The sequence below is a fragment of the Pseudopipra pipra genome, chromosome 7 (assembly GCF_036250125.1).
Source record: "Pseudopipra pipra isolate bDixPip1 chromosome 7, bDixPip1.hap1, whole genome shotgun sequence".
Lineage (NCBI taxonomy): Eukaryota > Metazoa > Chordata > Aves > Passeriformes > Pipridae > Pseudopipra > Pseudopipra pipra.
The window spans coordinates 36722996-36844891 of record NC_087555.1 but is presented as its reverse complement, the minus strand read 5'-3'; the positions used below and the strand labels follow the sequence as shown (position 1 = coordinate 36844891).

The following is a 121896-nucleotide window of genomic DNA, read 5'->3' as shown; positions in this document are numbered from 1 at the left end:
GCCTGGTATCAGTTCAGATTAATTCAGATGAGAACATCTGCAAAGAAGGACTTGTAGGTGAGCAGAGGAGAGCCTGTGTTATCAGAGGAGATTAAAATAGCTGGCATGCTCAGCCCAATAAAATGAAGGCTGAGATGCAATTTCTGCCCATAGATAAACCAATGGGGTTAAAAGAAGTGGAGAGAAGACTTGCTATTAACACAAATATGAATGGATTTCTTCTAGCAGTTAATGAGTTCTGGGAGAAGACTGATGAAGGGACCTCACAGTGTGAGCTCACCCACAACCAGCCCATGAGGGCCTGGGGATGAGGGATGTATGGAGGCAGCAGCCCGAGATGCTGTAGAAGATGGATCTTCACCAATCCACAGATGGGATTATGAGATGTGGGACTGACCCATTGCTCAGAGGGTCCCTGCCAGTCCCATCTTGCTAACATAAATTTAAATGTTTTTTTTTTTTTAAAAGTACAGATCTGTAAATTTTTAACACTTAGGTAAAAAGAAAAAAAAGAGAGAAAAGAAATAAGCAAACACAAAAAAACCCCAACAAAGTTTACCAAGTGTGATGAAATCAGTTTTCCCACATAAATATTCCCCCCAAGCGTAAAAGGCTCTGAGGTGACCTCGCTCTGGCCTTCCAGTACCTGAAGGGAGACTACCAGAGAGGTGGGGAGAGAAATTTTGCAAAGGCCTGGAGTCACAGGGCAAGGAGGAATGGCTTCAAACTAACAGAGAGTAGGTTTAGATTAGGAAGAAATTCTTCCCTGTAATGAGGCTCTGGCACAAGCTGCCCAGAGAAGCTGTGGCTGCTCTGTTGGATAGGGCTTGGACCAACCTGATCTAGTGGAAGGTGCCACTGCCCATGGGACAAAATGATCTTTAAGGTCCCTTCTAACCCAAAACATTGTATGATTCTATGGTTCTATAGTTCTGTGATAGCTATAAAATATTATTTTCAGTAGCAAACTCTCTCTTGCATTTGTTTCTGGATGTTCAAGACAGAAACAGGCAAGATGTCCAGAAGGGACGCAACATTTATACCTCACTGTCACTGGCTGACCTCTTCCAGAGAACCCAGGACATGCCTGGGTTACTCTCTCTGTTACTGGTGATTAAACAGCCCTTGATCTTACCTCTTGCTAAATCCTGATGACATACAACACAGTATGGATCTCTCTGCTGGATGGTGACAGGAAAATGGGATGTTTCTGCATCCATAGGCTCCTGCCAAAAGGGAGGTCCCAGTCTTCCTTTTTGCCACAGATTGGACAAGGACAGGGTCTGGCTTATGGCAAGGACATTTGGGGCAGGCACTGGAATAGTTTCTTGGAGACACCAATGGCTCTTCTTTGTATTATCTGAAACAACGGTTTGGACAAATGCTGCTCCATCCTCAGAGCTGATCCTACCTTAGGCCAGCTGGGTGCACCAGATGCTCTAATCAGTAGACCATATCAGAACTTTTCTAATAGAAAATATCCTTTCCATGACAAGGAAAACAGTGGTTGTCTTAAGAGTTTTCCTTCTGTGTTATTGAAATATGGTTTTCTCGGCAATTGGTTAAATTTTTTTAATCAATTTCATTTTTATCGGCAACTTGAATCAGGAATTTCTAAAAATGTGATATTTTTGGAAATCCATTCATATGAAAAATGTTGTGGTTTTCAATTTTCATCCAAGAGTTGGATTAATTTCTTTTCTAAGAACAGAAAAGATGTAATGGGAAGGGATTTCCACTTTCTAGCCAGCCATGGCATTTAGTGGTATTATTATAATTAGTTATTTTCATTCCTTTTATGTAGAACCATTCATAAATACCCTAAATTGTAGCAAGGAGTACGCACAAGTAATTTTTTAAAGAACAGGGCAATCAAAAGTAGAATCCTATTTTTTAACAGAAAAAAACCCAGTAAATTAAAACTTTGGTTTGAGATCAGAGCTTGAATGCAAGTGAAATTACTGGACAGGGCAGAATATATTAAAAGTAAAGCTTTATAGTGAAATAATGAACCTAAAAATAATTAAATGCATTTAAATATTCCCAATGTTCCCAACTTTTGGAATTCATTATCACATAACACAAAGTAAGTGATACACCCTAAACTTGGCCCTTATTCCTCAAGATGCTAAAGGCTCTTCCATATAATCCCTAGATGGATCCAAGCTGTATCTGACACAGGAACTTGCTGCTAATTGGTAAAGGCCAATGACAAATTAGAGAGAAACATCTGGCATCCTGATAAAATAATCTACAGTTTTCAAGACTCTGATTTCTGTTTCTCCCTGGAAACAAACAAGGAGAAAAGAATTTGCAACAGCCCTGACCTGGTGCTTGCAAGTAAACAGCACAAAGGAAATGCTTGGAAATTAAATTTCTGGACTTTAGATGCCATGGTATGAAATTCCTATGTCAAAAAGTAAAAGAAATCCAGGAGAAAGCTCCCAAATGCAAAATCACATATTCAGAATGAGGGGCTTCTGAAGGAAGGCGGCAAAGGCTGGAGTTAACAAGTACTACAGGTTTGTTGGGGGTGTCTTGGGTGTTAATCCGAGTACCTGCCACGGGAGTCAGTGATAAGCCAGGTGTTGGCACTACATCTGGATTCCACTCAGCAGAACATCTGTCCTATAGTGGTTTAATACACAGTATATGCAGTTAAACATGCTGTTTATAGAACAGGCTGGTAGCTGGCATTAACACATATATGTTTATAATTGAAGTTTCTGTGATTCTGTGAGTCCACAGATGAACTTTGACAAAATATGTGTGTTTTAAACTGAAAGAACAGCATTAAAGGGTTTGCTTAGGCTTGAAAAGGCAAGCTTTCTTTCCTGTCACCTGTGTTTGTCTTGTCACAGAAAATTTACCCTTGCCCTCCTTTGCCAAAATTTCAAGTCCACAAATGTTATCTGCAGCAAAATGAAATCCATCTGCCATCACCTGATGCAAAGAAACTTACTTGGCAACCCATGCCTTGCATTAACATAAAGAAGAGGAGTGTATTTTTACCTGATGGAAGCAGCATAAATCTCTGAATTAACATGATATATATGACTTAGAGGATGGACACTTCAGTGTTGACACTCCCTTTGGTGTACAAATTATACCCTGGACCTGGTATAAGGCAGGAACTGGTGCTACCAGGGTTTGTGCCCAGCAAAGAGGAGTTTGAGAAATCTGTAGGAGAACAAACATATTTAGAGAATCAGCAAAATTTCACAGAATCATAGTATGATTTGGATTGCATAGGATCTTAAAGATTATCTCATTCCAACCCCCTGTCACGGGCAGGGACACCTTCCACTATCCCAGGTTGCTCCAAGCCCTGTCCAACCTGGTCTGGAACACTTCCAGGGATGAGGCAGCCACAGCTTCTCTGGGCAACCTGTGCCAGGGCCTCACCACCCTCTGAGTGAAACATTTCCTCCCAATATCCAATCTGAATCTCGTCTCTCGTAGTTTAAAACTCTTCCCCGTTATCCTATCATTTACATGCCCTTGTAAAAATTTCTGGAATCATGAGTGAAGCAGAAAAATAAAAATGGCAATAGTCCCCGGGATACAGAGGAAAAAATGTTCTCAGATGCTGTATTGCCTTCAACATTTGCAGCAGGAAGAAACACCACATGATTCACACTGTACCATCCCCATACTCATGTTAAATATTCTGCCCATAACCTTTGCTGAAACCCAAATGAATGAAACAGTTTCAGTCCAACAATTTACAGATCATTAATGGGAAAAGTGATTATTTGCCTCCAGAGAAGAAACCCACTGAAAAATGACGACATTATGAGCTCTTTAAAAGGATGCTGCAGCTTTTATAGATGCTCCTGGTACAATTCATTTGTGTGAACTGCATGTGAGAAGGTTTTACCACTGTCATCACAAATAAGTGCTATGGCTGGGCTGGGAACACCCACCCTGGTGCTGCAGCATCTTTTGGGTTCCACCTCCTAAATGCAGTTGAAGAACAGCTGAAGTAGAGCTGAAGGTTTGGTGGAAGAAGACATGATAGAATTGCTTCTGCCTGGCTGAAAGTGAAAATCTGAGAGATCTGGGCACCAGGTACACAAAGGGAAAAGAACTTGGCCCGGAATTGAGCCCTGGAGTTTGCAGATCAATCCAGCCACTGTGACTGCAAATTTCAACAAGGTGACAAACTTACTTCTTGTTCCTGTGCAATCCAACGTTCTATTTCTCTAAAATAACATAAATACACTGTATTTGTTCATTATCTATCTCCAAGCTTAAAAGTACGTATTTGGCTCATATTTAAAAATTGCCCAGGAGAGCCATGTAACTCTTTCTAAAAATGATAACATTTTTAAAAAACATAACTGCCTTACTTACTCATATTCAATAACCAGGATAGGTTTTTTCTTTCCCCTCTCTGATACTGACATTTTTTACACTCTCAGTTTTCACTAATACCAAATTCTAGATGAGCTCAAAGCAGCTGAGATGAAATATTTCATGTGATATCAGCTTTTTGGCAGCCATTGGATTTGTGTACCCATCAAAACTTCATCTTCTGAGAAGAGAAAGAATTAAGAAAAAGTCATTTACCCAGTTAATTCTGTAACTATCGATTTCAGTGTAAACCCCCTCCTCTTTATAAGATTAATTTTGTTCTTCCCATGCCCCACAGAAAAATCTTGTGCCCAGAGAAAAGCTGCTATGAAAGGGATACAAATGAATCTACTTAGATAATTGTAATTCCAGTCAGACACTGGCACCATGTAGTTCATGTTTTATCATAAGGGACCAATTTCTAAGATTTAGCCATCAGTCTAAAGAATGAAACACAGAATTTCACCCCAAGTACTGCAAAGAAGGCAGAGTAGACTCCAGTCAATGAGATTGTACCTAGGACTTGCAAGACCTCTGAATAAGAGGGAGTTTTTGCACTGTGAGAATAAAAGCATCTGCATCAGCCCCGTGGTGCTCACGTTCAACATATATTTGTGTTTTAAATGAGGACCTCTTGTCCCTTTGGTCCATCAGTGGTGGGTTTGGAGGGGTAACCAAGCCAGCAGCCATGCAAACCTGAACACTGCTTTACAAACATCTGCTCTATATCTGAGAAGTAACATCAAACAAAAAACCTCACCAGTTTCATGTATTTTGCAGTGGAATCACAGCAGAAGGATTTCCCCCTCCTCTTTTTTTTCTAATCAAAGACTGATTAATTAATTCTCATTATCTCCATCTCTGTCACAGAGATAGCATGGTGACACTGTCAGAAAGCTGTTGTAATTTGCCTCGGGCATGGCTGTAATTTGGTGGTGGTTGAAGTGATTGCTTGCTATTTCAGTAGTTCTCATCACCCCCATGCCCACAGAAAAACACTCACAGACAAGAGCTGTGTACACCAGCAGGACAGAAATAGGTGGTAAAACCACTACGAGCCTCATTCTGTGAAACCTTCAAACAAGAAGAGCTCAAGAGAATAAATCACAACCTCAGATATTCCCACAACAACACCAAAAGGCAGCTTCTGACCAAGTCAGGACAGGAACCGACTTGAAAAGCAAAAAAAGCAAAATGTATTCAGGGAAAACTTCTATGCAGCAGTTACTTTAGGGGCAGAGGGAAGAGTGAATAAAACCCCTCTCCTAGCAGACTTGCAGAGCAGCAGCCCACTAGAAGCGACCACATCAGGAAACAGTCCCCACCACAGCTCCATCAGGGTGAGCTGAGACAACACCAGGAGTGTGGGAGACCGGCAGGACCGGCCGTTCCTGGCAGGGCGCAGCGCGAGCTGAGAGCGTCCACGGACAATCGAAACCACATGGCAAGAGCCCCCTGGAATCACAAGGTTAGAGCCGACCCAGCTTTCAACTCAGCGAGCTACATAAACCAGACGAGGTGCAGCGAACAATGGCTCATGCGGGTGTCCCAGATTCCACCAACAATGTAGCCCACATTGGTGGTGACTCAATTTGTTTCCATCATATGCTCTTTAGAGTCGCCTCTGGCAGCTCTATTTTTCACGCTCCTTTTCCAAGTGAACGTTATCCAACAGCAGCAAGATGAGTTGGCACCAAGGAAAAAAGCATATGAAGCTCCGTTTTCAGATCATACCTAATGATTCCAGGTTTGAGGGTTGCTCCTCCTCTCGACCCTCCTGGCTCAGTTTCAGAGTTCAGCTCATAGCATGGCATCTTCTCATACCACTGTTCTGTCAAGCAAAAGGAGTCAGCAGTTATCACACATAACATTAAAAAAAAAAATCGATTAAAAATTGGTATTTATCCTGTATGTACACGTACCTGCCTTTTATATAGAGCTGTACTACATCATCTTTAGTGCAGAAGCAGCAAAGTACTCAGAAGAAATAACATAAATATATACCTGACCTCAGTGGAAAAAAAAAAATCTTCTTTCTCAGTATAACATACTGTAACTTGAAGTTTGCTCTCCCAGCATTATTTGTTTAATAGAAATATTTTCTGTACCACCTTGTTCTGGCAGAAAGTCAGAATTTGCATTTATATGAGGTAGTTTATCAAATATAACATACAGAAGTCTGTTAAGTACACATTGCATTTTGTTTGTGAGAAAATCTGTTTGTATTTAATGTAGTTTTTAAATTAACCTTAATGAAAGCTTCTGAAAATTGTTGTTCTAAGCATTTGAAATATGCAACAAGAACTAGTGGAAGACATAAACATGTTTTCCATTATATGTTATCAGATAGTCCAAAATTACTACAAAAAGAATGTGGGACTATGTTAAATTAGAAAGATAAGCAAGCATTTAGTTAAAAGGAGAAGGTCTTTAGAAGAGTAAAGCATCTGACAGTTAACCCCAACATCTTATGATCTCCTACCAAGAGTAGGACAGCACTTGCAGAATACAGTAGGGTGTTTCAACCAGAACCATGGCTAAGAGAGAAAGAAAAAGAAGGCATGTTTCACAGAAATCCTGTGGTGGATGTTTGTTCAGTCCAGTATTTAGAGAGTGGTAACATACCCATGGCCATTTTTGAAGATCTTACTAAACCAGAATCAAATATGGTTTACCCACAGTATTTTTTATCTTTTGAAAGAAGCCAACCCAAACACACGACCTTTACAAATGGCCTTATAAGAGAAAATTTATATATAATCCCTTCAATTATCAAAACAGTATTTTCTGTTGTCCTCTGCTGTTTGCTGATTTAATTTTGTCCTTTAGTATAAGATGGGCTGTTTTCTGTTGATAGCTGCAAGGGTGGCTTCATGAAAAATATAACGTAGGGAGCAAAAAAACCCTTGGCTTTATGACTTTCTTCCCATCTTTTCCTCATATATCCAATTAAATTTATTTTAAAGAATAAAAGGGGAGCATGGAAAAATTGCCAAACAAGGACAGGCATCAACAGGACATTTAACATGTCATGTGAGAAGCGAGACAAGAGACAAGCGGTACCTAAGTAGCTCGTTGGTGAGTTGTTGTAACAATAATCATTCAAAAAAGAGCAATAAAAGCATCACTGGTAATGATCAAGAAAGGGAAGGAAAATCTGACTAACGACTTCGTCTTACTATTCTGGTAACCCTTTGCATAGAGAAAACTCGGTAAAATCAGGTTTTAATCAGGGCGATATTTTTCTGGAAACTCTTTCTTCCCAACACATTCTGGCACTTAACCAGTGCTTGAATAACATTCCCACAGCAAGTCTCGAGTCAGGCTTCATTCTCATAAGCAACTGCTCTGGAAAACAGGGAAATCGGACGGCTCTTCTCAGAAAACCATTAACTTCTCTGAGATAGAAAAAAAGGGGTAATGCCCAGTTTTCTGGTTATGCAGCTACTTGAAGATCAAAATTCCAGACATTGGAATTATGTGCAAAACTGTCCAACATAGAAGCCACCTCCACTGAGCATCAGAAGATGCTCTTTGACTCCCTTTAAACTATATTTTCTCACTAAAAAATTGGAAAATTCAATTAGCTTCAGTTTTATTTTGGAGCATAATATAGGCAGGATAATCTAGCTGTCGTGGAATACTGGAAATCCTGTTTTGGAGCACGTCCTCAGTAACTTGTTTAAAGGGAATGGCTTCCTATAACTGAGAAACAGATCACTGTGCTCATAGGGTGGTCATAGAACTCCAGCTCTGCTTTGCATTAAAACTGGAATTTTTAATAGCCAGGGAGGAAAAAAGAGAAAGAATTGAGAAGTTGCGTTATGAACATTTTGCAGTAGAGACCAATCCTAAATACCACATAGGCTCATTTCCTGCACTGTCCAGGGCTTCTGGGGTTCTTTTCGGCTATATCAGGCAAAGAGTGGGTTGGGAACAGAAAGTTTGGGAGATCCAGCCTCCTAAAGTCCTCCACCCTTTGGCTTTCCTGAGATTTCTTGGAGGTTGTTGACCAGACACTTACATCCGTGAGAAGGGATGCAAACCCTTGGATCCCCTTGTGCTAAAACTTGCGACTTTAACGTTAAGAGGACAGAAAGCTCCTACATTTCACGCTTTTGGCTTCACGACTGAGCCTGGAAGGTTTAAGAGCTTGACTCAGTTTTCCATGTTTTCAGGCTCCAGGCCGTAGATGGGATGGGGGGGAGGTGTTGACTTCTTGGGAGCCACGAGGAACAGAGCTGTCGTAGGAATGCCGAGACGCCAGGCTGGGTGAGGGGAAGACCTCGGAACAATAGCAAAGAGCTTGGGGACATCTTCCATTTATAAGAAAGTTCTTGGCATACAGAACAGCCAGGCTTAGGAAAGTTTTCTGAGCCTTTCCTCAACAGCTAAAGGAGAGTCTTTTTAGGCTTTTTTTTTATTTATTTTGAGAGCTGGAATGAGCAGAATTTGCATATCCTTTGGACACTATGGGGAGAGAGATGGAACTAAGCTTCTGTGGATAGGCCAAAAAATAATTAAGGCAATTATATACTGTAAAAGAATATGTTATGCTATTCCTAAAGGAAGACTTTTGGCCAGATAGAACTGATGACAAATATTTATTTTCTTCTTTTGGCATTAATAGCCCTAGCAGGCAATACTGCAAACACTTTTCAGTATTTATATTTATTACTAGGGTGCCATTTTTATTATGTTTAGTGCAGAATTTTTTCAAATGTGAATACAATGCACATTTGTTTTAAGAAGATATTAAAGCCTGTTTAAAGGCAGAGTGTGGAAAACAGGATGACCAGAGGTTTGGGGCAACTTTGGAAGGATCTGGGGTTGCATCACTAAAGCCAAACCATGTAAGTTTAATATAATGGGGGAAATTACCTGGGAAACAAACACTGGAGCTGCAGGGTTATGTCCCATGACACTGAAAGGATACAGAGATCTTGGAGCAGGAAGCTATTTGGCAGCCTTTCTGCCTTAGCTGGCTGAGAGCAGCCAGGAGCTGATGTAGTCAGTGGGCAGGAGAGTCACTCCCAGTGAAGAGTCGAGGAGGCGAAGGCGGTCCCAGTGAACTATCAAGAAATACCGTTTGGAAGTTATTATGTAACATTGGGGTCAGAACTGGAGATAAGAGCCTGATGCATCACAGCCTTAGCAAACAGCCAGCATTAGTATGTTTGCATAGATAAGGAAGATTTGGCGTGGCACACGGGCATAAAAACGAGGAGCCAACAAGAGCTGAAACGGAGCTCAGAGCACCACTGCCAAGAGATGTAATTCTTGTCTTCATCTCCTTTGAATATCAAGGTTTATTTAGTTTACAAACATATGGGTTTTCAAAGCTATTACAACTGTGACATCGATTTAGAAGCTCCAGACATGCAAGAGGTTAAGATTAGAGCTGGCCAGAAATTTTCTTACAAAACAGAATTTTGCATTTTAGCCAGGATTAGTTAAGACAACTGAGCCTTACAACATCATCCTGCCAGGTGAAAAAATGACTCACTTGACAAGCACAGTGCTGCTGGAATGAGTCCTTTTAAATTGTATGTTTACATAAACATTTATAGGGTGTTATTAATTATCAAGAAAAGATGTGATAGGAAGAATTGCGCCTTTCAATTGCTCAGGCAAGGGCAGGGCACTATGGGAGACATTACACTCCTTGGATTTAACAAAGTGGTGAGGAAGCTCTTGCTTCTCTGTGCAACAGGGTGGATTATGCCTTCATACCATGCCCTATACCCACTATTGCCCGAGGTTTTTTCAAAAGCTCATCAAAACTGAAGGACAAATGCTTTATATCTGAACTTAATTAAAACTGGCATCTAACCCCCCCAAAAATATAAGCAAGCAAAAGCTTGTTTCATAAAAAAATTCCTTGCTGGCTATGAAATGAACGCCAAAATATTAGAATCACAGGATCACTTAGGTTAAAAAAGACCTCCAAGATCATAAATTCTCACCTTAATAATACTACTACTTAAAATATTAATGCTAATATTGCTAGTAATAAACCCTCAAATTTGTAGACCTTTATCACAGAATATTCTGAGTTGGAAGGGACCTACAAGGACCATCAAAGTCCAGCTCCTGGCCCTGTACAGGACAGCAGATGCTGTTTTGCTCACTGAATGTTTAGCACCCTAAAGATCCTGCTGCAAAAAGTGAAAGGCAGTGCAATCCTGTGCCAAATCATCACTACACCCTCAATCAAAGAATTTTGGACTTCATCTCAATTCACTCAGACTCTGGGGATTATTTGGGCAGGACCCTAGATTACAAATCAAAGAGCACTGAGCAACACATGTATATGTTCCAGTTATGAAAGCTGCTTAATGATTAAAGTCATCTATGCCTAAAAAAAACCCCACAAACCAGCAAAACTGATGTTGAGATCTGAAAGTATGTCTGTGGATTGACAGGGCAGAGGTTAAATCCAGATGAGGGTCACTCAAGCCTGGTGTTAGTCTAAATGAGTACAGCACTAATGCTGAAAAATCCTGGTGATGAGCTCACCACCTGTCTGCCACAGAAATCCGACTGCAGAGCTTCGGTTCAAACTTGGGGTTTACTTGCATTTAAAATACTTACACTCTGAGAACTAGGGAGGAGGAAGTAGGTAAATCTGGCTTTTGATTTCAATCACTGTTACTATCTTTAAACTACTTTTGTCCATTGCCTCTAAAAAGGCACCATTTCTCATTGCAAATGCAACAGGATGCTTCTACTTTGGGAATATGACAGGGAGCAGTTCCAGGGTCTTTAAATGGTCAGAAAACTAGAGCACAACTCTTCTTCTTTTTTTTCTTTTTTTTTCTTTTTTTTTTTTTTCTTTTCTTATACATTTTCCTTTTACATTCTTATTTGCATTATTTACAAGAGAGGTCTGAAAAAGCTACGGGAGAACTGCAAGTTGTCAATCACAGCAGTGGTGACAACACTCGCATTTAGGTCGTGATCTCTAATAGAAAAATGTCTTATTGACTCAGAACTGAGCTTTGTATAACATCAAAGGGTTAAAATAACCAACACTTAAAGGGAAGAGGAATAGATCACTTACAACACATATTCTATTATTTGCTGAGGACTCGTAGGGTGGATGTAAGCTCGTTATCATTCACTAAAAGATAAAATTTGCTGCAGAAGGTACACACTTTGCAAGTGTAGAACAGCTAATCTCAGACCACTAATAGATTTAACCTTGTATGTTCACAGATATTTAAAAGTGTTATGGTTTGAAGGTCAACTCCACTGTCTTCGAGTACAAGGAAAGCAAAGAAAGGAATAAAAATTAGAAAGAATTAATTCTTCAAAAAGTTTTTACAAATCAAAACCCTGCAGTTTCACACTGAGAACAAAAGAAGCATATTAAACACCAAAGTTTATCAAGACAAATTAGGTCCCAGTTTCAAATTTTCTTTAATCTTTTGCATCTGAACGTTTTTTTGCCTCATGCTGTTTTCCCTAGTTAAATGTTAAAATGAATTCTAGCCAATACCATTGACTTCCTCCCTTAAAAATATTGAGACACATAATAAAAAATTAATTACTTCCCCTAATTTCCGTGTGATTCTTTAAAAAGATGTAAAATTCATTTAAAGTAAGTGGTGACTTTGTCTTTGAAGATCACGACAATTAACATGGATCAAAGCTTAGGTTCTGTAACGATGATAGCTTATTAGCATAATGAAATTAACTTAGAGACAAGAATCTTTAATAGGTACAACAAAAACGCTTTAATAATACTTGAAGAAAATTATGTATTTGCTAGAAGTACAACAGTTTCAGACTTTCTATCCAATTAATAAGTTGTTAATTAACTCCTTTTCCAAACAATGTGCACTTTAAGTTAACATCTGCCCATTGGATAACACTTTCCTATGGTATTTTTTTTTTTAATATACTGTAGAACTACAACACTGTTTTACTGGGAATTCCTTGTAGGACTGTTCTTATAGTAGGGAAACAGGACCCAAATATAGTAATATGCTTTCTATATCCAACCAATTAAAAAAAAAAAGAGAAGGCTTATTTCAAAGATGGGGAGGAGGAATGGGTAATTCCTTAATTATGGCTGCATTGTCTGTGGCACTGCATAGTTTCAGATTTCTTTGCATTTTCAATAGAAATTATTTTCTGCAGTTTATATGGCCCTGCAAAATGGCTCTCTGCTGACTACAGCCTTATATAGACTCGATTTGGGAGCAATTTTCATATCTTTTTAAAATATCTATTTATAGTTCCATACGAGATTTTACAGTCTTTATTTTATAAGATTGTAAATCAATAACTATTGGTTTTGAAGATTTGGAGCGGGAAGGTCGTTCACAAAAAGCTAAAATGGAACCTTATGTATAAAAATGTCTTTTTCATAGTCTTTGCTTTGCAGTGCAGAATAACAAGGACTTTCAGCACTTGAATTTTTAATTAAAATTACACATTTTATTTTAGGGGCTTCTGCCCATATAGAGGTTTGGGGATCAAAAATTTCACAGAGCCTTTTGCAAGTGGATTTGGAGAATGCACGTGACTCTGCACTGCAAGGGCTGCTTAGGCCAATGATGGAACAATTAAATAGGTCTTATTTGAAACAAATGAGTTATTATATTCTATTGGGTCAAGGATTCATGTTTTAATAAATCCTTAATTACAGTAACTTTTCATTTAATCTGGCGAATTCTAAGCAAGCTAAGAATTTATGAGAGCTGGAATCAGCAATAAAAAATATGCCTGTCTGCCATTCTGCTCAGGGCCACACAGGTTGAACTCATTTTGAGCAGTGTGGAAGCCAGGAACGTATCTCCTGAACAGGGCATTGCAACATGATTGCATCTGTGTATGTATAAAATAATATTATGTGTGTATAAAATATTATTATGTGTGTATAAAACACTATTATGTATGTATGAAGCAATATTGTGTGTGTATAAAATTATACTGCGCATTAAATTGTGCATAAAATTATATACAAGATTATTGCATTATAGTTGTTATTAATAATAATCTGGAAATTCTTAATTCCTTTTTTTTTTTTCCAGGAATAACAAAGAAACAAAAGCAACAACCAACCAAACACGAAACCTTCAGCATAATCATGAGAGCTTTTTTGAGGTGGGTTATTTTTTGCCTTGACAAACTTTTCTCCCAGGAACCTGTGAGTACACAAACCCTTTTGTTCAACATCCAGCCAAAACTCTTCCAGTCACTTCTGGCTGAAGTCAGGATTTCTATTTCTGATCATGTGTGGTGCTGCCCAGACTCCTCTCAGCTCATGTGGCTGTTAGGAGAAGAGACAAAACTGAGTCCTAGTTCTTGTCTTCATGTGACATTTTTAGAATTTGAATTTTAGCATTAGAATTTGCTGCTTCATCAGCAACTTGAGTACATTTCTGCCAGCTATAGCCACACTTCGTCTCCTCTAGAACAACACCCTTATGAGTAATAACTAATTAATACTCAGCACACAAACAGCACAAGCTTTACCATCCACTGAAAAAATCTTTCTCTTTAGGATAGAGACAAGGTGCAACTAATAACTCACGTGGAAACTGCATGACAGTAGAAAGAAATCGAGGAAACCGCTGTTTTCTGCACACAAACAGGCAACATCTCTACTTTTCCAAAGGTTTTTTTCTCTTTACTGAACATAAATATGCAAAGTCCTGGGAATTACAAATGTAGTTGGCTGAAATTATTTTTTTTGTTTATTTCTATTTTTTTTTTTTGGTTGGTTTTGTTTTTGTTTTGTTTGTCATTTATAAAGCTGCTGGGATGTTTGGGGTTTTTTTTTTGTTTGGTTGGTTGGGGTTTCTTGTTATTGCAAATCAGAATGGATTATTTTTCAAAATTTCTCTTAAAATATCAAGGGCTGAAAATCCTTATTTAGAAACAAAATAGACTAAGAGCTGTGCACTGCAAGCCACTCTCTGTGGCCTGACAGCAGCTGCTCATAAGCTCACCAAACTCCACATACAAGCCATGACTAACAAGAGCAATGGGGATGACACAAGTGGCACCAGATGTGGTCCCAGTTTACTCAACAGCTTCCAGGTCTACCTTTTTTCCTGGATCTGGGGAAAATTTTCCCACCAAAACTGCTGTAGGGTTAGTAATATTGGAGTTCTGTAGGCGAGAGGTCCTTCTTGGAGGAGGTGAACACAAAAGCTGGCAGGATTTGGGGCCATGCCCTGGGGAAGTCCCCATTCACAGCCTGGAGTGGTTGAGCTCTCCAGAAACTGAGTCTACCCACTTCCAGCAGAACTTTTCTAAAAACAAAGACATTTCCTTTTAACTACTTGCTTTTGGCACACCGGGACTTTTTGAGGTAAAACATTTCCAAATTGTAAATCCATCAGATAATTCCTCAGTTCCAAGTTCCTTGGTATCCAAGAAACATGATACAACCTTGGCTGGGAAGTGCAGTCAAAAGAACATCATCACCTATTGCCTTTCCTGCATACTTCCATGGCATACCTATTTTTCCCTGGATGAATCCCAAGCTAAGAAAAGTCTCTCTCCATGCTTAACAAAATCCAGCGTTTAAGCTGTACAAGATACTGAGTGCAGGCCAGAAACATTACAGGTTCTTCTAAATAAGACACTATTATTCTTTACAGGAGGGAAAAAAAAAAAAAGGTCAGGCTCATCTCTGAAATTAAGAAATGTAGTTACTGTTCCAAATTTTGAGTCAATATTCAGAGTTAGTTTATATATAAGGTTCTGCTGGAGTTTTACTGGCAATTGATACAATGCCAGAAGATACTAAATTCTCATTTTTAGTGAATGACCACTGCACTGAGCTGCCAACCATGAGTTTCCTCTATGATAACAAAGAGCTTGCCAGGATAACCCTCAGTAAAAAATGACGCTGGTAAATACACCGATTTAAAGATAATCAGCACAGCACTTCCATTGTTCACACATGGTTTCATTTTCTGGCCAGCAGAATATATTTTTTCTTGCCCAGCTTGTCCTTCCAACAAGGTATTCCAGTCTTTTTCCTGCTTTGGAAACAGAAAGTTCTGTAATTCTATGACTAAATCATGAGTACAAATGCAGTGTAGTTGGTCAGCTTGGTGCACTGGACACACACAAGAGCAGGATTTGTTGAGAAATGGTGATATAGCAGGTTTTGGAAATTATATAATAATTTTCTTCATCCATCCTTTTCCAAACTAACTCAATAAAATTAAAAAAAAAAAAAGTAGGTCTACTTCCAATTGATTATTCCCTTTGATATATCACCTTTCCCCATCAGTGTGGTGGTGTTAGTCCCAGTTTTCTGTGATTTGTCTCAGTTGTGCCCTGGATTTGGGTTTCCCTTGATGGTTCTGTTCTTTTAGTGATGCTGTTCCTGACTGTTTTCAGAAGAATTTCTATTTCACACTTCATTTGCATGTTTTCCTCACTGCATAGGGAAAAAGAAAGCACAACTTTCCTTGTCTCCAGCTTCACAACAGAGCAAAAACCATTTTCCCATTTATTCCTATTCCCTCTACCCCGCCACTGAGCTGGAAATGTTGCTTCAGACATCCGTGTGCAGCAGTGTGGAAAACCAGGAGGAGAAACTCCAGCTGTGAATTTGGGAAAGTATGAGCAGGTAAAAGAGCAGCAGGTAATACCTCTGTGATACCCATAGCTGTGGCTGCCCCATCCCTGGAAGTGTTCCACGACACCTTGGGCAGGGCTTGGAGCAACCTGGTCTAGTGGAAGACGCCCCTGCCTGCAGCAGAGGGGTAGAATGAGATGATCTCTAAGGTCCCTTCCAACCCAAACCATCCTGGCACTGTGTGATCTCTGCTCTGAGAGAGATGTTGGTCCTTTTCCCTTCTGTTGGAATAAGAGAAGTAGGAAAAGACAGAGCAGTTGAATCCCCATAGATGGTGACCTGTGGGTCACATACCACAAGGACAGAAGCTATACAGGCTTCAGGTAAGGCATAATTTCATTTTTCAGCTCAAGTTGGTTTAAAATCTTTAAGTTTTACTTGCAGATTTGGGTAAGTACCTACTAAACTCCACCTTTTAAAATAGATAGTATTCACGAGTACTTTTGCCCTCACTGAGAAGAACTTCTTAAATCTCAAGTACAGACATGACAAAGTGACTCAAAAGGAGTTGGTGGTGGGGTTACCCCAATTATGTTGGGTTTACTCATCACTTGCAATTTCACCCTCTCTCTCCCTGCAAATGCTACAGAACACACTGAAAACTCGAAGGCAACGATCACTTTAGAAAAGTTGTGTTGTATGTTTAAAACCATCACCATCTTCATAGCCCCAGTTTCACTATTTGGGATCTCAGGGTCCTGCCCAGGAGATTTTACTTGTTACTTGTATTATATTAGCAAGAAAAGGCAGGCAAGAGCCTGCTCCACGTAGCACCCCTTGCTGAATTATAACCCAGTAACACAACCCCCAGCATTACACTGTCCCTCTTGGCCCTCATTACTGAGCACTCAGCATTCTCACCCCGCTTGTCTGGTCTTTAATAAGGAATAAAGTTGTTTGTTTATTTTATACCTATTTAACTTGTCATTTAAGATTTGCAGAATGCCATCAATCTTTGCCTCAGTACATTGACCTCACTTTAATTGGTGGGGCACTAAATTCTGCACAGATGTTATTACTATGAATTTAACTTTATATAGCAAGAAATTCGGGGCTGCCATATGCCGTCCTTTATGAGCTTGCAGTTTGCAATGAATACCCATGACTAATGCTTTTGACCCAGGTAAGCCCGTGGTTATGGAAGGTAAAAAGTTTACTAAACTTTATTGCAGAGCCCTCAGTAATTTTACCAACAGCTAATGCACACATCTCCCCTGCCTCTGTGTCGATATGAAAATTTACTGAGCTCTTCTTAATATATCTGCCAACATCTACTGTCATTTGGGGACTCTCATGAGTCAGCCAAAATTTTCTAGATTCATAGATTGCATATCAGAGGGGATGAGATGATTTTCTCTGATATCCAGCATAAATTAAACATTTTTATGTTTTTCTAGTGGTTTCCAGTTGTGTTTTGGGGGTTGGGTTTTTTTGTTGAATAAATTGGGACAAAACTTTCCAAAGGTTAGCCAGGTGCTAGAATTCAAATACATCTATTAAGTCTGTGGTTTGAAATCCAGAGCTGGATCCTCTTTTGGGAAAGAAATGATTATATGATTAATACAATAATAAATAATGCTTCTTTCATAACTGTAAGTGCCTTGTTTCCAGAGTATGGACTTGCATCCTGCCTCCGTATGGGGAACGTTCACTGCCATGGAAGGTGGGACTCCATGTGGCAGAAGGAGCTCTGCCCTTCTCCTGGAATTATTTATTGGGCCAGTGGTGAGCAGCCAACTTTTCTAAGGGTAGTTAAAGTAACTCCAAAGGCATAGACTAGTTTCCTGTAGATCTTTTTAGAAGGTAATGAGAAATGAAAGGCAAAACAGTAAATAGCAAATTACAAGGCCTGAAAGTCAGATTTAACCCACTCTGTATTAAACTGCTGACATCTGAGTGTGCTAGAAATGACTTAGCAGGGCAGCTCCAGGTCACGTCCCACTCTGTAATATCCTGACTGCCACAACATCCACAAGGAAAAGCAACAGTATGTCCTGCCAGAAAACCACACTGACAACCAAAGGCATTAAAACTCTTTACCACGAACCCTTTTCCATGCAGCAACTATTAACTAACATGGTAAAACAAGAGCACAGAGAGGGGATATTTTGTGTTTCCGTTAATCAGTAACAGATTGAAGGTGAGCCAAGAGTAAATATCTGACAGTGGTAATATGTGAGTCCATTTGTTCAGCGCTGAATAACATTGTTCTGCTCAAATATCAATTAAAAAGGACCTAAGTGACACCAAAGGAATACTGGCCCTGCATCATTAATTTTTTTGGTCAGCATTGCAAATGCTGATCCTATCACTGCTTCTTCTGAGTGTGCTAAATAGCAGGGAAGGGACATCCATCTCACCCTACAACCAGCATGCTCAACGAAGTAACACAAAATAAAACTAGTACGAGGTAACAATGGAGTTCTTTGGGCATAAATCTTCCTACTTTTTCTTCTCACATAATCTTGTTCACTCTGCAAAGTGAAATACTTGAAAAGATGATTATAAAATCATAGAATGGCCCTGGTTGGAAGGCACCTTAAAGATCTCCTCCTTCTAACTCCCCTGCCATGGACAGCCCTTTCACTAGACCAGGTTGCTCAGAGCTTCATCCAATCTGGCCATGAACACTTCCAGGGATGGAGAATCCATAACTTCTCTGGATAACCTATTCCAGTGCCTCACCACCTTCACATTCCCCCCTGTCCTTTCACCACCTGCCAGTGTAAAGTGTCCCTCTTCATCTTTCTTGCAGGCTCCTCACGCACAACTGATGAGCAGCCAAGCCCTCTCCAGCTCACCTGATCTCAAGGTATAGCCTGTAGAGGCTTTTTCATTCATTTTTGGAACAAAACTGAGCTGGTTTTTTTACCTCTACATAGGACAAATAGAGCTCAGACTCATAATGACCAGTGACAGAGTGCCCCTAGGACATCCTTAGCCAGTATTTGTACCATAGATCTGGAAAACCCACTGTGCCAGGAAACAGTTACCAGGATAGCACCAGAGACATGGCTCACTTGGAAAGACTTCACTACAGCTACAAAAAGCCTATCCAGGTGATATTCTGGCATTCTTAACTGATTTATATCAACTAATATTTTGATCTACTGCAACACTGATGTGGGTTTTTTTCACTATGATTTCAATTATTTTTTTTTTTTACTGCTGATTTGCTTTGTCTTAAAGATGTATATTTATTCTCACTAATTTCTTTCCAGAGTTAATAGTTCTAACTCTTGCAAAGTCAAGGATCAAATGTACCAAACTATTCTGTTGAGTGAGGGATATTTATGCAGCACATGTGTTAACACAGGTTGAATTGAGCACAGGAGTAATTCAGGCCAATGTGAGTATGGTTTAGAAGACATTATCTGATTTTTGGCCGAAGCAAATATCAAAACACACTCTTATGTGAAGCTATGGAATCTGAAAAGCATAATAAAAAGATAAAAGTACCTCATTAAATTCCATTTCCTGTTTTGGGTTTGCTGGATTTATCCTAAACCAAATTCTGCATTCTCCTGTCCTCCAGGCCTGATTATCTTCTTCCACGACTTCTTCCACCTAAAGAACAAAAAAAATGCATAAGTTCTCTCTTCCATTTTCACTGGTGGGGGATGAAATGTGAGTTTGCTGTCCATCTACAGCTGACAGAGGGTTTGGCATCTAAAACAGAGAAATCCAAGTCTCAGCTTCACTCTTGCCTGTGACATTTCGCTTGATCCCTGTTTCTACAGATACACTTGGGAGATACCACTGCACCAGGAAAGAGCAACTGCATTAAACTCAGCTCAGTGAAGGGAATGGGAGAAGTGCCACACCCCAGAGGCAGCAGAATTGCTCCCTTCTATGAGAAAGGGCTTTATATATTTCCCAGCTCCTGGTGGAAGACAAGAAAGCAATTCTCCATTTTAGAGACGAGCTCATGACTGTCGGATTTTCACCATTATAATGTATACAAGCATAAATCAATAATGTTGAAACTACTGTTTTTGGCTGTTTTTTGAGATGAAGTGGGCGAAAGCTGCTGCCAGTGTCACATGGACACAGGCTCCAGACAATGCCTTGAAAGAAAGGCCAGCAGAGATCTCTGCAGTTTCCATTTCAGACTTAAGTCCCTTTATTCCAAGTGAACATTTTGTTTGAACAAGAGACTCTAAGATTAGACTGAGAGGAAAGATTTTTTTTTGCCCCTCATTCCAGACAGAAGTAGAAAAGCATGAAAAATTAGGAAAAACTTTATGAATTGTCATCTATCATAAACTTGCTAAATTTCATTCTACCCAACACAAGCAGGAGGCAACAAGGAGAACATACATCTGAGTTTCTTAGCTGACACTTTTTAGCCATTAATATAACCCAGTCGAAGAGACAGCATGGTCTCAGGGTGCATCAGGTGAATTATTTCCAGAACAAAGTCGAAATATCCTGGTAGGGAGGGTTGGTAAAGCCTGCTCTGAAATTTAGTGTATGGTGAAGCTTAACTGAAATAAAACTTCAGTTTAGCTGAAGCTCCAAGAAAATGGGTTCAGTGTTAGGGAAACTATCAGTCTGCAAAGGGCAGGGAGGAGAAAACATTATTCCAGTTACAAAGAAAACTGAAGAGAGAACGGTAGGAAAAAGAAAAAGCAAGTGGGTTTAAATTAGTCATACATATATTTGCAATGCAAAGTAGGAGAAGGTCTTGCAGCAACAGAGAACTGAGGCTGTGCTGCCTCCTCATTACAGGAGTGGAGTCAGGAAATCTGACTTATTTCAAGATATAACTCGCCAAGTTTCCAAAAGGGATGAAGGGGAGTGCAGCAGCAGGTAGAGGCACCTGTAGATCAGAAGTTCTGCTCCAACCTTATGTCCATGCCTCTACCCAGCCAGTTTCCTCTACCCCTACTAAAAACTTTGCTCACCCATCAGCAATCAAACAACAGCAAACTCACTGTCACAAAATGTATCACAAGCAGAGGCATAGGAAAAAAAAAAGAAAATATTAATAAATATGAAGCACCACAAAGTTAAAGTTGCTGGTTAATGAGTAGTAATGTGTTTGCAGCAGCTCCTGTCTTCCCAGCAGCTCAGTTCACATCTACAGAGTCAGCTAATGAAACAGGAATTGGAGCCTTGCTCTTATGAGTCACTCTGCTTGGAAACCTTTACATATTTAAAAGAAATAAAAGCCCCAATCAAAAAAACCCCCATGTGTTAAAAGTATCTTAGCCAAGCATGTTATTTCTCTTAAATATACAGCAAAACACGACTGTCCTCAAGGTAAATATCCTCTGTTTTATTACTTCAGATCACTTTTCTGTGCTGCAATCATGTCATTAGGATTGCAATTCCTGGCTCCAAAAGAAACAACCACCTAGCTATAAAATTCTGGTTTCCCAGTCTATTTTGAGGGGACAACCAGAGTTCAGTGGGTCTGAGCCCCCCCCACTGAAACCGATGGCAGCGGGTTCAAGTCTCCCAGTCCACAGTGAGAAGATTTTTTTTCTCTCAGCTGCAGTTTCTAACAGATGTTCAGGCAGCTCAGGTCTTTCTTACGAACTGAATTAGGGAGCTGTGTCAGGAAAAAAGTGAGGACAGTCTGTGTCACCCATGGACATACCAGCAGCACTTCAGCGGGTACCACCAGGGGCTTCTGTGTTTCTGGTGTTTATATCTGAAGTCTAAAAAAAAAAATATAAAAAATGGGGGTGGGAACAAGTGAAGTTCCTTCCTTTGGCTTATAGGTGGAAAGGAATTTGAATAATAAATCACTGAGATCAGTCTTCCACAGGTCTTCATGAAGCCACCACAGTGACTCCAAAGATCTTATTGCTTATTAGCTTTTACTCTGAGATTTTGTACCTTACTGTGCAATATCTTTGAGGATTAGAACTCAAGACCTCTGTTTTCAATATATTATAGCTAGAACAGGGCTAGGGTTTGGGAATTCCATATTGCATATCATGCTGTAATACATTATGTTTTATTTTGACTACCTCTGGAGCCAGGAGAGTTTCATCTGTCATGAGTAACTTCTGAAAAAAAAAAAATGGGACAGTGGAGACCAAAGAATAACAAAAGTTATTTCACACTGAGAGACCTCTCCCTATTAACAACATTCATCAATAATGGTAATAGCAAGTGGCAGCAAAATATAAATGTCCTTAAACCACCTTTATACATCTCTGCGCTCTTTTACTGCCCCATCCTGCAGACAAGGTTTGGATCTCTCTTGTGGGAAGGCACCTCTGGGCCAGCTATGTGAAAGGTACCCTCCCAGGTGGTCCAGATGTGTGCAAAAGCCACATCAACAAGTGTTGAGCAACATGTCCATAGAGCAAATCAGTGTAGCATATCCCCAAGAGATGCTCAAAGCTACTGTAATCATTGGCACTGCAGCTCATGCTGGGCTTGACAGACCTGACCTACCATGGATGTGCAGACTAGGATTCCAATGACCCTTAAATAATAATTAACTTATTTATTCTCCCTTTAAGAACAAGATTTCAGAATAAGATGATACTTCAAACCCCTTTCTAGGTTATTTTTTAGCTCTCCACTGCACCTCTATATTTGCAGTGTTTCCTGAGGTCAAATCAGTGGCAGCTTTAATTGCACTTACAAGGAATGTTGCTAAAATGGGCACAAAGTCCTAAACTCAATGTTTTCTTCATTATTTTGCAACTTTGGGAGCCTGCCAACATCGTTGCGAGATTTGGCATGTGTTTACCTGGAAAGAATGAGGCTTAATATTTCATTTCAGCTTTGCAAGGTTTTCTCCTCCCCACCTCCCGCCAAAAAAAGAGCAAGCAAAGGAACCAGAAACACAGGCAAAGGGCAAGGCTGGTCTCTCTGATCTTGGTATGGGATCAACACAGCTCAACAAGATTCTGGGGAGCCCTCCTGGAAAGCAAGAGCAGCTCCACCACAAGTGGCTGCATCTTTACCAGCTGCTTCTCCACTCTGCAAATTTGGGTGCACAGGGGATATTTTTGCCTGCTCTTCCACCTAAGGACAGTTTGGTAGGTCCTAGAATCATAGAATCTAATTAAGGTTGGAAAAGACTCTGAGATCATCAAGCCCAATCACTAAGAAGTGAGAGGCTTGTCACGCTTGGAGGTGTGAAATGCAAAGGCCAAGCTCATAACCTCACCTGCAGCCTTGTGCCTTAAAACCAGATCTGTGTGTAACTCCTGCTTTAGACCACTAATACAGAAAATAACCCTCATACAGCTGTTGCTTGATGCTTGGAGTCCATAGATCACTTTGTGTTAAGTATTTTAATGTAAAATGTTTTAACAGCCTCCAAAACGAGTGGCAACAGAGGTTACCACCACCCACGTGCCATCAGAGCCACTGTCTGCCAATGCCTTGGTAAGTCAAGGTCAGGTTGGACGGGGCTTGGAGAAGCCTGGTCTGATGGAAGGTGTGCCTGCCCATGGCAGAGGGTTGGTACAAGATGAGCTTTAAGGTCCCTTCCAACCCAAACCATCCTGTGATTCTGTGAAGCTGCATTTCTGCTTTTGGTCTGTGCCTGGGGCTGCTTAAACAAGGACTCCATTACAACCACATGAAAGTGAACATTTCCCTTTCACGTGTTTAAAACAAGGGCTCTGTAGGGCTGGTTCCCCTGAGGAAAATCGTGACACTGGAGCTGGGTTTCCCACAGGTTGGGATGGTACTTACACAGCGAAGGTGCTGCAGGGAAGCAGGGCGGCTCCTTAATGTCCTTCCTGGGAATGAGCACCAGGAAAGGGATACCTACAGCGGTGCCAAGGAGTGGATGCCTCCTCCATCAGGATGCTTCAGCTGTTGAGTAGAAGTGTTTTCCTAGTTAAATTCCTGAAGCTGTTCTTCCCCCGTCCGCAATGTCCAACTTTCTCTGTACAACCTGCAAAGACTCCCTAACTCCTATTTCAAGCTCCAGTAATCTACCAGGCCTACAATTTAAGCATAGCTATGTCAGAGCCCTTTTGTGGATCTGGCCTTCCCTCTGCAGCTGCCCCACTGAAAGGATTAAGCTATTTGGGAAATGAAGCACTGTTCACTGGGAATAAGGATGTCAGACACCGGTCCCAAAGAAGCGACGTCTCAGTATATTTTGGTTTAATATTCTTTATGTCAACGACACTGGTAGGAAATGGAAAAAGGTAAGAACTCTGTGAGGCGTGTAAAACAAGCATGGACAAGGCAATAGGAGTGTGACAGTGGGAACTGGCTGCATATCAGCAGAGGGGCTGGCACTGCTGTCACCAGGGCTGGCAGAAAACATTCCCTGTGGACCCGAAGCGCTTCCAGCCCTCCCAACATGAAGAGTTAAACTTTGCTGTTCGCCTCAGTGGTATAAATCTGTAGCATTTTGACTGAATCCCATAAAAGTAAATCAGGGTAAGTGAGGCCAGACTGTGGCCTCACCATCCTGCAGACCAACGCTGAGGAAAAGGGACGGCGATAGTGGCGAGCGGCAGCTCCCGCCACGCTGGGAGCCGAGCACAGAGTCAGCCAGGGAGCAGCTGGGAGGCAGCCAGATGGGCAATGAAAGGGGCACAGCCAGCGCCTAAAAAAAAAAAAAAAAAAAATAGTTTTTTAATTGTAGGAAATTTTGCAAGGCATAAAGTTGAATTATTTTCATTTTTGCTCCGACAGCAGAAATGTAAATGCTGCCGTTTGCACAGAGAGGGGTTTTTTTAAGTTGTTGTTGAGAGGCTGCACTTAAAAAGGGGCTGGTATTAATCATCCCTATGTCAGGCAAGTTTAAAGGGGTGCATCAACCAATTCCTTGGAGCAGCTCGTGGGCAGGGGTCTATTTTGGTGGTTGGTGGTTTTTCATAGCGGGTATCAAACGGGTCCACATGGCACGAACAGAACAGAGCTCCAGATGGGAAAGCAGTTCCCATCTTTTGCAGAGTAAATCTGCTGTTCGAGACTATATTCTATGACTGAAATTTTATACATCTGACTTTGTTGGAGCTGGGATCTCTCCCTTTGAAAATGTGCTACAATAATAATTGCATTTACCAGTTGCCAGTCCTCCTCTCAAAACCTCTTTTATTTTTTTCGTTCGGATTGTGAAATTAATTGTCTCTAGCTAATATAATTAAAAACAAACACTTCGGATTTCAGCGGAGGGAAAGGGGAAGTGAGAGAGGAGGGAAAAAAAAAAAAAAAAAGGCAAGCAAACTGCAGCCCTGATTTTCTATTGACAACAAGAAAGCTCTGCCATCCCTGAACTGTTTAATTATTGAAATGAACTGTAACAGTACACTGGATTGTTGCCGAGGTCACCGAGTAGTACTGGATGTCAAGAGGAAAGCAGCAGCTCCGAGAGCCCTCCAACGCCCCAGGCTCCGGCTGCAATCCCACACACTTTTTCTCAGGCATTCAGGCTCTGATAGGTAGCCCGATAGCACGGCCGATTTGCTGGTATTACAGAGGTCCAACGGTGCTTGCTTGTTTTAAGACGAGCCAAACTATGCTCTGGTGACCACCGTGACGCTGTGATTCCCATGCCCTATCGCATTCCTCTTTCTCAGATCCCAGGCATTTTTTTTTTCCCCTACGTGCAGTCCAGGATGTAGACAAATGAATTCCAAGTGACCTATGTGGGGGTGGACTCTTTGGAAACAAACAACAAAAATAAGATATCTCCTGTCCTCACTTTTTCATTTGCTCGTTCCCTGGATACAGTTTATTCGTGGCAATGAAATACACATTGTGTCTCAGGAGTTAGATCCAGCAGCAACATCTTTACCACCCCCTAACCTTGGCTTTTTTTTTTTCCTTTTCTTTTTTTTTTTTCCTTTTCTTTGCTTTTCCTGATTTCCTATTTCAGCTTTTACAAAAGACATCTTGTTTAACATTATCTGCTCTTTTGGAAGTCAGTCTGCCCTTTAAAGCCTATCATATCAAGGCTTGCTATTGATTTAAACAATGTTTTTTTTCCTGGAAAAAGTTTAGGAAGCTGGAGGTTTTGTAAAAAATTCTTGTACATATCTTCACTGGCAGGAGGATCTGCTGGACAAATAATCACTGTGTTTGCAGGGAAAGGGAAAAACTTCTTTTGAATCTTTCATAGTGAAGAAAATCCTGTAGACACAAAAACTGCTGAAAAGAAATAAAACTGCAGTTGGAGAACAGACAATAAACATTTCAGATTGCTTTATGGCACACTATTACAGGCAACTATCTTGCTTAAGTAGGCATAACATTTTTCACAGTATATATTTAGGGGGTTTTTATGGTGTGGATTAACAGCAGAAAAACATAGCTTTTAAAGGGAGGGGAGAAATAATTTCTGCCACTCCAGTGGCCTGATAGGTAGCAAAAAATCTTTTAGAATGGTCTGAGGAATGCACTGCATGGTCAAGCAGGAACAGCCTCCAGCTTCCCCTGGTGCTCACATGGACTGCACACACAACTCACCAGTGGGAAAAGCCAGGAATGACCCTTGGGACCAACTCTGGCCCTGCAGGCACCGGGGTGGCTGCACTGGAGTCCAAGACTGTTGCTGGGGCACCAATGGAAGATGCAGCTCTGCAGTCTGGCGAGAGCAGCACTGGGAGGATGTTTCTGCTGTCAGACATCGCTCCTCTCCCACCACCGGCACACTTGGAGCATCCATGAGCCAACTGGCAGCAGCCCCTTGTTCTCACTATCGGAATCAGCCTGCCTTCCTCACTGAATTCCCTGCCTGATTTTAGAGCCAGACATCATCAGGCTGTCTGGGGCCACCGCAGCCCCTCCATGGACCTCAGCTGTCCCCTGGAGTGGCTCTCGAGGACAGCAAGTTGTGCAGTGACATCTCCTCCCAGGCTGCCAAGTCCTGCCAGCTTAGAACAATGGAACAGAGAATAAAGGGAAAAGAACAGTCCACAATAATGCATCCAGCATTGTGCTGGAGTCCCTTTGGCTTCGTTAAAATTAGTGACATCCTTCAGTCCTGGGTGCACCAGAGTTCTCCTGCCTCTGCACAGAGCAGAGCCCAACACTGCAGAATCCTGCCTGGCACAGGGATCTCAGCACTTCTGCTCTGCCCCTTGGAGACATGACAGGTAGAGGGAGGGGGTTTGCCAGTTCATAGAGTCCTAGAATGGTTGGGATTGGAAGGGACCTTAGAGATCTAATCCAATTCCTTTGCTGTGGAGAGGATTACCTCCCACTAGCCCAGGTTGCTCCAAGCCCCATCCAACTGGGCCTTGAACACTTCTAGGGATGGGGCAGCCACAGCTTCTCTGGGCAACCTGTGCCAGGGCCTCCCCACCCTCATGGTCAATAACTTCTTCCTAACATCTAATCTCACCCTGCCCTCTGTCAGTTTAAAACCATTCCCCCCTTGTCCCATCACTCCATGCCCATGTGAAAAATCGCTCTCCAAATATTTAGCTAAATTTTTAGCAGTCCAAAGGAAATTAGAGCAAACTGATTTTTATTATTCCCTATGGTACAGCAACTTGCACTGTTCCCGAGTTTACTTTTACCTCCCTGCAAATGTACACTATTTACCCCAGATGCTCCCACAAGTGGCTGGGTCCTCCTGGGTATGGGGGGAACAAAACCTTCCTTGGAATACTCGAAGTTTCCACAGAGACAGAGGATCTAATCTCTTTGCAAACTATGTGCATTGAAGTAAGTAATTTAACAGTTCATTCCCCCAGGTAGCCAGTGACCACTGTATGTCCACGTTATTTAATTTGACAGTTAACCTCTGGAAGGCTGGTAGTCATTTCAGATTAAAAATTAGTAAGCAATTTCCTTCTGGTTAATTTTTATTTTTATTTGTTAATTTTTCCATATATTTCTGGTGGTCACCTCATCTACTAAATTTGTTCATCCTTTTCAATGCATCACTTGGTGAGTCAGAGGTGGGGGGAGGAGGAAGAGTTGCTAAGAAATAGGAAAACATTATTTAAGTAGGTAAGATTAAGTGTTTGTGCCATAGTTTACAATTATAATAAAATAAATCTAGAAACTATTTCATGTATGAGAGCATGTGCATTAGAAAACATATTTCTATAACAGATAACCATCTTCTGAACACTAGAATGCTGGTAATTTGTCAGTTTTTCTTTTAATTAAAACTGTGAATATAGTTCATGCTCTGTTTGATTCAGTGTCAACATTTTGGATGGGGGCTAAAAGTGATTTCCTCTTAAATCTGTTGCATTTCTCAGGACAACTGATGAAGTGTGCCTTAACATTAAGCTCGTGAACCCATGAGGTTTGCTTGTTTCAAGATCAGTAAATCAACAGATATTAGAGTAATAGCCCCAAGAAGGCTCAAGACTTCTAACACTTCTGTAAATGCTCTCTTTACCAAAACTGCATCCATTTTTCCTCCCAGACAACCTGTTTTAATTCATTGCATCATTATCAAGTTGGTCCACTGTAAAATGAATTAAAATTATTCTAGTTAGAAGTTTCATTCTAACATTTTTCTCAATACAACTCATGAAACATTCAAAGTGTTTCAACTTTTTTTTTGTCTTAACAACAGAAAAATCTGTCTAGTCTTTCTCTATTTTTTTTATTTTTTATTTATTTTTTTTTTAATTTTCAGTCTTCCTCTTTGAAAATACGGAACCCTGTATGAGTTAAGGGTATGTATCCCAAAGTATTATTAAGAATCAACCTTTTCCAGGGCAAGTGCAACTGGTTTTGACCCTCCTTAAATTATGTCAGCCTCTCAAAATATAATCACTGTAAGAAAAGAGCTAATTCAAAGCACTTATATGCAATTTAAAGTCAGAAACCACCAAAAAGCATCTGCTGGGTTATGGCTCATGCACCACTCAGGTGGTCTGTTCCTGTCCCTTCCCACCAGTTCACACTGCAGTGGGTACAATATCCAGGTGTGGCCTCAAAATCTGCCCAACCTGAACAAAATCTAAGTGGATTTACACAGAGTGGGGAAAAAAGGGTTTGGATAGAAGATCCTTTGTTAGGGGAGTGATTATCATTGGCTTATAAGAGTCTCTCCAACTCAGCTTGTTCCCTATGTAACACAGCAGAAACCACTGTGAAAGTTTCCTAAGGAAGATCATTGAATCATGGAATGATTTTGGTTGGAAGGGACCTTAAAGATCATTTCATTCCACCCCCTACCATGGGCAGGGACACCTTCTGCTATCCCAGGTTGCTCCAAGCCCTGTCCAACCTGGCCTTGGACACTTCCAGGGATGGGGCAGCCACAGCTTCCCTGGGCAACCTGTGCCAGGGCCTCCCCACCCTCACAGGGATGAATTCCTACCATATATCTAACCCGAATTTCTCCCCTTTCCTTTTCCTATCACTGCAATTCCTGATGAAAAGTCCCAGCTGTCGGTGAGTTCAGAGCCCCAGCCCTCAAGCCTAACTCAACAAGCTCATTCCACCCCAGTAACACACAGAAAAGGAGCTCAAACTGGGGCTCCTCCAGAGAGGACTGGGAAAAGCTTATTTCAGCAGCCACCAGAGCTGAGTACATTTGCTGCAATGGCTGAGGAGGAGGATGAGGATGCTCTGTGCCAGCACCAGTGTGGGTGCTCTCAATGTAGGTGCAGAAGCAAAGGCCAATGTGTTCCTCCTGTGTAAATGTGAATGCATGAGTAAATTTTTTTGCTGTGAAGAGGATGTCCACAGAATATAATATGTATTAGGTATTACAGGCTGCATGCATTTCTATGCCTTCATTCCAGGCTCATCTCCTGCTCCCTCACCACTGCAAAGCTGTGTTAAGTCACATAGAGAGGGGAAATAACCATTATATTTCTTAAAAACACTCATAACTTACCATATTTAGCTCCAAGCTCCAGTTGCTTCTACCTTGCCTATTTTAATAAATACTCATGGCACTCAATAAAATTAAAACATCAGTGAACAAAACAGATCCATATGAATTTTTCCCCAGGGATTAGGAATGGAGAGGAAGCACATCTGGCACAGGAGAGTCATGTTGCTAACTATGCTCAACTGCCCCACTGATAGGTGAGTACAGTGATAATCTAATTTATCTGTAATGTACCTGAATGCTTCTTGGATCAAAGCCTGGGAAAGGCAAAGGAAAAGACTGAAAAGTGAGGAAGTCCACTCAGAAAAGATGGTAGCTTTCAAATGTGTATTGTAATCACCATGGCAGCAAGAAAGAGCTCGTGGGTGATTCCCTGGGAATTACCTTAAGACAAACACGGTGAGAATTACTTTGGAGAGGATGTGGGGAAAAGCACACCATGAGAAAGAGGAGCAGATGCATCTTTAGAGTTCACTGTTCCTCATGCCTCTAACTTCACATGCCCTTTACACAGCCTTCCACTAATTTTTTTCTCCACTGATAATCTATAGAACCCAATTACACAAAGTTTCAAAAAAAAAAAAAAAAAGAAATCCTTCCATGAAACCCATAATGCTGATATCTGAGTCACGAGCACAGCTAATGTAATCTAACACATATTGCGGGAACCTACTGCACACAGATATTACCAATTAGCACATGATTTTAACAATCAACATTCATGCAATTAATAGAACACTTCATATTCCTTCTAATTTTGAGCTCTGCATGAGCATATGTTATCATGACGGAATGTGGGATCATTTATTTATACTGGAAGCAAGGCATCACATAGAAAGCCTGAAAGTTAGTCTGAAAGTGAAAAGGGCTCAGTTTTGCATTGAGAAAAGAATATTATTAGGCTGATTTCTAAAAGTTGAGCTGAGTCCTTACCTTCTTGTTGATCCTTGCTGTTAGTGAACTTCTGGAGAGGAGACTGTGCCCAGGTTATTGGACTGGGGAATACAACAACCAGTTCATCAACAAGAACTTCTCTCTAAAATTGAGAAATACAACATAATTAAAATTAAAAAAATATATAAGCATGTTTTGCTTAGATATTTTTCATATATATATTCAGAGATAATCGTAGCTGAGTACCTTTTTTTCTATAAGATATTTATATTGTACTTTATTGTAAGCAGGGAAGAATTATTATATTCAAATTACTATAGTTATAGGACAGATGAAGAGCTGAGGTGTACAGAGATTAAACCCACACGTTTAGCCACTCATTTTTGCTGAATTCCAAAGGATTTGGGCATGTGCTACCACCAGGATCCAGTCCTATCTATTTTCTTGACAGCAGAGGAAGCAGGAGCCAAATGCCTGTTTCCCAGAGTTCCAGTGGTTGCCAGCCCACCTACCCTCTTTCTCTCTTCTTGCTCTTCAGTGTTAACATCAGTAAGCAATGAAACATTATATTAATTACTGAAGTCATAGATGTGTTTCTGGCTCAACTGTGAGACGAGATGCTTACTAAGAAGGTGTTTTCTACACGTAGACTGCAAGGACTCACACTGCCCTGCCACAGTGGCTGGAGCTGGTACATTCCCCATCTATGGTCAAGCAGGAAAACTTCAAAACACAGGAGTTGTGTGAGCCTTCACTCCAGAACATCCTCACTTCTTCATCTGCCTTGTTACAGAGATGTCCCGCATGTGGTCCCTACAACTGAAGACATTCCAGAGGGCCTTCGCAGCCAAGCACATCCTTCAGGAGCTCCTCCTGTGAGCTTGAGCACACAGATGTGCCATGCCAGCACCCCACCATACTGACCTTCCCTTCAGTTCAGAACATACCTCCTCTAATCCTGCTCTCAATAGATTTTGGGGAATGTGACAAGAGTTGCTGCCATCAGGGAGTCCCCTTCCTCTTGCAGAGTGGCAGAGGAGGTGACGTCAGATGGGACATCTGGTAGCAGGAACAACCTCCCTTCTTCCAGCTGCATGGTGCCTGTCCCCTCCTTGCCTTTCCAACAGGTTAGGAACAGCATTAGTTTCCCTTGGGCTCCTGCTTCAGGAACAGCTCTAAGCCCCAGCATCAGGACTCTGTTGGTGCAGGGAATTCTGCTCCGGTAGCAGGTACTGAAGCAGCTGTAGAGCTGCAGATGCAGACTCTAAATCATTGTGTCTTTTCCTCTTTCAGGACAAGTTCCTGAGAGAATTTGGTTTACCACACATCTGACGTGTATTTATGTGTTGCAGAACAGGAGAAAAGTAGCAATTCTCTGGGTATGACTGTATTTCTCAAAAGTGTCAGAGGAGTATTTATGTCCCCTGTTGCTGTCTACCCCCTCGAGGGAGCCTTCACAGGAGCATCACCTTTTGGGCTGCTGCTGTTTCAAACGAGAATAAATTACAGCAATCTGTAGGTGACTAAAGAAAAGGGAGATTTCACCTGTTACTGCACCTCTTGTATTTATCTCAAGAGCTCCTCAAGCCAATACTGGTAAACAGGGGAGTAAACACTCTCCTAAAGTCAGTGTCTGGTTGTGAAACATGTACACTCGGAAATAAGTCTGCAGTTCAGTCAGTTTGGATTTCCATGACGACCAGAGGAGATGCACAACTACAGACAAATAAGAGGGGAAAAAAAAGGAAGGTCTCAAACTCAGTTTGCCTGAGGTAACTTCAGCGAAGGTAATAGAGCAGCACCAGTGTCACTGGCAGGGAGGTAAACTAACCGTAATGGCTTTTTACACTGACTAAATACATTAGCAATGGCCTTCCTGCCAAAAAGAAATCAAGACATACCTTTTTCCACCAGTTTCTACAGTAAACTTGTATTTTTCTTAACCATTATTTTTATTGAAGGCTTTACTGCACAAAGAATCCAGGGGGAACAGAAAATCATATAACGGTGCAGGTTGGGGAATTCTCTAAAAATATGTAACCATGGCACCCTTGTCATTACCAATCAAGTATTCTTGATAAAAAGTAAAGTAATTAGCCTTTGAGAGGAGCATAAAGCTAATTAAAAATGACAACTTAGTCATCTCAACAAACAACAGCAAAGAACCAGTCCAGAGTTCTAACTATAGCACAAAGTGATAACCTGACCTGCCACAACAACTTGCCTTCAACCCCTTAAAAGAAACCATGGTTCATGAGAGTGAAACTTTGATAACCTTTTCCTTTGTTGTAAAATTTACGTTTGTTTCATTTACCACCCGATCTTCCTGTTTGTTCTCTGAGTTTCTTCATCTTTTTCTAAGGCTTTTTCCACCTCTCAGCAATTTTTATAAATGAACTGATGGAAACTCCTGTAGTCTCCGAAAAGGAGATGACAAAATGCAAAGTATGAACATATGCATTGTCAAAAAGATTTACAAGTTGCAAATAAGTTTAGTCTCATAACAAAGTTGCTTGTTCAGAATTTATAATTATTAACCAGAAACAAAAAGAAACCACTGGTCTCTTACAGATGTAGTAACTGGACTTCTGTCCCCCTGTAGATTTTAATTACAAGGTTTTTATTAATGGAATAAGAATGAATATTTTTCTTTTCTTGCCATCAAAAAATCCTTGAAGAGGCCACATTATCAGAAAGTTATCAAAATTTCCAACATTTTTTTAGCAGGTATATTTACTCAGGTTGCAGGTATTGAAGAAAACAAATTACTCCTTTTTCATAGAATCACAGAATGGTTTGGGTTTGAAGGAAATGTGAAGATCATCAAGTTCCACCTCCTGCTATGGACAGGGACACCTTCCACTAGATCAGGTTGCTCAGAGGCCCATCCAACCTGGCCTTGGACCCTTCAAGCGATGGGGCAGCCACAGCTTCTCTGGGCAACCTGTGCCAGGGCCTCACCACCCTCACAGCCAAGAATTTCTTCTGTTTATCCAATCTAACCATGCCCTCTATCAATGTGAAGCCACTCCCCCTTGTCCTGTCACTCCAGGCCCTTGTCCATAGTCCCTCTCCAGCTCTCTTGGAGCCCCTTTAGGCACTGGAAAATGCTTCTCTTTTCAAATCACCAGATTCTAATAAATATTTCCTAACATAGATATACATGTGTATTATATTATGTATATAATTAAATACACTAAGTACAGCCAGCAACCCATGGCACTACATTCCTTAAAGCTGAAAGCTCATTCGCTTTAAGAATTAGAATAATAGAATCACAGAATCATTAAGGTTAGAAATAACCTCTAAGTTCATCAAGTGCAATCATTAACCTAATAGTGCAGAACTGTCCTAATTTAAGGTGTGTGCACACAGCTGAGTCTCCATGAAGTTTTGATGCAGCCTCTGAACTCATACTCACAGGTTTAGATTTTAAAAGGATGAATCAATGCTGTCATGGGCCAACCCCAAGCACTGGCTCCTCAACAGGTCCTGCTGAGTGATGCTGATACTTCATCACACTCGTATATCTTCTTCAAGCACACAGGAAACACAGGTTTGATCCTCAGGACAAGGATTGACTGGAATAGGAAAAGAAGTAGGAGAGATGGGAAAGTTTTGAGTGTCCCATGCTAATCTTTGGCCACAGTTTCAGTTCCTCCTTGCTAGGAAAGAACAGAATAATGACTTAGAGAAGGCCTTAGGCTGTTGAAACACAACACATTGGAAGCACTTTGTGAAACAAAATGATTGCAAAGCAACAAGAAGTGAAAACTTAAGCTCCTTTGACTTACAGTATATATGAATACATGAGTTGGTAAAACACTTACAGATGTGTATCTAGACCAAATAAAAAGACCTTGTAGAGACAGAGAAAGTATGTATCTGCTCATGTTGCACCTCTCCCACTCACGGGAAAGCTGGAGGCAGAAACAAAATGTTTGCTTAGATTTTGAACTAATGTTGGATGAAAGGAGATTCTGAGCAACCGTGAACTGGATAAAGACCTTGATCCTGCTCTGTAATGCATGGTAAGACAGTTCACCAAGGCCAGCTCTGGCTTAGGAAAGTGAGTCTCCCTGAGCCTTCCCCGCAGCCGGTGCAGGGACGGATCATCCATCCCCAGCTACAGTAAATAGGCATCGTTCCGCTCCAATCCATGGAAGCAAACCAACATATACAGGCTGAACATCTTAGGCTGGGATCCCAAATCTACAGATCTGCACCTCTTAATAATTCTTCACATGCCAAACGTAACAACACTGGACAACCTTTCTGAGCTCTGATTTGCAGGCTTTTCATTGAAAACCTTTTCAGCGTCAAATGTTCCTGCAGCTGAATTCTGTGCCATGAATTTGATGCGATTTTGGGGTTTTCCAGTTTGCTTTTTCAATTCTTTAAAATGTTTTCCCAAACATATTTATAAAGTTTTGCTTATGGTTCACATGATGCTTTCTCCAAAAAACCTTTCAAGGGCCTTCAAGGAAATACAGTTTTCTTTCGTATGCCCGCAGGACAAGCAGGTGTTTTGATCTCAGGCTCATATGTTAAAGGACATCAGGGAAGATATGAGAAGTGCTGCTTTTCTCTTCCTTTTTTGCTTTCCCCAAGCAAAAATTAAACTTTTACAAGGGATGAGGTAGTAATCTACAACACCTGCAAAGAGCAAGCATCTACTTGATCTTTTGACACACCATTTCCTCATGTAGGGATGGTGGAGATGAAAATGAGATATTTGTCTCGTAAGGAAAGCAGAAGAGAGTGAAATCTCCACCTTTGTACCTCTCTTCATACCTAGAGGCTCTTAAACTTAATTCCACGTTTAACCTGGAGAAAGAAATGGAAAAAATACTCTGTAAGGAACAAGACGGTGTTGGCAGTGGAGCGGATTCAGTGAATTAGTCATTCTTTGTCCACCTCTGAATTCTTTGATACTATTCATGAAAAGGAAACAAAAATGATGGACCGCTCCAAACAAATTGTTACCATAAACCAGCAGTAAACACCAGAATTGGCAAATGCTCCTTTAAGAATTAAATGGCTCATGCAGGCAGGGAGAGGACTAATAACGTACCTTTCCTGGTCCTGGGCTGTGTTTATTTTCCATATTTATTTAAAGGCAAATCAAAATACTTTTAAGCAAGTCGGCTGGTTCCAAATTTAGGAACAATTGAACAAAGAGGAATCTGCTAATTCCAGATGGAGTGCATATAGTCCCTTGGCACTTATTACTTACCAAATGTTTTGCAAAGCAAACACATGACCTAGAAGATTTTGTGAGTGTGGGGTCCTCAAAAAGCTTTTAAGAAGTCATGTATTTCTAACCGTATTTACTTTACCCACACACAAAACCCCACTTCGTTTTCCTTTCGTGGTTTTTTTTTTTCTTTTTAAGCAGACAATGCTCCCTTTAAAGACTATTTATGGATAATTCAGTTATCCCGTAAGGGCAGGAGCTCTAAAGGTGTCTCCTTTGAAAGGCTTCAGCTGTGGAGCATCTGCTCCCTGAGCGAGGGCCACCTTCTCCGGCACCGCAGTGGGTGCAGGTGTTTTCCTAAAGTGGGATCCTGCACAGGAAATGGGCACCCACAGATGGCTCCTCATCTCAAAGATGTAAAATACTTTTCTGTTGTGTTTTGGTGTGTTTTGTTTTTTTTTCTTTTCTTTTAAATCTGCTCCTTTGCACATAACCAAGTTGTCCACCAACATCCTTCACAGGGATGCCAAGCCACCGTCAAAACACACCTCCAGGCAAATTAATATTGATTTATTTTGTGTGCATTTCATATTTATTACTGAGGTGTTTTAAATGAATTTCTTAGGAAAATGAACCTAATGAATGCAACTAGGAATTTTTTAGTGAGTATTATATTCCATTATTATAATTGTTTCCTTCCCAAATTAAATACTTCGGGGGAAGAATAAAGTAGTAGAAATTCTTAATTTTGAGGCAGTTTGATCAGTCAGTCAGTTTTCAGCAGCTCTCCCACCCCAAGAGCACAGAATTGGCAGTGATATTCCCTTCTGTGCCTTTCCCAAGCTGCCATAGCTGGTGCACAGTGGCTCATGTGGGTCCATGAAGGCAACAAGACTAACCTGTGTGGGAGTGAGAGATGCTTTGGGAGATCTTCACTAAATCCCTTCAGTTTGAGAGGGTGGAAAGGTTCCACTTCTGTTCCAGGTGACAGTTTTCATAAAACAGACTATAAACATTTCTGCTGGAGTGATGAGCCCTGTCCTACAAAAGGGGCACAACCAAAGGGAGCAGAGAAAAACATTTAATAAATATTTACTTATCAATTGAGGGGGTTTTTTTCTATTCGCACCTTCAACATCCAAATAACGTTTTTTTTTTCTTAAAAATCAAGCCTCTTGCATGGTTCTCAAAGGAAAAAACGTCTTAAGACAGTGAATTGTGACTAAAAGAGACTGAAAAGAGAAAAAACTTTTCATGATAGTATAAACAGGTAAATGTAATTTAGTCTTAAGTTTTCACGAGTGATATCTCTTCCCTTTAAGCTTTTTAATCTTACCTTTTTCCCTCTAATTCTTGTTTTAATAACCTTACCTCCAGGTACGCTGTAATCCTTTCCTTTTGGACTTCCATGGGTGTTATTTTTTTCATAGCCACAGACTCAAGCCAGAAAGAAACCGAGGGCAAATGTGATTATTTCAATTCAAGTATCTACAAGGTGAAATTTATCTGCTGACAAAGACTCTCCTTGTTCAGAAACTCTCCTCTAACTGTGTGGAGTGTGATAGTCCCTAAAGTTTTACTGCTCCTGGTATTTCCCTGCAAATCCATAAGCTGCACCAGCAAACTCAGCCGAACACATTATTTTACATTTTTAACTGAAATGCTTTTTGTTTTTATTTTAATGAATCCCCTAACTCCGAGTTTAATTAAACTCATGTTTTTTAATTAATTACCAGCGAATGCAAATTAAGCAAACTACACAAACTTGTATTCACCGTTCACTGATAGATACGTGGGTTTGGAGGGTTTTTTTTAATCCTGAAGTGTCAGGATTTAAAAATCTGAAAGTCTTGAGGGTTACAACCCAAAAATTATTTTCACTCGGGGCTTTATGAGGATATCTCAGTACTCTATGTCAGGGAGCTCGGCTGCTTAAAGGAACAGAAAGCAAACTGCAGCTTCTTTAGCTTTACCCATGTAATTCTTGCTAAACAAAAGTAAAACAGGGGCAGATTTAGGCCTGTGCATACATCATTCTAAGAGAAAAGTAGAATACAAGAATTTCTCAGTCATAGTTATTCTTAACTGCCCTAAATGCTGACAAATACAGATACGGACTCAATAAGTGCTCTCTCAGGTTATTTAAGTTCAGCTGCTATAGAAATCCTAAATGAAAGACAAGAGTTCAAGCAACAAACTCAAAAGCTCTGAAAAACAGGAACCTCAAATCTAAGACATGTAATGCAATCATGTTTAAAACTTAAAAACTCTCTCCTGTGTGGACAATAAACAGTTTAATTCCTTTTTTTTTTTTTTTTTTTACTATGTAAGTATTATTTTCAGGAGCAAATATTTCAAGATCTCATGAAATATTACCCTGAAGAGTTGCTCAGAAATTTCTTAGCTTATATGATCACTTTTTTCACCTTAAACCACTGCAAAAAAACAGCCTGTCTCTAATACATAGAATTATTTAAATTATTACAACAAGCAGCCAGGAATATTTGCTTCTGCTCCCTTCCTAGGGTTGACAGGGATGAATTTGGCAATGTCCACATGTCTAGTTCAGCTCGATCTCACAGTCCCAGGATGACCTGAATCCACACACAGAGGTCTCGAGCTTGCTTAAAGCCTAAAGCCCAGTGCTTGAGCTTTGGCCCTCCTGGATCCCAGCCCAGCATCCTGGCCTTCTGCACCCTGAACATGAACTAAAGCCAGCACTGGAGTGCTCAGCAAAGAAGTCTCCTGGACACTGTATTTTCCCCTAAATCAGCAGGTAAAGGCTGTTTTTCCTGCGTGGCAAAGGAATTTCTTATTTGCAGCAGAACTACATAACTATGGAAAATATATTCTGCAACTGTTTGCACTTTTTTTACAGTCATTTTTATATTATATAGCTATTTATATATTTTATATATTTTCATATATTATATATATATACACACACAAACACCTGTCTATGTACAAACTTATAGAACCTCTTCTACTTCTCCCTCCCTCAAAATACCAGGCAAATTTCTCCACCATTTATCATGGGTTGGATGGAAAGGGCAGGTCAAAGGGCTGACAGTAAACCATCTTTACCTCCATAACAGGATTTTCTGCCCCATAACATGCAAAATGGGAATGCACAAGTTTGTGGTGCTTCTTTCCCCGGTAAAAGGGCAAATAAACAGTTTGAAAGGGAAATTTATAGCTTTGAGACCTGCCTATATGGATAACTTTTGGGCTAGTGGGAGTTTTTCCAGCTCTTTGTCCCTCTGTTTCCCCAGATGAAAAATGGGAATAAGCCAACCCTAACGATCTTATGCAAAAATTTAATTATGTTTAGCTTATCTAATTGATGTATTTTGAGGATGTTGGCTAAGAGATGTCATATGCACAAAGCTATTTGTTGTGTTTAAAGATATTTGTGCTCCCATCCTTGGGAAAATTCCTCACGTTCCCTGTCCTGCTGCACTTAAAAATGATCCTATCTTGATTGTGTTCCAGTCACCCAGTGTCAAAAATAATCAGGAATAGGAAAGATAAAATGCAAGAAGAACGCTGTGATTCCAATGACTCCTCCTTCCACTGCTTGTCCAGTCTAAACACATGCAATCCTTTGGAAATAATAAATAAATAAATGAAAGAGCAGGGCAGTGTCCAGTTGTTCACTCGTGTCCTGAGCAGCTCCTGCAGTACCACAGTCCACAGGCAGTCATGTGAGAATTATAACCAGAATTTCGTGGCTTGAGAAAGTCCTTAAAATATCCCACATCCTCCCCAGAGGAACATTTTAAAAAGCAAGGAAATGAAGATATTCCCCCTTTAGCTTTTTCCCAGTTTCCTTCCAGCCCTCAGGTCGGTGAGAGGTGTGGGGGATGCCCCCGTGGCACCCGAGGTGTGCGGGAACCCGGGCTCTCACCCAGCCAGCCCCCATCCAAACCAGCCTCGGCAAGAAGGGGTTTTCCTTCCTTAAGAAATATTGCAAACAGAAGATTCCCATGTTTGAAAGGTCAGAGGAAAAAAATATAATGCACTCATGAAGAGACAACCTCATTAATCCTGTTGTTCTTGGCCCAGTCAATAGAAGAAACATAAATGCTGTCAACACTGCGCTGCTAGATAAAGGATAAAAAGTGGGAATGCAATGTTTTACTGCAAGGACTGTTCTTATGGTTTGAGAACATTTCTGGAAATAACCTGAGCTGAGAAAATGTTCCCTAGGAGGAATACATTCTGTGGGAAACTGTGTGGAAGATAAAGTTTGGTCAGTGACCTTCTCACTATCCTCTAATCACGCAGCACACACTGCTCCAAAGAGGAAAAAAAGGGTATACTGTGCAGCTAGAGACACTTTACCTTCTCTACATTACATGAACTGAAGTGGAAAACACAAGAGTATCATAAATCTCTATTTCATGCTTTCGGATACCGTAGTGAAACAATAATCTACTGTAACTCACGGGGAAAAAAAAAAAATGTGACTTTTGGTTTAGGGCACTTTAATAACACCAACCCCGATACACCTTCAGTGAGCATAAAAACAAATGACTGGAAGTCGCTAAAAGGGGAACGTGCCTTTTCCTCCATGCAACATTAGAAACAGAGAAAGATCATCACATTTCTCATCCAAAGCAGGGATGACAGAGAGGAGGAAGGCGCGAGGCTACCTCTCCCGTGCAGGCGGTTGCCAGGGATGAGGCAGAAAAGCTCAGTTTAAATACTTGCACGTTAATGCAGCAGCAGCAGCAGCATTCAGATACTGTATCTGTACAGACAGAGTGAGTAAATATTGGCTTATGTGGTTACTCCTGGGAAGATTAGGGAGACATCAAATATGGATGTCCCTAGTGCTCCGCATGCAGGGTGGGTATTGGAAAACTCCCACCTTTAGATATTTGTGGGGAATATCACTTTTCCCCTTCTCTTTTATTTTTTATTTGTCCTTTAAAACCAGAATTACTGTAATTACTGTCTCTAAAAGGTGGTTATTTGAAGACTGGTGTTACACGCACAGAAATGTCAAAGCTTTTTTGGTTTCTGCAGCACGAATCTCAGGAATACAGTGTGATCTTCCTGAAATGGCATTACTGGGGTAATGCCACAGCACAGAAGTTGGGTAAATATTTTCCTTGTGCTCATCAGTTGCTGGCTGTTGACAAATACACTACCTAGAGCAGTAATGCAGGGTAATGATGTCATTACAGGGGGATAAGCATCGCAGGCCCGTAGCTCTTGCAAAATAGACCTGGAGTTGAATTAGTTTGTGTATCTCAGATCTTTCAAATATTTTATCAATCACCTTAGAAATCATTGCAGAAGTGATGAGTGAGTAAATTCAGACAAATACAGACAAACCTGAACTGCTCAAATTAAGAGATTACCATTTTTTTTTTTTAAGAGTCCTTAGAAATAAAGAGAGTGCACTGGACAGAATGAAATATCTTTGTGTCTTCTTCACTTGCTGGTTTCCAATTGGACATGAAACAGCAAGGGTGCAATAAGCTATTCTCTTATTCTACTTCCATCCATCTGGAAAGAAGAACTACCAGAAGTCTGACAAGAAAGCCTGATCTCCAGCCAGATTTCTAGAAATGTTAATAAGAGTTCCTTATTCAAAAAGCACCTTCAAAACTTCTTAACTACCAGCAGGAGAACCTCAGATGTCTCATTGGCTGCCACAATTATTCCTGGAAAAAGACCAAGAAGTGCCCCACAGAATTCTCCTGCTACCAAACCTATGTATGTATGTAACCAAACCTACATACATAAAAACAGAGATATATTTTACATATACACACAATGCAGGGGAATACATATTAGGAATAAAACCTTTTGGAAAACCTTCAAGAGATGGAAGGAGCAGAACAGCAACATAATAAATTTTCTCTTGTGGGCTACGTTAAAAATAAATTTCTGTATTTAAGAGTACTAAGTATTAATTTATGCATTGAGAGAGTATTCACTTTGCTTAGGTGTCCACTCAGAGCTCCCCAGATGTAAACTAGGAACACCTCAGAGACTCAAAGAGGATGGAGGAGCATCTCCAGTGCTTTAGTCAGGTACATTTCAGCTGCCAAATGAGCTCAGGACCACACAGGACCTGCAGAGGTTTCGAGGGATGGTTTATTGCAATAGCAGAGAGTCACCAGCAGAATTTTCTCGCTCCATTTTGTGCAGTGCAACTTAATGGCATTATCGACATGTTCTGTGATATACATCCTGTGATCAGTGCAATCACTGCATGTCATCACCACTGTAAATTTACCCAGCCTGAAACCATTTTAAACTTAAACTGCACACTTAAGAACTACTATCCACCTCCTCTTTGTAAATTAGCTGTATGATTTATCTGTGGGAACCATTTCAAAAAGTATACATTCAGAAATACATATACCACATGATGTCTTTTCCATATGGCATCTCATAATTATTTTGCTGTGTGTGAACATGATGAAAACAGTTTCATAATTCTCTAAGGGTTAGGGTAAATTATTTCAATTAGACATATTTCAGAGCAAACATTACCTTAGGGTTTATTAATAATAGTACCTGAGAAGGAACAGCTGCCTTTTAAGCAGCGAGAGCTGTCAGCTTCTCACTGCCCCCCTGTAGCACCCCTTTTGTGACTCTAAAAAAAATGGCAGATTTTCTCATGCTTTACCTAAACAGAGAACTTGGCAGCAGAGACCTGGTTGTAATCCTCAGCAAGGGAGCTGGTGGGTGGATTTTTTTCTCTATAAACTCTTGTATAAACCACACCAGTCTCCTGGTATTTATTTTGTGTAATGTTGGAAATCATACACAGATCCAACAGGCCATGTAAAGGAGTTTTGTAACTTCCTGAAACCCTTTCAGGCGATTTTTTTTCTCCAACAGCAGTCCTAGGTTGTCAGGATAGTATCATTTTTATTTTTTTTTAAGGGCAAGGTTCCTCAACCATTTGTAATAGGATAGCATTGAAAAGAAGAAATGCAAATCTAAATTAGATCAAGCTAATTATTAGGAGTTGCTGTTAGAATTATTACAAAGAAAATTAGCTCAGCTGTCAGAGTATATGGACTGTTGTGTGAGCACAGGGCTTACAAGCAGCTTGCCTTGCAGTTTTCTGTGTTCCTTATCAAGTTGGTTTTATATCTTAATACTGTAATATGACACGGATTTATTCTGAACTACCAGTTCTGTGATGAAACCCCTCTGCACAGTGCAGCCCATCTGCTTTGATGCTCCACATCAAGTGCATCTGCCTCTTTGCAAGGAATACTTATGCTTTTACACACAAATGCCTAAGAATCCACGCAAAGCCCTAAAATCTGAAGTGGAGTTGTGCTGAGAGCCAGCCGAGGAACAGGCATGGAAAATCCCTGCTTCTCCTCACCCTGCACAGCTTGCAGGGAGGCGAGTGAATTGACCCTGAATACACAGTCACTGAAGCTGGGTTGAAAAAAGGGACAGAGTTACATCCTCTGGCTAATAAATAATGCAGGTACAATCACAGAGAGGGCTGGTGTGACTGAGCACTTGCTACAACCTGTGGGCTGGAAGAAAAGTGTTGTGGAGCTCTAGCTCTCAGTCTGAGAGTGGGAGGTGAAGGGCATCAGCCCCCCCTGCAATCCTGCTTATTCCAGGCCTCCAGCATGGAGGAGGGATGAAGGCACCCTGTGCAGGAAAAGTAAAAATTTAAAATGCCTCTAGTAGTAAGAGTTAAACTTGCAGAGTTTTAAAATGAGTATGTTTGGAAATCAGCTCTCACCTTGGCTGGCAGTCTTTGATCCAGCAATCCCTGTATGCCTATGGATAGTGGGACTCTCAGTCCCATTTATCACTGCCATCTCAAATATATGTATAAGCACAGACACAGCACAAAAAGAGAAAAAGGAGATTTGCTTACACGCATAACTGTAGGTATAACACATGTACACACCCACTTGTGCTTGAAAGCCAATATCAGAATACCCAAAATGCTCAGTTATCACCTGGCCAAACATGACTCTTCCACTGCATCATTATCATACTTTAATCTTTTCATCTCAGCCACAAGAGGAAAGAAGTATTTCCAAGGAGAAAAAAAAAAAAAAAAGATTGGTAAAAGGCATTCAAGCTATAAAATATTTCCTTTTGGGTCAGGTCCTAGTATTTTTGCCTGGCTCAGGTTCAGGAAGCTCCATAACTTTTGAGTAATTTCCAAAGGCCTCTTGCCTGCATATTTGCACAAGAACACTCACATTTTGCCTTGAAACTGTCACTTTAAATACAAGAGAAACCATTTGCTTCTCTGTCCTCTGTGGTGCAATGAAGTGTGTGGATTTCTACAGAGCTTTTTGCCTGTGCCTTCTCCAGGAGGAACCGAGCCTGGTCCCAGCCCCACAAGGACCTTCAGCACTGAGTGCTCCACACTCAGAAGTCCTGAGCTAGACTTTTATTCCCACTTGTGTGTCCTGCTCCGGTGTGTAGAAACCCATAGCAAGCAGAAGGAATGAGAACCCTAAGCCTGAGACCTCTTTAATAAATTGAATAAACAAGTTTTGTCTAATGTTTGGACTTTGAAACTACTATCTCATTTTAGGAAGACTATATTCCCAATTGTGGAAACTTCTAATCCCTTTCACCTCTGTCATCCAAGGAGGGGATAGACCTCTGACCTTTGCTTTTTTCTCTGTTTAATGCCTTGATTTATTCTCTTTTGCTCCATAACTAGGCAATCTTTGTTACAGTTCAAATGCTGTTTTATACTTATCAAAGTCCCACACTTTTCTGAGTTCAATTCTTTTGGGCAATGCTCCTGAAGCAACGAAGCTTTGACATTGTCTGCCAGACCTTTCCTTCATTAACCATTCACCAATTCATTGGCTTATTCCAATCCAATTCAATAGAGAGGTAGAAGCCCTGAAGATAATTAAATTCCTGTAACTTCTACAAACTTTGGCAGCTGGAGACAGGTAGGGGATTAAAAGGAGTTCCTCTGCTGCAGGGAAAACTGCAGCATTAGAGGAGGCTTAGGTTGGATTTAAGGAAAAATTTCTTCACTGAAAGAGTTGTCAAGCCCTGGCACAGCTGCCCAGGGCACGGTGGAGTCCCCATCCCTGGAGGGATTTAAAAGCTGTGTAGATGTGGCACTTGGGGACATGGGTCAGTGCTGGGCTTGGCAGTGCTGGGGGAATGGTTGGACTTGATGATCTCTGAGGGCTTTTCCAACCTAAACAATTCTCTGAGACTGTACAGCAACATTTCTGCTGTTCTGGCCTTGGCCAAGAGACACATATGTGAAAAGAGCTGTAAAGCTCCCATTCTGCAGCAAACAGCAGCTCAGGGGAAACTGAGGCACAGTCTGGGGTCTGTATGGAGGGGACTGGAGCTATTGCAAGAAGATAAAAACATTAGTACCTGGTAGGAAGATTAAGGTTCCAAATCCATGGACAACAAATCTTCAGCAATTCTGCATTTCTCAGTACAAGGTTTATCTTCTTGATTTCCACAAGTGCTGATTCTCAAATCCTTGTTTCACTTAATTTCTACAGAGGAATACAATAACAACCAAACTGATGTGATGCTTGGTACCCAGAGAGGAGAATTTTGTTCCAAATTCAACATCCGTGCATAAAAACTTGTCATTCACTTATATCTTCGAAAAATGAAAGATAATAACAGCAACACAGCAAATATTTATATTGTTGCTTGTTGTTTGTCTTTACAACCATTTCTGGCGTAGGGCTTGTGCCACTCTCATACCTGTTCACAATATCATTGCATGAGTGACTTGGGTATTTACTTGTGCTCAGCAGTTATGCAATATCCTCTGTTGGCAATGGGACTAGGCTGGGAATCAGGAGACAGACTTCCATCTGTTAGCAAAAGGTTGTGGGACTGTAGAAAGTTTGCTTTTTTTTTTTTTTTTTCTCCTCTCTTTCCTTTCTTTCTCTCCCACACTTTGCCTTTTTCATTAGTTCAAGCTAAAAGTCCTTGGGAGGAAAAGCCTTTTTTGCACCAGATGTTTTCATGCGTGTAACACATTGGGAAACTTTTTTTAATTCAAGACCAGACAGGCTATTGCAAAGGAGATAATAACAAGACTACAGCAAATACTGCTGTTCTTATATCTATATGACAACATCACCTTTGAAATGGGAACACTTGTCTGTATATGTTATGAGAATACATTTTTCCTTCCTTATTTATCTGTAATAGCTCCACTAAAATACAAACATAAGATCTTAAAAGTATCTCCCTCAAAATTAATAGGCAGTCTGACAGAGATCAAACTTGTTTTCTGCAAAGAGATTAACAATCTTAAGGCATCTGAGATTTTGCCATGCCTGTCTTGTTTCTGTTCCCCTTGCTCAAAGAGAAAGGCTGGACCTCTCCTGAATGTTGTCTACCACCCACAGGCCTGGCTCAAGACCCATCTATAAATTTCATTTGCCTTTTGAAGAGGAGAAATTTTCCTTGACGAAGGTGATTATCAGGTATTAAAGGCTAATCTCATAATAAATTTTTGAATTAGTAAGATTACTTCTTAACTAGTCGAAAGCAAATCCCTCTTGCTCATACCTTGCTACGCCGGCATCGCCTGCTATCGTATCGCTGCTATTTAATCGTTTGTCAGGGAATAAAAAATTCCCAAGCAGAGATATCCACCCACTGAAATGAGCCAGGGTGACCAGGTTACTCGCCAGAGTGTGGGTTTTTTCAGATTATTTTTTTATTATTTATTTAATCCCAAAGGGCCTTTATTTTCTGTCAGTTTGCACAATAAAGTTCTTTTTTATGAGAGTGACTTTGCTCATGTGTTGTTAGAGCACTTAATTAAACTCCAAAATGCTTAATTCTTTCTGGGGCCCTAATTCTGTTCTATACAAACAGTGCCCTCAATGAGATAAAGTCAGTGTAATTTGACACAAATTTCAAAGACTGCCCCAAAGAATTTGTTTCTGTGTTGGGCAAAGGAGAGAGGAGAGAAAGAGTTGAATTCTGGCTTTGGAATTGCCCCCGTTTTGAAGGTGAGGACCATCTGAAACGCTTGGACCCACTTCTGATACTGCTGCAGCCTGGAAGCGTGGCTTGGTTCAGGTCCAGCTGTACCCAAAAGCAGGAATAAATTATGCATGTGAGGGGCTGCAACAGCCTTTGCATTAAATATTGATCTGCTGGTCCTCTGCCACGCTCCGAGCCCGAGCATCTCCAGATCCACCTGTCTGTGCCGCGGTGACGGCCGCTCCCCCAGGAGGGGCTTCAACGTGGCACACAAAGCCCCTCGTCTAAAATAGGTGGATCTAGAGCAAATTTCCTCAGCCTAATTTATTCCACACCCTTGCTAGCATAACAAGTGTTCCCGAGCCTCTGTGGATGTGTATTCGAGAGGGAGCTGTCTGTCTACATTTGATTTTACATTTCCTTCAGCTGGTTCAGAGATCCATAAGCGAAATCTGGCACCCGGGGACATCCAAGAGGATCGTGAATTCATAAACAATAAATGGATTACAATCAGACGTACCTTCACGTTTTAATCTCTGGCAGATAGGGTTTGGATAAGTGCTTTTGGATTGCAAGCAGGCTCTGTGTAATCGATTTATTCACCTATGTGTGTATTTTACTTGACCATTTCTCTGCAGAAGGACTGTGTGGGGGTGAGGAAACAAAAAGCCTCCTCAAAGGGTGTCCACCTACACTCTCTCATTCTGGTCTGGCAGGCAGAGCAACCTTTCAGCCAGCTGGAGCACCTGGAGCACATGCAACACCCTTTTCAAAGGAGGCACTTGGGCACATCATCCAAAGAGACTGAGGAAAAACCTCTTTCTAATCCTACCTCAGCACTTCTCAGCCTCCTGCATTGGGGCCATATTGTGAAAATTAACTGTAGCTTAAGAGGCAGATCATGCCATTGCAAGCCTTCCTTCCCACATCTTTACCCCAGCCTCTGACATAAAATGGCCATTTTTTCATCTGAAGGAATTTTTGGAGCCACAAACCACCTCTGATCTCTGCGGGTACTGCTGTCCCAGGAGGTGGGGAAACCTCACTCCGTTTGCCCTCCAGCACAACCCAGGTTTCAGGCACCAAAAAAAAATATCCTCTCTGAGCTCTCCCTCCCATCCTGCAGCAGTTCTCCTACCTCCAGATGTAGGTCCTCAAGGTACATCAGGAGAATGGAGGCAGATGTCTTCTCCAGCCCACTTGCTTGTCTCATCCACTTGTCAGTGTGCTCGTTGCAAAGGTGCTGACGTTTGTTTGAGACACCGAAACTGTAAGACTGAATCAGACCTGTGAAGTGTACAAATAACTGTGAGTGTTAAGTAATTTCTGTTACAAGAAATAACTGCAAGCAGTTTTGCCAGTGTTCCTGCATTACATCCGAATTTCTGAGTTGTAGTGAGCTGTCAAAAACATTTCCAATTATTTTCTTACTAGATGCTCCAAACATATTCAAAGAATCTGAGTAGCCTGACCTTGTAAGAAAGGCTGGAAGGGGGAGAGTCAGGAGTGAGATCTAATAGCCCACTTTAGTTAAACCTTTCCAGCTAAATCACATACTGAAGTTTTTCCACACCTGAAAACATAGAATCTTACTGAAAATTACTTAGTAAAGGTTTAGCGTGGTGTGTCCATTGACTTGGTATTCCAACCAGAAGAAAAACTCTTACAAGCTCAGCTTTTACTATTATATTTCCTTTTTTTTTTGTTGTTCCTAATTGCAACAAAGACAAGAAGGCACAAGGCTGGAGAACACATGCAATAAAAATGTAGGAGTATCATCCCCTCTTCTTATTTTCACAGAGATTTGGGTTTAGCTTTTGGGAGGTGATGCAGTTCAGCTGACATTTTCACACAACCAGTACATCCTTTCCTATCTGCTGCACTGAGCTGAGTTCAAAATAGCTGAATAGCAATAACTAGCAGGCCAGTTGTGGATCTGACATTCAGAATTAAGCAGATGGCAAGCACAAAAATACAGTCTGGGTTAAATACTGACCACATTTGCCAGAAGCACAGACATAGAAACCTCAGCCACATCCAGATCATAGGCAGAGCACATACAGATCTACCAAAACAGTAAGAGCAGGATTCAGTATAAATCATTCCGTGCTAATAGTACATGGACATCTGACAGTATTTTTCTTTTTATGCAATTTTTTTTTTTTCTTCTTCTTCAAAAGGATGGAATTTCACTCTGTGCTGGACACTTTGGCCAAGAGCTTTTTTCCCAAATGGATGCAATCCCCTTTCTGATGTGAGTGCCTAACACCAGTCTCCTACCACTCCATCCAGACACGCTGCCCCCGCGGCGCTGACGGGTAGGAGGTGATATTTAAAGCCATGCCAATGGAACACAACAGGGGATAGGCAGAGCACAGGCAACAGAAGGAGGATTTTGCAAAAGCTCACTAGGTCACGTTAAACTCCTTCTCTGGCCACATCCAGTGTCCAGCCCGTATGTCTGAAGATCTCTGCTGTAAAGCCTTTGTTATTTATTTGGAAATTTACTGTGGCTGTGGTTTAACTCTGTGTTTTGGAGCTGTTCTTTAATTGATATAGTGCACTTCACCCTTCATAAACAACAATCAAAGGGGCAGGAAGGCAGGTGATCAATACCAGTAGATGACCTGGTCTCTGCAGGAATGTTACTTATACATCAAAATTTGCACTGGAGAAGAGACAGCAAGTGCATAAGGGCTGTATTTATGAGGTTAAGAGAGTCCTACCTTTGGCTGAGCATCAGTAAAAGCCTCATGGACGAACTTCTTTGTTTCTGGCAGAAATAAATATTTATTATTGCACTGGGAAAAGAGTATTCTCGCAAAGCCTAACTATTTTAATAAAAAATTTAGTATGTTTATTTCTTCCAGACAGGAGATAAAAAGTTGTCAGAAAAATAATGGTTTAAATTACAGTGAGAAGTTTCCTTGCCTAATCTTTCTCTTTCTTCTGTCCCTAAAATCTACGTGGCAGGCTCAGAATTTTTATTTTTAGGAAGAAATGTCAAGGAAACACTTTATGGTAAGCGGTTGCTCACTATTAATTCTTTTGTTATTAAACGTGGGAACATTAATTACCATTAATCATTTTGGCTCTAATATAGATTTCCCACAATAAATTCTTTAAACACATATACAAACCCTATAATCTAATCAAGCAATTTTCTTCTACCTACTTGGAAGGGAGAAAACCAGCAAGATTGTTATTGTTCTTTCTATTTTTTTAATTCCGAGCAGGAGGAGGAGAAACTGATAATGGGACCTCTATAAGAAGAGAGAAAAAAACCAGTAAGTATTCCTACAGACAGTGCATGTGTTACTTAATCAGTAATCATGCTTTATAAGAGGTAAAGCACCTTAAGAAAATGTAAAGAAATTCAGTGAGAAAGAGATTCATGCAGCTCTAAGTCACCAAGGAAATATATTGCTCTGCGAAAGCAGAGATAATAAAACTTTGATTTTCCTCAAGAAAAAAAAAAAGAAAAAAAGGAAAGAAAATCTAAAATAGCTCTGCAGCAATTAACACAGTGCTTGCTAGTGTAGCTCTGATACAGCCCAAATTTCCAGTGCTGACAACGAAAGTTCACATTTAGCGACATAAACGTAAGTTAATTGAAATAAAAAAGAAACTTAAAGTTACAAATTCTGGCTGCTGCGGACAAGGCAGCTGTGGGAGCTTCTGCTCTGTTATTTGTCATGGTGTAACACTGAGCTGCTGAACTCTTTTTAGACGTGCCATCACCACATTCCCTGATTTTTCCTATTGGCAGGTGCATTCCTTAAACCGCAGCGGATAATTCTGCAGAATAAGGTTGTCATTCCTCCTCAGATGCCCTAATTTGAATAAACATGATGAATGAATACACTGTATTTCTCAGAACAAACAAACTGCAAGCTCCATCTTAAGCACGGAAGCCACCGTGTGACTGATTAAGTATGTGTGCTGCTTGCCAAATCTGCACAGATCAACACAGGATTTAAATCTCACTTTCACTTTTGGACTTATAATTATTCTCAGAATGAAGCTTCCATAATGAACAGTTAAAACCATTTATCTCAAATATTGATTTACAACCGGAGGCCTTACATTAATACGTGTCTCAGCCACTTTGGGCCTTTACCACTAATCAAGGTCTGGGCAGGCAGAGGAGAATAACTCCGTGAGGATTCCCTTCACTGAGATGTGATCCCTGGACTGCACTAAAAAGTCCAGAGTTATTCATCCAAAATCCAGCAGCTAAACAATGCAGCCACATTCTAGCAGCTCCTTAAGTCCTCTCCTCTCACTTCATGTTAAACTCTTTAGTCCATCCTTGCACAACTTTAACAAACAGGTTTTAATCTCTCCACTCATGCCTTTTTCCACTTTTCCACTCCAGACAGCTCCCACTGTTTCTGTCTCTGACCTTCAGCAATTCTGCAGCATCTGATCTCCTACAACTCTGATATCCTTTCAGTCTTCTTTCAAGGAATTCTAGAAACACAACTGTTTAACACAAAATTCAGTCTTCTAAGAAAAGACAGTCAAACATTGCTTTTTTCTTTTTTTTTCCTCTTCCAGAAACTCACTGAACTGACACCACACTTCACAGCTGGGTCAATCCCTATATAAATATATACTATTTCTCTTCCTAAATCTAAATGTTCTCTTTACAGGCTGCAAACCACTTCTTCCAGCAGGCAGCTCAAAAGTACTTTTAAGCAACTTGCAGCACAGGCAGCTGCTGAGATGCTCCAGAAGTTCTAGACCATGTATGTGCAATGATGCACAGATGGACTCAGTTCACACACTGTCCTTGATGAAATCCTCTAAAGAGCCTGAAATAATGAGACATGAGGCTGTCACACATTAATTTCTTACTGATGGAAATATATTCAAGAGGAATAGTTATTCCAGCATTTCAGTAGTTCCCAAGGATGCACATGAACTTTATGGAGAACATCAACACAGATGCAGAGTCCAATCCTTTTGGACGTTGGAATAGTTTGCCCAGGGCAGTAGTGAAGTCCCCATCCCTGGAGGGGTTTAAAAGATGCGTAAATGTGACATTTGGGGACATGGGTTCGTGGTGACTTTGGCAGTGCTGGGGGAGCAGTTGGACTCGATGATCTTAGAGGGTTTTTCCAGCCTTAGTGATTCTATGATTTGCAAAAGCGTTGCTGGAAGAACCTGACTTCCCATCTGCTCGGGAGATAAATCACACCAAGGTCCCTCCAGGAACGTGCTACATCATCAACCTAAACAAGCAGCAGCATGAAAACCTTCCTTTTCATCCCTTCCATCCACAGCAGAAACGAGGGGAACCTGTTTCTCCCCAAAGAGTCCCTGTGTTTCAAACAAGCACAGGCACAACGACACGAACACACGGTGCTACCTCACATCCATTATTTGATAACATTTTAGCACCCAGCTACCCGGCATCCCACGGTTTTCCCTCCTCCCAGGATGTCACAGAGTTATTGACATTGACAGAACCAGGTTAGCAGAGACTAAAGGAACACTACGAATTCCTGCCCCTAGCACGAGGGACTGGGTAATTGCTTTTTCCCTTTTTCCTGATGCAAATGTTCTTAAGCTCTGTACTACAACAGGTTGCAATCCAGATTATTCCAAACCACGCTGAAAATATGTTTTGCATTTTGCACCCTGACCAGGTTGCCTGGAACCTCTCTCAAAGTGACTCAGTGAAGAGGTAAATTCTGAGACATAATTTTCTTGAGCTGCATAAACCCCAGAAATTTTAGGAAATACTATCTAAGATCACGTAACATACCCATGTGATAAGAAAAAAATAAAATCCAAATTTTGAAAACAACGAGGAGTTTTCTCGATTTATGCCAGAACTAGTGAGACTACCCTTATTTCAATATTAGTCAAACATATTCTGAAAAAAATAAAACACTATAATAATTTCTAGTACTGCATTTTTAGTATTTTTTAGGTATGCAGATATGTTTCACCAGCTTACGGTCACTTTTGCAGAAAAAAAAATAAAAAAGGACTTAAAAGAGAAAAATCTAAACATTTTCAGCTTCTACTCTAGAAAAGACAAAAATGCCTGTGACTTAGAGAACCTGTCACCAGTTATAAGCATAAATACCACAGTTTTATATCTTCGGGAATAACTTCAAATACGCAGAACAGCCCCCTGGTTTTAATCTTATTTTTTCCCTTAATAATTGACCTACATAAGCAACCAAATCCTTGGTACGTTTTAGTGGCATAATTTAAATTTCTCTTACGTGTATTGTAGAGCTGTCACTGAAGTCCCCAACCAATCATTACAGAAGACTGAGGACTGGAGTGATGCTTTAGTTGCTGCAGTATTTAGGGGGAGGAAAAAAAAAAAAAAAGAAGGAAGGAGCAAAAAAACCCTCTAGAAATGAACAACCTGGTGGAGGTTTCAATCCATTAGCAGCATTGAGCTTGCCAGTTCTTTACTGCAGCATTTGACAAGGCTCTGAGCCAGAGATTAAGGCACGTCTCCTGAGGAAGGAAAAGAACAGGAGCTTCCACACTTCATTAAGGATATGTTTTATTTGCAAACTGCCAACCCACAGAGTGGCACTGACTTTTGGGTCATGGAAAAGGTTGCAGTTGTGCACTTGAACCGTGCCAAGCTGAGCTGGATAATACTCCTAAAAAAGCAAATCAAAGAAAAATGATAAGAAAAATAGGGAAATCCATGATTGCTAACCATCTAAAATAGGACTTGAAGTGTAACTTGTGCTCCAGTCAGGATTTTCCTCCTCAAAAATTGTACTAAAGCAGGACAAGTGCCCAAAACAACAGGGAGCAGTTAACTACAAAATGCATATTCATGCTGGTTTTGTTTTTGTGTTTTGGTATTTTTTATAATTTAAACATACATTTTCAGATTTATTTTACGTTGATTGCTTTAAAAAAATATTAATATCCCTATAGAGTCAAGCCTTATCACTATTTGATCCTTTGCCAATGACTGTACTAGCATTCCAGGACTGTATACATTTTTTTTTGCTAAGCTATTGTTGCTTTTTCCTGGTTTGTTTTTCAAAACCCAAATAGAAATACATAGTTTATATAGTTTAAAGCATAAATCATGAATCACTCGTCATAAAGGGCCAATTCTTGGAGTCTTTAGTTGTTATTTGCACTGGCAATTTCCCAATCATTTTCACATGGAGTAGCATTTGAGTAAAGACATGGATGCCAGTAAAGGTAAAATGTTTCTCTTCCAGAAAAAAGAGCTTTAACAATAATAATCTGTGTTGGGTTACAGATTCTCTTTACACTGACATCAACAGGATAGTTTGCAATGAAAGGTGTTCAGTGGTTAAAGGTAAGAAAAAAATGATGCCCAGGGGACCATTACTGGGAGACTTGCCTAAGAATAGGTAAATTATGCTGGTGGAATAGACATGACCTATTTTCTTGGATTTGAATAGTGCCAATAATGATCATCAATCAAGCTTTGAGTTTCTCAGCCTGTGCACCCACCTGGTACCATTGCAGCCACGATTACATCTATTGCAAAGCTGGCAGAGATGAAGGTGCAGCTTCACCAAGCTCCAAACTTATGGCTCTATATCATCTTCAAAACCTAAAGAAAACTGAAGCAACGACTTTTTATTTCAATCTGCAGCTGAAAGAAGATCATTTCTGGAAAAAAAATGCTTCTGCTGTGTGTCCTTTTCTTCAATACCTATGAAAATCCAAACCTGATAACCTATTGCTGCACAGAAAAGCAAGAATTTTTAAAGTTCCACAAGCTCAATCACCTCAGTAGTATTTCTCTCTCTTTTTTCTTTTTTAAATGCATGCAGATTTCATGGTATTCAGTTTTATTTCACATGTCCACACACAGCTGAGTAGTAGTTCTCCCTTGATGAACTTCCTGATCTTCTCCATTTCACCACCTTTAATTAGAATTTCAGCTAAGACTGGTACTTTTTCTATAACCCAAAATGACAAGATGTCATGGGAACAATAACTGGCAGCAAAAGTAGCCCCCTGGCTCTGACTGGGCAATGACTTTGGGAAGAATCTTTAATGAGATCAATGGAAGATTTGTTTTTGCCTCTCTTCTCTGTTAGAGCCATGCAGAGAAGGGAAAGTAAACAGCTGTAAAGATACTGGTCTCTTTTGTCTTCTCCTTACAGGAAAATCAAATTTCTGACCTTTGAAGGAACAGTTAAATTATTTGTAAAGCTGTGATGAATAAAATCATCATCCAAAACAGTGTTCATCCAGAGGAGAAACATGGCATCTCCCCTTAGTCTTAGGAGTTGAGAGAGAACCAGTGATTGGGAAAAATGTCAAAAGCTTACAAGAGAGAACTTTTGAACTGTTGGCCAACTTTGCTTTGCTCCTATAACTTTTCTTCACTTGCCATGTTCCTTTTGCAAGAAAAAAAAAAAAAAGAACAACTAACAACAAAAAAGAACCCCAAACCTATAAACATTAGTTAGCTTTGTGGTGAGGTGCTTGTCTGCCAACCTGAGGTCAGAAGCAGAGCTGGGATCCCAGGAGCGAGGCTTTGTATTACAGTATTGTATTTTTGATGCGGTAGTTGAGAGTCAATTACTGTTTCCATTATAAACCCTGTTTTCCAAGGGTTTATACCTCAACCATTCTCATTTCCATCATGCTGAACTTGGCATACGAGCATTATGGGTACACGATTTTTAAATAGAATAAATGAGGTTGGCCCATTTTTAGACACAGAGTAGTCAGAAACTGTTTGTCAGTTGGTTTTGATTTTTATTCTTTGTATTTCACAAACTACAGTTTCACTTTTAAAACTAGATTGCTTCAGAGAATTAGTCTCTGTGGTTGGGTCTGATACCTCTCAGCACTTCTAAGAAAAACTTAATTGCATTTTTTTTTAAATACAAAAGCCTGTTGACAAAATTCTCCCTTCAAGAGCTGATTTTCTTTGTGTGATTTCAGCTGCTAAGGCTCGTAAGCCACATGTCCCAACAGAGACTGGTGCATATAAAGCCACTTACAGCCCAAAGGTGGAATTCATCCGAGTAACTTACCTCATTTTGGAAAACTGGGGGCAGTGCATCAACTCAGAGCTCAACATCTCCAGTCATAACCTTTCCGGTGACTTCAGAAAGCTTTGGACCTGAGAGACCTGGAGGAATTGTCTCACTCTTTTCCCACTGATGATTCAAGGTTGACTGTGCAACATGGGGCAGAGTGAGGGCTGTGTCACAGTCCAGGTGAACCCTAGAACAGAGCGTGCCCTTGATAAAGACCGAAATCCAGATGGCCACTGGCTGCTGGATCCGTCCATCTGGGCTGCATGTCACTCCCTAATTGCACACAGCAGATGCTAATTGCTTAAAAGCTACTTCAGCTTAGAAAACTCCCTTCACCAAGGCCACAACGAATATTTTTCTTTGACTTCAATTTCCGTGCATTCCTTCCACCTGAATTTCCTGCATTTTTTTCTATTAATTGAAGATAGCTGGGATCACAGGGCAGTGACACAAAAATTGCACAATTTGGCTTTCCCACTGCTAGACTGACTCACATTCAGTTCATCCCTGTAAACGCCTGTTTCTGGAGAAAAGGTTTGCCTACTCTGAAGTACAAAGAACTCAATTTTTACTACAAAGGTTTCTGGTATTTTTCCCCAGCAGAACTGCTCTGAAATCTAAAAGCGAAGCAGAGCCTGTTCCCTATGAACCAGCTCCCTACTTTTTAAGGTGACCAATAACACTCTTAAGTTCTAAAACACAATCCCACTGGCACCTTAAATTTTTTTTACAGATCATTCTTAGAGTACACCAGTAAGAAATGCAAGCTGGATCGTACTAATTTTCTTCTTTGGGAAAATGAATCACAGCAGAGCTGTGACTCACCCAGAATCGCACAGAGGATCAGGGTCAGGAGGAGAACAAACATCCCAATTCCCACTGCCATGGGTTGCTTTCCCAACACAGAAACTGAGCAGAAAGCTATTAGGTTCTAATCCAAACTTGTGATGGTGATTGATTTCAACAAGTTTTAGGACAAAACCTATTTATTGTGGAAGAAGAGATACATGAATCCAGCCTAACGTGTAATATCACCCAACTTTGCCACCTCTCCTCGCACCCCTCATCACAGCAAGATGAGGTACCAAAGCAGCAGACAGAACACCAGTCTTCATCACTGCTGAAGTTTGCATCATGTTGTCAGGCTGATGCAATTTTTCTCACATGTAATGGATAGGGCCTATTTCAGGGGTGAAATGCAGAGTTTTGGGTTGCCACCTTCCCTTTCACCATCTATCTCCCATCACCACAGGCTGTATGTGCTGACAGTGCACGCTCAGATCATGTTTTTGTGAACACTGACAAGAACAACTTTCTTGAAAGCTATCAAAGGCATCCTCATTATCCTTTATGGGCTGTGTAGAAAATGTCTCCACTATTAGACATTTAACTGGAGTGCAGCAGAATGGTTTTGCTGGCCCCCTCCAGTTCTTTGGGTAAAAGCTCTGTTCATAATCAGTTTCTGCTTTTTTTAATGACCCTCAAGAGGTCCCTTCTGGTACACTTCAGTTCCCTTTCTAGTGTCCCATTGATTTTACAGACTTTAGGAACTTGCTCTTAACCTTCTGCTTTTTCCCTGGATCACTGCTGAATGATTAGGCATTACACAGCCTTTTGTTACCCAGTACACTGAGAGTGATATCTGGAGAATTAAAACACCAGTTATAATAACATTTGCTGGGGAAAGAGACTGCTCTTCTCTCAGGGCTATTGACCCTATTTATGTGCATGCATTTCTAAGAGGACAAGAATGACTTCAGACTCATCAGAAAAAAATACAGGACAATCTGCTTGAGTATGAGATTGAAATGCAGTTTAGTCTGTGCTTGTACAGTGGATTTTAGTAGCAGAAGTGGAAGTATTTAGTGTTGGGAAGGATGGACCAGAGCCTGAAATATGGTGGGCAGTGCGTAAGAATAAAAAGTAGAGATTAAAGAAAAGGATTTTAAAGGATTTTCCAACTAAAGTGTTTCCAGTTATCTGATTTGATTCACATGGAGCCACAGCACTGCCAAAAAATGATCGTTGGGGATTTTTTTGAAGTCAGAGAAGTTTGAGAATTACTTCTTAAGACATGCCAGGTAAATTCAAAGAGAGAGATGCTTGGTGCAAGGACGTCCTCCTAACCACAGAATAGCAGTGCCACAGGCTGTGATTAAATGTGCTGTTCCTCCCAGGGACTCTGATCCTTCTCAGATGCTCATTCCACCAGAATCTTGCTACAGGAATCATAGAATCACAGAATGGTTTGGGTTGGAAGGGACTTTAAAATCATCTAGTTCCAACACCCCCACCACAGGCAGGGACTTTCCTACATGGTTTTTAGGACTTTTTCTTTCTCTATGTCCTCTACAAGTATCACATCAAACTTTCTGAAGGTAGGTTAGTTACTTGAGAAAGATGAAGGACAGAGCTCTGATACCATCCTGCAAAGCACACCCCACACACAGATTTTCCCAGGAGGGTGAAGTTCAGGAAACTCCATTTGCATCAACAGGTTTGAACCAGCGTGTGGAGACGATTGCAGCCCAATTACCGCCCGCCCTCGGCTCCTGCTGCCTCACTGAAAGATGCTGGGAGGAGGAGGGGGGGGGAAAAACCCCAAGCTTAAAACCAGAAAAAGAAATCGCATCGTTGTTGTGGTTGTTGAGATGCCAGCTGAAAAGGAATCATTATAGAGAGGCTGATACTTTCAGGGGGAGAAAGAGGACTCACCCGAATGATCCCAGTTAAGGGCCTTAACAGAGAGACGGCTTAACAGCTCTTTGGAACTGGTGAGTCTCCCTGCTTGGCTGCGTTTGAATTGTGTGTTACTGCAGTAACATCTCACAAATAGGGATACCCCTCCTTTGAAAAACTGGTTGCTCCCAAAATAGCAGCACAATTTAGCAATATTTTGTGTCGAGACAATTACATTGTAGTATTATTGTAGTCTTAGTACCTCATTAAAACAAAAAAATGTTAAATCCTTGTTTTGTTGAACACAAGAGATGAATAGTAAATATTGATTTAGAATGAATGCAAACATTTCCCTAGGAGTGGATAATTACAGCCTTTCTATGCAAAACACTTATATTTGAAGAAGCACTTCACTTACTTTGCCATGTGGTATACATTCTTTAGTACATTTTAAATTATACGTTGTCCTGGACAGTGTCTGCTCTATAATTTCTTGTGTCTCTACACCAGAGTCAGTATGTAATTTTAAACTGCAAACTTTCTGCCAACGAGAAGGGGAGAACAAGCTTAACTCTTTCCCTTAGCTGGGCTCAGAAATCAATTCAGACTGCACACAGAGTCATAGGGCCCGTGAGCTCAGTGCTCGAGCAGCAAGGAACGAGTTCGGTGCGGCTGGAATTTCACAAAGATGCTGCTCCCAGCACTCCTCGTTTTCACACGGCATTTTCTGATTACGTCCGAGGCTCCATGTGCTCTCGTTTCCTGCCAGATCTCAAGGAGTCCAAAAAGTTTGAACAAAAACCTCGACTTCCAGAGAATTCACGAATGAACTGAATGTGTGAAAAAGAGTGCCGAGGTTGAGAGCATTCGAGCACGTATCTGAAACAAATAATTTATTCTACTTATTCTGGCATTCAGATGGGCAGTTCGTTTGCAGGCTGACGTGGGGTGCTTGGCTTTTTCCAAGGAGGGGCAGGCATCCATATCGTCCCTCATCAAAGGAGGGGGACAGAATGTATGCTCTACACCCTATAGCCCTAGTCAGCCATTTTAAACTGTGTAGGTTTATTAGGTTGCAAAACTGCGATATAAATTCATACACAGCCTAATTAGGTGACATGAATGCGAAGACAGTATGCCCCTGCAGAAACTTGAGAGATTAACACGAATTACTTGTGAGTTTTGTTATCTTATGCACCCTTACTGCATATGTTTTATGGGCCAAGTTTTCCAAACCTGGGACCTTGCACCTAAATTACTTTATTTTCATAAATATTCACATCCTCATCTCCCCATCCCCAAAACAGAGAGAAGCCTAAATGGATATTTAAACTCATCCTAGTTTAAGCAGCATTTAAGGATGCACTTACAGCCCCTTGACACATCATGCAAGGAGAGGCTTATACGTGTTGCTGGATAGAGAAACCTTGGGCCCCACAGAAGATTAGTGACTGTGGTTAATTCGTTGCAGTAATGAGCAGTGCAATGGTACTCAAAGGAAGAGCAAACAGGAGCTGAATGTGATTCCAGACATTGACCACAAATTGCATTGACTAACCCAGCACACTGAATAAAACCCCAGCGCTGGTAGGAGGCTGTTACATGTGTCATATACTCTGAATATCCTCAACTTTTTTTTGTAAAACATGTAAAACAATCTGTAGCTACAAGACAAGCTGTGCTGGGGAGGTTCAGGTTGCACACTGGGAAGAATTTCTTCGCTGAAAGGATGGTAAAGCATTGGAAGGGGCTGCCCAGGGAGGTTTGGAGTCCCCATCACTGGAGATGTCCAAGGAAGGCCTGGACGTGGCACTCAGTGCTCTGGCCTGGGGGACAAGGTGGGCATCGGGCACAGGTTGGACTCGATGATCTTGAAGGGCTTTTCCAACCTTAATGATTCTGTATTCTATGATTCTACAAGTCTTACACCCACACCCACACACTGGCACACTCATGTTTGCTCACAAAGCAGATTCCTGCTGGGTTTTTAGCCTGGGAATCCACTGAGTATTTATTACTGTACATTAGAGATAAGCACAGGTTTAAGGAAAACTTGTATTAGGGCAGAGGCAGAGGGTAGGGAAAGAAACTGGATAAATTTAAATAAAATAGATTTTATAATTTCAAAATAATTTCCTGGACAGGGGAAAAGGGGAGAATGAAAAAGAAAGAAAAAAAGAAGTGTATCAAAATACAGCAAGTTCTAACCAAAACACTAAAAGATTGCTGGGAGAAGCAATGAAATGCTGATGCCCCCTATTTTCTCCAAGATCCTTCTCATGAGCCCCACACTTCACCCACCACCAAATCCTTTCCACACCGAGGTTTTATCCAGCAGCTGATCATATGGAGATACATTTCCCTAACGTGTGCTTCCTGAGACACAGCTTTGTACTTCCAGAGAAGCTTAGCAGAGCATTAAGGCAAGAGACTTCAATCCTGTGGGCAAAGTTATGTGTCTACAAGGAAAATATTCAACCTCCCCACTTGGCACCTCCCCCTGTGCTATTTGGAGGTAGCCACATCTCTATAGCAGCACCCAGGATAGTCCTGCTCAGAGCAACTGAAGAAACCTTCCTCTGGAATTTACTTGCTTTAAAATTAGCTCTTCCCCTTGCCCCCTATTCCGAGGATTTGCATAACCATAGGGGAAAAGACGACACGAGATAAAAATAAATGTGGCCGCTGCGGATCCAAAATCAAGGGGAAAGTGTCAGGGCAGTGTTTTGCTTTGGGTTTTAGTGGAGACAAAATAACTGAAACTACTAGGAAAGATAACGTATGACTAAGAAAATTCCCTGAGCAATCAGAGGATGTGTTTTCAGCTTTTTTACATTCTAGTTTTATTTTCTCACAGCAACGAAATAGGATGAGATTGGAGTCCCATGACCAAGCTGGCACAATCCACGCACCCTACCTGGATAATCATGGGCTGTAAATCATCATTTTATAAGAATTTAACTTTTCAGCTTCCAACATAATCAAACGTAGTGGTGAGGGGGCCACTAATCATGACAAAAAATATACTTCAGCTTCTTTCTTGAAGTGCCAACTCCAATAAGTTCTCCGAGTGAAATTAAATGCATGCTCTTATTCCAAACCACAGTTTCCCCCTGGGATGGCCTGATCTCAAGTGGGGGCTGAAAGGCCAGTTGTACCACAGCCCAGGGTTACACCCATTTTTGCAGTTTTTTTTAACTACTGCATGTAGTATAAATTGTATTCCAGCCCACTCAGTGACTGTGCTTTCCAGCATTGGTAATAAAAAAAGATGTCTTCATAGTTTCCACATTCCAGAGCTAACGAGTGGGCCAGTCCATATCTTCCCTCGGTTTCTCACAGTTTTGTGTTTGTTTGCTTTAAAGGCTTCTCTGAGAACTTAGGGGCAGAAAAGAGAGAAAGATCTGGTGTGTGGCGTAAGTGACGGTTGGCGCTGAGTCTGAGAACAGTAACAAAGAGTCATTTTAAAGTAGAAATTAAAGTGGAAAAGACCTATTAGTCCATGTGCTCCATCTCCCTGCCAGTGTGAGGCTGCTCCATGGAGTGATGCTTTGTCTCAGGCTCAGCGCTGAGCTCCCTGTTCCTGCCACCAACACGCTCCCGACCCGAAATCGCGACATTTCAGCGCAAAACGCAGCCCTTGACGCCCCAACAGTGCAAATCCTCGAGGAGAGCGTTTCACTTCCTGAAGGCCTCCCAGAGACCCAGCATCTCCTCTCCACATGCTGTTGGGATGCCAGGAGGACCCTGCCCAGACCGGTCCTCCAGCAAAAGAGCCGGCTGCCAGCCACTGCCCTGCCACCACACCGGCCAAAGCAAACATCACACCATGCAAACTTATAACAAAAAGTGGAGCAGAGGCCAAACACAATGCCCTCCTGGTGGGAGGAAGTGTGGAGACAAGATTTTTTTCCTTTTTGTTTTTTCCTTCTTTTTTTTTTTTCATCCCCTTCTTCTTGGAAAGGAGGAGAAATGTTTCTTGGCTCCTCACTGTGAAATGTAGCACTGGCAAGGGAGGGGCACTAGTTTCAGCAGATATCGATCTCTGTGCACACTGAAGTGGATTGTGACCTTTGGCAACCTCACCCCCATCCAGAGACTGAGGTCAGGGAAGACTGTCTGAGATGGAAAGAGCCATTTTAGTCATGTTTTAATCTTATAGTCCCTCAAAGGGTATGAAATCCTGGAGAACGTACACGTTCTGCAACACAAGGCAAGAGCTGCAGTAGGGTGGACAAACTGGAAGGAAGGGGTGGAGTGGGGTCAAGTTTTTCCATCCCAGTTCCCAGATCATCTCCAGAAAGCTGATGGCATAGAAGGGAGTTAGAAAGGGTGAAGTCCTCTGCCTGTGGCATGAGTCAGATGTAGAGGCAGAAGAAAACAGTGGAAGCACAAATGGGCTCACACTATTAAAAAAAAAAAAAAAAGAAAAAAGTGTAATTTTTTACTTTAACAATACTGGCACTCAAGAAAGATGCAGTTCTTAAAGCTGCCATGTGTTTAGAACTCCAGTATTCCCCTCCAGACACATCCATCCTCCATTCACAGGACTGATGGCCAACGCATTCAGGGCTAACTCGGCGCATTCCTGGTCCCTGGGACCCGCTCTGCGTGTGCAGAAGAACTTCTCACAATGCAGGCAGTTGATCTGCACACACTGCAGGCTTTGTCCAGGACTTCTCCATGTCAGGCATCCAAACTGGAGCTGCTGAAGTCCGGAAACAGCCCAGACAAATAGCCAAACACTATTTCTCTGTATGCAGAATATTTCTAAGCAGAATAAGGGCACTTGGATTATCCCGCCTGTGTAGAGGAACAACCTTAAAAGTCCATGATGGGATTTTAAGCACTCACCACACAAGCCAGGTAGGGAACCAGCCTCTGTATGAAATGATAATCATGGGTAGGAGAAGCAAATCTGAATTTCCTAGCTCAGAGAAGGCTCCCAGGGCTGATGGAGGCCGTACTTACCATACGAAAGTGTTAACAAGCAGTGAAAGAACTGAAGCGCATCTAATTAAAAATGCATACCAAGGCATAAAGACAGAGTATAAGAGTAAACAAATGGCAGAGACCAGATTTGTTTGCAATAAATGAAGAGGAAAACACCACACAATGCAAACTCATCCAGCACAGAGGATATGGAGGGAGGCGAGCAGGGAAAGGCATCGCTCCACAAAAAACCTCCCAGAGCAAAGTACAAGGCAAGGGAAAAGCACAGGGCATGCCCGAACATGGACAAGCAGGACAAAGGAGGTGCTGACACACGGCCCTTGGTAGGAACATTTGCCATTTCTAAACAGGTACCACACTGTAATCTGGTTAGACCAAAAGATGCTGCCAATCAGAGCTCCAGCTTGGCATACAAACAGGTCATCACAGGACACACAACAAAACAAAGCCTCCTTGAAAACAAGACCTTTTACTATTTCTGCTTTAAAATATCCAGAGATAGGCAGAAAGACACTGAGTTGGGGTGAGAGGTTGGGGTGGTCCTGAAAGAGCCACCTCTGTTTTACAGGTTGAGTGCATGAAGCTCATGGCTGTTAACGTAAGTAACACTGTCTGATCTGCATTGTGTTTTCAGAAATGAAAAGATCATCGAATCCTAGAATGGTTTGGTTTGGAAGGGACCTTAAATCTCATCTATTCCAATCCCTTGCCTTGGGCAGGGACACCTTCCACTAGACCGTGTTGCTCCATGCACTTTCTAACAGAGCCTTGAACACTTCAGGGATGGGGCATCCACAGCTTCTCTGGGCAACCTGTGCCAGGGCCTCACTACCCTTGCAGGGAAGATGTACAGTGAGAAGAGCTCTTACATCCAGGAAACACTGACACCCTCCACTGCTGACATTTTCATCGTTCCTGACTCTGAACAATGCTGGAAAATAAAGTCCAGCTGCTCTGCCAAGACTTGCGTATGTCACACCTTAACCACAAGGAAACCATGGGCTCTCCAGAGCCAGCAGGAACTCAGGGCCATGAACAGCAGATTGTCCTGTCTTCCCTTACCCCAGTCACGAGGCCACCTTCCTTTCTTCAATAATTATCTTTTTTTAGGTCCTGCAGCACTGAACAATGGTGATCACACCATTTCCCAGAAGCAGCGTTTGCTCGATTACTGCGGAGCACTGTCATCTGTTTGTTTGCTCAACACACGATAGGCCACTGCCTTCATCCCCTTGGGATTCCCAGCCAAGCACAGTTCCCATCCAAATGGGGATAAAAGTTCAATTTTATTTCACGGTTTCGTCTCCCTTACAACAAATCTTTCCTGACAGTGTTTTCTGACTGCTAAACCGTTCCGTTTTGAGCGATTGATCTAAAACATCTGTCTTGCAGATTAAAAGCAACGTCGAAGGGATACTGCGATGCTCCCCCGAAGGTGTGGAAGATTTTGAACACCAAACCAGTGAGCAACAGGAGGAAACTTTTAGGCAAACACGTGCCCTGCACCGTGTGGATTTTGCGGAGTGCGTCTCTCCCCGGAAAGTTTTGCCAACTGCCACATAATACAGGAAGTCGTGCTTCAAAATATTTAAGGTTGCATTTCTCACCATTTCCTTCTTATCTTTCATAAGACTCACATTTTAAAATGTCAGCTTACATATGGGAATGTTTAATCTCAAGGATGCTGATCCATCAGGAAACTTTTTTAATCTTCTCCAAAAGTTTTTTGCTTTCTTTTTTTCCCCCCCTCTGCTTCTCTCCTCTCTTAATCGTTTGCTCCTGTTTGGGTCATACCTGGTTTCTTAGCTGATATTACCCACCAGCCTCAAACTGTTCTTCTCTTAAAGCAGAGGGGACTTTTATACACCTTTGGTAACGCAGAAGAGGAGGGGAATATTACATTCCCCTGACACTTTAGATTTCCAAGAAATACAATACGATGATAAACCAGCAAATTTCATTCAAAACAAATTTAAACTGTGAAAGTTTGTGTGTAATGGAGGCACAGTGTTAGTTCTGCAACAGGTCTGAATACCAATGCCAATGTTTGGCATTAGATTTTTGTTTCAATTCCATTACTTCCACTTTGCCAGGTTACTGTATTTATTTTTAGTGTATGTGTTCCTTACTGCCAATTTAAATACATCTAATGTTAAGCACACACCAGTTTTTCAATACCTTTCTGTAATTTGGCTGCATAATTAGCTTTCCAAAATATGATTTATTTTAGCTAAGTTTTGGCAAGGAAGCAGGGGGCATAGGGGGTTCTTCAGTGCAAGCACAAATTTACTACTGGCAACACTGCTATGAATGGCATGGAGAGCAGCATCAGAAATCCATCTTATTCACAGAAAGGCCAAATCTACTGGGGATTAAATGTAGCCTTTCTCCACCCTCCCCTTCCCCATCTCCCTTGGCTACCCTCCAACATTTACCAGCTCAGGGATGGAACTGGGACTTATTCCTTGATTCAGAAAAAGGAGCTATTAGAAAGCAACATCAGTTCTGAGTGTGCTGGACTGTGTCCAGGCAAAATTTGTTCATTTCTTAATAACAACATCGCATCCTTCTAGGTCATTAATAAATAAAGGTTTTGGAGGGGCGATAAAAGGATTTTTCTTTTTCCTTTACTAAATGAAACTATTACTATAAAGGTCCTACATAATTCACAGTAACCTGTGGTATCATAATAAACTGTGTTCTTTGGCCTCCAGCTCATACAGTGCTTAAGAATATGTTTAACTGTGAGAGTGAATGTGACCCTCATTTAAAAAAAATAAATAGAGATATTTCCCTGCCTTTCAGGAGGAATATATGTGCCAATATCTAGACATTTGGGCATCTGTGCACTTTGACTCCTGGAAACAACTACAGTGAGGTCAGTGGCAACCAAACACAATCAGTTTCTGCATATTGTAGAAGATATTTTATGCAAAGCTTTCTTCAGAAAGGTCCTAATCACATCAGGAACAGACTGTGTACGTCTTCCCCTCTCCCAAAACCAGAAGACCAAAAAGCAAAGGACAGAGCAGCCATCTCTAACAAGTCTTTTAGGCTTTCTGCTTCAGGCTAAAGGACCTGTTTGTGTGGGTGTGAGCAGTCCTGGATACCATAAAAGAACAAGCATCACACAAAAAAAACCGATCAGCAATTCCAAAAGCTATGGTGAAATAAATTATACTTACTATAAAGAAACTAAAAGATTATATAATGGGGGAGTAGATATATATGTATATATCTCCATATAGGCTGGGCATCAACAGACAACCATTCCAACTACCAATGCTGTGTTAAGGGCTGTCTCTAGAACAGATCCTTTTGGAGCAGATTTTTTTCTGAGATTATTTTTCTATTTCTTATGACAGTGTTTATGTCATAGTGTGTGATGGACCAAAATGTTTTGGAAATCTTTTTGGGACTGCAAACAACAGTAAGAATATGCATCTAAACCCCACTGCCATTCCTATTCCAATCTGGGCCTTAATCATAGAATCAGAATAGGCTGGAAAGGAATGGAAGGGACTTTTAAAGGCCATCTAGTCCAAACCCCCTCTAATGAGCAGGGACATCTTCCACTAGACCAAGTTGCTAAAAGCCTCATCCAACCTTCCCGGGGACAGGGCAGCCACCACTTCCCAGGACATCCTTCTTCAGTGTTTTACTATGCTCATTATAAAAATTCTTCCTTATTTCTAATCTAAATCAACCCTCTTTCAGTTTATTCCTTGTCCTATCACAACAGACCCTGCTAAAAATATTGCTCCCATTTTTCTTACAGGGAAAGTCCATGATTTTCCCTCTGTTTCCTCCTGTGATGGAGCACTAACAAATGCAACCCTGTACCTTTTGGATTAATAGACTACATGCAAGAATGCAGCCTTGATCCTTCAAAAAAAAAAAAAAAAAGCCATCCCATTCATAGTTTTAAGATATAACATGACCCTGGTGAATCCTGCCCTGCATGCAGCTCTTCAGACCCTTCAGAAAGAGGTGAGGTTTCACAGTGCCAACGTGGCTGAGGAATGGGGTCAGCTGCAGCCTCTCCCAGCCTCACCTTTCCCGTGTGATAAACAGGATGTCTCTCACTGATGTCTCATGTCTTTCCCCCAGTCAGACTGAGAAATGGGGACACTGCACATCCTCTTACACCACTCAGCTACGAAACTGGTGTGGGGCTTTGAATAATTAACAGGAACGACCAGCCTCGGCTGCTTACAGGAGTCATCAAGAGAGATTAGCTGGAAGCAAGTACTGATGCTCTTAAACTTCTTATGTCTACAGCTGGCCTTGTTTTTTTCCCCGTTTCATTTAGCACCAAATCCTCCAGGTGCTTACAGGGCAGAGCTGACACAGAGCTGTAGTGGGGGCTCATCCCATCACCACCACAGAACCCAATCCCACTCAGGAGCTGCCCCACAGCAGGTCTGCCCCCCACGTTGGCATAACTACCGCACCTCGATGGAATCAAGCTCAAATTATCTCAATTTTCCTCGTTGTGCCATAAAAAAAGGCATATGAGCTGCAGTCCATCATGTTAAATCATTTTAGCACCTCCTTTACCCTACATGGACTTGCAGTGTTGAGAGCACATTTGTATTTTTCTCCTGCTACTTTGGATTTATACAAAGAATGCCCCAATTTCCATTTATTTGTGACAGAATATCGCCTGTCTTCTTGTTTTATCTCTTCAGCTTAAGAAAAATAACACAGGACATGATCACCACTAACAAGATGGCACATTCTATATAACTTTTCCTGCTGTGTTGTTTTATTTACCAGCTTTCAAATCCCTAACCTTCGTCTCTCCAACTTCCTTTTAAATGAAAGGATCCTCTTGTCTCTGTGAAGTTCCCATCATTTACACTGGTTTGCATGTTAAAGTTTTAGCATCCATTTAGTCAGTGACGGTTATTCTGCTTAATGACTCCTATACCCGTGTTAATACTCTTTTATCTGGCTCTAATATTTTAAGATCTTGTCTAATATTAATGCTAAATGCTAATATTAAAGATTTGCTACTAATATTTTAAGCTCTGGCTGGTAGTGTAATAATGTTTGGGGAGGTGCTTCATTGTATTGGAAGGACCTCTGGGTAAATTTTAATGTCCTTTATGACTATTGCATAGAAATCTAAGCAAAATAAATGGAATATGGGGACAGATTTTAGCAATTTATTTATGGTGCGTCCTGCCAGCAATGAGCTCAGAATCAGGTTGAAAATGTATATGTGTGTGGGCATGTGGGTGTGTGTCTCTCTGCATTTCTCCAATAAACCAGTGAGAAAAACAGCCCCAGTGTGAGGCAGAGGTGGGGGACATGTGCCGCCTCCCCTCCATCCAGTTACAGTCAGTGCTGCCACTCCAGGGGATGCTACAGGGACAGGGAAGGAGGTGGCTGCTGTCCCACAGGAATCCCAGCCCTGTGTTACAATTCCTCTAGTATTTTTGATCAGTTTTTGGTATATACCTACAAACTGTCATGTTTATCTCATGGCAATAGAACATCCTATAGGGGGCTAGGAGAAAAAAATTAAAAAAAAATTAAATTAAACTCCTCCTATTTCAATGTCAGCCTATTAACACGAACCTCTACCACGTGCAAAGGGAGAACAGAATCCACTCCTCCGCTGAAGAACAAGCTCCTCCACTAAAAATAAAATACAGTGCAGCATTTATTTCACCATGGTTTAAGAGTTAATGAAAGATTTGCACCTGTACAGCTGTTGCAGGCTGAAACTATCTTGTGGAGCGAATGTGTTTTCTGGTTGAGACAGTTGTAAATGCCTTGAGTAAAAACACTGAGGACTGCTAATGGATAGGTTTATTTTAAAGCATGCCATCTGCTATCAATCATAGAGAAGTATAGGAAGCAAGTTTGGCTGTGCTCCCTCCTTGTGAGCCTGATAAAGATAGGGCTGTGGTACTCTGGAACATTTAGTACTCAAGAGAATAAAACATCAAACCTACTCAGCAGCTCCACTAACAATAATAAAAATGCCTCTGCCTAAAGGTGACATTCTGAATTTACGATTATTTGTGTCTATAAAGTGTATTCTTTGGCTCCTGACTCATTCTGACTGTCTCACTACAAGAACAATACATTAAGCCTGCCTGAAGTAAATGGAAATCCTATCCTTTTATTAAAGCAGCAGCCAGCACCTGAGATGTTCTAATGCCCTGTAGGACCCAAAGAAGGTTTTCTACTCTGAGTGTTAATTCTTTTGGTAGGATTAAAGTCAACTGCAGAGAAAATGCTTATTTTGTGCACTCAGAACTAAACCCTTCTCCAGGTAAATGTAGTTTTAAAAAGAAGAAGAATGAAAACAAGAAAACCCAAGGCAGACTCTGAATATGCAAATGATCGTCAAGCAAAGGCTACAGAAACTGCAATTCACCCCAATAGCTCATATTTTATGCTACTTAGGATTTGAGACAGGAAAAGCTTACTCAATAAGAATCTACCCAGGAAAACCATGCACAAAATTCCCGAAAGGTGTGTGCCAATCTTCCTTCCTAGCGGCGAATTCCACATCTGCTGAGATTCTCCACAAGTGAATCCAGGGATTTTTTTTTTTAGATATAATTTTTTTCTCCTTTTTTTTTTTCCCCCCCTGCACTGGATTTTCCTCAGAAAAAGGCAGTTGGAAGATGCAGAGCTACTTCCCCAAGACACACAAGCATTTGGTTGACTTCAGAGGTATGAATCATTCCCTTGGCTAACACCACATCCCTCTTTTCTTGTTTGCCCTCTGGTACCCCACTGATCAGGGGCTCTTGAGCCTGCTTGCTTAAAAAATAATTAAATATATAACACTTCCTGGCACATTCACCAGCTATAAAAAACACTTAGCAATGAAACACGCCGATAACATTAGGCTCCTATCTCCTATCTGCAGCTTAACAAAATTCCCTTGCAAGCCTGCTGATGATGGAAAGCATTGCTGTGGAAGCTTGGGGAAAACCCACCTGGCGATCAAGCTCATGAGCCTAATTAAAGTTAATAGAGAAATTAAAAGTGGGCAAAAAATTAGAACGGCAGCATGGAAAAAAGTAAAAGAGTAAGCACTAGGAAGAGAAGATAAAATGCAATGGGAAAAGTGAGTTTCCCTTTGAAGACTGTGAATTCTTTACACAGTGGGCCAAAAGTCCAAGCAGAAAAACAGAAAGCAGAGAATTAGGCTTATGAAGTTCACAATACTAAATCAAGGCTAGTTTTGTGCCTTATTCACCATTTTGGTCTTCAGGAGTTTCACTGTCTCTAAAGTTTGTGGTAAAATGACCACTTGTTTCAAAGTATAATTTTAATCCCCTTATCTAGGGACCCAAAGAATGGAAAAATAAGTTTCTACGTAAGGATCAAAACTACTGGATACTTGAAATTAATAAGATGAAAGATTATAAATAAAATTAGGAGACTATAGAGATTGAAGAAAACCACAAAGATAGAGAAGGTTGTTCTAAGGCAGATGGAACAGCCCTGAGCAGGTTGGGAGAAGTTTGCTAGGTCAGTTGGCTGCAGAAACACAGAAATACTGGAATCAATGCAGGAATGTAGGAAAGCATAGCTCAAGTAACAGGAAAAACTGGAAAACAAGCAGTTATCAAGACTTCCATGCTCAGCAACACCTGAGAAATAACTCCCTGGAGGTACTTCTCACCTCTAGGTGAAAATTTCCAAATAACTGCCTTTCAGGAGCAACACCCCCACTCATAAGGAGAGAAACATCAATGGCCATCTCTCATTACTGAGCTCTGTACCAAAACCAGTCACTCAGATGCTTCAAGAAGAAGGACAGTAAGTCACACAAGGGCACATCATAACACTGAGGTCTCAGACCAGTCGCGACCATAACAACCTCCAGCAGAAAGAGTTCAGCGAAACTCCAGTTATCAAAAAATGATAATTGCATTGAATCTTTCACAAAGACGTAGCTGTTTCTCAAAAAATGTCATTGCCAGGATGTCATTTGAAGTCTGGGGTGAGGGATTTGGATAGCCAGAGGGAAGAGAGAGAAGTCAATCCAGACTCACCCATCAGTGAGGATTGCGTGTCCAGGGATGGTGGGAGGTCCAGTTCAAATCCCAACTCTGAAGACATTTCCAACATCGCAGACAGCATCCATCAGGAAAGATGTGCTTCACAGCCTTTCTCCACAACATTTTGCAGAAAAAAAAAATAAAATTGTAATTCTCAAGGTTTTCTCTTCTCTCTCCTGAGAAATGGAAACAAATTAAAAGGCTTGAAAAGTTTTCATGGCACGGATTCCTAGTTCGTGGCCAGCCATGAACACAGCACTGCCCAGAGGTTCAAAGGCATGCTGCTCCTACCAGAGCTCACATTGTGAACTCCCCATCTTTTGCACAAGCTTAACAGGCTCGTTTTAGACTCTTACAGTACATTTTCATATGAAAGCTCTCAAGCTCGGAGCAGCTTTCTCACCAGAGTTCAAGTCCCTGGCACAGAGTTCATTGCAGCTCTAATGAAAAAGCACAATGATGGGGCCTGTGTCGCTAAGATTAGACATTAGTGGCCGTATCAAGAAGAGAAATACCTGCAGATTAGCACAGCAATTTGCTGCTCTAAATCTGAACCTCCTAATCTCTCTTTTTTTTTAAAGTAAGTAGCAGCCCATGAATATGGGAACAGAATTAAAACTGCGTTTACTAAGTGATTTCTAAAATACTTCAGCATGTGTTTTAGAAAACTGACAAGTCATTAAAATATAGTTAATAAACATTATTCAGAACTCGTTGCTTTAGATTAGCACTGCTTTCAAATCACAGATATTCACAGGTTCAGTCAGTGCACTGCTGCAAAAGGAACTCTGGTTGGTGTTCCTGCTCTATATGATGGACAGCTCAGAATTTACCTCATTTTTGTACTTTCTGACTGCAAAAATGTTTCAGAAATATTTGCAAAAGACTTTAAAACTTGGCGCCTTGGCGAGTGAGGGCATGCACAGAGACTGCCTTGCAGCAGCACCTGGGTGGAGGGAGAGTTGTGCTTCCATCAGTGGGTAACCAAGAAGCATCTCCTCCCATATGGGGCAAACACCAGACACAGCACAGGCTGTAGAAGTGACACACAAGGTCCTATGTTCTGAACAGGAATTACAGTTTGATTGGGTCTAAATATGCTCTCAGCAGCAAAGGCCCTGGATCCAGCTCATTGGCCAGTTTTGCCTGGTACTTACCCCCAATCTAACACAGGTGTATCGTGATGCTCCCTGCCAAAGGCATCCTGAGTTAAAATAGGAGTTTGAAATATCAGCTTTCCTGGTTGAATGAACTATGTTCTTCAGAAAACAGGGAGAGTAAAAACTGGGGACTGCAGTGCTTGGCTCGATGGGATTACTGAAGAATCAAGAGCAGTGGGGCTCTTACTGAGCCAACACCCCCACAAAGAGGGACTTGAATCATAGGTAAAAAAACATGGAAAGATTGAAGGGTGACAACAGGCTGAGGGAGCTGGAGCTGTTCAGCTTGGAGAAGAGAAGGTTCCAGGGAGACCTTAGAGGCCCTCCCAGTGCCTAAAGGGGCTCCAAGAGAGCTGGAGAGGGACTTGGGACAAGAACCTGGAGTGACAGGACTAGGGGGAATGGCTTTAAGCTGAAGGGTAGATTTAGATTAGATGTTAGGAGGAAATTCTGGGCTGTGAGGGTGGTGAGGCCCTGGTACAGGTTGTCCAGAGAAGCTGTGGCTTCTCCTGGATCCCTGGAAGTGTCCAAGGCCAGGTTGGACAGGGCTTGGAGCAACCTGGGCTAGTGGAAGGTGTCCCTTCCCATGGCAGGGAGTTGGAACTGGCTGAGCTTTAAGGTCCTTTCTAACCCAAACCATTCTATGATTCCAAAAAAACTAAAATAGGAACAGGAGTAGCACCATGTTTAGTGACCAATTCCAAGGAACCTGAAATCATGAGCCATTTTTGGTCAAACTGAGGTGAGAACCATCACGGCACGACTTTCACTGATGACAACTTTTTAAAATTTATTGTGTGACTGTCAAGAAATTTTCCCTTTTAGAAGCTCTGCCCTGAGCCAACTGGAGCTGACTGCTTTTCCTAAACATATTTCATGCAACCACGATCAGCTCAGATACTGTGGGGGAAGCAAACTCAAGCAAAGCTCCCAACTCTGAATGATTGCTGGCGACCTGCAGCCATCAGGGGAGCCTGTCCTCCCTGCTGCAGAGGATGGCAAGCTGTTTTTTTGTGCTGTTTGCTGATATTTTGAAGTTGAGGAAAGATTTGGTGAGGGTATTGGTGTTTTGAGAAGGGGCTGATCAGACTCTCTGTTATATCCCTTCCCCCTGTTTTATTTTTTCTATCCAAGTACATACACTGCAGTTCAAATCATGACAGGGGAGGGCTGAAGCTGAGAAGGGAGACAACGTATCTTAAAAATGAAAACATTGCTATTCATAGTTGTCTTAGTAAGGTAGCTAAAAGGGAAAAAAAACCATAGCTTGATAGAAATTGCTCTCATCTAACTTAAGAAAAATATTTGCAAATGCTCTTAATGACCATTTTTAATCACTTACAGGATTTAGTGGGCAGATTTCTTCAGGTTTTTAATATTAAACTATTTCATATTCGCAGATGTCATCAACCTGATGGATGGCTTTGATTTATGACATCTCTTGGACATCAGAATTCTGGATTTGAAAGCCAAACTGCAAGGGAGATCCAGATCCTCCAACTGGTTCTATTTTTCAATCTTTTTAATCTGATTTGGAGTTCAAAGTCTTTCACCCTTTCATACTTCTACTTCCACAGGAGCAAAAATAACACTTTGCACGCAACTAATAATTTGAATGATACCAGCACATTTATGCTTGAAGATTCTTATGAGATGAGTGTGATTAAACCTATTTTACCTACTCTGAGCCATATGCCATGTTTTGTCTCCACAGGTGTACCAGGCTCCAAGAAACACTATAAACCTGCCCATCTTGTCCTTGCAGGGTAGCAGTCACCATCACTGTGGCTTGGGCATGTTTGTTCCACAGGGCTGAGCAGAGCAAATTATGGAATCACAGAACATCTGGAGGTGGAAAGGACCCATGAGGGTCATCAAGTCCAACTCCAAAGCAAAGCACACACAATCAAAAGTATTCATTGGACAACCTGACCAGAGATGAAGCTGTAGATGAGGATATGCAGTGAGAGAGTACAACAAGCAGGTTCTCCATTCATCAGCAGAGCAGCCCCAAGAACAGGAAAGGAGCAGGGGAAGAAGCTGCAAGAGAGGAGCAGCCTCCACACCTGTCCAGCAGCTGCTCTGCTTCAGCAGAAGGAAAGCCTGGGATACCTGATAGCCACATGAGGATGATGGGCTTGGTCAGGGCCTCCCTGGAATGAGGCAGCCTGCTGAGGGACAAGTCCTTTGGTGACACATCTTAAAGCAGCAGGGACATTTTGAAAACAGGAAAATAACCTGTTTGAAAAGAAGAAAAGAAAAAAAAAAAAAAAAAAAGAAAGGAGGAAAAAAAGGTTTAAGAAACTTAGATGTGTAGATTAAGGTCTTGTTTTCCTTAGCCCAGTGGTGAAGGAAAACTGTTGTCAGAAATACAAGTATTTAAACAGCCTGTGACAGCAAGGAAGCAAAAGACTCCTTTTGCCAGAGAGTGAGAGCTCAGCTGCTCGCTGCAAGCCAGAGGGATTCACATCCAGCCCAGAGCTGGAAACACTCTCTGGAGCAGAAATCCCTCTCTTCAGCGTCCCCAGTGCCACTCATGGACCAAACCTCGGAGCTCCCGATCACGAGTCTATTCCCATGTGGATCTCTGGTCCCACAGGGCGGGTGGCAGGAGAACCCACCGGGCATGGGGCTGAGTCACCGTCCTCTGTCTTCTTCTGCACTGCTGCTTCCAGCAGCTAAAAACAAGCCAACAGTGCACAAATATGTGAAAATATTTCTCGCCCACTCCCAGCCATGGTGAAAAGAAACCTGTTGTGGTTAAATGACTCGGTCAGTTCTTCAGGGATTTTCCAAAGTTTCCTATAAAAAGAAATCTGTGGGAAATGAATGATTGCATAATCACTAACACATGCCAATTCATATAAGCCTATTATCTTTTATGGCATTTTGTACTCTATTGTCCTTACTCTGGTGAATTGCTGTCTTACAATTCCTTTCCCCATTAAATTATTTACACATTTTGCTCTCTCCGACCCTTTTGCACCAGTAGGATATTTAGCATCCACATTAGGAAAGAAGGCAAAGACAAAAAGTCCCTTCTCCTTTTCTCACATTGTGTTTTTCCCACCTTCACAGGAATATCCCAACAACTATCTCCTTGAGAATGTGAAGGACCTGTTCAAGTTAGAAGAGGCAATGATATTAGCTGTGTCTTGATGGCACAAAAGATACTGCTTTTCTTAAGGAATATGCATTTTTACAGAGGTTTGTTAAGCTCCCTGACAGAAATGACCAGTATTCATAGTTCTAAAATCACATAGGTCCTTGAAAATGCTGAAAGTTGCCTAGGGGTCATCTAAGTCATTTTTAGAAATAAGCCCCAAGTGTATTGGAAGGCTTAATTATACTGTATTTCAATTGGATTTAAGCTCCTAAACCACAGATTTTAATAAGAATTTCAGATCTTTCAAAACCTTTTGTTTTTTGACTTTAGGAGCCTGACGTTGCCTGAAAGCCATCCTGGCATTCACCTTTGGAATTAATATTTAATCATGTTTGGAGTGAGGGTTTTCAGTTTTGCACTCTACCAGGGAACAACAGGTTAATAAATGTATAAATCATGCCCAAGCACCCACCTACCCAAAAGGTGTGGCCTTTAAATAAGTAAGGTGAAAGTGGAGGAGACCTCTGTGACTGAGGAGCTACAAGACATTTTTTCTACAAACCCACATATTGAGAGCAATTATCTCTGATGGCTACTAATCACAGAGCATTAGAACCAGGTAATAGTCCAAATTAACTGCAACAATCTTAAGATTAAACTAAAAGGTAACTCCCCCATAATTTTAATGTGTGAGAGAGGACACTGAACAGAAAAAAAGGGTTCTAGGGGTGTGCACACAGAGAATAAATGAGCTATAGGTTCACTGAGCAAACGTCCTGGCCATAAATATGTGGTAGCTGTCCTTTGGTTATATCACTTATCTCTGCATTGCAGAGAAGTCCAGTTCTTCAGAGCAGATTTTTTTGAATTTTCCTCAGAAATGCTGCAGGAAAGCAGGAGAGTTGGTGAGAGACTTCAGGTCCCAGGTATCTCAACTCTCCATCTCCCAGTGAAGGGCAGTTTCACCTTGGGAAAAGCAGCAGATTTGAAAAGATAATTTTGGAGATCAGTGGAGATCAGACCTGGTGATGCTGAAGACAAGGAAGAAGGTGAGCAGTGACCAATTACTGAACAACAGCGCAGACAGGAGAAATCTCTGCTGTTACACAACATCCTCCCGAACATGTAAACCCTCGGTTTTCATGCAGCAACTCAAACAATTGCAACAAAAATGAACTGCAGCTTTGTCCTCTGTTGTGCCATTCTTGAGATATCAGTGTCTTAGACTCCATTTCCTACTGAACAGGGAAGTAACTCCCTGTAACAGCCAGCAGCTCCCCAATTTACTGACAGGTTTTACCGACCCCAGCAAGTCAACATGACCTACTCTTCATTTGCCTCTGACTCCCAGCAAGCAAGAGCAGAAAAGTTCTATATCAAGAACAGTAACACGTCAGGCCAACAAAGTCCCTACAAACCAGATCACCTTTTCCAGAAAAAGATCCTTTCCATTGCCTGCACAAGCTGGTTTTCACAAAGATTCCTGGTTCTCCTGTGTTATTCCATTTATTTTAGGTGTTTCTTTTAATGTGCACATTTCTGAACCCAGATTGCATTTTCTTTTAATCAGAAATAATTTGTGAAACTATTTGCCAGCATTCACACCTCAAAAAGGTTTGCTTGCTGTCAAGGGCCCTGAGGACCTCCAGCACCTGTCATCCTCTGCCAGCATCAACCTTTCCATGTGGGCAGGTCTCCAGAAAACATTATGGACAGTTGTAAAATGCACCCATCTTAAATCACTGTTTTTCTGATACGTATCAGGGGTTCAGAGAGGAGAGTCCATTTGCTTTTGTTCCTCCTCCAGGGTCTGTATCTTTCTTGATTTTCCCTTCAAAAATAGGTTTACTCATATTTCTACTGGTCTTCTAAGATCTGCTCTGGTTTTACCCATTATCCAGAAGACCAAATCATTCAGTCCATTGGTAACATTTTAAAGCACTTTATCAGCCTATATAATTTTATAATCATTTTGTTGTTTTCACTAAAAAAAAAAATAAAAATGTAACTGGTCAGACACCTAATGCTACTTAAGTGCAAATAGATTTTTTTGTGGTTGAATAATAACATCTGTTTTGATTTTCCAGCCACAAAAGTGCATTTTATCTGGCCTTCCTTTATTTGAACTTTTCACATCTGCTCAGGCCTGCTTCCCATAAACTAAATACCAGATCCTTTCATAATGTAGGAAATTTACCTGCACTAGTTGTTGTCCCTGCTCCAAAGACTTCTTTATAGGAGCCAGATAAAAATGTCAAAAGACTAATAAATACAGTCTTAGTGCACTGTATATTTATTAAAAGTTACTATTTATTTTCTCCATTCCAAATGGTTGGTATTCACAGACCTAATCCTGCAAAACTTATTTTAATGAATGACCTCATTTACTTTTATTGAATTAAGTATGTTATAGGCTGGTGCCCCATGTTCCACACAAAATTTAGAGATAAACTTGTGTGCAACAAACTATGTCATCAACTACAAATTCAATCAGAAATTACAGGCATGGTCAGATGCACTGGGCTTTCAGCAAATAAAAGAAGTCATAAGGAGGATTTCGTATGTCATTTCAGGGTTATCTGCAAAGAGTTGGTAGTGAATTATGACTTTTGATTTATTCTGGTCTCTTCAAAGGTGGGCAAAGCTGTGAAGGAAAACAACCCTAATCAGAAACACTTACCTTTTTTTTTTAATTAGATATCTATTTTCTAATTGTAATTCACATCCTAAAACTTAGATATGTCTAGTTAAATTAAAAAAAAATTAAAGTGATGAATATGTAACTTCAACTGAAGCAAAACAGGTTTTGCCACTGACATCACCGGAATGAGAAATGCATCCTGGGTGTCAGACAAATGTTAAGGATCATCCTTTTAAACTCAGAGCTAATCTACAGAAGAATTCTTCTACACTGATGTGACCAGGAAGACAAGGAAAAAAGCACCCCCTTCATCAGCCTCTTCATAATTTCTCCATCTATTCAGAGTTCCTTTCCACTGTTAGGAAGATATATCTGGAGAACTCCTACGTCCCTGGGCCCCCGTGCAGCTGAGGCTGTGTCTGCAGCAAAAATGCAATATTAGGCCACTTTTCTGAGACACATAACTCAGCAAACAGCTCTGCAAAGCAGAGGGGAGAGCACTGATTGTAAAGCAGATTTTCCTTCTCTCAAGGTACCAGCAGCACCTCTTCTCTTCAAAGTATCCTACTTCTGTTGTAGTATAGAGACGCAGTTTCATTCTTTCGTGTTGTTTCGAATCTTTAACAAAACTTAGGCTCTATGATTTGGCAATCTCATTAAACACAGCTTTATCAAGCCAAAACACCCACCAGCACCAGTGTCTTAAATAGAAGTGAGATAGGAAAGTACAAGGAGGACCACGGTGGCTTTGGGAACAGTTGGAGAGGAAAGGCAATATCTGTGCACTGCCCTTGATTTACACCTTGATTTTTTCCATCTGCACAAAGGACTGAAGCTGCGTCATGATGGAACAGTTGTGAGAATCACAAAGAACTTAACAAGTCAGAAATGGATTAAAAAGCACTTTATGGCTTGTTAAAGAAATCCCCCTGTTCCTCAGAAGCATTTTTAGCATCTTATTAATGGTATTTGATCTGACTAACATATTGACTCTTCATTTGAATAGGAGATGAATCCTTTTTGATGGACCACAAAGGGAGTATAAATTCAAATGAGGCACTTCTCCAAATTTTTATTTAAGCATAACCCCAAAGAGCCCATAACATCTGTAAAGGTTTTTTCTGTGCCCCACAAAAGACCACCCTAATAATCTTTTAAATTATGCATTTTTTTTTCTTAGAAGTAATCATTGCATATGTATTTAACTCAAATAATAATGAGTTGAAACTTCTCTTTTACCTGTTTTCTGGAATGCCATGTTATGTGTTTGACTTAGGAAAATACTTTAAGCCAATACAACATTTCTTTTAAACTATCTGTCATGGAACCAGCACTTTACCATCAGTGGAATTCACCGTCAAAGTCTCTCTCATACAAAGTAGTTCAGAACTTGACAAAGGGAAAAAAAAGAAACATATCAGAGAAATATGCAAAAAAGCCTCACATCTTTCAATCAATCCCTGATCTGAAATGATTTTGGTCTACCCAATATATACTGTTCAGGACTAGTTTCAGTGTCACCAATACAGACACTACCATGCAGTTAATGGGTGGACCCACAACTGTCTTCCCTTTGGCAAAAGCCAGAAAACTTGCTCCTAATCATTTTTAGAGCAATTTTATATCATCTAAGAATTTGCACTCAGGAATAAGTTGGAGACCTCCAGCTCATTTTGAAAACAGTAATTTATAGCTACACAGACATTATGATTTTACAGTGTTTTGATAGTTACGCCTTCACTATCCACATGGAACATTTAAAAACGGACTAGAAGCCATTAATCTCAAAATATAAGGGATTTTTAACCTAAAGAGAAACTCTGAGCATTTGCAGTCTAAGTCCCTTCCTGCATCCAGGTGTATGGTTTTATTAAGGCATTATATATTATTCCAGGAACAGGTTAAGAATAATACTGAGACAAACCTATTGTGGTAAAAGCACTGCATAATAAATCAGGGATCTCAGTACTTTATCATAGATACTCTCATTGACCTTGGACAGGTATTAAAGCTGGAAACCATCCTAGGCAGTTCCTGTCTCTTGTTACAATCCCCAACAGCACTTAGTCAGTCGGATCCCCCTATGCAATTTCATCCTTCAGGCACAACAATAATCACAGCCTCCCACTTCATTAAATGTCTCTCATTTTAAAATTTAAATACCTTACAGTTAGAGAGCAGGTCAAACCCAATCCTTGTATTTTCCACACCTATACCTTGAAACATGGGGGAGATTGACTCGATCCAGACCTGTGCAGTAGCCTGTTCATTCCACCAGAGCCTGACCTCAGATTCCAGGTTCAAATATTCCTGCACTCTGATAAATGTCAGGTCCAAATCCAAATCTGGATTCCAAACTTGTGGTATGGGACCATCTGTACTTGAAAGCAGCGTTTTAAAGAAAGAGGAAAGCTACGATCATGAATATTTCTATTTGAATACTGCATGCAACAGATTTATGAACTTAAGCAACTACTTTTTTCTTTGTAAAATCAAAACTACCACAGGATTTCCCGTCCATATATACCATATGCTTTCTCCAACTTTGTTTAAAATTCCTAGCATCCCAATATGCTGAAACTTCTGAGCATCTACTGGGTTGTTGTTTTTTTTTCTTTTGCAAGCTTTATCTGCTCTGTAAACTAGACTATAGTCAAGAATTAATTTTTGTATAGGAAAAATTATTTCATCCATTTATTTTTACAATATGATAATGACTGCTGAAAGCATCGTACGCAATGAAACCCTTTGGGTAACAGCCTGAAATATGATTAATTCTCTTAAATGAGAGTGTGTTTGTTTCAGTGTAACTGGCTGTGCACATTGGGTCAAGACACATGCAGAACCAAGCCCTGCAACCTGCCAGCACAGGCCTTGCAGGACCTTCTGAGTACAATCTTCATTTAGAGACCAGTCAGAAGCACGACAAGTGAAACAGCAACAACACTAAAGGAAATTTATAAATGTTTGCAAATTCGTTTTATGGATTAATGACCCTACATATAAGAATTGACATTTCCAGGACAAATCACTTCTTTATCCTACAAGTATTTCAGCAGTTTTTGCTTACGCCAAAGCAGAGGCGAATTTTTCCTTCTTCAGATCAAACGAGATCTAAAATCTGGGAAGATTTAACAGTAAAATAAAAACAATGGGGATGTAAATGTTAACCATCTGCATTTGTTACTGCTATTTCTTATGATATGATATCTCCATCAATGGCATTATATTTTTACTTTTGTTATCTCTCACAACTTTTCAATCTATTATAGTTAATCATTGATAAACAAACACTTTGACTGACTTATAAAGTGGCAATCATCTCATCTAAATTTAACTGTGTAAAAGTCAAACACCTACTCTAAGCTGCTCGTGAAGGCTCCTTCTATAGATAGTGATGACAGATTGGCGTTTTCAGAGAGACTTATCCTACCTGTCTTACACACTTGTTTTAAGATGGGATTAATCACTCCCTAAAAGTACTTTCTTCTTTTTCTTTCCTTGGACTGACTTCAGTAAAAAGTAACACACCTGTTTTGTAGGAAAAAAAAGAAAAAAAGAAGAGGAAAAGAAAAAAACCCAAGGGATTATTTCAAGCCTTGATCTTAAATCCACAAAGGTATTTGCCCTCACAATTCCTCTAGCATGCAGAAAGTCTCCTCATAAAGGCAGATGGGAAGAAGGAAGGTGAAGAGAGACAGGAGCACAGCCTTTATAATTAGGTTTGTCACCTGCCCCAACTCTGTGCCTTTAAGGTTGGTGAGAAGCAGAGTTAAGGAGAACTAAGACACAAGGGAATATCAGACTTATTTTACTCTGTGCTACTTTACTCACAAAAAACATGGGGATTGCCATATTTTCCCTCTCGATGGAATTCCAGTGACAGAAACGTTTTCCAGGCTTTGGCAAGAGGAAAGGACTGGCCAATAGCTATTCTCCTTCAGCAGAAGCAAAGCAAAACCAGCATCTCCCTTTTTCACATGAGATCAGCTCCAGCCCAACACAGGGAAGGACCACACACCAACCATTGCTCCAGGACACGAGCCTTAGGAGGCAACTCAACGGAAACTTCTAATACCCTTCAAATCATTCCAATGAAAAGATGCTGATGCTGAAGAGGGAAGAAACATTCTTCTTGGCCTCTCTCCATTTGAAATTCTGCTACAGTGACACTATCTGGATTAGACTCCAGGACAGTATTTCTGAAACAGCAGGAACCCTGCTTACTGCATCAGTTTTAAATTATAAGCCTTCCAAAGATGTCAACACCACTTTCCTGGAGACTTTCCTGAAATTAAAACACTGAGCTTTTCCTCTGAGCCTTCACAGAGTCATATGGATCCATTGCCCAGTGCCACCATTTGTATCATGACTTGCCTATGTTGGGTCACTGCTACTCCTTCACTTCTGCTCTATAGTCAGCCTCGCTCTTTGATGTTACTCAGTCACTATTTCCTTTCCCTTTACTTTTATCTCTGTCCTGGCATTCTTCCTTTAAGCATCCTCTCTACCAGATGGTCTCCATCTCTCCTTCAGAAGTGCCCAAAATATTCCTACTGCCTCCTCTTGATCTTCCCCCAGCAGCAAACCTCTTCATCCTACAGAGCTCAAATACCAATGGATTTCTCCTCCTTGCTGCTCTGCTTCTTTCTTGCACTTTGAAAAGGAATTCACTGGAAGCAGCTAACCTCCAATCCTCATTATGCACGATGCACTCATTTATAAGAGTTTACCCAGGAGAAAAATTCAGACGGGATATACGCTGGTACAATTGCGTTTTTTCAAGTGGAAGCACATCTGAGGTCTGTGTGCTGAACCAGAGCTCTAGTTTTTAAAACAGGAGCTCCAACTTTTTCATTTGGAAATCCATATGGATCCTTTAATCTGAAGGTCAAAACAGCTTTCATGAAAGATACTGAAAACAATGATACTTTATATTCACCAGCATAATTATATAAAGATGATTCAATATTGTAGTATCATCAGAGGATTCAGCAAAGTCTCTGTATTATGTATTTTTAAGATGGGGTTTAGAGGGTGTAAGATGAGGCTTCAGAAGTTTACAGAGAGAAAAAAAAATCATGTCACAATTTATATCTTCCTAATAGGTCACTGAAACTCTGAGGATAACAATTGCTTTTACTTGCAGTTGGCAGTGCACTATAATCAAGAATAAAGCTCCAGATATTTTTGTGGAAGTACAAGCAGTTACTAAATGCAGCAGCATAATAATGTATTATATATTATACAAATACAGTGAGGTGGGATTTGTGTTTGTCTCTTTGCAAGAGAAGAAAGAACGCTGAAATGACCTTCTGTTCATAAGTTTCTTTGAAAAAGGCTTGGCCTGAAACCACTTCACTACTATTGATATAGTCTGTTTCTGTACATAAATCTTAAATGTAAGCATTGCTTCAAAAATAACTAAGCAATCACAAAGCTTTACTTTTCAGATTCAATTGCCTTCAAATCCTTTACTGAAGTCCCCTTGGCACTGTCGCTTCAAAATCAGGATAATGCCGTATAGTGTTTCTCAGTTTCAGTAAAACAAAAGCCTTATTGAATAAATATGTGTGAAAATGCTGCAAACAAAACCATCTCTGCAGCCACCACCTGACTGGCTGGTGGTGACCTGCGTGGGCTCAGTGCTCGACTTCTTGGCATATCACAGCCCTGCTCAGTTCCACCGTCTTTGTCCTTAAAACTGTAGCAAAACACACGTTTTTCCTTGCAGAAACCTAACAGCAGGCTTTAGACATCAAGGAACAGCAAGGTGACCCAGGATTTCCATATGCAGGAAGCTGCTGATCAAATAGTATATCCTTTTTTAATCTGCTTCTTGGATCGTGAATATAGAGGAAACCTTGTGGTTCTGCTAATCCCTTAACTCTGGGTTTTGTAAGGAGAGCTTACAAAGCTCCCCCATCCTGGAAATGTAAAGGCAGAGTAAAATACCCAGCATTTACTATCTTATGCCTCGTTCTGCTCTGAAAAAGGATGACTCAGGAATGTTTTCTTTTCTTACACACGTAGTCTTCCAGCATATCCTACACTTCCCTGTAGCTAAAATATTAGCTCAGGCCCATAGATCCCATTATTGCAGTAAGGCAGTAACACGTGCCAGTGTTCCGTGGTCAGGTCTGAGGTGTCCAAGTCCCTGAAGCTGGAGTCATTCAGCAATTATTTGCTGAGTTTTTGGGCTCTCACTGTTGGCAGGAGATACAAGCTGGTTCACACCTGACTGCACCAAACAATCACCAACCAGAACAAAGTCCACTGAATTAGATTTGATTTTTCATTTCAAAAAGGTTCTCCCTCTTATTAATTTGCTGCAACCTTGTATTTCACTTTGCTGTCAAAGAGCCTCAATAGTCTTCAAAAGTGCAAAAAAATCTCACAATAAAATGTATTTTTGCCAGCAGGTGAGGTAACAGGGATTTTCAACTGTGAAAGGTTCATTTCAATATGTTTGCACTGAAAAGCAAGAATTATTGTCAATTCTATTTCTGGCTCATTAATTCTATTTTTTTTAAAATGTACAAAGTAATTATTCAAAAAGCAAATTCTTAAGCTACAGAATAAAAAACAACAGGTTGTTTATAATAAATATGAAGAACCGTGATCCTGTAGTTCAAAGCACCAAAAGTGAGAGGGACACCCAGCACCCAGAAAAGATGCTGGTTCCCTCTGAAGACTAGAAATATTCAGCAGGGATGGCAGTACAAACTCATAGTTGGGTTGAGGTACTGCAGTTTTATCTCACCTGAGCACAAGGTGGTCCCAGCTCTGCCCAGCATCGCTGTATCTGTGGATCCAGTGATGTTTTTACCCCTCAGCTGTGCATTTCTAAACTCTTCATTTCCTTAGAGGCAGCCAGCAATGGTTAGTGCCTAAATCAGGTGTGCAGAGCCCAGGGAGGTGGCCTTGACATGGGCCAGAGCAAGGAGGGCAGCCTTGACTTAATGGTGGGACAGCTACAAACATCTGATGATCCCCACTTTCCATCGTGATGTGAAGCAGATGTCCAAGTCCTTGCTGTTAGAAAGGGCAGAATGAAAAAAAAAGCAGTGAGTAAATGCTACAAATTGAGGTAGGGTCATCTCTGCAGTATAGAAGATCAGGTTAGACAGAGGCAGAAATAATTTTCTTGTAAATTAGAAGCAGATAAATGAGTGAGAGAGAGAGAGAAGGAAGGGAAACACACAGTACAGAAGGAAGATAAGAAAGAAGCTGTTCATCTTATGTATGGGAACCAACTGCTCCATATGTATTTCCTATGCCATTTTAGCAACTATCCCCAAGTTGTTAATCTGAAACACTTTGAAGAAAGTGGACAATCTATTTAATTTAAAATGTTGCTTGAGACACTGCAGAATTTTCGGATAATTCCATTAATGTGCTGGACACTCAACCTGAACAAGAGCTATGGCCAGGATTGTGGATTTCACATGTAGATGGAGATGTCTTACTAAGGAAAAATTGCATCTAAGCATTCAAGTTCAATCATTTATATTTGCATGCTTAAGCATTTTTCCAAGGTAACTTTTTACTGACAACATCAAATATAAATTGCATACGCATGACTGTGGGCATGCAGTCGTCCACCACAATTAGTGAGGGTGGGCACGTCCTGAGGCCAAAAATAAAGGGTGTTTCCAACAGAATTAGCAGAAAAATAAATAACCTGTAAACTAAGGTGAATTCTTGTTCATAAATTAACACTGAATAGCGCAGTGGGAAATGCAACGTGTGCAGTTTTCACACATGGCAAAAGTTTGCCGGTGGTTGTGCCCCTTACAAGGTGAAGGCTGTGTTACCAACAGGCACGTTTTCATCTGGCCTTAGCCTTAAAAATAACAGTAAAAAATCAAACAAAAACAGTTATTTTCTTCCTTTTGGGATTTGGTACATGTGCTATAACAGACATAGAGGGAAACTTCTAAAATAAATTAAGGAATGTACTTGTCAGTTTATTAATCAAAGTTTACCTGCTTCACATTACACGGAGACAAATTAAACAAGCTACCATGGTACTCAGAAAACATCTGCTAACAAAGTCAGAAGTAATGATAAACAAACTTGAGTTCCCTTTGTGGTTGATTTCCATCCAGCTGCATTTAATTATAAAAGAGCTATCAAAGAAAGCTCCCCATTAGCAGCTAATTCAGAATGACTTCAGAAGAAAATCCCAGAGCCTCCAGTGATATCTCTCCAACAACTTTCTCATCTCTGCAAGTGATTGAGAAGAGCTGAATTAGACCAGTTTAGCGATCAGTCCTCCTCTAACTGCCAGAGTTAAACGAAGATGATACATCTTTTCAGTACCTGTGATTGCCTGTTTTCAAAGCAGGTCCTATAAGATCCAGCAGACTCTCTCTCGCAAGTAATCTCTGCCAAAAGCATCAGTGCCAGCCAGAAACACGGAGATAACCCCGAAAATTGCTGTTTGCATTTTCTAAAGCAGAGCAGCTGCTGATATCGCAGAGAAAGGGAGAAAATTTATTGCTACAAGTTTTTTAATAAAGTCTCTTTGATTTTGGTGTTTTTCACAACGAAATCAAAGATGTAGGCATTTAAAAATATCTAACTCTGGTTTACAGCAATCAGGAATTTTTGTGCTGAGGTAGCTAGAGACGTGTGTAGTCCCAGACTGATGCTCTGAACCAGCATGGCCACACCTTTATTATATATTTTTTTACAAAAATAATTATTTATTAATAAATTTAATACAATATAGTAGACACTAATAAAACAAATAAAATAAGGGAAAAAAGCAAATACATCAGGATTCCTCAATTATTTAATTGAGAAATTTTATGTAATTCTATGGCAATCTATCTGTCAGACCAAAAAAGTAAAAGTTTTTCAATGCACCCAGAACTACTAGGAATTTTTATAAAATTCCACAAAGTCCAGCAATAAATATGAACTCCAAAAGACCTCTGTGTGCACAGCTCAGTAATGCACAAGCAACTTGTGGCATATTCCTGTTGGAAGGTTTGAACAACAAGACAAGCATGATAAAACATTGCACGATTTTTCCACTTTTTCCTGTCTTTTTTTTTTTTTTCTTTAAGACAGCAGTGGGTGATTCTTCCCTGAAATCCTAACTGCTGTCTGGCCAGCAAGCAAATATGAAATCAAAAAACCCCGTGTGCCAGATCTGCACAGCTGTATTTGTGCTCCCGCAGCTCCCAGAGGAGCACACACCACATGTCGGTTACTTGACTTAGGGTGGGTTGGTGAGGTGTAAGTTAAAAGGGCAGCTGTACACTCTGGGAAATTTTCCAGATTCATTTTCTACCAATTGCTTTAACAACACCACAAGCAGTGCTGACGAGGTAGAGATGCTGGGTAGCACAGGTAGGAAATAGGAAAACTTTTCCTACAGCTTATTCCTGATTCGGTCCCCAGGCTCTCCTGAAAAATCTGTAGGCACTTTATGGAGGATTTTTTTTTCCCCTGCAAGAATAAAGAGGTTGGCTCTGATCGCTGCTATTCCAAGAGGTTAAGGGAAGAAAAGAATTATTATATATCCACATGGTAATCAACCAAGGTTTCATGTAACTATTGCCATTGATGTGGTTCTTCCTGACTCTTCAAGAAAAGAGTTTATTGATGTACCTGGCCTGGAAGTTTGAGAGCCAAAGGAAGAAAATGATAACACGGTTTAACAAACCCTTTGTTTACGTAAACATCCATCCACAATCTGTGTCTGGTGGGGTGAACATACGGCTTTAATTTTACCCTTGGCACATGGATCAAACAATGTTGCCAATATCTATTGTTCTCCTCATAACAATATGCCTGGTGGTTTCAACATATCCTCTCCATTAGCTGGCTTCAGATCAAGCATTGCTGTGTATGTGCTTGTGTCTTCATAAAACTGGAATATGGATTTCTCTTTTTTTTTTTTCTTTTTCCTTCTTTTTACCAAATATGTAAGGAGGAACACAGGGACACAGTTGAGAATGGTGGTCAGCCTTCCCCTTGAGTCATGAGAACGGCTCCCCTCGGAACACGGGGCAGAGCCAACACCGGGTGGGAAGAAGGGGTTGGATTGGATTTGAAAAGCCGTGGCCATTTAGTTTAGGTTTTCCAAAAACCAGAGGAAGTGGTGAGTCAGATCCTTATCCCATTTTATCCAGGCTTTAGCAAACCTTTCTGGGTTAGGTCTGTCTTTGATCTACTCCAGCCTTGCTCTAGAGCAGGCACACGCTAGGTAGTTGGGAGAAAGGTGGTTGAAGTGGCTTTTCCTTGGATTTTTTCCCCCCCTTCCCTTTTTTTTTTTTTTAAGTTTCACTTCCTTTCTATTTGCTGCAGAAGACCACGATAATACTCTTTTTCTCTTACAAATATGCTGTTTCTGTAGAAGCAGTGTGACAGAGAAGATGGGGAACTGAGGAATGGCAAGAGAAGGAACCTCAGATGGACTCCTCGAGCCAGAGTGGCTTGTCATCTCCATGCTAACCTTCTCAGCTCCTGCCTCGGCCTCTGGATCAGCAGCACTGCTTTCTTATGTTTCCAGCAGCAATCAAACTTGACATTTCTCCTCTACATTGTGTTGCATTTCAGCCTGGACTTCCAAATATTTGATCCAAAATTCACTTGATTCAATGAGAGGAATCTCGTTGCCTTGAACATACTTTGGATCTGGCATCTTCTTTCGATCTGAGCACTAACACCTGATTTATATTTGCTAAATTAGCAAGAAAATAGAGGCTTCTGAGTTCTCTGGTGCCATTTTCACAGTAATGGAGAAAATCTCACTGAAGGAAAAGCACCACTAGGAAAGACAACAGTTATATTTGGGGCATTCAGGGAATTTCCTCTTTGTTTGGTTGTTTTGTTTATCCATGACATCTTGCTTTCGAAAGCTTGGGTTCAAGAGGAAGTGTCTGGGGAGGGTTGATGATGCCTCAACAATTTTTTCTGCCTGGAGCAGAAGCTGCTCCTGTGGGAGGCAGAGGTCCCACGCCCTTGGGTGCTCTGGGTCCCTACATAGAGCGCAAAAGGATGAGTGAAATCTTGTGGGAGCACTGGAAGGAGGCAGCTCTGGAAGATAACACCATGGTGACTAGAACCACCCAAAACAGGGCTCTGCAAGCCTTTTTTTCCCCCCATGCTCTCATGACACTCCTCCTCACTGGAAGTAGTAATCTCCAAAAAGCTTCAGTATTTCTGTTTTCTTCCTACTGCACCGTTTCTCACTTCCCTGTTTCTCCCCAATTTCGATGTTTTACCTTCTGAATATGCTGAATCTAAGCCCAGAGCTCTGAATGATTTCACTGACCCTGCAATTCTGCATACCAGCACAGATACATATCTTTCAGGTTTACTTTTATCTATGCTAATTTCACTTCCCCCTCACATTTACAAGTAGAGAGCAACTGCAAGGCTTCCTGTGCATCTCAGGCTACAATTTAAGGAGTTGAAGAAGAATTAGTCTGGATGCTGCTTGTGCACTCATATATATTCAAGCACAGCTTTCAGCCTCATCACTACACTTGTGCTTCAGCCTGTTCTCAACTGTCAGAGCGATAACATTTCTATATAAACTCATTCATTAAGACTATCAAAATGTAATTATCTCTGCTGTGCAGAACGAATGCAGGTTTTCCCCCTGTAATGTCACAGCAAGAGAAAGAGAAAAGGGGGTAGAAGAGCCCTTCTTTTATTTTTGGAATGACTGATTTGCTCAGAAAGCTAAGGCAGTTCTAAGCATTACTGGAAAGCCTAAAAGTAACAGCCAACTCATATATTCATGTCTGAATCCACCTAGAAAAGAATCCTTCCCTGAATGATCCCAGTAGTTCCTATATTTTTTCTAAATTTTTTGAGTCAAACTAAAACTAGGAAGTTATTCCACCTAAAAACACTTGCTGGAGGTGAGGAGACTGGGAATCAGCAGAAGAGACAAGCCTTTTGGGGGAAAAAAACCAGTGCATTAACTTTGAAATTGTCTAATGCTACAGATTTATTTATTATAGAATTAATTACCTTGCTTGAATTAATTAATTACCTCACTTGAAGTGGCATTCACTGACACATGATATTTTGTCTCATTCTCTATTGTGCATAAAAATGCAATATATTGTAATATAAATTGTGGCTGTTATTGCTTTGAACACCAATTTAATCAAGGGGTTTGACAAATGTAACTATAGACTGATTACTTTTTTTGCCTTTTTTTTATGTAAGGACTTTGTCAATTTTACTATCAGTTTAGTCTCATACTGAAATAGCAAATTATCATCATAAAAATCCTGTTGTCCCGAATCCATGCAGTTAGTTTCAAAAATGCTTAATCCATCCTGGTCATTGTGACATTAAGCATAGAACATAATTTGAGTTTAAATGCAGTGAAAATCGAGAGCACAGCTGTCAGCACAAACATATGGGGCAAGCAGAGTTACCATGGGGTTATTACAGGGTTGTGTTTCACTTGGTTCTCCTACCTGTGTCCAACTTACCCTCAGCAGCTGCTGGAGCTCTGCTTGGGGTGGATTTGAGGTGTGGAAAGAGAGTTCTAACCAAACATCCCTGGTGAACTCCAAAAAAGACCTGCTAGTGAGGGAATTAAAGCAGTATTAAGCCGAACTGAAGCAAAGGCTGGCATATAATTAACATAACATTGTCAAAGAGAGCTCATAGTTTAATTTTAGTGGGGAAAATATGGTATCTCAGATACCATGATATGGGTGTTTGTTCACAGCCACTGTACCTGTCAACTATTATTATCCTGATGCTGCCGTGTTCCCTGAACTGTTTTGATTTCTTAACAAGAAGAGAATTTTCTCTGATGTGCCATCTGTAAGGCACAGTTTACCAAAGGAAAACTTTATCTCAAATTTTTAATAATTTTCTGTCAATTCCAATAAAATCAGATATATTTTTATAATACTTACAAAATAATAGCAAATGTGACTCACCACATGTGCCACTATTTCATTTGATATTCTTCTTCTCCCACTGACTTCTCGTTCCAGCACAAAATGCAATTTAAATGTCAACTTGAACTAAAAAAAGTTATATTCCTGGGGAGATTGCTGGTATCTCACACAACCTCAAATAATTCAATGGCTTTCCACCCCTCTACCTATTTTCTTCTGTTTCGGTCTCTCATTGTAAAGGTCTAAAATTAACGAATGGTAGAAGGGATAAAATAATGCACAGTTTGTTTACATAATAAGTGACAGGACAAATCATAGAATGGTTTGGGTTGGAAGGGACCTTGAAGCTCATCTCGTTCCACTCCCCTGCCATGGGCAGGGACACCTTCCACTAGCCCAGGTTGGTCTAAGTCCTGTCCAACCTGGTCTTGGACACTTCTAGGGATGGGGCAGCCACAGCTTCTCTGGGTGACTTGTTCCAGTGCCTCACCATCTAATTCCTTCCTGATGTCTAATCTAAATGGAAAAAAAAAAATCTGTTCTAAAAGGACAAAAATGTTCTTTCATGCCTAAAAGGGCATGGTCCTAATCCATCCTGGGATCCAAAGTCCATATATTGAATATAGAAGTGCACGTGGAAGGACTGTGGTGTCTTTAGCAAGGCCATTGCAAGCTGCATAAAATGAGGAATAGAAATCAAGGGGGAAAAAATTGTAGGAATAGAAAAAATCGGAAGGATATATATTTTGTCATCCACACCAATCACGTGTGTAGGCAGCACAGAGATTGTCCACACAGGGGGTGCAGGTCTGCTTTGTTCTGTCAGGAGAATTTATGCTTGGGAAATTCATTAAAGGTTGCGGCAGTGCTTAGAGTTTTATATTTTGGATTTACCTGAGACTGTCAGGTTCCCCCTAGTAAAATAGTCATCCATTTGCAGAAATGTTTGCACCCTCCATAAACCTTTTTTTCATTGGAGAAGGACCACAAGCATTGGACACAGGCCACACCACTTTGGATTCTCCCTCTGGGACAGAGCAAAGGAGGCTTTTCCAGTTCAAGCTCACTATCATATAGTCAGGAAACAGTGATGGCAACCAACTGCCCTGCCAGAGCTCAAATCCCTTTTTTTCACCGCTGAATTTGTACACATCCTTTTCACTTCCATAAAAATGTCTTAATTCAGAAGAACAGAGAATTGTCTTCTTGTCTAAAGATTGCTTTTCCTCTGAAATTCCTGGGAAGACTGCTGAATGTCATTCTGAACTCCCTGTAACTTTGCACAAAAGGCATGGGAAAGCTGGGAAAAACAGCTTTGTTGACATCAGTTAGACGTCAAAAAGTTTAGTGCTGAGATTAAGCCCTAATCTCTGTGTTTTAGTTCCTAACATCCAACACTACTAGTGCTCACCAGTTTGTGAGAATACAAAATAAAAATTGAGACAACCAGTTCCTCCATTATTGGCATCACAGAAATAACTTGGACTGTTCCACTTCAGGAGAAATAAGGATTATGGTATTTCAGCACACAGAGGACTCACTGCTGCCTGACTTAAAAAGATGGAGATGTTTTAGTCTAAACTAAAATTAGAGTTCAATATGTCAAAGATGCCAAAAGCACCACAAAATGCAGGAAGCGGGCTCAGGTTCAAAAGGCACTCAAAACTCACCTGGAACTACCATGGGAGACAGTTGCTGGAAAAGCCATCTGAAAAAATGCCTTCAACAGAAGAGTTCTCAGTCAACCTTCCCGGGCCCTTCATCCAGTCTGAATACAGAGTTTTGTTACAGACAGAAAAGATTCAGCTGTGCCACAGATTTCCAATATCTTGGTGGTATCTCCAGCAGTGGACAAGACCTGCATCAAGAGATGTGCCACAGGAGTTTGTTGGGGTTTTTTTCTAGTGAAATTATTGAAAGTAGAGGCTAGAGTCAAATTCTATATGCTCCCATTGACTTCAAGGGCCATTTGCACAACTGAAATTACTTCCCCTTTCTTTTTCTGGAATTTAGTGTATCATCCACCATAGTTACCTAACTTTTGCAACAAACAGGTGAGGACCTTGTTAGCTGCCAGCTATGATTCATCCCTGCTGCCAAACCCAGCTCTTACAGTGAACAGGGGATGATCCTGCAGGAAAAAACAAACAAACAAACAAACAAACATGTTTTAGGCTGCATTTCATCACTCATTATCTGACTCTCAATTTAATAGATATATTTAAGGTGTTAAGAGCCCTAAAATAGACTCCATCAGTGTGTTAAGACTCTGGACCCTGATCAGATTTGCACATTTAGATTAGTGCAGTTCACTGAAGCTTCAGCAAAGAGTGATTTGAGAAAAGGAGCAATGTGCATGCTGGTAAAGTTTATCTTTCCTCTTTCCACATGGTCACGAAGATTTCTGTCCTGTCTCATCACACTCCTGTCCCATGTCACCACTACTAGAAATAACACAAAGAGCCAGAGGGTTTCTGTGGGTTCATTTCAAAGAGTAAAGGTTTAAATTGCAAAAGAAGAGAAAATTAGCACAGCTCCAGCAGTATTAAGTGGTTTCATTCACCTATTATAAAATAATTAAAAATAAGACAGACAAACCCCCACCATCAGCTGCACAGCGTGTGGGTAGGGCAGGCCCTATTCACTAATGCACTGCTCTCAGGTTGGCATCTCTGCTGCTCTGATGATCATATCATCAGAGAAATCAGATAAACAGCATTAAACCAAACCCAGTATTGAACTATCAGGCACAGATTCTATGCTCCATCACAGGCTGTCCAAGAGGGAAGCTCTCCTGCAGCCCCTGTATCTTCCAGGGGTTCATAGCATTGCTCTGCTCCATGGACAGATGAAGAGCACCTCACACTGCCTGTATTTACCTCACAGAGGTGTTGGAGGCTGAAATTAATTACTGTTTGTAGAACCCATGCAGATTGTTAGAGAAAGGCACGAGAAAGAGAGCGGTATTGTAAATTATTACACTTGAAAACATTCAAACTCTTCAGCCTTCCACCCCTCGCCTTCTCACAAACTTGAAGCATTTCTTTTTCTCCTCCTAGAATAAAATGTGCCCTCTTGACATGCACAAACCATTAGAGAGGCAGTGCTTACAAGCAGCTCACAGTGTTTTCTCAAGTTTATTTTGACATTGACTTTTAATCAACAGGATGATGATTGAAAAACCTAGTCCAACGTTTCACTAAAAAGGAATATTAAAAGTGCATTGATTGTGTCTGCAAAGATATGCAATTAAAAAGTATAAGTGCTGTTATTTAACACTTGACTTTACTTATTTTGAACTCTTGTGGCCCTGTTGTGTACATGGTTAAATGTGCAATGCTGTGTGTTTCAAGTAACTTGGCTGTAAGCAATTTTATATTTTAATGAAAATAATTACAGTTTGAATAATATGAAGTGTATCTGAAGTATAACCCCTGATGCTACTTCCCCAGAATTAGCTGTGATATAAATTATCATGATTTATTATGGTTACTCTGTACTTTATGTGTTTATAGGGGATCCTGGCTAGCAATGATGATTCTTAACTAACAAAGAATTGCATTTCAAAAGCAATTTTTCTTGGATCTCATCTGTAATTCTTCCACAAAAGTGATATGATTTAACTGTGCTGCAGTATGTGCTATTGCAAAGATGGCATTATTGTGCTGTCATTTTGACAGCTTACTTTAATTTACACCATTTAATGGATGAATACATTTTTTTAAAAATCTGGTGTTATTCTTTCTTAATATACCATATGCCATCGATCCCACATGCACTTCTTTGCATAAGCACACCACATTATATAGTGGCATAAAGCAACCTATGTGTCATATACAACCTCTCCTTTGAGTGACACATCAGAAGCTGAGGTCCTCTCTGTTCTTCAAGGATTCTGTGGATCCTGTGACATTTCTGAGCCTCGAGCTGAAATATGTTACACGATACACGATGTCCCAATTGGCATCTGTCCACCTCAGAGATGGGCACTTTTCAGATACACTGCACAAAAATAAATGCATGAAAGTCATTTGCCTTGCTAGAAAAGCAGCAGTATAGAAAGTGCAAAGATTATTATAATTACATTGATGCAAAGGCCAATATCTGCAGCAGCTGGCTTCAATTGCAACCACTATTTTAAACTGTTTGGTCAAACAAAACCTCTTCCAGATCCTGCCATATTTTGCCAGCTAATGTTAACTACTCATCAGTATGGGTAAAGGCTGGACAATCATTCCCTTTGTCTTCTTTTGGGGAGGGCAGCCTGATTCTTCCTCTGTCACAGGAATTTTGGGGTCACCTCCAAAGGAAGCAGAGAATACACCAGTTTGACCCAGGCCTGTCCACACCCCTCTCATAAATGTACATCTCAGCCCAGCAAACATCAATTCAGTAGAGCTCCCCCATCCAAATTTCTTTACTCAGGTAACCTTCCTAAAGGATTCAGATATTCAGTCTATCAAGGCCAGATTGGATGGGGCTTGGAGCAACCAGGTCTAGTGGAAGGTGCCCCTGCCATGGGCAGGGGAATTGGACCGAGATGATCTTTAAGATCCCTTCCAACCCAAACCAGTCTGTGATTATATGATTCTAGCCATGCTACAAACTGCTCAGAAGAGGCCACTAAGCTCAAAGAGAGCAAACCCTCCTTCTCAGGAGGACTTATAACCCCGGGTTCACGCCCCACGTGAAAACATCTACACAACTTCCAAGTCGCACCTGGCTTGGTCCTGTCTGCAGAAACTTCTCTCAATGTGCTCAGCAGAGCCTGAAATCCTGGCCCAGGAATAATCTCTGAAGACTTCAGAAAATCTGCTGTGGGACGTTATCTCAGTAGAGGAAAATTTCATTTGGGAAGCAGCCCAATTTAAGAAAACAATTTCATGACAGCGTGGAAAGCAAGCTGATGATACTCCAAGAACTTAGCTTTATTTGGTAGACTTTTGTCTGCTTTCCAAGGACATCTAAGAGTTAAATAATTTAAAATTATAAAAAAAAAATCCCCCGAAAAAATAGCCTAGTCGTTTCATTTTCCTGTTACAAGTATTATTCTTGGACAGAAATGCTCCAAACAAAAATGCAATACGAGCTAAAGATTTTAAGCAGGAGGTATCCAAGGTTGAAAAGGATTTTGTTGATGTGAGCTGAAGAAATACAACATACCTTTATACTTACTTAGCTCTTTGATGTTATACATGATACCCAGTATGGCATTACAACCAACTGTACATGTCATAAAAATGCAGAGATTCCATGTGGAGTGAACCTGCGGTGAATTAATGCCTCTGTCAAGGTGTATCCTGAGATGTATTAATCCATCCTGACTTCAAATTCCAGTTCACACATTCTCTGCAACTCACACGACCAGGAACATGCAAACATTCCTACAAAATCAAAAAAGAGTTTATTTTAAATTCCATCCCACTGACTACCAGTAGATTTGGAATAAAAAAATCACATGAGATATTAAGAACTTTATGTGCTTTTTAGTAAATGTTAATTATTGTGGAAAAATACATAATTCGCCTTTTTTCTTTTTTTTTTTCTTTTCACATTATTGAAGACAGTAGGATTTGGGTCTAGAGCACAAGTTCAGTGAGGATTGACTGGAGCTGTGAGGGAGCTGGAGTTGTTTTACCTGGAGAAAAGAAGGCTCAGGGGGGAACTTTACAACTCCCTACAACTCTATGAAAGAAGGTTGTGGGGAGGTGGGATCAGTTTCTCCTCCCAGGTAACAAGTGACAGGACAAGAGGAAAGAGCCTCAAATTGCTCCAGGTGAGGTTTAGTTTACATATTAGGAAAATCTTTTTCATGGAAAGGGTTGAAATAGAGCAGGCTGCCCAGAGAAGTGTTGGAATCACCATCCCTGGAGTTTTTAAAAGATGTGTGGAGATGACACCTGGGGCCTTGGTTTAATGGTGAACATTGTGGTGGTGCTGGGTTGATGGTTGGACTCCATGACCTTAGAGGTCTTTTTCAACCTTGATGGTTCTGTGATTCCATGATTTCATCTGTGTCTCACATAAAAAAAAAAACCTGTTAGGAGTTTTGTATGACCAGAAATGAGGTATTTATACATAACAGAGCAACAGATGCTGACAGCTGACATTTCCTGCACCCACTGAAAATTATCAAGGTTTTAAATGATCTTCAGGTGTTATGAAGAAAGCTGCAGATCAGTGAACAGCAAGTCAAAGAACTGACACAAATATGATATTTTTGGGGTTTTACACATTAGTTTGAGTAGAAAAATATCACAGCCAAACAGCAGTGAAGAAAAGGCAGCTGATGCTATTTGTTAGGAAAGGACTTTCATTTAAAACAGGGTTTTTAAAATTAATTTATTTTTTGTAGAAGACATCTCTGAGATAGGATTTAACAAGTGCATTGAGCTTTGTTGCAGGAGTAGAGAAGGTGCATCTTTTAAATTTCCAGCAGAAATCCTGGAGTGTAGAAGGGGCAATGAACACCAGCTCCCTCCCCCTCCAGTGGGAAAGAGCAGATGAGAAACACAGCCCTTGACCCGTGTGATACTGGATAACCCTCTGCAGTGTCAAGCAACAGATCCCCTTACCTGCTGCTGTAAAACACTCTTACTTGTGTGTTTGCAAAGGACACTTGCCTATAGCTGCAACAAAACTCCTCCCATCTTACTTAACCTATGGAAAAACAAACCAAATCACAACCAACAAACAGGACAAAAAAAAAAGAAAAAAAACCAAATAAGGAAAAAAAACCAAAACAGAACAAAACCAGAACAAATAGAAACTTTAAAGAAAATTTAACTCAAACCTCACGATGTTTCTAGTACCTTTCTAGTTACTTCCACCACTTTTGCAGGGTGGAAATGGAGCTCTGGAAAAATGTAGCAGAACTTAGAGATCCTGATGGAAATTAGAGTTTCTGGGCACTGAGAAAAGCATTGAAGCAGATTGGTGTTGCATGATATTTGTTTCTGATGGATTTAGCTGGTCAGCCCTCTTCCTCCTTCCCTACAACACACGCACACCAATCTATAGCACACACATATGGACACCAGCATAGAGGCAGCAAATGCCAGATCAGATATAGAAAGAGCAAATTTAAGAGGTTATAAATGTCTTTTCATAATATTATATATTCAATACTACCACTAATGCCCACTGACTAAATAAGAACATTTTTCTCCTCTCTTATGTGATCGTAATATAATAAAAGATAATAATTTCAGTTCAACTTAGTAAAGGCTTGGCTGCACTGTTAAAAGATGATTAGAAAGGCAAAACAACTTTCGTTTTTAATCTCTGAGCACAACTGCCATGGTTAAAATCAGTCAAAAATGATTCTTTCCTCCCATGAGGTCATAAAAAGGTGAAACATTTTCAGTGGGGAGGAAGACAGGGATGTTGTTGGTACATCACATCCTGAATGTCACACTGAAGGGAAGACTGAAGTCTTGTGAAATCACTGCTGTAGCACCTCTACAGCTATGTCCAGCCCCCTCTCCACGGTTTGAAACACAAGTCTAGCTTTATGTATCTGCAAAGAGCCCGCCACAGAAGCATTTTGTTCAAAGAGATGCTGAGATTTGCTTTATCAGATAATGCTACAGTCCTGTCTAATGTGGCACACGAAGAAAGAGATACTTCCCTCAAAACATTCCAAATTTATGCCACCCACGTAATGCAGTCATTACTTAGCCATCCTGAAAGACAAAACCGTGTGTGGCTCTCACGTACTGCAGAACATCCCTACCCCTCGTCCTGCTGGTGGGAGCCTGGGAAGGAATCACACCATCAGCCCCTGCCAGGCTGCCAAAGGCAGGGAGATGGATTTTCCTTTGGCCTCCTTTCCCTTCTCATCACACAGAGCTCAGCTCACCAAGTGCTCTTTGGGTGTTCATCTCAGTAAAAAACCTGGCCACAAGATTTAGAATCAAAGGCACCGAGTTCCAAACCCCGCTGAAAATCTGGCCCTCGCTGGGATGTCAAAATACTTCTGGTCAAAATATGGCCATAATCGTTAAAATATACAATTGCTTTTCATAATCAGCAGTATTTGCTCACATGAATAGTTTCATTGACTTCAGTAACAGGAAATACTAATTTTCTCTGACACAGGGAAGGACTTCTAAGACCTAGAAAACAACAATAGCATAAAAATTACTAAGACAGAGCTATTTTTGTCCAGCCATTAAGACTATATCACTCCAGTTTCAGCGGATACAAACTTTTGCATCACCTCATCAGTGTGTGGGAGCAAGAGAGGGACTTCTTGTGTTCCTCGGAAAATGTAAATAAGCAAAGAGATGGTAAAGATGGAGACTTCTTTATAGATGATCTTTAAGGTCCTTTCCAACCCTAAACATTCTGTGGTAGGAACATATTTGCAAAGCATGAAACAGTGACACAGAATCTGAGAAAGGATAAACAAATTATGGCTTTATGAGTTTTGCTTTTGTTCAGTCTCAAAAAACAGTTGCAGCGTTGAGATGCTCAAAATTTGAGTTTTATAAGGACTGCTCTGGGATTTTCCCTCATTAAGGGATCAGCTCTATAATGCACCAGCTAACCAGGGGGCACCATCAGCTGATGACAGATACACTTCAAGTCAAACTTCTGCTCCAGCATTTGCTTATAAAGCTCTTTTGAACACAGGCTCAGAGTCCTGGGTTAGACCAGACACAGCAGTCTTACAATATTTTCTTAAAGTACTGCCCAGCCTTGGAAATCCAGCTGAGTGTCTTGGATTCTTCTCATAAAGTGAAAAGGGCCATGTGTCTTGTAAAGACCAGCCCCAAGGGAACTGAGGTAAAGTATTTTTGTAGCCTTAACACAAATTTTCCTTGTGTTTATGGCTTCATTATTTTAGTGGGCGTGTTATTTCAGTGTGTTTTTCAGCTACTTATTTTCTATCTTCTTAACTGTTTTTTTTTTTCTATTTTAAATAAGGAAAATGGACTCAACAGATGATGCAAAAGTCTTTATAGCAGAGCTACTGGTTTTCATTTCTGTTTCCTGAACCTTGAAGGATCATGTGCTTAAGATGCTCAAAGAATATTTCTGTAACATAATATTAAAGTTACTGTTGATGTCTGGTCAGTGTAAAAGCTCCCCACATGAACAAGGGTGAAAACCTTAGGCATCTATCTTCTGTTAAGTGCAGTTAAAGAGTTAAGACAAAATGAATTAAAGTAACACAACTAAAAACAGAAAAATTGTTTCTGATTAGCAGGAAAACCCGGGATTAGGATGCGGTTACTCTGTAATTGCAAAATCTGATCTGCAGTAATATCTGGCAGAGTAGCAGGGAAAAAAGCAGTGAAAGGACTGAAAACTAACATTAAGCTCTTTAAAGATGATTTAGTCTAAAATACTGGTCTCCATACCTATGCAGTTGCTCCCTACACTGGGAGAGACCTACCTCTGTTGGAAGATATTGATATTGGTAGGAGAGATGTGGTCCAGCACAACTTTTTAGCCTGGGCAGTGTGTTTTTCACATAAGTGCCCTTTTCTCTTGGTGCCAAAAGCTGGTGAAATGGTGCGTCTTCAACCAAAATGAACAGAGACAGCAGCTATTGATCAAGCACAGCCAAACCAATGACCCATCCAAATTACCAGTTTATTAATTATCACTTTTACTTTACCTGATGCCAACTCACTTGCCATATCTACTTTACTGGTAGTTTGTTTGCCTAATTAGCAGTAATTTGCATTTTAAATGAGCCTGTAAGTTCCCTGTAAGGTCTGTGCTTAGGGACTCCAGTGATCACCAAGTTGTTGGTCAAAGTTTTGATAAGAAGTAATGCTTGAGTAAATTCTACAAGCCATCACCCTGAGGCAAAGTAATCTCATGGTAGGGATGACTGAATAAAATAATAGGAAGCATGAAGCTTTTCTCAAAACTAGAGCCAAATCTTCTACAAGACATGAAGTTCAGTTCTTTCTTTTTTTTTTTTAATTCATCATAGACTTTTGTTCTGTGCCAGAAAAAAAAAAAAAAAAAAAAAATACCAAAATATCAAGACAAAAGGCTATTCTTGGATTTATGACATGAGAAAATCCAGGAAGGAAAGGAGACCTCATGAGAAAGCCTGTTTTCACAACATTTTTACATGGCTTTCAAAGCATAAGCAGTGGCAGAAAAAGGTACGCCAAGCTAAGAAAACAAAATGTACCATAACATGAGGAGTTACTGTGCTCACCGAGTCAAAATAGCCAGTAAGATGCATTAAAACCTGGCAGAGTCCTCACGTTCCTGTCCCATGATGTGCAGGCTGCATCTTCAGCGAGAGCCTGTGAACATCGGGTTGTCCAGTGCTCAGCTCTTTCAGCTGGAAGTATCTCAAATACTCTTTTAGTTTCATCCAAATGTATTAAAAATATGATGGAGAGGTATATGCACCTAAAATAGGCAGAGGAAAAGTTCAAGGCAACAGGCAGAAGTAGGCTCATAGCAGAGCAGATAAGCACATTGTTAATGTTTTGCTGTTTCAAACAAAGCAAGAATTGCAATCAAAAAATAAATGCAATAGATTTAACACAGAGAAAAGTTTGCTAGAAAACACAAATACTTGATTGACTCAACCAAAAGCAGATGAGTGTCCAGGAGTACTGCTTTATGGATTAGTTTAAGGGGCAACTGATGCCCCTTTTACCCTCACTCATAACTAGTGTGACGTGATTGAACTTGCCATGGACATGACTGGACTCAGCATTGACCAGATAAAAGTATACAAAACACATTATAGAAATTAATTAAGAATGTAAAGTCTATCACTCCTCTTTCCTCTGTAGCTTAGTTTCTCTCTTTGTTTCCTTCTGGTTTTGGAGTTTCAGAGAACATTTAAAATCCTTCCCTTACACACAGGACTACACATTGCATTTGACCTGTGTCGTCTTACTTGTGTTGAAAGACCTCAACCTTCACGAAATAACCCAATTCCTCTTGCAAGCCCTTTTAATTAGACAGTCCCTGTTGAGAGAGATCCAACAAGTGGAAAACTAGGGAGGATATATAAAAACATTGGCCACTGGCAAACTGAAACCTTAACCAAAGGTACCTGATGCAAACGCTATGTTTATAAAACCTGAATCCTATGGAGACCAGCCCCAAGCGTAAGCAGGAGAGCCCAGCACTGGCTATAAAAGAATTTTTACTGATGGTCAGGATCCTGTCATCTTGAGCTGAACAGAGTTTATCATCCATTCCCTCACCAACAGATCTTCTGGACCTGTTTTCATACCTGGTGCGGGTCTTCAATTCAGCCATGTGGGGCAGCAGCCTCATAAAAGTGGATACTGGTGTCCTTTCCACACACTCGTCCAATAATTATCCTAGGAAAGCACCAATGAGGGAAGATGCTCCTTGTTGTGGTCTAACAGTCTCTCCAAGGGTTAAAATATTGTTCCTTACCTAAGATATAACATAGCTTGGCATGTTTCATCGAGCATGTGGTTCTCACTTCAGTTCCAGAGCACTCCTCAAAAAAGTAAAACGGGGGAAAAAAAAAAAAAACCTAAATGGCTACAAACATGTAAAACGTACTTAAATAAACCAAAACAGCAAAGAACTTTTTTATCGCTAGCACAATAGAAAATTAAACACCAAACTTTAAACAAATCGTGCCATTCGTTTTTGCAGCAGCAAAAAGAGTTTATTATTTCACTATTTCATCTCACCTTGCGTCATTAAAATATAGGACACAAGTAGTAAAACACAAAGTAAATATGCACATATCTTTACACCATGTAGGGCAGTTATAAATCTTACTCCTTGATAACAGCTGTACTGCAGCAATCATTTGAGTAGTGCAGCTGCCACAACAATATCAAATTTTATAGTTAAAAAGCAGTCAAAACTTTAATGGTACAGTGGAGGTAGATATATATTGTGCTATAAATAAACATTATCTAATGAAGAAATGAAACATGTTTATTTTTCCTCAACATATCGTTCAATATCATATATCTTTGCTCCTGCAAGCTGCTATAATAGCAGCCATTATACTTCAGCATGTATAACAGCAAAGTCTGTAGTTGGGCTAATTATGCTGGATTTAAATGAGGGATGGGAGAACTTCAGACAATGTGGCCTTGCAAGCAAGGCTTTCATTTCAACAAAGCAGTATCTTACAATGTTATCGGAGTTCACATGTGCTGGCAGAGGTTCTGAAGAGGTTGGGAATGCAGTGAGAAACGAGTGGGTTTTCCCCTTGGACGATGACTTGTGCTGTGTTTGTGTGACAGGGTGTAATCGATCTGGGGAGCAGGAGACCATGAGAACTGATGCACTGGTTCAGACAAGTAGTCGCTGCCACATTACTCAAAACCTCTGAGAGGACTCAAGAACACACGTGTCTACCAATGACTGGCTCATCTCCGGCCCAGGGCAAAAACATGCCTCAAACATGGTTTCTATGAATTTACTGAGGTTTCTGGCGTGCTCCCGGCCTAGGGAAGTAGTGACACAGCACTGATGGCACCTGTGGAGATGTTCACATGCCTACTGCACAAGGAGTGAATGAGGGCATGAAGTGTGGAAGAGGTCTTTAAATAAGCTAGAAATGTCTAATTTTGAAGAGTTCACGGAACACAACACATCATGCTACGTAAGGAAGGGCCACAAAACACCGTCTAACATCCAGGCATGTGCCAGGGAGTCCATGGGACCACACCAGTCTCAATCTAAGAATAACCTCAAAAAATAAATGCAGTATATTTCAGGTCCTCAGCAACAGCTGCTCTCTTCTTCACATCCATCCCTGCTGCTCCACTGCTCTCTAGAATCATTAAGGTTGGAAAAGAACTCTAAGACCACTGAGCACAACCATTAACCCAGTACTGCCAGGTCCACCACTAACTCATGTAACCTCAGACTACTAAATAAAAGACCAAAACCCACAACTACAGTGTGTGACAAGATGAGAAAGAGAGATGGGAGTGACAAAACAAATATTCTGGGTTCCTGCAACACCAGGGAAACTGGAAAGTAAAATTCATGAACTCCATTCTCTTAAAAATCTTCCTTGGGAAGCTGTGATTGCATTCTTCGCATCATAAAAATGATGCTGGAAGCATCCCTGCCAGAAGGGAGATTACCAGCTTGCCTGGAGTTTGCCTCCTGTTCAGTGTGGTTTCCTCCGAAGGTGACACATGGACACCCTGGTGGGAATTGCAACAACCCAGGGAAGCTGATCCCTCGGAGACCAAATCCTTGACAAACAGCTTATTGCAGTTAAACTTTGTGCATGCCCACCATCAGAGATCCTCAGGGTGCTTCTTCTTGCCATCAACAGCACATTTATCCAAAAAACCCCATGAGATGCTATAAAATAAACCCAACAGCTGTTAGCAGATGACAAATCCTAGATACCTTTTTGTCACATTGCAACCTATAGAATTTACTCCATGTTTACAAACAAATTGCCGCAAAAAAATTATTAAGTCCTGGCATTTAGAGAAGCTCCAGAAATTACTCACTCCTCTGGAATTCTGCATGACAAATTAAGACTCTGCTTTGACTCCTAATAAATGTAGCTAGAGCAGAGTTTCATAAACATTCTTGAGATTTCTTCTGTAACAACTTTATTTTGGCTCCCCACTTTTCCTGCTTAAACAAATGGAAAGGTTGGCTGATATTGTCAAAATACAGCACTTCTCATGAACCAGGAGTCATTTATTAATGTAATTTATTGAGCCTACATTGTAAAATGTAAAATTATATTTTTACTGGGGGACCCACAGACACTAAACAAACAAACAAACAAAATAAAAAAAACCAACTCATTACCCCAAGCTAAGAATATTTTTCTTCTAAAACTCAAATTATTGCAATTGTGGATCTGTAAGTTAGATTATGTGCTTCCAGAAGCGGCCTTTCAGAGGCCAGCAGGGTAAGTTTTAATGAACCGTGCACCGTTGTGTGAGAACAGAACAGATGTTTGCACAACCATCAGGTAGACCTTTGTTTATATAAATGCACCATAGTAGATAATACCTAATACCTTTCTCATGGCTTAAAACAACCTTCCCACTAAAAATACAAACAGGCTTTTCCCCAGTTGTGAACACGCTTAAAATCTAATTAACACACAGCTGACTGCATACCCACCAAACTGCTCACGCAGGGTCGGACCTGTCACCCAGCGTCACCTCTTTCATGACACAGCCTTAATCTCCTCCTTTGTCCTTATATTGCAGTTTTTGCTCTAAAGGTTTCTGCACTAAAAGAGTGGGAAGGTGAAGCCATAGTTCAATTCAATTTATTTTTATATTGCCTCTCATACAAAGTCTTTCAAAACTCTTTATAGTGAGAGATAAAATAATCATATAACACTGGCCGAAATTCAGTGTGGTGACTTTTACACTCAGTGTAAAAGCTACGTACCAGGAAAGTAAAATTTACAAAATTTAGAAACAGAGAGAGCATTAATAAATATATATTGGTTCTGCACTGTATGAGAAGAGGGAGGCACGTTCCTGTTATGGTACATTCATAGCCTTCCTTTAGGTCTGAGGTTCTCTCAGAGCTCTGCAGATGCTCAGAGAGGCCTGTGCATGGAGGAGGGTAAGGGCAGTGAAGCACAGACTGTTGGGCACAGAAATAGGAGTCAGTTGTTCCCCCCCCCAATATGGAGAACCCAATTTCTGATCAGAAAATGAAAAAAATTCAGCCTATCTTGAGAAAGGAATGCAAAAATGCACCGAGTCACCTATGCTCATATTCGGACAAACACAACACAGGAGTAGCCCCATAATCAGGGAGGGAAAGGTTTCTGCAATAAACAACAGGAAAGAGTAAAAACTATTTTTAGCAGCACCATCACTATATTTAATTTAATTTTTTTATAAACACTCAGTGTCCAAAACGTGATCCCAGAATAAGTATTACAATAATTGATAAGGACAAACCTGGAACCAGGTACACGCCTTGTATTGGCAGTACAGTACATGCAGCAGCCTGTGCACGTGGACAGAGGCAGGAGTCAGAGAGTGGACTTCATTCACCCTCCTATACCCATCAGATCTAGAAAATAAGCACAGAAAAAGTGCCTCTTGGGCTTCTAAAGTAACTCTACCCCTATCTAAACAATGCTCACCCAGTTTATTCCCGTATAACCTCGAGCAGCATGAGAGAAAGATGATCCCCAAACCACCCGGATCATTAAATAAAGGGTGTTATAAATTCTGTGATATTGTAATTGTAAAAGTTTACTACGTCTTTGAGGCCAGTTGATTCAGAAGGCCACACATACAGAAGCCTGGTAAAAGAGCATCTAAGGAAATATTTGGGCAACAGCTAATATTTCTTCCTACCTATCTTCATGCCCACAGCGCTCAACCCAAGTCACATCTTTATAACGCACAGTAAGAAAACACAATATATAGTAACTCATTTTCTGACCTTTTAATATTTCTGTCATTGATTGTCAGAAGTGAGGACGGCTCTCTATCCTAAGGTGATGGATTATTTAATTAACTATTGACCTTTTCAGTATCAGATGTTGACAATGAATGCGCTCCTGTGTAAGCTGCCTCCTCTGGATGCTGTTCAGTTCTCCATTGCATGTTGATCTGTCTCACATTTTGGTTTTAAGCCTAACATTTCTATTATTTCAATCTAAAAACATGACAAAGTCTTATGTTTAGTGATGAATGCTTTTATGATCTACTGCTTTGAGTTTTCTTTTGAACTGTATTTCTGGCAGAATTTATATGAATATTAACAGAATTAAGTCTTTCATAGATAAAATCGTTTGTGCTGCTTACCTATGACTGAGGTTTCTGGTGTGCTTTCAGGACAACTTCTGCACCAAGAGGCAAAGAAGCCAGCACAGAAAGGAAAAATTGCTCATAATCTGTTCACACGGGTCAAGAGACGTCCCAGCCTAAAAATTATAAGAATCATTTGATATTATGCTTTGCCTTTGGGCCCAGCAAAGACTCCAGCCAGGAACATGACATTTATACCGAGCACCTTTAAAAATAAAGCATTTCACTACTTTCCCACAGGACATGCAACGTGAAGCCCTGTTTGCACACAAGCAAACTGACTTAAGACTTTTTCTCCCCCAAAATAAAGAGAAAGGATTCAACTCCTCATCCTGGGGACCCAGGATCCCAGTGCTCTGTTCTCAGCAATTACATATTCAGCTACAATCTTTTTATAAGCAAACAAGGTATTTTCCTCCACGAGCATGTTGTTGGAACCAAACACCGAGCAAATGATCCGTGCCTCCAGGTTGTCAGAGAGATTTACATGTGACTACACAGCAGTTTGGGTATTCCACGGTGATTTCTTGCCAGGACCGAGTGAGCTGATTAATCGAACATCCAGAATTTCCCCAGGAAAAAAAGTTTGTAGCCTGGCACACCTTTGCAATAAGTATTCTCTGATAATTTCATCTGTTCAATTGGAAAACACATATTTGCCAAACCAGGTACCAGATAGAAGTTTGGGTTTGTTTTTTTTTTTACATGTATTAAACAGACATTCATATTTTTTCAAGGTGTTCCATTTCCTCAATTATTTTGGTAACTAAATAACATAAAACCACTTCATAGGAACAATTCCCATAAAGAATACAGGCAAAGAATAACAATTAACAAATTTCCAGAAGGTCGTTTACAACAGATCGTGTTCCCCTTATTATACTTTTTTTTATCGTATTTTTGTCTGTGAAATCATCAGCACACACAGCAGTAAATATTCCTGCAGCTCATGGATTTGGTAAGTGGTTTTAATCAGAAGCTTTCCCTTTGCATCAATCAGGTTTCCCCCGCAACCCGAGAGAAACCCCCACATATGTCACCGATATACCCAGATAGCAGAGTTATAAGTCTGATTTTTTGTGATGTTAATACAATATTATGATAGATATCTATTAGTGGGGAGAGTGGAGCAGCAGACAGACTCCAGCTCCTTTGACAGCAGCTGCTCTTTCTTCGTCAGTGTCAATCCGCGCCGGAATCGCGGGGAATGAGTGGATGTGACAGGAGAGGACCGCACCAATTATGGATGAAGGGATACTATCTACTCCCACTGGTTGATGTGATTTATTCGACGGTCCTTCTGCATTTACAGAGCAGCAGATTGTAGCTGCTTATGAAGTGACAAATAGTGCTCAATGACATTGACTGACTTGTCTGATCAATTTATCTTGTCTGAAAAGTAGCCGCGAATCGCTGTCCTCGTTGAGTGACGGCACGGGCAGTCCTGGTTCAACTCTACCCACGTGAAATCTCAAATACCATTAGGAAACCATTACAGATTATTCCCCTTAATCAAATAACGCTACAGTCCCATACAAAAAATGAAAAATAGAAACCTTTCCTGCGGCTTGGCTTTGAAACGCACCTCACTTAAAGAGTGTTTTTCTTTCGAGACCGCGTCAGTAGAATGTTTTTATTGTTTTATATTTGATGTATTTTGGTGGAAAGGCAACGTATCTGACAGAGGGGAAACAAGTGGAGTTTTCTTGCAAGAACCAACAATGCAACTTTTCATGTTTTCTAGAAAAGTTGCCAACTGTCCCGATTTTATTGAGCCTTGAGTCGTTAGATTCATTTTAAAATTCAGAGCTCCTGGAATCTGGTGATGGTGTAATCCAGCTTTTATATTAAAATCAAGAAGAAAAAGAAAAAAGGAAATTCCTGGTCTTGTGGTCAGAGAGCAACTTGAAAATGTGACTTTAGTGAACACAATATGACCAAAATCCAAAACAAAATTGGAAGCCAACTTACAAATGCTGAAGGGTTTTGGTTTTGGTGGATTTTGAGAAGTGATCTTAGGACCACTGGAGCCTGGTAGGACTTTTTCACACTCAGGGTTGACAGCACAGGAATTTCTTAGAAGTTTGGCTCATTTTGATAGAGCTGTTGTGTTATTATCCTAATATTGAAAACTGTCAAACCCTCAGTGGCTGGAAGCCCTTCTGGCAGAGGGAGTTGTTAAATGGGAAGAGGTGGCAGAGCCAGGCTGTTGGGTGCCCTGGAATTCTCACTGCTTTCGAGAGCCTCAGTACAGCCCTTCTAGTAACACTGAAGTTCCATGATAAGGTGTTACTTGGCATGAGCAAAGACCTCACAATAATTTCTTTAAACAAACACTGAATTAAAAACCATTGAGAAACGATTAACAATTGTATTTTATCTCGCATTAGATTAGTATTTTTACAGGGTCATAATGTCGTGTCACACCTTATAAATAATACTTATGATATTTCTTATATGAGGCAGGCACAGGAGTTGCCTGTGAACGGTAATTCCATGTATAAATATATACAAACTTGTGAGGGAGTCCACACACACATATCAATATATATATGGTCGTAGCATGAATAAATCAATGTCTGCATGTGGGGGGTGCATGTGTGCCGTTCATTATATATTACAATATTAAACTGTTATCCATGCACAAGTATATTTATGTATATATTTCAATTTATTAGAGCTAGGCAGGCCTTTACAGACTTAATAAAGAGCACCAGCATTATAAGCCAAGAACCATTTTTCCCTTTCTCTGTATTATTCAAATTTATTAAACAATATTTCACATTTGTTTGACACAATGTCAAACTCGGGACTCCTAAAGAACTGCTGCAGCTTTGGAACTGTTATGCTTTCTTGGACTTTAATCATTTTTGGCAAGGCTCCATTTCCTGTCAGAAAGTGAAACAGCTTAGGAATGTCATTTTCACGAAAGAAAACAGAGAGAATCCGAGAGGAAGTTCTCCTCCACTCCAGAGCCCCTAAGATACTCAAACACACTCGCAGGAGGGCTGGAATACATCAAACATTAGCAGAGGGAAAAGGACACACTTTTCCCACATTAAAATACATGGATAAAGTTGAACTTTTGCTAAAAATAGTTCCCATGACTAATCCTATTAAGTTTTTAAAAAATTGGGCCGTATCTCCCTTGAAGTCAAATTGTTTTTTAACTTCAGAATGACATTAGAAAAAGACTCTAAAGTGCCTTTGCTTAAGTCAAAGTCCCTGGAAGATTATTTTTTCTTCTCTGTTTTTTTTTTAAGTGAGATATGAAAAATGAGGGCAGGAGCACGGATCACTCTTCTAAAAGGGCAATTTACCTATTGAAGAGGTAGGGAGTATCAGTCTCTCCCAGATCATCACTTATGATTTACGGCGTAAAAGAGAGGCTCCCTATGGAGGGAAGAGGTTCAAGGGAGCAGATTAAAACCAACCCTTCACTCTGCCTGCTCAGTGCCTACAGGAGCAGAGCACAGCAAAGGGCCAGAGTGGTATGAAGCCCTGCAACACTTTTGGGCAAGAAACACATATTTTCTTCAATCAGAAGGCTACTTACGTAAAAAAGCCCACCTTGACTACTTGTTGTGATGCAGAAACAAGTAATGGCCAGATGGATTTTGAGAACACAACCCACACCCCAGAAGGAAAAACACTACACTAGGAAAGCTAGCAGTTCCCACCACATCTTGGTCACGTTGGCAGTAAATAGAACTAAGGACTTCTGACAACAACCAGATCCCTGCACAATTTATGAATCCTATTTGAAGCTCATCTGAGTGCTTTTCTATCAGACCAAACACTTTCCAAGGTTTACACCACCCTTGTTTGTCCTAACATCCTAGACAGAAATCCCAAGATATGGTAATAGCACAGTTTTTTCAGTGGGAGAGCAAAAGGAAGTTGGTCGCAAAGGAGGGTGAGAATCCATTCCTAAAGGAAAAGCCATTTGCAACAGGACGCTGAGATAAAAAGGATGTTTGTCTCCTTCAAGGAATTTGACCTAAATCCAAATAACACTCATGCACAACCAGGGAAGGCAGGTAGGTTCATCTATTGCACTTTCCCTAGAATCAGGTTAAATACCAAGTGGTGGGATTTTAGAAGCCTTGCAAATATCTTAGCCCTGTTTGCTTTGGTTGCAAAATGTGCTTAAATCTGTGTGTTACAAACCCCAGTGGGGCACACGCTGCCCTGGGGACCAGATCAATGAGCCCAAGCTGAGAGGACATCACAGCACCACAGTCCACAGGGCCCAAACACAGGAGCCCCAAAAGAGAGCATCTAGCTGGAAAAACCTGAGCAGAGTGTCACATGTCTTCAAGGAAAAGATGAAATCCTAAAGGGAGAAAAACATGACCAATACTTGTGCTATGAAAATCATGCATGCTTCTAGCTCAGTTGTGAGAAAGATCAGGATTTGGTATCAAAGAACTGAGAAGGAAGTTGGATAAGGAAAAATAAAATAAAAACAAATTAATAACTCACTTCACAATAAATGTGTACTTTCTGTGGTTTGCTCGTGGATTTTTCTATGCACAGATGAGCACAAAGCACAAGGGGATGAGGAATGGAGGGGTCACGGGAGTTGTCTACTTCCATAAACCTTCATATCTTCCAGTTTAAATTCATCCTCCGTCCACCTCCTGCTCACCACTGAAGAGGTAATGAATGCAACAGCATAAAGATCATTCAAGTTTGCACAGGTAGATGCACATGGTCATTCCCTGAGGGATGGGAGAGAGCAGAGCGTGTTACGGTAGGAAAACGACCCCTTTGCATGTGCTTTTTCCCTTCCGTCTTTTGGGCAGCCGGGTCAGGTACGATGGGGTGGTCCCAGCATGTTACACACACACCAGGGGACTGTAAAAACTCTCAGTGTCGGCCCACATCTGCTCTCCTTGAAGTCCTCCCCCCCACACACACTTCCATAGCAGCTGAGTGAGGTCAATACCGAAACACTTGTGAACACGTCGCTCCTTCCCACCCCCCCCCCAAAACCCTTCTGGCAGCATTGTTTTCTTTTCTGCCCCCAGCTGAGCTTTCATGGTGCTCTCTGATGTTCCTGCAAGGGATAACTCATTCTCCCAGCCCAAACCTGTGCAATAGGTACCTTCACTCTTCCCGTCACACTCCTGCCAGTCACCCCAACATTATCTTCTGCCTCGGATCAGATTCGCTGCTGAATCTCTAATTCCCAACCAGCACATGGCATTTGTTTGTTGTCAAAAGTATAACTTTGTGTTTGCACTTATAATAACGTCTTGTAGCAAGTTAGTCACTGAGGAACATTTCCAGTCATTTATTTTCCAGCACAGACTACAGGTTTCCATGGCTATATTCCACAGGAAAAAAAAAAGAAAAAAAAAAATCCCAATTTCTTGCGTAGATGAAATACTTCAAAGTCTCAAACACTCAAGCCATCACTAACACATGCAATAATATAAACTGGAATGAATTTTCAGGATGTAGTAGGCTAAAACTCAGCTTTTGGAACGGCAGGGTTGAAGTGCACTTTGACAACAGCCCTCCCCATCACCCCCTCCCCACTCCAACTAATTCTTCCTTACCTCACCTTCTTCTCATGCTTGGCCCAGTCTCACAGCAGCTGGCAAACACCCATTCACACCAGAGCCCACAAATTTGTCCAAGCTACAGCTCAGTCTGCACTTCTGACCCATGTGCTCCCATCACCATAGTGTCGGTTTATACTGTAAACCCATGAAGTCAACTCATTACATGTTCCGCCAAAAATCTCTCCATTCCTCAGCACCCAATCTTCATTCCAGCTCATCTTTAACTTCACAGTACCATTTATACTTCCCTGCATGTTAAGGCAAGCATAGAATCATTTAGGTTGGAAAAGCCCTCTAAGATCACTGAGTACAACCTTTAAACTGTCACTGCCAAGCCCATCACTAACCCATGTCCCCAGGTGCCACATCTACCCACCTTTTAAATCCTTTCAGGGATGGGGGCTCAAACAGAATCTATGAAATGTTATTTGACAGATCATTGTTTAAAATTTTATTCGTATTATGGAAGGAGTCTTCTTTTGTAGGGGGTTGGCAGGGCGGAATTTGGAGAGTGAAATCCATATCTGGAGCTATACACTTATTTTTCTGTAGTTAAATATATGTAAGGAAATCACCAAACTTAGTGAATTTAATAAAAAATTGAAAAAATAAAAAAAAAAAAAATCCACAGGAAACCATAATATTAATTAGCTGTGAAGTAATGATCACCATACCCATTCTTCTTGTTATGCTGTCACTTAAATCCCAGGCCTTCTGCATTCCCATTGCTGTAGGTGCCTCTGAAACAGCAGTTCACACATTACACTTCACCCTCCTCCCTTCTGTCCCAGCCTGGTACCTCCTCGAGGGTGTCACATGCCATCCATTTATCTTCCCTTTTTATCAGCTTGCTGAGCCATTCAGAGGTGGCCAGAACTTCTTGTGGCCTCCCCCCTCACTGTTTCCCCCACCAAATTTCCATTTATATCTAGATCTTTCCATGCCCAACACAACCTAATGGGCAGGAGAAGGCCTGAGCCCAGGTTGTTTTAACAATGCCTTGAGGGGCTTATTCACCAAAGTTTGATGCTCTGAAGAACAGCTTGCTGCAGCTCTAATGGTAAGGCATATAAAATGCATCATACATTAAATTTAATGTTGCCTCATTAGTCTTAATTAGATTCCTACATTACAACAGGATTATAGTTTCTTCGTGTTTGTGTTTGCTCCTAAAATAAAGCCTACACTACACAATAGTTTGGTGTACTTTCTAACCTTTGAATGAATATGCCCTGAATGGATACCTGTGGATATTCTTAACCTTGAAGAAACAGAAATTAGGCGATGCTACAATTGCCCTTTGGACAAAGAGGTTGTGTAAGGTCAGTCATGGAGGAATAAATTTAAAGGGAAAAAACATATAGCATGTAAACATTAAAAATTACTCATCTTGTGTTGTAAAGGGTAAAGAGAAAGAAAAGGAGTGTTTACCTCAAAGAAGTAGATAGCTTTGCTATTTCTATGGATGCTTTGATAGCTTGCTCCCATACTAATTAATTTTGTCTTCTGGACCAGGTTTTTCGCAGTTTATTTACTTTCAGTTGTAAAATCTGTTTCCAGGTGATGCCAGTAATTAATCTTTAAAGCCTGTATAGAACTTGGTGTAAGAGCAGAGCTCATCCCATGATTAGACATAATACCCTGCACCAGGACCACAACTCAAACCATGGTTTTCACTACTGACAAAAACACCACTCGAGAAATGCAGCTACTTCAGCAAAAACCTTTTTTTCCAAGGAAAGAAACCACATATAGTACCTGATTGGTCTCCTAGTGGTGGTGAGCTGTTCCCCAAGGCAGGCATTGTCCCCCAACTCCTGCACCAGCTCCCGGCATCCGGCATCACCTCCACCTGCTGCAGCTCAGTAACTGGTCTGGTATGACAATCCCATCTAAAATGATATTTAAAATAAATAACTATTAATACATTGGGTCTATTTTACGATATAAAACGGTGTCATTCATAAGATTAGTCCAAATTGACTTTATTTTCATAAAACCTGTTTTTTAACAGGAAAAAGTCTGGTTACATCACGGAATCAGGTTTCTTTACAAAACGCTTTTTCTCCTACTTTTTATCAAAATGTTAGGGCATCCCACTTTTTTTCTTGCAACTAATTTAACAAGCAATTTTAAATTTCAAAAAGGTTGGGAAAAAAAGCAATTTTTTTTAATGTCAAACTAAAGCTTGATTGTTTTAAACACTGAAAGAAGAAAAGCTGGTTTATCAAATGTTGTCATTCTTAATATTTCTGCCCAGATCTTACCATGAAATAGTTCAGCCTCTTAAAACTTTTTCTTGCCCAGCACAGAGTGCAATTCATACAATTTCTTTTCAACTGTTTTATCCAAGCACCCACAGTAGTGCAGGAGCAAAGAGAAGCCAATTAGTATTATTACCACTTATTGTTTAGCTATTTCTGTTCTGATATTTTTAAGATTATTCCCTTTCATGTTCCATACCATTAATTTGATAAAATTTAATAAAATTTCATTCAAATTTGCATGTGGCCAGTTTTACTTGTTAATTAGAATTGGAAGAATATTACTGAAAAGACAGTGTAAATCTATATATTTCATTTGCTTAGGGGTTTAAAAGAAATTATTTTGTCCTGTTTGGATTTACCCTTTTCAGAAGTCTTTGCACAAAAATGAACATTTGAAGTTTCTCAATATTTCAGTGGTCTCACCATGTACACTAAAACAACATTATTTCCTCTGAGATAAAACAGGCTTTGAAAAATCCTTTCCGTGGCTCAGGAAATGGGGGAAAATGCTTAGAAAAATTTTCAAGATCTGGCTTTATAAGGAGATCAAAGTCTAAATATTTGTATCACAGACAATACTGAAAGAATTATTTAAATTACTAAGAGTGCACATGTACTGACTTTGTTCAAACTTAAATTTAAATTTTTCATCCATCTACACTGCAGTAGCACGTTTTCCCTAGGAATGATGTCTTGGGAAAGGCCTATGCAACTCGGAAAGGAAAAGGTTTACATTTTCTAAAATCCCCTAATCCTGCCTTTTTGCAGTCTGTCCATAAATTGTTACCTTTTTCCTGAGGGGATAAAAAGCTCAGTGGTTTCTTCAGTTCTTTGAGAGCTTTGTCTTATATCCACCAGTGAGGAAAGAAGGAAAAAAGGACCATGTGAATCCTGGGGCAAAACTGCAGCTCCAACCATCTTAAATCCCAAACCAACCAATAAAACCCACAGAAACACAGAAAACTTCTGCCAGTTTTTGTCATGAATTCAGAGAAAACCAAAATATTTCAGTAAATATGGATGAGTGACATGAATGGGCTATGGATGGATTCACAGGAGGAGAAATGACTGGATGCACATATGTACACTGGATGTACATATCTTTAGAAGATAATATCATGTATAATTACAGTACAGTGTTGAGCATCTGAAAGAGAGAAGGTATTAAAAAAAGTGATTACTAAATTACCTGTTATTTATAAAAAAAATAAGAAATTGATGCCCAAGAACAAACCCTCACTTTTATCCTAAAACTACACAAAGTGTTTTAGAGTGGGTAAAACTTAGCAGAATGTTTTCTTTTGCCAAAAGGCCCAAGAAAAGTCAACTTTGTCTCTGGTGTGGGTTGGCTGCCGGGTGGGATGCAGCCAGGCAGGACACATCCACCTCCCTTGACTCTAGATCATACAACGTCCAGCAAAAAACAACAGATCTTGTAGGAAGGCTGGGACTCCTCGTTGTCTTTTTATTGCCTTGCTGTGGTGGCCCACTGGCAGCAAGGACAGGCATCCACGCTGGGCTTCACTGGGAAAGGCTCCCAGCATGGCTGGAACCGGATCCATGGGAGAAGGGGAGCGTGTGAACCCCAGACACCCCACGCTGCAGACCAGACCTCCAGATGTTGGAAGAAGAGCGAGCGATGGAGGAGGCGACAAGGGTGGTTGGTGATCCTGCCGTCAGGAACTGCTCTGCTCTGCGGAGCTGGCAGGAGATGAGAGGTAAGTTGTGCTCTGCAAAGAGCTGCAGCAACTTCCTCCGGAGCAACGGGGAACGGAGCAGAGGGCGGCTGCACATTAAATCACTGCTTCAAGGCTTCTGCAGGTGAGGCCCAGCTGAGCAGGGCTCTGCACATCCAGCCCAGCCCACCACCGTCACTCCACTCCACTGGCTGGATCCAGCCTTTTCATTTCCCTGGCTGTGGGTGGATCCTGTTGGATTTCATTCGAGGCACACGGAGAGCTCTGGGACATCACCCAGAAGTGGATTAATTAATTTATCCTGCCTTTCCAAGCAAGGTTTGGACGTCTCTGGGATCAGCCGTCCTCCTCGCACGCAACATGAGCTGTTCTGGCAAGAGCCCCTCGGCCCAATTTGGTTTGAGTGACAAAAGTTAATTTTATTGATGCGCAGCCTTCTGTGATGCGAGGTAGGAGGTCCGACCAGGCAAATCAAATGGCTTCTCCAGAAATATCACAGTGATTGATAACGAGGCACTGATGCATATTTCTGACACTTTTGATCCTACCACTAGCAAATGCTAAATTTAGACCCGAGAATTTAAAAAGCTAATGCCACGCTGCTTTAAAAGTGATCAGTGAAAGATATACATAGTTTAACGAAGACTAAATGTTATTCAATGAAGATTTATGTTTTTTCAATGCCAAAACAAAACTGTAACAAGCAAGATTTCAAAAATAACGGGGGGGGGGGGAATTAACCTGAAACAAACCTAGGTATAGAAACATGTCAAATATGCTATTAAAGTTTAATTTCATTTTTAATGTAGAGGTCATACACTGTATTTTGATTTCACTACTGTATATAACTACCTGCATATGGATACATGTCAACTATTATATGAGGTGTATAAGAGATGTAACTGGAAGCACTTGAACAAGTAAGATGACTGACACTTACAAGAAAAGCCTTTATTATATGTCTATGTTTTGTTTCATTAATCATGTATGTTCATTAACCAATCATGGTAATTTATTATGCACTGTTTGAAGACATCTTGCATTACAATGGTGTCATTGTCACTTTGATCATCTAAAGATCTCACAGGGTGACATTTGCAACCAAAGGACCTGGCTCCTCTGTACGTGCTGCATGAACATGTACTGGAGACTCAGAAGTGTTAAAAAAAACCCACAACAAACCTGCACTACAATGCTGTTTGCAAGATACAGAAATTAATTATGTAGCTCAAAGATAACAACCCACAAATTAGGTAGAAATATTCAGGTGAAGTGATTTGCACACGATTTTAATAGTGGATAAGCACCAAAAGGAGATGCTATTCATTTTGTCATGTAATATTTGATCATTAAGTGTTTTGCTAGCTTGTATCATGCTTGATCTATACAACAATCTGAAAAACACACTCTTTGCAAAACAACCTCAAAATGTTCACAAAAGTCTTGGTTTTCATCACTGCCTGCTATTGCATTTGTATAGTGAGAAACAAAATATATGTTTATGAAAAGATAGTTAGAGGCACCATTACCAAAATGCAGCACTTCCTTTCCCCTTAGTCTAATGGTCACTGCAAGAAATGCTGTGAACCTGAGAATTAGAGAGAGTTTGATTTTATGGAACCAAGGTTTACAACTTCTTCACTGCTCATTTCTGCCTTCTATTGCACCTTTCATAAACCCACTGATTAATATCAAACAGTGAACAACTCTGACAAGCAGGATTACTAATCCAACATAACTGTTTATAGTGTGAATGAAAAAAGTGCTCCATTTCCAGCCACCGCACTTAATAATAAATTCCTGTTGTACTTAAATGTTGAAGGGATTACATAACTGTCAAAGTTCCTTTAAATGTTAAGGGTAGTAATCATATTAAAGACATACTATACAGAAGCAAAAGCAAATGTCAGTTTAGTTATTATTACCATATTTGCATGGAGTTTGAAAATATGAGGCCAGATTCCCAAACACGTCACATTTGGGCTGGTTGCGGCTGAGCAAAGAGGAAAAGGAGCTGCAAACCAACCCCGCCAGTCACACTGAGATGGTGTGCCATATAAGGGGCAGAAAAAGGGTCTTCACGTGCCCCAGCACAGCCACAGGGCTGGTCTGGATTACACCAGCTGAAACAGGACCACCAGGACAATTGTGCCAGAAGGACGGAGGGGAATACCACGCATTCCTCCTCCCTCTCTCCCTCTTCCGCTGCGCATACTTCTCACAAGAAGGCTGTTGGATTGGCTCAATACCATCCCAGAACAATTCTGAAGCACCCACTTAAGACATGCTTATGACAACTGCGACCCTCTTGGGCATCCTAAAGGAGTGAGAGCCAGGAATCTGGTGCAAACAAAATCAAGTATGCAGATGCTCTCCATGCAGTCTTTAGATACTGTTCCTCTGACCTCTGCTACTGGCTTTGACAATCCTTATTAAACACCCAGGAGTCAATTAGTGCCTTGGTAACAAGCAACATTATGAATTGTCAAACATTGCCAGAGAAAATTACGATAAATAACTATTGGAAAAAAATGAAATTTAAAAAAGCCACAGCGACAAAAAGCCCCAACAAACATAACTCCAAACCCAATGAAGACCTAGATCTCGAATTACACTCTATATTTACCTCCTTCCCTGTACTGGAATCATTTGCAGGATTAAAACCTGAGCCTGGCGCCTCCCCACACTACGATTATTGGCAAAGAAACAATTCTTTGACTGTCTTCCAGTACTCTTTTAAAGGACTGGGGTTATTCACGCAGAACCCCACCCTGCATCCAGCAAGACAAGAGGAATGCCTGCCCGTGGAAGTTATGCGCACGCAACGAAACTCCTGTTCCCAAGTTAGAAATGGGACCCCATTATTAGCATTCCTGATATTCATAGCACTGCTCACGTTCCACAGCACCCAGCACCACTCAGCCAGCAGCCTCAAGGAAAAAAATGTCTAACCATGAGTTTTGTGCTATCATTAAACCAGTTCTTTTTTAGAATTGCTCACCTGCAGAGCCCTGCTGCAGCGCTTGCTTTGCAAGGTAGGACTCCAACCATAGTCTCAACCAACCCAGCTGGTGCTGACGTCCTGGAGGAGCATCAGTGGTGAGACCTTTTCTCCAGTGCCTCCTGAATGATGTTCCTTGGAAGTGACCCGCTTACACACTGCCACAACTGCCAGCTTTGGCTTATAATAAATAGAATAATGAAAAGGCAAAGAGGAGCTATGTTATTAATTCACTGCACATTAAGGTCTAGGGATAGTTACAACATATTTGATACCTAAATATTAAGCATTGTCTGGTAACCTACTTAGTGCTGGGTGGAAAGCAGTCTCCCATGGCTCAAGAATCCCTGAGATGTTGAACATTTTCCTCTACAAACTCAAAAATTCAAAACATTTGCCAATAATACACGTGTAAGAATAGAGATGTCTCTGGATAGGGTCTAGAGAAGGTCAAATTGCTTTGAAACATCGTCTCTTTTTTTAGGTTAGTTATCACTATGGCAGTGATAAATATTTTGTGAAAAATCTAAATAAAGCAGGCTGGATGTTGCATACTTAGAATTGGTGTCACTAGAGAACTTTTTTTTTCCCCCCCAAGTGAAATTTCTAAGAAGGATTTTGGCAACTATGTTAGTGTGGAAATCACCATGGGAAGCGCGTTGGCCCCAAGGCATTCAACAACCTGCAATGTGTTCCATCACTGTGTCTGGCCCCTCTTCATGTCAGCCTCTTCCTTTACAGGAATTTTGAGGAAGAGGGGAAATTGGTCATGCTCTTATTTCCCAGTATTTTTTGCTGAGAAAAACTATGAAAACAAGCTGGGATTTTCTTTCAATTTCTTTTAGTTAGTAACCTTTTTTTTTTTAATCCCTGGTTTAGTGTTTGTCCCCAAAGAGGAGACCCTGTGGCTCAGCAGATGGTCACCTTTGATGGTTTCCTGAGGGTTGGAAAGGTTCAAAGAGGGAACCCCACACTCCTTCACTGGATCCTGAGGTCCCCCTGGCCTGTTGACATCTACCATCTAATGCCTGATGACAGGGCAATGGAGACTGCATGTTTCAGCTGCATTTCTAACACTATCAAAGCCCCTTTCCCTTGTAACTGAACTGTTCTAATTATGCACATTTCCCTTTGCTGTATTCCTCAAGGTCTTGTCTCACCAAATGATGTAACTCTTGATTACAGCTCTTGTATTCAGCTTGTACGACGAGGCTGAAATACTCCTGAACACCTTGATGACAAGTACATGGATTTGCCTGGCAAAACAATAACCACGCTAAAGCTCTTTTAACATCCTGGTTTCTTTGCTGAAAGCATCTGCCTATACTGTCAATTCATCCTGTGCCTCTTGGGTGTCTGACTTCAGCATAAGTATGCAAGTCCTATAAATGAATACATGCCGCTGGGGGTAGCACTTACAGTAGAGGAGTATCGTCTCATGAGTGATAAGGGTGACAGAAGTGCAAAGCAGAGTTGAGTGGATCTGGCACTCACATTGCGAGCAACACAGCATCCGTACGGGAAGATTTTCCCACAGAATGACATGCAATAATTTATTCTAAGCCCTTCCAACTTGTGTGTGGTTGTTGTTTTTTTTTTTTTTGATTCCCCCACCACCACCACCGAAGTTGCTATCTTCTGCAGCTCTTCTCTAAATAACTGTTTGAGAGAAGATGCCACTGCTAAAATGAAATACATTGTTTGAAGGAAAGCTAATCGGTCTGACCAAGTAAATAATTATTAGTCAACACAATTCCCACATGGCTGCATTCTACGAAAGTGTATCACTGATAAAACAAGAGTGTTTTTTAATACTAAAATACTGATGGTCCAAGGTAACAGTTTTTTAAAAACTCAATTTTTAATCACTGGTTATAAGTATACAAGCAAAATAAAAATATGCCTCACAAAGTTTTAAGCAGGAAATGCTGTTTTGCCAATGACAACCCTGCACTGAGTATTTCAGCTTCCTAAAGGTCAGAGCATGAAGGACTTCCAGATCCCCCAATGCTATGGAGCAGGAAAACTCTTATCCTGAGCCAGACTGGTTTCCCAACACGTCTATGTCAAGTCTCAAACCCCAGCCACCACCAGATGTTCCAGCAGATGCAAGAGAGGGTGAAATAAAGGTGGCTATGAGATGATCCTTATCCTTTGAAGGAGATTAAAGGTGTTCCAACAACATATGACCTGGAACCAGATAGGTATGGGCACTGTGCCATCACCACGTACAGCCATAAATTACAATGTGACTTGTTCCCATATACTGCTGCCCTGACCAAAACTTCTACTGGAATGGGTAGAATCCATTGATCCTGGGGTCTGAAGTCACAGTGGAAAAG

General features: G+C 40.7%; 5 long non-coding RNA genes across 5 annotated transcripts; all 5 read right to left on the bottom strand.

The window, feature by feature from the left end:
* Positions 1-9243: 9243 nt before the first annotated feature.
* LOC135417636 (uncharacterized) lies at positions 9244-30949 on the bottom strand. The gene is made up of 4 exons (XR_010432159.1): positions 30651-30949; positions 23639-24509; positions 19427-19534; positions 9244-9428 (listed from the first exon to the last, which is right to left on the bottom strand). It is a non-coding gene; the product is annotated as an uncharacterized LOC135417636 (long non-coding RNA).
* Positions 30950-34037: 3088 nt separating this feature from the next.
* Positions 34038-71631, bottom strand: LOC135417634 (uncharacterized). Its single transcript, XR_010432158.1, has 4 exons — positions 71456-71631; positions 47903-48051; positions 45178-45305; positions 34038-34192 (listed from the first exon to the last, which is right to left on the bottom strand). It is a non-coding gene; the product is annotated as an uncharacterized LOC135417634 (long non-coding RNA).
* Positions 71632-81742: 10111 nt separating this feature from the next.
* LOC135417633 (uncharacterized) lies at positions 81743-90929 on the bottom strand. Its single transcript, XR_010432157.1, has 3 exons — positions 90842-90929; positions 85132-85403; positions 81743-81899 (listed from the first exon to the last, which is right to left on the bottom strand). It is a non-coding gene; the product is annotated as an uncharacterized LOC135417633 (long non-coding RNA).
* Positions 90930-92936: 2007 nt separating this feature from the next.
* LOC135417632 (uncharacterized) lies at positions 92937-96641 on the bottom strand. The gene is made up of 4 exons (XR_010432156.1): positions 96437-96641; positions 95103-95263; positions 93296-93392; positions 92937-93119 (listed from the first exon to the last, which is right to left on the bottom strand). It is a non-coding gene; the product is annotated as an uncharacterized LOC135417632 (long non-coding RNA).
* A 7258-nt stretch (positions 96642-103899) lies between these two features.
* LOC135417631 (uncharacterized) lies at positions 103900-111904 on the bottom strand. Its single transcript, XR_010432155.1, has 3 exons — positions 111502-111904; positions 107014-107132; positions 103900-106270 (listed from the first exon to the last, which is right to left on the bottom strand). It is a non-coding gene; the product is annotated as an uncharacterized LOC135417631 (long non-coding RNA).
* Positions 111905-121896: the final 9992 nt, after the last annotated feature.